Here is a 131,079-nt window from a genome sequence, read left to right on the forward strand (position 1 = left end):
GGCCTGCGGGTCCCGGCGGCAGTGCTGGGATTTTAAGCGTAGTTGTAGGCTTGATGGAAACCGAGAAGTTGTTTGCGTTACGTTGTTTTTCGTGCTTTTTTAGGGAAGGGTGGAGGCAGCCTTCAGGCATGGTCCGTACGCAGCCTAAATACCGGTTAATCCGTAGTCTTGCTAGGAGTAAGCCAAATTGGACGGGGCTTTGAGCAGCCTGGTCTAGTGGAAGGTGTCCCTGCCTGTGGCACGGGGATTGCAACAAGATGATCTTTAAGGTCCCTTCCAACCCAAGCCATTCTGTGATTATGGAATAAAACACGCAAGTGTTGACGCTTGCGTTTGGTCTGCAGCCGTGGACTGCCTGCATGCTGCAAGGAGCTGTAAGGTCGACAGCAATGTTCAAATATGTAGACAACATAAACACATTTTTTTCTGAAGTGCTGAAAGCTCACCCCGCCAAAACCTCTGGGAAATTCAGGGATGGAAGGTTGGGAATTCTGATTTTTATGCGTGAACATACAATTTGTACTACCTGTTCGTTGCTAAGAGAGAAATTATAAGGCTTGTTTTTACCACAAGAAAAGCCTAACCTAGAACTCAGTTGGCACACCCTTGAGGGTGTTCTCTCCTTGTTTAGCTTGTGTTAAGAGGACTGGCTCAGGCCAAACTAAACAAAGATAAGCTCACACCTGGGGGGTATTTACGGCCAGTGACTTCTCTGTGGTATGCAGCTTCATCTCCTGTTGCCTGAGGCCACAGCACCTGGGAAAGGTGATGAATGTGTAAGATATTTAAATAGTTGTTTGCTTACTGCATTGATACTTTGAGTAGGGCTTGTTTTGGTTAATTGTAGGTTTCTTTTGTTTAAGCAAATTATGAATATCTGTTACAGAGGAAGATGGGATCAGTTTTATGGAAACTGTTAAAATTTCATTTTTTTATATTTTTGTTTCTTCTTTGGTAGAAAGAAACTGTAATGGGGAGTACAGTGTCAATCACTTTCCTTCTATTGTTTTCCATACTAACGTGTGGAATTTATCATCATGGAGTGGAGATGGTTACTGTTGTGCATACAATGGAGAGAACTTTTCCAGAAAAGGCAGCTGGTGTTAATATTGATTTGGCAGGATTAATACAGAAGTTTCACCTTCAAGAACTCTTTCATCGTTATGGAGAAAACAACTCGCTGTCAATTGATGGATTTAAAAAACTGCTCCAGAACATAGGTATAGATAAAATGAAAAGAATTAAAATAGACCATGACCATGATCATGACCATGATCATGACCATCACCATCATAATCGTGTGCTGTTGAGTAAAACCTCTGAGAAGACTGTTTGTCCAAACCACGAATCAGATGCTAACAAAGACCACAGGAACAGTCACTCAAAGGAGCCTCATAAAATACAAAATGCAGAACATCAGCAAAACTTTGTACGCAGCAAGAACGTGGTTAGTGAAAGAATGGCACCCTTCATCACTGCTACCACGGGTGGCCACTCTGAGTTACAGAATGTGCAACCTGGAGAAATGAAGCATGCTACTCGTCTAGGTCTGTCCAGTCCTAATACTGTTAATGTCACAGGTGGCAGCAACACAAGCTTACCTGTGAACAGCAAAGCAAATGAATCTCATGCTTCTCCGAAGGAATCAGAAAAAGGCAGTTACCTGTATTCTAAACTGAAAAACCAAAATACACAAGAGGTGAGGCTGATTGTCCTGTGTTCTTGAGAATCCAGATCCACTGGGAATGTTATTATGGCTTATTATGGTGCTTACTATTTAACTGGGTGAGTGTTTTGTGGTGTAACAGTACTTGTAGCCAAAAGCACACAAACGGTTTCCCTTGAAACTTAACGTTTTGAAGGAATGTTGTGCTATGCTCCTGAGCTCAGAGGAAAATATATATGCAATCTAGTTTTTAATTTTTCTGAAAAATATGTACATACATTAAATATAACCGTACACTTTTATATATTTATGTATTTTTTAATTCTACTAAATGTGAAAACACTTTGAATTTAAAACTTGCTGTTCTGCCTTAGAGCCAGAATCTGTTGTCTTTTCCTAATAATGTGGTGAAAGTGAAAAAAAAAATCTAGCTAAAATACTGTCATTCTTATCAAAGCTACTTCACAAGTGCTAGATAATCCTATGGCAGATAGTGTAGAGCTGCAGGGAAGTAATAGGCACCTTCCTTTGATTCCACCCTCCCCATCTTCAAGACAGTATGTGGACACCAACTGTGAAACAGATGGCTGCAAAATGTTAACTATTATTTTAAAATACTGTATTGCTGATAAGGTCTATAGTGCTTTAAGCAGTTTCGTTACACTTTCAGATCCTTCTCCATTAAATGCTTTCAAAAGCAGGTGGCTCTCTTGGGTCTTAATGTATGCAGCCATGACAGGTAATTCATTGGGTGTTGTGTAGTTTATTGTAGGCACTGTATTCACAAGGTTACTGCATTCTGCACAGTCAGAGCAGCAGTACTCCTGTTATTTAAATGCAGCAGGACTGTAGGTCGTACACTGGGAAACTTCACTGGAGGAAGCACATGCAGAACACATTCTGTACAAAACTTTCTGTGGCTGTCACTTCTATAAAAAGGGATTTAACCTTCTTAGTAATTCTTTATATGGCCTCTACAAACTTGATGGAAAGTGTTAGACTTTTTTTGCTTACATGGCAAAGCATCTGACCCCTTTGTTTTGAGGAGGAGTGATAATTATGCCCCATATACTAGGACTCCCAAACTAGCTTTCTGAGCAGGATGGAGGTACAGTTCTTCCTAAATTGCTTTGTTACCTGTGTTTAATTTCTGTTACAGCTGTTTTCATCTGATGCATTTCAATTAAAATAGGATGTACAGGCCTCTTCGGATATATCAGGGTATTTTGGTTCTGATTAATCTTTAACATACGTCTTTCCACAGTGCTCCAGTGCATCAAAACTGATGCAGTCCCATGGAATAGGCACTCAAGTATTGTTGACTGCTACAGAATTTAGTTACCTCTGTCCAGCTCTTATTAATCAGATTGATGGCAAATACTGCATAGTCCATGCAACTAGTGAAAAAGCTGAAACTCCTCCAAAAAGTTACTCCCTGCAAATAGGTAGGTTGTGGGTTTGGGTTTGTTTTTTTTTGTATTTTTAGCATGGAATAAAAGCTTACTGAAAACCCATTAATGTTGGTTATAAATTTGAGAAACATGTTTCAGAATTGAAAAAAGTTTATTTTCTTTTACATTTGACCATGTGTAGAGAGAAATCTTTGTGGTGTACAATTTGTTAACATCCAATTAATTGAATGGTCAGGAGTATTTGATAGCAGGAATGTCAAGCAAGCAATCTCATACTGCTGTTATTTATTCTTATTACTTTTTTCTTTTAAACCAGCTTGGATCGGTGGCTTTATATCCATCTCCATCATCAGTTTTCTTTCCCTGCTGGGTGTTATATTGGTACCACTGATGAATCGAGTGTTTTTCAAATTTCTCCTAAGTTTTCTTGTGGCATTGGCTGTGGGGACTTTGAGCGGAGATGCTTTCTTACACCTCCTTCCTCATGTGAGTATTAATTACCGTTTTGTTCATTATCTCTAAGCAGAGAATTTGACACCTGTCTGTACTCCTTAGTGATAATTTTAATCCTTGTTAATTAATGCCTATTTGGTGAGTCACTTGTCAGTCTTGCAAAGTAGATTATTTGATGGAAAGGTTTCCCATTTAAAACTGTATTATTCATTTTGCAGTCCTTATAGTGTAAGAACTTCCCACATTATTCCTCTATTTACTGTTCTTAGTCATATATGGTGCTAAATCACTTTTGTTCCTTGCATGCAAGGATTTTACATGTGTTTAGTCACTTACTGTAATGCCTATTTTATTTTTCCAATTTAATGAACTTCATAGACACCAGATATCGCTCACTGTACGTTTTAATGTGCAATAGATAATCCCTTGTTTTCTGTTGGCACCCACTTATCTTGATGGCTTATTCACTGCAATTTTTTGGTTAGAATAAAACATTGCTGAAATCCGAAGAAAACATTTCTTGGTGGATTTTTGAAGTTACGTGTGGACAATGAAATTGAAGTGTGATAGCTAAATTTCCACTTTTCTTTGGAGCTCTTACCTGAAAGCTGGAGCTTTTTGTCTGAGATGGATAAAAAGGACTGCAGGTACTTTGAGACCTGCCTGTAATTTGTTAGGTTCTTTTTTCCTTTTGCTGTGTGAGGCTGTGTAAATGTAAACATGAGTGGGGGAGGTGCCCCCAATTTTATTTTATTGTGAACTTATCACTAGCCAGTAAGGAGGGGAAGAATGCCAGAGTTCCTTTAAAGAAGGAAACTACTGCCAAGTTCTTCATACAGAAACTGTAAGCTGTCTTAGATGGAAAAGTAATTGGTGTGCTTGCTGTGACTAACTGCTTAAGATGCAGTTTCCTTGATGGTGTCAGGAGTTTCTGTGGGGGCAGTTGAACATCTTATATTGAGCAGAATGCCTGTAGCTTCTGTGAGAGGGTGAATTCCAAGCCTACTCTCAATCCCTGCAGTGCTTTTCTGTATCAGCAGACTTATTTGTAATCATTTGAGTTTGTATCCAGAGCATTTGCCCCATGAAAATTGGACTCAACTTGGGAAAAAGAATGTGAAGAATATCTTGTGTTTCTTATGTTATCAGTTCTTTTGAATATAATGACTTACCCATTTGGTTCTCCCCTTAGTCTCATGGCAACCATCACCATCACCACGAAAAAGCTCTGCTTGAACAAAACAAAAGCTCTATGTTCAAACATCTTGCTTCTCAAAGTGTAGAGGAGAGTGCCAACCTGGATTCTACATGGAAGGGACTTACAGCACTTGGAGGATTATATTTCATGTTTCTAGTGGAGCATTTGATCACTTTAATAAAGCAGTTTAAAGACAAGAAGAAAAAGGTACAGAAACTATTACTTGAAGCTATAGTGCATTGCATGATTTCTGAATACACTTACAAAAAATCATTTATGAATACTGTAGATCTCTGATTTAATAGTGATTGCTGACTTGATTAGTGTTGTAATTTCATTTATATTGGTGACACACATACTTTATGCAGTAACTTTCTGTGTGGTCCTGTTATGGAAGAGCTCTTGAGCTACTTCCTTAACCAGACATATAGTGCAGGCTTGACACCAGAGTGAATTGTTTGAGCAAACGGCCATTTGCATCCTTTGTTTTAATAGTGATTTTGGAAGTTATGGTTCATTATTGACTTCTGACATCTCAAGGCAATTGCACAACTACTTGAATCGGTTTTATTATTTTAATTCTCATACTGGATGAAGTAAGATGAACTCGTACAGTTACTGTACTGTTGTTGAGGAAGGCCCTTGCACAAAAGGGGTAGGTGCATACATAAATTAGCATCCAACTACACTGTAGAAAGTGACTTCGTTAGATAGTGTTCATTCTGGAAATACAGTCTGTCCAGCCTCTTGTTTCTTTCCCTTCTTTACCCCTCCTCACCCCACCCCCCACCCAAAAAAAACGCCAAAACAAAAAAACCAAACCCAACAGAAACCAAACAAACAAAACTCCCCAAAACAAAAACCAACGTAGCTTTTAGATTACTATGCTGGTTTCTGGTTTTTTTTTATGTGGAAGGTAAATTATAACTGACTTTTGGTAGATTGTAAGTGCTGGTAACTTATCTATTACTGGTAACTGAGGTCTTTAAAGTAGCCAGGAATAAACAATGATGTAAAAGCTGACTCAATATAAAATGATACAGTAAAAGTTGGTGATACATTAAATTTTGCTTGAAGAAAGTTAGTAAAGTCCTAACTACTTAGCTTAAAAATAGCTATTTTCTATGCTACCACAATGACTGATAATGTCTGGATTTATTATTAAATCACTCACTAAGGTAACAGTCTCAGGACAGATGCCATGTAAGCTCTTGGACTTTGGTCATGGGAAGTTGTGTTGGTGTGGTTTGTACTGAAGCTAAGCTAACTGCGAGTGAGAGGATTGTTTTCCCTGTCTAGTTATATATAGTTGCCAGGAGAGGTCATAGTGAGTTCCAAGCAAAGCAAATATTTTCGGGGTCCTCTCAGCCACTGGCAATAGACTTCCTGTTAGACTAAGTATGCCCTTCTAGATGCAGAGTCACTGATCACAAATTGTTGTGATACAGGCATCAGTGAGCAATGATTAGAGATTTTAGTTTTCCTTCAGTGCATTAGAAGAACCCATACTGATGTTACAATGGAAATGAGTAAGTGGAATAACTCTTACTCAGTATTTGATGTGTTCCACTTTTCAGATGAACCTGTCTGCTTTATTCCTTTTTCAAAAATGTGCGATATTTATATGTGTGGGGTTTGTGGTTTTTTTTTTCCCCCTCCTATGGAGCCTGAGGAACCTTTTTCATCTTACTGTACTTAGCTGAGTTTCTGATGTTCCTCTTCTGTAGTCTTTATATGGCTTCCATGTTGTCCTCTTTCTGTGCAGGCTGCATAAATGTTATGAATATCATATTGCTCATGCATATCCTGAAAAATAAGTAAAATATTCATAACTACAGTATTTTCTTTTGGAATAAGAAAAAAAATGAAGATGATGGAGAAAATAAGAAGTTTTCAGCGAACGAAGAAAAGTTAGACACAGATGATCGTAAGTCTCAGTGATATTGCACAGTTGTTGTTTTGTGGCAATGCTGTTTAAAAAAAATGCCTGATCCATGGCATCTTATAGAGTTGCTTCTTACCATGGGTTGGGTCACTGCCTACTTGAATTCTTTTTAATACAAGACTTGTCTGTGCATTGCTATGTAAAGGACTAGTTCTATTTCCTGTTTCCCTTTAGAAAGGATTGATAGTTTGGAAGTGGTGAATTCACAGTTTTGATAGGTAACAGGTTAAAACTTAAACAGGGTTTAGATTGGATATAAGGAGGAAATCCTTTTTTGTTAGGGTGGTGAGGCGCTGGAATAGGTTGCCCAGGGAGGTTGTGAATGCTCCATCCCTGGCAGTGTTCAAGACCAGGTTGGACGAGGCGTTGGGTGATACGGTTTAGTGTGAGGTGTCCCTGCCCATGCAGGGGAGTTGGAACTTGATGATCTTAAGGTCCTTTCCAACCCTAACTGTTCTGTGATTCTATACTATGATTCTAAACCTTAAGCCTTTTAGTTTTGGATTTAATAGCAGAAGCTGAAGTCATTTCTGAAGCAGTTCTGGCTATGCCTGTTGCAAATACAGCCGTACCTGCTGGTACAGACTGTTAGATGTTATGTATGTGTTTTATTAATTAGATTTCTGTATTATCTTAAGTCTGGGTTTTGTTAGAGTATTTATGACTTGAATAGTCTAAAATTTTAGAGTTTACTTGAAGTATTTGGGGCTGCAAATGATCATTTTCCCCAAAATCATAGTATGAGCTAAAACATGTCTCACTAGATAAGTGTTAGCTCTTGTGGCTTAAAGATGTGTTCAGTTTTTCAGAATAACTTTATAACTAAAGAAAAAGTTATCAGTAGTGCAAGGTGGGGGAAAAAGTGTTTGTTCATTTAATTGCAAGGAAAGAATTTAGCAACTTTTAGGAGTTAGTTAAAATAACTATCCTTAGTGTGTCACTGATGGTTATGTGAGGATGTTTCCTGCTCTGTGGTGATGGCTTTATTTTTGGGTGTTTACTTTTAGGTGTTCAAACTTAAGCTCCTGTATTATGTCAGTTACAGGAGTTTCCAGAATGATCTATAATGTGATCCTCTTTGGCATTCTTATTTTTCAGCACTAAGATGAATAAATGGCGTGTGCTTTCCAGACAGCAGTTTGTCATTCTGACACAGTTAAACTAACAGCCTTCATGCTGTGAAACCGAGACGTAGAGCCGTATGCTGTTGTGTTTAATTTGCACAGGGTTTGAGAGTAAAGGTTTTTTCTACCTTTTTAGGAGGCATTTGTGGCCTCCTAAATGTAGGGACTGCTTCAGTAGTAGGGATAAAAACTAAACTTTTATTATTTTGAACTATTGGGAATTATCACAGAAATTTAATGAAAAAAAAGAAGCTGTGGAAACTGTTGGGGGGGGGGGGTGGAAGGGGGAGGAGGGAGAAGCTTCTGGTGTAAGAAGCTGGTGTATCACAGAATCGCAGAATGCTTTGGATGGGAAGGGACCTAAAAGCTCATCTATTTCCAACTAGTGGAAGGGACACTAGACCACGTTGCATGAAGCCCCATCCAAGCTGGCCTTGAATATTTCCATGTCTCAGCTTCTAGACTTACTAGTTTTTTCTTTACCACATTGCTTAGTCAATTTACTGTATCTTTGCTTCCGAGGTGTTTTAAAAATGCATAATATTTTACTCTGGGTTTTTGTAACAGGGCCTGAGGGCTACCTAGGGACAGACTCTCAAGATCCATCAACATTCATTTCTCAGCAGCCAACCATACAAGAAGAAGAAGAAGTGATGATAGCTCATTCTCATCAAGAAGAGGCTGAAAATGAATATGTGTCCAGGGGCTGTAGAAACAAATGTCATTCTCACTTACATGATACTCTGGGACAGACAGATCATCTTAGTCATCATCACCATGACTACCATCACATTCTACATCACCATCATCATCAGAACCATCATCCCCACAGTCACAGTCAGCGCTACTCACGTGAAGAACTGAAGGATGCAGGAATAGCAACTTTGGCATGGATGGTGATTATGGGAGATGGACTACATAATTTTAGTGACGGCCTAGCAATTGGTAAGTGTGGGCTTGGATACTGCAGCTTTTTTGTATGTAAAGACATCAAAATCTTCTTGCTGTTACTTATCTCTTTCTTAGGAACATAACTAATTAACGGTGGATCTTTGAAGCCTGAGCTAATTACCTCATAGCAGATGTGAATGAATAAGAAAAATCTCCAGTTTAACAACCTGTATATCAGTGGCAGATGAAACAAGTTATGTGCTTACAGCTATGTTTCTTTAGGAAGACTATAAACTGTGCTATATTTCCTGCTTTTAGCAAAGTTAAAGCTAATGTTTTTCAAAACTAAAGCTAGGCTTATAAAAAGTATTTAGGGCTTAGAGCTGACTTTATTTCAGTGTCTGTAATTGCTCAGCAATTTTTTTTTTTGTAAGACTAGCTTGTCTTCGTAGTTACATATAAAGTAACTGTGTTTTTTCCACTTCAGTCAGGCCACTAGTATCATTGGCTTCCTTTATTTCTTCCTCTTCTATCTTTACTTTTTACATAGCAAAGTCAGGTTCCATACTTCACACATGTGGCTTTGCCTGTGATGGGCACTGGTTACACACAGAATCACAGAATGGTTTGGGTTGGAAAGGACCTTAAGATCATCTGGTTCCAACCCCTCTGTCATAGGCAGGGATACCTCCCATTTAGACCATGCTGCTCAAAGCCCTCTCCAACCTGGCCTTGAACACTGCAGGGGTGGGGCATTTACCACTTCTTTGGGCAGCCTGTTCCGGTTCCTCACCACCCTCACAGTAAAGAACTTCTTCCTTCTATCTAACCTAAACTTCCCCTGTTTAAGTTTTGACCGACCCATCTCCCCTTGCCCACTGCTGCAGTCCCTCATGAAAAATCTCTCTCTGTCATCCTTGTTGGGCCCCCTTCAGATACTGGAAGGCTGCTATGAGGTCTCTGCACAGCCTGCTCTTCTCCAGGCTGAACAGCCCCAGTTTTCTAAGCCTGTCTATATGGGAGGTGCTCAAGCCTCCTTATCCTCTATACTTGCTCCAGCAGCTGCATGATCTTCTCTGTTGAGGGCACCAGGACTGTACACAGTACTCCAAGTGAGGTCTCACAAAAGCTGAGTAGAGGGGCAGGATCACGTTCTTTGACCTGCTGGTCACACTCCTTTTGATGCAGCCCTGGGTACAGTTGGCTTTGTGGGCCATTTTTTTGTTTCCCCAGAGCATGGAGAGTGGGACCCTCTCACCAGAGCATGGCGAGTATGGAGGTGGGACCCTGTTTTCAACCTGCCTTTAGCCTGAAAATCAATCCAGTAGATTAGGCTACACATATGTGTGATTTTTGTGCTGTGATAGGTACATGTATGTTCATTTTTACTGTAAAATGAATTTGGTCTAAGGCATAGTGTTCTCTAAAGTGCTTTTATGCTTCTGCATGGGAGTCTAGTCATGTCCATATTTTCAGATCCTACTGTCTACTGAAGAGGAGCATTGCAGTTCTTGTGCTTGTACTAACCTTCAGAGAAGGTCTGTGCTGCTTTTTGTATTCTAAGAATGTGAGAGTAGGCCATTAATTGGTAGGACAGAAATTAGCTATTACCTGTCAGAAACTGAATCATGGAGGAGATACCAATAAAGTTATATGTTGCCTTTATGCAGATTTTTTGATTAAGAGGGGCTATATCAATTAGAATGTAGCATAAGTAGATTGCTTCAGATGCTCAGTGTGCTGTTCTGTCCCAAAACAGGCTCAGTCTCTTGGAAAAGTATTTAAAACATTTGTCTTTTTAAAAGTTATATTCTACTCAAAATCTTGTTCTTAAAGTTGAGGTGTTTGGTTTTTTGGTTTGATTTTTTTCTTTTAATTTAAACTAGTATAAACTAATATAAATTATTTTTTTATATAAATGAGTATAAACTATTTTATGTCTAAACAGACATTTTTTTATGTCCCTGTTTTTTTCCCCTTGCATGCTGTAGTTCAGTCTTTTTTGATAATTCTTCAATGAAAATATTTCTTTATCACAAAAATAACATTGAATATTATGTTTTGGCCTTCTGTGTGGGAAGTCAGGTTTGAAAATTCCCTTGTTTTTTTCTAAGAGAGCTAGACTACAGGTATTTTACATTGGAAAATGCTAAAGTAAGTTACAGAAAAAGTCAAATCGGTAATCTTCAGTTCTTGCGCTAGTCTTTCATAACCTTGACTTTAGTATGTAAGACTAATCTTTGCCAGTATTGGGTTCATTTCTAGCTTGTATTGCATACTGAGGTCAGTTCATCAGTATCAGTTTTTTCTGTAACTTTTATTGTAGAAACAAGTTCATTCTTGTTTGAGGAGAAACCCCAATAACAATTATTTTCTCTCACAGCAGTATTTGCAGTTGTTCAGACTCGGTCAATTCAAAGTAAAATGTGAAAAGAGACTTTCTGATTTAATCTCATTTCTGATGAAAGTTGCAGCATGAAATGTAAATTTCTTGGCTGATCAGTAGTGAAAATGTGCATACAAATGACACACAGTCAGTTACCCCCTAGCATTAGGTAGATATGGAAAGGAGCTATGACTTTATAGTGATGAAGGGAAAAGTATGAGGAGGGGTAACAAAGGCTTATTGAACAAGTGTGAACTACAGCTTTTAGACATCCTGCTGTGTAGCTTGTTCAGACTAATGGAAATGGGTTTCTTTCAGTTCTGGGTATGTTCACAACATCAAAATGATCTGAAAATGCCAATACTACTTGTATAGTGTTTTACCTATATTTACATTAAGATGTGAATGCTCCTGTGAAAATAGCTTTAGCCAGAGTAATCCTTCAGTTCACTAATTTCATGTGATTTGTTATCCATAACTTCCGTCAGTTCTGTTGTTTGTTTTTTCTCAAGTATCTTGTGCTAATCATGTAGGAATAAGATTTAAAAGTGCTTATTTTTCTATTAAAGCATGGAACGGTTGCATCTGACTAATTTGTCAGGAACTATCTTCTGTGATTCAGACTTTTCTGTGTAGCTTCAATAAATAACTAAACTGCAGAACGCTACCCTTACATATATATTTTTTCTTTAGCTTTCCTTAGAGAGAACTGATGTCTTAAAAGTGTATTTTAATACAGTGTTAAATCAGTTTCTCCAGAGGGGATAATAGCAGATACGTATTTCAACTTGTCAGTGTTTCAGGACATCTTTTTAGCAGTGAAAAAGATGATATTTCTGTTGTTTAGATTACCTGCTACACATGGGGACAGAGGGGTTCTCCCTGTTGCCAGGCTTCACTCTTTTTGAAATTTTACTGTTTCAGGTGGTCATGTTTCCTTATTGAGTGCTGCTTTGGTCCTGCTTTCATCTTTAGTCTGAGACTTAGTTCTGTAGAATCCCTTCTAAACACTCTCTCAATACCCTATTATCCCTCATCCAGAGCTGTCTGTATCTCCTTCACTGCTGCTGTTACTACTGCATGGAGGAGCACCAGTCATTTCTTCCAGGTGAAACCTGGATAGCAGTGTAAACCCCCAGGATTTACATCCGGATAGAGACTGCTGGACTACTTGTGGGTGATGACCTCAGCAAACTGAGGGGATTGTCTGCTCTGGTCTTGCTGCCATTGTAGCTCTTACTCTGTGAGCAGTACTAGTGGGTCTCTCATGTGTGCCAACTATGTATGACATGGCCTTGAGCCTCTTTGCTTATTGGTAGCACCCTGTTTGCTGGCATGCTTCTGGTAGTGGATGAAGAGGAAGCTGGACACAGTTCTGCTGCACCCATTGGAGAGGCCTTTCATGCAGCTGGTGACCTCTTGTCCTGTATGAGATGTCTCAGCTCTTCACCCCTACTGTGTGCTGCTTCCTCCTGAGAAAAATAGCAAGCAACAGGAGTGGGGAAAACAAGAAAAACTACTTGGACTAGTTTAAGGGTTTCTTGTGTGGGCTTGTTTCCTCCATTTAAAGTATGATAGTTCACTTACGTGCAAGCTGCCTAGAATTCACTATCTTTCACTCCTGATTTCATGTGACCTCTCTTGCTGTTGGCTTCCCTTTTTCTGGTGCCTGACTCTTAAAAGCAGTTGAGCTGCTGCCTTCTCTTTGTTTCCTTAAAAAAAAGTCTTTTCTGACAGTATTTCCGTTTATTGTTTTTTGTTTTTTTGAGAGGGTTGTGATATTAAAGGGTGTTGGGCTTAGGTCAGAAATAAGATAATGAAATTTGCTTTACTTCAAGTGGATGATTCTGAAGGAGGATTTTGAAACTTATGAGTCCTAAACAACAACTGTTCAGCTGAAGTTTAAATGCTTCCATAAGCATAAATAAAATTTGAGTGAAATTAATGTCCTGATCTGATACAAGGAAATGCAGCAATGGTTTGGCACTTGATGTCTGAATATGCAGTAATGTTCTTATTGTTTTCTCCCACCCTTGTCTCTTTATAGGAGCAGCCTTTACTGAAGGGTTATCTAGTGGTTTAAGCACTTCTGTGGCTGTATTTTGCCATGAATTACCTCATGAGCTAGGTAAGACCCCGGTATTTCCATATGCTGTAGGTATAGGTACTCACAGATGTACTTTGGAGAATTTTAAGTGACTTTATTCTGTGGCACAGTAAAATTTGATCAGAAAACTTTGTGTCAGATCGTCTACTCAAGGGTACTTTTAAGAAATAACACAGTCTTCTAGTTAATTGAATTAATCTTAAAAAAAAAAATCTAAATTCAGTTACTTTGAATTTTCTGCCCTCCAGTAATAACTGATTTTATAAATGGGGGGGGGAAGGCAGACAGCAGTGCAAAAATAACTTAGTAATCTTGTAAGATGAGAACTCATGAATACTCCAGGAGTTACCTGTGGATGAAAACTTTTTGTCCCTGTTGTAGGAGATTTTGCTGTACTTCTAAAAGCTGGTATGACTGTCAAACAAGCTGTGCTTTATAATGCTCTGTCAGCTATGCTGGCCTACCTTGGGATGGCGACTGGGATCCTCATCGGTCATTATGCAGACAATGTTTCCATGTGGATATTTGCACTTACAGCTGGCTTGTTCATGTATGTGGCTCTTGTGGATATGGTAAGTGTCTAGACCTACTTGAATTGTATATAACACAGTTCAAGAATTAATGCTAATTACATTTTGAGCTCAGATTCTTCCATCTCTTTTCCCCTCGATTAACTTTTTAGGCACTTGAGGATGCTGATTAGTATGCAGCATAAGTGTTCAGTTACATGTTCAGGTGGAAGATGGCTTTTGTTTAGTTTACTGTAGGTACAAAGATTTTCTCCCTCAGTTGTTAAATAGAAGCAGTTAACAGCAGAAGTAGAGTTAAAAAAAAATGCTTCAGACAGTGGCTAGTTAGCAGGTAGTCAGTAAGCAAGTGGCACACTATCTGCACCACTAAATATGCTTCAACTTCTGCATTAAATTATTACTGTTTATTGGCATAAAGACAGAATTGTATTAAACTATACCTCAGAAGTATGTTTGTACAGAAGTACAAAGTACTTGGTGGATAATTAGCAGATCTTAGCTTTTGTCTTAAGAACAGAATTCTTTGTGTGGCTTGATTACATCAGTTGGTAAATAGTCATATCCTGAGTAAATGGCTGGCTTAGGACATCAGCATAATTACCATGAAAACAGTAATTGGAACATTACAGATTCTCTGTGTCTAAATATGAAAGTAGCCTCTGATAATACTGGTCATGTTGAGTGACACTTAATTCAAGGAGTAATAGTAATGTAGTCAACAGGAAAGACCAGAGGAGTGAGGCTCTGCTACCTCATGCCTCATGGCTGAGGAACTGGGTTTGAAGTAACTGTTTATTTTGAAAGCATTTAACACTTTCTTGTTTGCTTAGGTACCTGAAATGCTCCACAATGATGCCAGTGATCATGGATGTAGCCGCTGGGGATACTTCCTGTTACAGAATGCTGGGATTCTGTTGGGTTTTGGAATAATGCTGCTTATCTCTGTATTTGAACATAAGATTGTTTTCAGTATTAACTTGTAATCCTGTTTGCCAGGAAGAGAGCTTGGTGTTAAATTATATGTGGTAGGCTTTTTTTCTATTAAATTCCCTAGTGGAGAGGTACGGTTGATATAGACTAGATATTTTTATTGTTGTGCTGTTATTCCTTCTCCCCTGATAGAAACATAGGGTTGATTTTTTGTTTGTTTGGGGTTTTTTATTATTTTTTTAATTTAGGATTTAGCATTGCATTATGGTACTGTGGAAAGCTGTACTTGGTAAAACATGCTGAAGGTGCCAAAGCTATTAAAGGAGTATTGGCTGCAGGGTTAAGGTTTGTGTTGTGGTTCAGCTTTTAGTAAATTTATTTACTGTATGTAATTATATTTTTTTATTTCAGGGTTTTGTTGGTTTAAAGTAGTAAAATGACTGATTTTATTTTAGCACAATCAAAATCAGTGGACACAAAACACAGTGAGCAGTGTAAAACGAGATGTAATGTGTAGTGTGTGTTTATATTGGTAGAAACTTATCTCTTCTGCATCCACTTAGTTTACACTGAGTGGCAGATGAGTCAACTCCATCCTTTTTGTGGTGGTTCTTCTCTCAGTAGCTTGTGGGATCTTTGTGTCTTATTCTAGCTGGTTTCTACTCCAAACAAAGTGTTTACTTTTTCCATCCCTTCTGATCAGCTATTAGACCATAAAAGCATAGCTCTGGCTCCAATATATGTGAATTCCATCAAAGAGACTTAAAGTAGTGCTGTATCCCACTTAATGCTGCCTGAAATGGCAAAGTTATATTAAAGTCTGATATCAAGGGGAGGAGTGCTACAGGCTGAGACAGTCATTTACTACAACAGGTTCCTTAACTAAAGCATTGATTTACTTTGGGAAGTAGCTTGAGCAGAGTAGGAGAGCTGATGATTTAAGTGTGATTGCACACAAACCTGTGCTTACAAAAAACAGTTATGGTCTTTGCAACAACTAAAGCTGAGAAATCCAAAATAAGAAAATTGCTTTGGGAGCATATATAGGGAAGCAGCATGTTAATTGTAAGCGCATACATAAGTATGTAGTTCAAGCTTAATGTTTTAATTACCCTGAAAGTAAGTGAAGGAAGGAGAAGGCTTAAAAAGGCAATGGCAAAATAAATAAATTCTGCATTTGCAGAGAGTATTGCCATGGTACAGTAGACCTTTGCTATGTTTCTGCAGAATCTCCTTGATCACCCATCTGGTGCTCTTTTTACTCTTATAGCAATAGTATTCTAATGTTTCTGAGGAAAATTAGTAGTAGCTGTATGATAAAAACGGAGATTGATCTATATATCTACCCATTGCTTCTCTGTCTTCTATGCTCTTAAACTGTTAGTTTGAACTCTGAAGAGAAAGTAACTTGTATTTTTTTTAGTCTACATTCTTATACTTATGCCCTTCTGCTATGTTAACTTCTTGACTGTTGCAGCTAAACTCTGTCTAAAACATACCTGTTGATATTCATCTTTCCTTTCCTACCTCTAGTGCTTGAATACCATAATCTTTGGCTTACCAAAAGCTGTTTTGTTTCAGATATGTACAGCACTGTTTTCTTCAGGAAAACAAGTAAGTTCAAACCAGCTACAGTGACCACCATGCTGACACACATACATACACAAAGCATGTCAAAAATGGAATTTTTCATACCTTGACTGCTTAGTTTTTCTGTACTGATCTCGCATCCTGGCAGTCCCACCTCATTCCAGATCTCTTAAAATGTGGCTGGTTTTCTTCTTGGAGGTCTCTTCCTGATGTCTCTTCATTGCAGATGAACGTGTTGCCCTTTGGAGTGGTCTGATTTGTGCCTGACCTGTCTAAATGAGTCTTGCCTTTGCTGGTGTCATGGTGCTGATCTCCCTTGGAGCTCATGTGCCTCAGTTTGTGCTCCAGTGCTGCTCCTCATGAGCAAGATATGTTCCTGGGCAAAAAAATAATCAGTGAGACTTTTCCCCCTCTTTCTTCCCAAACCTCTCGTCACAGTTCTGTTTTGCTGAGATGTAGTGTCTGAGGTGCAACCTCACTGCATCCTAATGGGTTTTGTAGGGTTTGGGCACTGTGTTTACGAGTGGTCTGGTAAACCCCCATAAATTGAGAGTGCTTTAACCTATGAATCATTTGCCTTCTGTCCCACACCTTCAGCTCTTTCAGATGTCAGGTATGCTCTGTCTCCTTGGTCATGAGTACTTCTTAGTACATCAGACTTCTGTTTGTGTGCTGGATATGACACAGCAAGAAGGCATGTGACCTAGGGTTGCACAAGAGATTTTAAGATAGATGATTAAATGATGGAGATAAATCTACTAATTTCAGTCAGTGTTTCACTGGGTTCCTGGCCAGCTTTTGATGTAATCAGCTGACACTGAAATATCTGCATATCAAAACACATTGCTAATGTAACAACATGACAAATTGCCTTTAGAGCTCAATAGCCTGGACACAAGCACATCAGTGATCTTCAGTCTTTGGAGAGAGTTCTGGGATGGACAGCTGTCCAGACTAAAATCTCCTGTAGGCTTGTGCCAGTGATATGACAGAAGTTTAGTTGTTTTGTGGTTTGGTTTTTGTTGTTTTTTTTTTTCCTTTGTCAGCCTTATAAAGTAGAATCTGCATCTGTTACAATGTACTTGTCATTGAAAATATTCCTGGTTTGGCAAACTGGTGGGGCAAAGCCTCTAGGCAGCTCTTTACTTTTATGCATCTCTTTTTCTGCAGCAGTGTGTCATGTGCCTTGCTGTCTCTGTTTTGTGTATCTCTCTGTTAATAGTGGTACAGACCTTAATTTTATATGCTGTTACAGCTGCCTTATCTAATCCCTGTGTTAGATGTTGGGAAATAGAGTAGGCAGATAGGGCTGGAATCAAAATTGGGTGGCTTTGGTTTTTTTTTGGTTTAGGGTTTTGTTTTTTGTTGTTTGTGTGTTTTTTGTGTGTGGTTTTTTTTTTTTCTTACCTGCTTTCCTAGTGGTTTTGGCATGTGCTTGTACAGAAACTGTGTCTGTAGTTAACTATGTGCAGTGAGAGCCAAACCAGAGGTGCCCAAGTTCTCACCTGCCTGGGCTCAACCTGTGGGGTTGAGGTTTCTTTGGCCCTTTGTGGACAAGGTGCTGGGAGTGATGCCGATTTTGTTGTGGGAATGCAGCTCAGTTTTGCTTGTATAAAATACGGTCAAGCTTAACATGGAATCCACAGAGGCTCTCCTCCTGCCTGAACTGAGTGACCAGAAACATTACAGTTTCCTGTGGATAAACTGGGTGATTGTTTGCCACAAACAGGAAACAAGATGTTTTCATGAAACATGTTTTTATCTAAAATACCTTTTTGGTACATATATGTGCACTGTAGTTATGACTGTATTGCTGTGTACTAGAGAAAATAAATCACTGAACCAAAGGCTGGGTTTGGAGTGTTTTCCTCGCTGGTTTAGTTCATAAGACCATAGACTCAGGTAGGTTGGGAAAGACCTTTAAGGTCATCAAGTCCAACTATGAGTGCAGGACTGCCTCAGCTACCACTGGACTATATCGATGAGGCCCTCATCTACAGTTTTGAACACTTCCAGGGGTGCTGCTTCTACCCTGTCCCTGGTCAGCTTGTTTCAATGCCTGAGCACTCTTTCTGTGAAGCTTTTTTTCCTAATATTCAATCTAAACCTCTGGCACAGCTTGTCCTATCAGAGACTACATCCTCCTTTCACATAGTTGTAAAGAGCAATAAGGTGCCCCCTGATCCTCCTTTTCTACAGACCAAATACACCCAGTTCTCTCAGCCGTTCCTCATCAGACTTGTGCTCCAGGCTCTTCACCTTACGGCCGGTTACATCTCTCACTTGCCTTCTCAGAATAAATATGTAAGCTGTTACTTCCTCACAGTAAACCGGGCTGCCCAGCGAAGAACGCTGCCATAGCGCCGCGCTCCCTCCATGGACACAGGTGCCGGGGCCTGGGCGGGGCCGGAACCGCCGCCATCGCAGCGGGGCGGGCTGAGGGCAAGCTAGGCGGGCGCCATGGCGGTGGCGCGGGGCGGTGCGGAGCGGTACTTTACGCGCTGGTACAAGCCAGGTACCGCCGGGCAGAGCTGGGGATCGGCCGGGAGGGACTGGACCGGAGCGGGGCGGTGACTGGTGTTTGTGCCCTGTTGCAGACGTGAAGGGGCGGCCGTGCGAGGACTTCTGCGTGCTGCAGCACTCCAACAGGCGAGTGTCGCTCCTGGGGGCTTGGGGTGCTTCGGCAGCCGCCCCGCCCGCTCCCCAGGACGGGTGTGCGCCTGCGGCCGGCACAGAGCCGCCGCGTTCTGGCGTTTCGGAAGCCTCCGTCTTTCTGTAGCGAATGAGTCGCCGCTTTCTTCCGCTCCGGGCCGTGCAGGCGGCGTACCGAGGGGCCGGGCCATCGCCAGCTTGCCCGCCCGCTGCTCCTCCTCTCGGCGCTTGGTGGGGAGCAGCCGGTGCTACTGCTTTTTGGCCGCGGGGTTGTTAAACCAAGGGGCATGGCTCCTGCCGGAACGCCTGGAGGAGCGGGGCAGGTGCGAAATACGGGAGTGCCTAGGTTTTTCTGGAAGAGGGGAGGGTGGGAGAGCGGCAGATCTTAGCCTTCCTGTATCTCTTTTCAGTTACGGCTCCAGTAAGAACAGAGGAGCTTGAACTGTCTCCCCACGCACCATGTTGCTCAGCAGATGTTTATAAAGGCCCCGGCAGTATTTGTAGTGTTGCACCCCCTCCTGCTGCGAGGTGCATCGTCTTCAGTCACAGACACGCAGCCTTTCAAGGGCTTCTCTGTAACAGCGTTTAGAAGTCGTGTGTGTAACTTGCTTTCTAGGAAACTAATTACCTCCGTTTGAACGTTCAGCTTTTTCTGTATGCATCTTAATTGCTTTTAATTACACGTTTGTGTGCCCCAGACAGTGAATGCAAGGTAGGAAATAAAGCATCAATCAGTTTCCACTCCGATGTAGCTGGATATCCAGTCATTTGGAGTATATCAACTCTGTACCTGGTGCAGGCTCTAACAACGTACCTGCCCTTCCCCAGCTCCTGCCCTGCTGCTGCTGCTGAAGCCTGTCATCAGTGCAGGGTGGGTGTTGAGTCCCTAAGGGAAGGACAGAACTTAACTACTGTCTGTGCAAAAACTGTCAGTGCCATTGCTCATGTGTTGAGGGACAATGAGGAGGTGTCAGTCATTCCCAGAGGATTTCTTGCTCCTGTTGAAGAATTTGGAGAATTGGGGTGTTCTTGGTACAGGGCAGAACTACCATTTGCTGTGGCCTTCAGAGCTGGGGCTTCTCTGTGGCTGCTTTATGCAGCTTGCTTTCTTGTTCTTTGGGAACAGAAACCCAACCTGGGAATAACAGGCCTGACAGCAGCAGCAAGAAAGGACACCCTCACATTTGCACTATGTACTCAATATGTCTCAGTTGTCCAATATAAACAACAGTTTAAATCCTGTTGATATGGGGGAAATAAAAATATAAACATTTGTTCAAATGTCTGTAAAGATTATTTTGTCAATTTGAATTCTGAAATATCAAGGCCCTTGGCTTCTACAACAGTTTAGCCAAATGCTCTATGAAGTATTTCACCATTATTAGATGTGGAGCTGTGGCTTAGTCTAAGCAGTGTAAAATTCTGTTGATTTTTTTTGTTTTGCCAGGTCTCAGCTCTAATAGGTGACAGCTCAAATAGGTGACAGCTCAAATAGGTGTTTTGTCATCTTAACCTGGGAAGGAGGCTAGGGTCAGGAAGAGGTAGTTGTTCTGGTCCCTTTGAGCTGCTGGGCATGCGGAAAGGATTCGTCAGGACCCAGCTCCCTCTTGTGGGGAAGCTGCGCAGCAAGAACTTGCAAAGAGGAATGCAAGGAGATGGATGCAGCATCCACAGGGAAAAAGACCTGGTTCTGTGCTGTGGTTTTCTCTACAGTTAGCGTTCTGTTAATTCTGCGCCTTGCTCTAGGTTTTAAACTCTTCTTAAACAGAATAGCTTCACCTCTGTTCGTTTACTGCCAAGTTCTGAGCTCTTCAGGTTTCTGCATTCAGCAAGGTTCTAGCCCAGGTATGAAGGTGGACTGAGTCTTTACAGCTGGGCTTGTTTCAACACCTCCAGTTTCATGACAAGAAACGACCCTGCTTTAGAAAAAGATAAAACACAAGCGGCAGGTTAACTAAAGCTCAGCTCGCCAAAGGATACATCTGCTGTAACTATTCACCACTAACAGTCTTTAGCTGTTCTGAGGAAACATTGCCTTGGGTTACATTTTCTGACAAAAGCATACTGTGCTTCACTTGATCATCTTCAGTGACTATCTACTTCAGCCATCAGCAGACAAGTGAATCAAGTATGCTCCTGTGTGGGATAACACAGGATAGAACAGCTTTAGCTGTTTTAAATAAAAAGCTGTGGTTCTGTTTAACAAAGAAGTGTACAGCTTTTGATGATCAAGTCTGGTATCATGGAATAAAGCACCTTCTGTGGGGTTGTGTTAGGTCAGAATGCAACTTTCATTTGGTTTGGTACAGTAGATGTTGAAGATGCCCTGAAGAGAGTGAGTCTGATTTGATCCTGTATATGACATTTTTGTAAGGGGGGAATTAAAATTTGTCTCCGGTCTACAGCCAAAAGTTATCCTTCATTCTCCTTTATTAGCTCAGATAAACTGTGTTCTGAGTTACCCTACATGAACCTCATGCTGTCCCCCTGACCTGTCTGTCCTTGCTTCCACTGCAGTAGGCTGAGCTATCAGCTAAACTTTCCTGCTAAACTGTAAAGGGAAGAGTATTGTGCTATAAGGAGTGAAGGCAGATAACAGCCTTCACAACACTTAAAGTCTGGCTAGGAGTTTGGAGTAGGAGCCCAGATGAAGCAGTATCATTTCAAATCCCACCAGCAGAGGCAGAGAATGGTGTGGAGCTTGCTTAGAGCATGGCTTCTGACAACTACAGCATAATAATTACATTTCCTTTTGCAGAATCTGTGTCATCACCTTGGCAGAAGCCCATCCTCTTCTTCAAAGTGGAAAAACAATTAAAAGCATTAATTACCAAATCAGTGCCAACTGTAGCAGACTCCAGAATAAAGTCTCTGGGAAGTCAAAAAGGGTATGGCTTTTTGGTTTGGTTAGTTTTCCTTTTAATCTCTCACACTGTCTGAAAATTTCTGTCCTGTCTAGGCTAGAAACTTGCCAAGCTACCTTTGCATTCTGTTCTAAAACAGCTCCTCCATGGATAAAGAATTTAGACTTTTTCCAGAGGTGCTTGCTTAACTGCTCCAACCAGGGCCCTACAGCACTCCTACAGCACAGGTAGCTTCCAGTGGGGCTGAAACCAAGGCTAACAGATGTGCTAATCATTTTTTTTCATAGTATACGAGGACACTTAAACATCACTGAGAAGATGAAATTTGTTTGCCACCAAAATGCTGAGGATTTGGAGACTACTGTTTTTCTCAAACAGACCTAGAGAGCAGATGGGCTAGTTCAGTGTTTCATGGTGGGCTTTCAAATATGTGTAGCTTAACCTGGTTATACTGAAATTAATGGTGGTGTTTTTCTCCTCTCTTCCCAGATTTTAATCCACAAGAAATTTAATTATGACTTAATTTGTAAGATCTTAACAAGCTTCTCTTTAATTTGTGTACATAACTATGTTGTGTCTTCCCTTCTACAAGGAAGCACAGCAGCGTAACTTGCAATGACTTGTTAACTATCACGCTGCCTTGCTTTGTTCTGAGCAGCTTACAAACTTCTGTGGCTGCTGGTAATCCTTTAATAAGACCCATGTAATTAGAAGTATGTATGTGTTTGTTTCATTTTCAAATGCAGGGAGCTCAGTTTTTAACAGAACTTGCCCCTCTGTGCAGGATATCTTCAACAGATGGCGAGGAATACACCATTTATAGGTAAAGTTTTTCTCTTTCTCTTCTTTCTTTGACCTACCTTGCGCTTCTACTGAATGTAAACTCTTTTTTTGTAGTTGTATACGAGGGCGACTGATAGAAGTGAATGAAAACATTCTTAGCAATCCCACTATTCTGCAAGAAAAGGTAAGACACTTTCTTGCTTTGCATTTTGCAACTTTTATTTCACTGCTAACTTCAGCATTGCTTTTTAGCCATCAACTGAGGGATACATCGCAGTGGTTCTACCCAAATTCGAAGAAAGCAAGAGTATAACTCAAGGACTTCTGACGCAGAAGGAGTACGAGGAAGTTCTGTTGAAACGTCTTAATTCTTCTTCATGAAATTATTAGTGACAGAGTTATCATCTGTATTTGATAGTAAATAAGCTACTTTTATTGTATGCTGTAACATTCATGATATTGAAAGGCCTAGTGCCTGTTTATAGAAGTGGAACTTAAATGCTTGATTCATACAAGAATAAACCAGTTCAAATAGTTTGTATTTTAAGATTTGCTTTCTTTTTCCTCTGAATTCTAGCACTACAAATTTTTAAATAAGCACAGGATATGTTGGAGAGTACTTATGTTCCACAGGCAGCTTTGTTTCTGCTCTGTGCAAGCATAATACATACAAAAAAATTATTACATGATTTAGCCATCACTTAATTTAGGTAAACTAATACAAGATGGAGTTTGACAAATGTGAACTGAAAATAAAAATGCAATGGAAGCCTATATACAAAGAGCATACAAACTAGAAAATACATATTTCACACCAGGTTGTATTTTCATGGTATCCTGAAGTCAAATAGTGCCCTTTGTATAGAAGTTTGCCATAATCAGTATCTACTTTCTTAAATTTTAAATGGCATAACTTAAAGTCTACATAATACTTCTGTAATTCTACATAAAATTCAAATTATGCTCAGGAAGTTTTAATAAAAAAGGAAACAACTGCCATCTACAAATAAAGAGAGTAAAAGAAAAAGGGTTTGAGGCAAGACTATTAATCACTTAGAAATACACTTTTGGAAACATGAATCATTTCAACAAGATTAAAATTCAGTGATGCAGCTATTGAAAGAGTTCTGGCTTTTTTATTTTTTCCTAGAACTACTTCATTGCAGGTGTAACTCACAACTAAGATAAGATTTCAGTGCTTTAGGCCACAGCCCTTCAGACTACATTCCTGATTCTGCTTTATCCAAATACATAGACTGAAATAGGCCAGAGATGAGTATACAGACTTCAACAGCAGTGTTACATATAGCATATGCAGCACAAGGTTCTTTATGTAAAATGTCTATTAGCAGCATCTTTGGGTTGAAACATCCATTAAGACATTCATAAGCATTAATTACAAAACCAGTATCAATAGTGAGCATAGGAAAGGCATTCACATTACAAAAATACACAGCAATTAGGCCAGTTGGTGTTGTAATTGCCAAGTAAAGGGACATCTATTAGATGTGACAAAGGTCAACAGTTTTAATTCAAATTAACCTGATTTGACTTTCCACAAATGAAAGCAATATTGAAAATTCACCAAGTGTTATTTTCAGATGGGTGTTCCTGCATTTCTAAGTGCTCCTAATTACTTGCTCTCTAAAAATGTCATGCTTGTTACATGGTTTTCTAAAGACTTGATGCCAAATGTTTCAGCTCTCCTTTCTGGTGTATGTGCATTTGTACCAATCCGTATTCTGTCTTCTCTCCATGGTGGAGCAGGTTTAAGGCAGCCATTTCCTGCTTTATTCTGCACAAATTAAAAAAAAATTAAAAAACTAAAAGATTTCTAAAGAAACAAAAACCAGCAACAACAAAAACCCCAAAACCCAAAATTGAAAACACTGCTGATTAGTTAACCAACTACTCACCTTTCTCAGCAATTTGCAGCAAAGTGGAAGAAGTTGGCATAACAGAGTCATCACGTTCCTTGTTTTCAGAATGCACGCATCAACCTAAACAAATAAGAGTAAGGCCACGCATTACTAGGCAATTTTTTTTAATGCATGAGATGATAATCTATTTCAAGCTTCAATAAGTAATATTTGTCCTTCATAAATCCCTTCTAATCAAAAGGCTTTGCCTACCCTTTTTGAATGTAAATAGTATGTGTAAGGCAACAGCATCCCTTCTGTTAACCCAAGACTTGAGCTAGGAAGTAGAAGGGAATGACACATCCCAGGAGAAGAAACTAATAATAATATTACATTAAACAGTAATGTAGGTGTCTTGGAGAGAAGCTGTTACCATCTAAGTATGATTAGTCACAATTCTTCATGTTTTTGCTTTATGTTTTGTGAGTTCTGTGATTTAGGAAGCCATGCATCATGTAAGCTTACCTTAGGAGTTACAGTAAAGGTTAGCTAAATCTTGGAGCATTTGAGTTTATGCCTCAAGTCTAACACACAGCACAGGTCACAAGTCTGGGCCCTTGACAAACATTAATTTGATAGCAAATTATCTGTAGTGATACATCACCCTGTATAAACAGACTGGGGCTCCCACTCAGTTTAGCTAGAGAGTGTAAACCAAACCAAGGAGTAGCCCTGAGGTGCTCAGTTTGGACCTGAGTGGCTCAGATGCTGTTGCCAGTTTCAGTCCCTGCTGCAAAATAGAAACATCTTTTCCATAGCTCATTAGAAACAAACGTCCAGGTGCACAGAAAATGGTCTTGCTCACATCGATCATACTGAAAAAGAAAACGCCACAAAACAGTAGCACCTGTGTTGAAGAAAACTCCCACCCGCGATAAGACAGTGTGGTATGCTTGCACAACAATGTAAAATTTTGTACTTATTAATTTTTATAATCCTCTGTCAATCCAGGAAGTTCACCTGTCATGGACTGTTTCATATTTTAGCAGGAACATAAATTAATAAGTTACTATATTTCAAAAGCACTTAGGTCTCACTTTCAGGAATATACATCTTTTTTAGCTCACCTTTGTAAATGTAGCACTTTTGCCCTGAACAGAAGCTTTAGCTGTCATCTGGAGCTGCTTGCACATAGAGATCAGTTTTTCAGCCTCCAACAGAAGCAAAGGTTTATCATCAACATGTACCTGAAATGTGTTTCAGGAAGACAAAACCACTGTATTAAAGACTCTGAGATTAACTTAATGGGAAGACAGCACAACCAGCTTTTAGGCAGTCTTACAAGTGCTGAAAGCTGAAAAGCTGGTTTTAGAGGCCATACCTCACCTGATCAGAAAAAGCATGAAGAGCTGAAGCAAGCTTTGTGCCCTCTGTAGCAAAAATCTGAAATGCAGAGAAAGCATGTTAACAAAATGAACCACAATAAAAGATGAGGCTCTTTTCCTTTGTTGTTTTAATAGCGTGCTATAAAGTAAAAAGGTAGCCCAAAACATCAGTAAGAGTTGTATACATTTATAGTTAACAACTCAGCAGTTTGTGGCGACTTCTGAAATAACAGGCTACACTACTAATTCTCCCTGATAAGTAAAGTATAAAGTCCTTTACATATTAAAAAAAAAAACAAAAACTGGCTTCCAATTATTTTTTGCACTGTAGCAGCTCACAGGAGTTTTGTGGATAGATGACACCTGCCATTTGCTTATTGTCTTGACAAAGGTAACCAGCCTCCTGTTAAATACAGGCATGTACTTTGGAAATATCATACCACATTCCTCCATTCGTGCCCTTTCCTTTGTATTCTTCAAACTTTTACATCTTCTTTCTTTCCCCTAACAATACTGCTGCTCAGACTAGGATGGAGTATCCATAAACACTATCAGGGACTGAGCTGTGACACAATGAGTATTACTAATGCATGGAAGTACACTATATTTGCTATAAAGCCAGTTTGCTATTCCTACTCCAAGCTGGAATCTCTCGGTTTAATGGAGACTGGAACACTGAAAAGCTAGCTAGCTGGAACACTGAAAAGCTAGCTTTCAGAAGTATGCATCAGAGTTAGGCTGCTTAAAATTTACAGATCTATAGTTGCCAGTCAATGCATGGCACACTGCACCTATGTGTAAGGAATCAGAGAGTAAGGTTCATGGAATCACAAAATGGTTTGGATTGGAAGTGACCTTAAAATTCCAAACCCCCCATCAGCAGGGACACCTCCCACTAGACCAAGTTACTCCAAGCCCCATCCAACCTGGCCCTGAACACTGCCAGGGATGGGGCAGCCACAACTTCTCTGGGCAACCTGTGCCAGTGCCCCACCACCCTCACAGTAAAGAACTTCTTCCTAATATCCTTACATGTCCGTGTAAAAAGTCCCTCTCTAATTTTTGCATAGCCCCCCCTCTAGGTATTGGAAGCTGCTCTAAGGTCTCCCTGGAGCCTTCTCCAAGCTGAACAACCCCAACACTCTCAGCCTGTCTTCCAGTGTGTTCTGCACTGAGTGCATAACTCCTGTTTTGTTAAAAATACCTCAGCTTGATGAAATAAATCTTGAGTAGTTTTCAGAAGTCCTTCTCCTCTGTGGGAAATAATGAAAGAGAATGTATGACATGTATAGACTGCAGATTATTTTGCCTACTACTTGCACAATTTATCTCTCTCATCCCATTCACTCTACTGAACTGTAAAGCATCACCCTTTTATAGGATACTATGCGCAACAATAACTTACTACAGGAACTGCATTTCAGAAATATAAACACCTCAGTGGCGAGGGCACTATTCAGGAACAAGCAGTGGTTCAGTTCTCATCAACTGAACAAGGACAGAAATCTGTATCTCTGGCATACTGGGATAGTAGGTATGAAAAAAATCCCAAATTCTTCTCTCTTCTTAAAAAAAACTATATTCTTCAAATAAAAGAGCTGTCGTTGCATGGGCAAGTTTCAGAAGAGCACCTTTCACTACAACAAAGATCAGTAATTCTATCTACCGATATATGCCTGTGCTTTAATTCCCTTAATTTTGAATGTATTTAAGAACATGTTCCTTAAAAAGTTTTCTGTGCCCAAGAGATACTTAAATAGTTGTTCTGCAACAAAACAGATGTTTAGCACTTAACCCCCCTTAAATTTATTATTAAACAGCTTAGAAATGTACAAGAACTTACAAAGCGTAAGGATAGAAATTACAGCTCCTTTCTGAATGTACCCCAATTATTACACTCTGAAAAATTAAACTTATTTCTCATAAACATTGTTACTGCTGCTCTTCCCACCAAAGCATGTTGTATACAGTGTAATTACCTGGTAAATAAATACATGGAGTAGGCCATACTTGACATGCCTTGTCCATGTTGCACAATCTCATTCTCCTGATCCTCCCATTTCTCTGTCTCAGAATCCACATCAGATGTGAGCAAATGCAATTCTAATCCAAGTTTTGCAATTTTTGCCTGTTCCTGTAAATGACAACCATATTTATGGCACTTGAAAATATATTCTTCAGACAAAATTAAAAAATTAAGTTTTTTTTTACTAAAATGATGGCATCTTACCTCAGTATCGAGTTTGACTGGCTTTAATGCTTTCAGATTTGCATTGTGCTTCTGTTTCAAATAAAAATAGTATTTTTAAATAAAATAAATTTGTAATCATTTTAGTAACAGATCATAAGAAGCAGTGCTATACTCAAGAGACAGACTTTGCAGGTGAGTTCCAGTGGCTCAGACAAACTTCCCAGTAGAATCTGACAACCTGTTCTAATCTGGCTGTCTTCCTGAAATGACGTGCAAACAGGGGCTGTGCCTACAGCTACCCCAAGGTTTTAATGAAAAATCTCTTCCACAGTTCTCAGACTCTACTTCCTCATTCAGAACCATCTCTTCTCCTTACCCTCTAAATCCTCAGTAATACTTAGGAGTAAATAAAGTCTTCATCAAGTACTACTGCACTGATCTTTCCATCAAAGATGATACTGATGTAACAGGGACTTGGAGGTTGACTAGTAGCAAGCTGATGTAGCATACAACCAATGTAAATGCTAGCGTGACCATGTAGCTTGTTATTCTGTGTCACTGTGTTGAACTGGCTGGAAACAAATACTGACACTTTGGTCCTTTTATGGGTCTCCTCCTTTCATTTAAGCCTTGAAATATCTGAAAGACCCATCTGGCTGCAAGCTAAATATTGGCTCGGACTAGACAATAATTAATGGTGCTGGTGTGAGCAGACTACCTGGTAAGGCAGAGCTTGCCCACTGAGTAACATATAATACACAGTAGTGCACGATTTGCTTCGGATCAATTTACATGTAGAAAGCAGTTTCTGGCTTTGCACAGTGACAGCACCAGCACACAGAGACAGCAAAAACTAACAGACATGGAAGCCACAGTCCACGTTCAGAACTGCTCTGGAGTGCAGAGGAATGGAAAGTACAAGCTGGCATCACAATTTGGAGAGGTGTGAGCTACTGCAGGAGGTTGGATGCTAAGAGCACAGGACTGAGATCCTTGTCTGACAACCTGGAAAGAGCTGCTATTCAGTAGTGGGAGTACTTGGGCAAATTAAGTGCAGTAATACCTGCAAGGGGAGAAAAAAAAACACTATTCAATGTGAACAGCATCAGAAATAAGATCCAGGTACCATCTCCACCTCTCACTTCAACAGTTTGAGCAAAAATAAAGTACCACTATTGAAGTTCCCACTGCATTCTGCTGCTCGCTTTAGCTTTCATGCTATTTGTCTTTTTCCATACCCAAATTTTTAGATATTCTGAATCTTATTAATATCTTCCCAGATTAGACACTGTAATTCTGCCTATGTATTAGAAATGCTGATCTTGTATCAAAAGATTTCGCAAAACGAAAAGCTTTTCTGTCCACAGATAACTAAAGAAATCCCAGGATGTTTCTCACATCTGTATCTTTTTCCATTCTGGTGTTCACTCACACACTGTTTGAATATGAAAATTGGTAAAAATCAGGTAAGAAGTTATTCTGCTTTTAAAATATGATTTGACACCTAATACTATAGAGAAAAACATACCTGTGCATTAAGCACATACATGAATGATCATTCCTGCTCTGTCCTCAACTATGACCCTCGTTACCAGCAGACAGCACAGTCACAATTACACAGAGGTAACAAAATATGTAACCTAGTTAGATGAACGGAAACACTGTGGCTCCTGTGCAGGAACAGCATAGGCATTAGCCAGGTACAGCAGACCTCTATGATGGCAGCAGGGAGAGAAGAGACAGTACTGGAAGTCACAGCACTGGGATGAGTGACAATTCCAAAGGTTAGTGCATCTGTTAGGCAGAGAAACTACTTCTTTGTGAAGGAATCTGTTGTTTTAAGGATGTAATCTATATTTCCTTTCCACTGTCAAACTGTGTATTAATCATAACTCCCCCAAATCTATGTATCTTGCAAAATTCAAAAGGTGGCAGCAACCTGCCGAACAACAAAGCAGAACTGCTTAAATCCTGGGAACAAAGTTAAAAACAAAGAATAAAATCAGATTACCACAACTTCTTTTCAGCATGTTACAGTGTATTCTTACTGTTTTCATTGTAACAATGCATTTTTTATTACATAGCATGACACTCAAGTACATGGTAAAACAAAGGTCGTATTAATGAACAGGAATTAAAGCTCATGTACAACCTAAGCATACAATGTAACTAGTTACCCTACTTTTCAGGGTGCTTGCTATTAATTTAATAAAAGTTGACAAAGTTTGATATTTTACTGTCAGCCATTCAGTCAAGATGCATTTCACTAAGACACTGCTATGTCCTCATCAAGGTGTGACACAGAAAGAAGTCAATTATTTAATAGCAGATACAAAGTAAATACAACAATTCCAAAAGCAACTTACCCCTGGTCTGGGCAGTGACAGGTAGACACGCTTCTCTCCTATGAAGAACACACACGTTTACAACATAATTTGTATGCAAATTTTAATCTATGGGATCACAGGGTTTTACTTCATCCTCCCTTAAGTCACAGTACTACAAAAGCCTATTACTTACCCGTAATTTCTCATCTTTAAATATTCCGGAGAATTCCCTCACTGTCTCGTGCTTCCAGAGAGAGACAAGCCAAGAACCCTGAGCTGCTCTGATTGTATCTCTCAGCAACTGGCAGTTAAGAAAGCCTCTCGGAATTTTTTTCCTCAGTTCGATTTCTAGTCCTCTGCATGAAATCCACAAGCGAGTGGGACTGAGTAACTATCGCTACATGCACTCATTTTGTTGCAAAGTACAGAACATACAGTGGTAATTCCACATAAGGCTTTTCCTGGCATGGGTTAGATGGTCTGAAGTCTGGAGTAGGCGATGCCTCTAGTGAGAAACCTAGGCAGGTTTTTTTCTAAGTAATGATAATAAAACTCTCATGTTGTACTGTGCTACATGTATCCTGTATGCACTGTACTTTATAAAGAAAAAGATTCTATAGCATTTTACACACATACTGAATTATTCCTTATATCCCCAGGAGCCACAGATATTCCAAGTCTGAGAAAAACAAATGGAGAGAAGAAAAACCCCAACCTTTTAGGTGTTACCTAAAAGTGGGTAAGAATTTATCAGCAAGAGGAAACAGTGCCTGGGCTAACAGCCTAGGATTAGAGCTCCAGTTACCAGAAAACTTAGTATCTCTGAAGACTTGCATTTACTAAAGTAGATTCAGGAGAGCAAAATCTGCTAAATAAAATAAAAATAAAATAAATAAAATCCCCTCAAAAGTTAGTGAAAAACAGATTTTTCACCAGCTGAAGAAACAAAGGGCTACTATAATGGATATCAGTATCAAGTTTGCATACGGATGACGCGTCTTGACAGACAGAAGGACAAGCAACATCCCCCTCCTACAACTGCTATTTCCTCCTCTTGTATGAGCTCCTAGAGAAATTCCAGTCTGAGCCCTCATAGGACGGTTCTCCTGTGCATTCATGAATTTTTTTAAGTGAGCTCTTTATCTCCTGGCACCACAGAAAAATCATGAGCTCCATGTCAAGGCAACTGACTCCCTAAAAAACGTATCTCAGTAATTAACAAGTGAACCTCAATCCTCTTGGGTCTTCCAGTTTTCCACTTTCCAGTAGCCCCAGTCATGCTTTTCCCTTCAAAGTGTCTCTATTTCAACTTCTAAATCTTGCTCTTGACCTCAGTTCTTATCAGGAAGCAGGATGGCTGCAGCCCTGCTTCACCCTTCTTTCTAGAACTCCTATTTCTAGATTCTGTTCTGTATTCCCTATTCACCAAATACGGCTCTCCCAAATCCTCAGGGTCATCGAACTCCTCTCAAAACAAGTGGGCAAAACAAGAGGAGGGCAAAAAAAAGCCAGTTACCTTCATACATAACTCTCTCACTCCTGGCCAAGCTACTAGGGAGCACTTGGGTGATTATTCACATTCTTCTCCAGCATGTCGAAACCAAGAAGTTAGGAAAAAAGAGACTGTCTGACAGCCAACAGATGGGATGGTACTTTCCTTAGGTGATTCATCTCAAAGTGCAAGAGCCTCAAAGTTAAGTATCTAACCTAAACCTTCCAGCTGACAGAAGTCGCTCTCGCAAGATGCACAGCACTCTCCTCAGCCCAGACCAGCCATGCAGAGATTCAATTGCCAACACTGTGCAGAATGGGCCTCCTCACTGTTTTAGATTAAGCAAGAGAAGGCAAACTCAACATCACTGTCCCATTCTGCATAGCACAGAGGCATTTTCAAAACTCAAATGAAGGTTACTGGGCTGTGGTGTGCTCACCAGCTTCCTCCAGTCCTACATGCATATGCACCCCTCTCCCCAAGCCAAGCCCATTTCAATTTGGGCATGATCTGGTGCAATTACATTAAAAATTCAGTAAAACGTTGCTTCATCTCCAAGCTAAATCTGGTGCTCCATCCATGTGAGATTTGAACCTCAGCATGAGAAATACCTAATTTGCTGATAGGAAATAAACACTGGATAAGGAGTTATGCAATTGCACATAACAATAAAGAAATCAGTATAAACAATGGGAATCTAGTATAATCAGAAAAATGTTTCTTTTATTTGATGTGTCCAGCACATTTAGTCACCACTCAATTTTTGCCTCTTAAACTGTATTCTGAACTCTCTAACAAAGCCAAACATTTATATTGGTAGTACAAAAATACAAGGTTTTAAACTGAGGAGAAAAAAATATATACCTTCTTATTTAATACTATCTTTTCTTACACACAATCACAATTCTACTAGAAATAAAGCACTTGTTACATTTTAGTCTGTAAAATAAAGACACTTTTACCAACGTTAACATTAAGATATGTATCATAGTTACGAGAAGAGGAAAATCTTACAAAATATTGTGAAACTTCACTGTGTTTGGAGACTAAAGTTTTGTGAATGCCACTCTTATAATCTCTTAGCAAACATGTATTGTAACTTATTTATTGGGTCATCAGTCATGTTTTCTAGAAGAAAAAGTGCTGAAAGTGGCAAGGTAGACTTAGGAGATTTCCTGGAAGCAAAAAGGTGGAAGTATTTAGGTGAGATTTTTGTCTTTTTCTTTTTTTGGGGCAAGAGTCACTCTGATGTCCAACAAGAGAACACAAGCAGGCAGAAAAGAATTAGCTGACAATACAGAAGAAGTCTTTGTAGAAGATGGGTGGACATAAGAGACCAAATTCTTTCTAAGGAGGTAACTGACAGTTAATACGAAACAATCCAGATTCAACAGGAAGTCCCTTACTAGGCTGGGACACGAGACAAGGAAAACATGATTTCTTAAGCATCGTTTTGGCAATACAAGACCTAATGCACCCAAGGCCATTTAAAGAACACAAACTGTCCTTGCTATCTATCTTACCAACAGTGGTATCAGAACACTTCATGCTGAAAGACAGACTGAGAAAACAAGAGACACTCACAAGAGCAGACTCATCTGGCTGTGCTAAACAGAAATCAGTCTTCACTGCAGCCAGGCCCACATACACTAACAGCCTCCAACATGCTCAGCAACACCTACCCATTCTCTTCTCTCTCCTTCAAGCAATGACACTGGGTTGCTTTGTGAAACAATGCTTTAAAGAAACTGTAAACTACCACTAGTGGAAAATGGCTGTTACCTGCTGTCAACAACCACAAGAGGAAAGAAAGTTACTAACTAGAGGAAAGGCTGGGAATCTGTCCCAGCATTCAAGAACTATTTGGTTGGAAACCAAGTACATGTTTTGCTGTGGCTGCATGATTCCCATCCTATTAAAGTGCAGTAATATATACATGTATATGCACACATGCACACACATATAAAAAGTTTCTCATTCAACCCTGCTAGACTATTGTATGAATATGAAAAAAATCACATAATTAATGGGCAGTCCTGCAAATTCCAAATTTATGATAATAAATTAATATTAGAGTAATACTATATTTTAATTTACATTATATAAAACATAATGCTATGTTTAAATTAAGTTAGTAGGTCCTTGGCTCCAAAAACAAACAAAAAACCCACTGAAAGTTAAAAGGCCCGTAAACAGGATCTCTGACTGCTACACATCTTTAGATGGCATTCCAGACCAATGTGGACAAACAAGCAGGATAACAACGATCATGTATTTCTCAAACACATCAAATTCCCACACACCTGCAATGCACACAGATACTGTAAACCCACTCAGAATTTCTATATATGTTTTCCTTTTACAGGTCTGCAGGCTCAGACACACATTCATCTAGCAACCAGCAAAACCAGTTTAAGATACTGCACCCCATGTCTGGTTGTTAAGTGCCCTCACAACAAAGCTGGCAGAAAAGAACTGCTTACAGAAAAAGCTGATTAAGCACACAAAATAAACTCTAAAAACAGAAAAAAGGTCTCACACTAACAGCAATATGAATATTGTATCATTGATGAAGTGTCATCTAACCTGAATAAGGATTTACTTTTTGTGTATCCTGGATACAAACCCGAAGTTCCTGTATTTAACTATATCTAAGCTTTTAGACCTGAGTGATTTTCTTAAAAATACAAGACATTCAGTATTATCATATATTACATTCTACCTGTATGCAATTACACTTTGAAGACTGAAACGAACACGTAGCCGCAATAAATATGACAGGCTACATAAAGACATCATCCAGAAAAAAATTATGTTAGATAAAAATGAAAAACAATACGGTTTCCATTTAAAAGTAAATTACCCTATGCTAAAAGTAAACACAGACTTATTTTCTTTTTAAGACTCCAAGGTTTTCTTCTACATGTTGTACAAATACCAGTAAACTTACCAACCAGAGAAAAAATCCCAAGAGTGTGCAGTCATCAGAGATTCCATCCACGAGAAAGGACAGCAGTTTAAAAATCAAATAACTACATTCACTACATTATGAAGTGAATACAAGGCAAGCTGACAGTACAGAATATATATATATAGCTTTTCCCCCAGAAATACAGGAAATGAATTAAAGATGTTACACAATTTAAGTTATATCTTCACTGCAATACACTGGTATACCCTAGACAAGCCGAAAGCTGGGATAAAAGCCCTACATCCCTAATATTTGGACACCGCTGGCAAAGAGCAGTGTGGAATACTTCTGTGTGTTTGGAACAATTCCACTTGATATTACTAATCACAGTCTAGGAAGTTAAACATACCTAATTTTACACAAATCAGACCTTTAAATTTTTAGCTGTTTTTCTTTGGAAAAAGAAAAATCCGAGAAGCACCCTAATTCAACACCTATACAAAACCAGTACATCTGTGTACGGCTACCTAGATTCCACACTGCCATACGGGATGTGGGACTGTCTATTGTGCTCTTAAGAAAACCATACTTCCTGAATCACACTTGCAATTCTTAGACTACATGTTCTGAAAACTGCTTTTCTATTTCTACATAGCATTCTTACCTCTTCTTCCTTCGAACACATCATTGATTTCTCTTAACAACATGGACATGTCACTCAATTGAGACTCCCAGGCCTCACAGAACACCTCGAGATTTTCTTTGGCAATCTTGCTAGATGGATGTAATGCCAGTGTTTCTGCAGCAGAAATTATCTGGACAGAGAACAAAATATTTGCTATTTTCAGTCCCAGTACAGTGTTGCACATGAATTCACAAATGCCTTCACAGGCAAACCACAAAATTAAACTGCTACTGTTATGTCTATAGTGTATTCATCTGACACCTGTAGGCTTGAGGATCTTCCTTGTGCATTCATTTAGCTACCACCCAAGATTAAAGTGTAATTCTTTCTCAGTACTGTTTTGAACAGTTCTACATCAGGTCTTCAAAAAATTCACACAAGTAATTTTTATTGATTTATGTCCAGTAGAAGCGTCCAGATAAAAGCTAAGCATACCTGTGGGCCAGTGACCTGAAAGGTATCTTCTGCATGTATGCATGTAATCTCGAGGGGCTCAGTTCCAGAAACATGCCTCAGTAAGCGACACATCTGAATATATTTCATAAATTAAAGAGAGAAAGGAATGGTTAAAAATATGCTTTCATTAGCAGTGAGGAAAGGTGCACATGCACAAAGACACGCACACAGAGCCACAGGGTTATTGATGGTCCTTTCAGAAACTTGGAGACCACACAGCTGGGTGTTTCTCAGGTAGCATTTGCAATAAAAACAGGGCTAAATCCTGACTTGGAATGCGTAGAACACCACCATGAGAAAGAAAAGTCTTAATAAACAAATAAAAATAAACCAACAACAATTTCACGTTTATGACTGAATAAACCTGAAAGCTAATTAGGCACCTACAGAACATGGAAAAATTGTAGCATAAATGACTTCACCAAAACAGGCTTACTCAGCAATTAGCAGCCATGTGGAAAATTCTGGCTTTCATCACTCAGGGGAGTGAATTATCTTTGAGCAAATCACCAGCAAATTAGGGAAGAACTGTTTCCTTCCACAGTAAGTAAAATGTAGTTTTGTTTTGTTGGCTTTTGTTTTTTCTTGTTAACAAGATTAAGAGTGAAGTTTGGCCTGAGAAGGAACATTGAAGTTTTCAGATCAAAAGGAGCATTTAAAAGACAGAGACAGCAAATATGAAACTAATGGCACTGTCCATCATCAAAAATGCTACAAGGCCTCACACAGAAACATTATTTACTCTCATAGTTATGCCTGGAAAAGAAAAGAAAGAAAAAATTGTTGTCTCACTGGAACACTACTTAAGTCACAGAAAAAGGAAACAGTAAAGCTGAAATTTAAAGTCCACAGCGTTGATTTGCCAGCCCCAGAAATTCAAGGGTGATGCTTCTGCATATTCATACTTCTGGGATGAATCCTCAAGCCCCATACAGTATCACAATTTTTTTTTTAGAAATTGGTAAGATTTATATTCCACGAAAGTACAAGTGTTGGCATCACCATGTTCCAGATCAAAGTGATGGATCTCTGCATGTCTCCTACTGGTAGAGTTACTTCTGCTCATCTGTCAGATGAGAGCAACACATGAGATACATGGCAGTCATCCCCTCCACAGGCACTCCTAGAAACCATGATCTAAAAGCCACGATCTCTCAGTAGTCTCAGAAGTCCTATTTGTTCACGTGTGTGAATACTACGCATATGAAACCGTGTTAGTACATAAAACATATACACTGCTTTTCACAAAGCAGAAAGATTTTCAGTGGCCCTCTTGTCTGACAAAAGCTACACAAGATCTTCAAAACAGTCAAGTTCACTGCATTAAGAAACTTAACCCTACATTCCCAGTGCTCTTAAAACACGTCTTCAGATTCAGCTGTTGCTGAATGCCTACTGCATGAAAGAAAAAGGCTATCATCTCTATTTGGATCTAGAAACCTGTTTTTTTAATGATTGTTTTAGTCACAATATATACATAAGGATTGAGGCTAGATTCAGGAGGAAAACTGAGTATGGCTGTATATCCCTTCTACAACAACTGTATGCCACAGTGACACCTCTGGCTCAGACCCTACCAAGAGTAATACAAAATTCAACAGTATATCAGGAAAATAAATAAACATTATAAAAGCACAGACCAAAGCCTTCCTAAATAACAGATTAAGACAAATCTGGCCACTCATTTTCTAAGTGCCTTACAAAATGAAAGCAGCTGTGAACTCACCTCAACAAGTTGTTCTTTTTGCTCTGATAGCTTGCAAGTATATTCTGCTACAGCTTCAAGATTTCCTTCTACTCCTGTGATTTTTAATGCTTTGAGAACCATATGATCTGTATGGTATTTTAGCAGATCTGCTGCCAAAGATGTTGCTGCACTGTGAACCTTGAGAAGCATTAAAAGAAGGAGAGATAAGCCATGGGAAGAAAAGAAATTAATCTACTACCAAGTAAAATAAACTTAAGAGACAAGCTGATTTTTCCAAGAAACAAAAAATATACTGCTATGAAAGCTCCTATACAGCCTGCATATTTTCTGGGACTTTAATTCTTCAATTACTGTTCAAATGACAAAGATAAACTCCAATGCACTCAAAAAAAAACAACCCCCACAAGTAAATATGGAGAGAAACAAAAGGGCAGGTGGGTAAAATGAGGACATGAAGTTATGGCACTACTGCTTTCTGATAATGCTACAGCTGGGAGAAAACCAGGTGCATGAATTTGTGCGGCACAAAGTTCAGTGTAAGCATGGCACAAAGGCTACTCGTCATGAAGAACACACATTGAACCGCAGATCAGACTGAAGCCAAACAGTATCTGAGATTATAATATATTAGAAATTAAGTTCCTATGAATAAACTGAATTCTGAGTTATGCAAAGAAAAAAAAAAGTCAGCTTGTGACCTGGCCTTAGAAAAATAAAAAAGCATCTTTTCTGCAAGGAGACTCAAGCCAGAGATGGATCTTGAAGAAGTCTCACTCTCCATACACTTCTGACAAGCAAGGAGAAGCATCCCGTTGAAACGCATCCCTAAATCCAGATCCACTGTCAGACCCAAGGATCTGCTGAAATCATGCTGTGACGAACTCTGCCTGACAACAGCTATCAGTGACAGCTGATTCTAGTTCGACAGTGACTAGTCATAACAGGTTTACCTGTGACTGACTTGACTTAAAATCAGCCCATTTTAAAAACATAAGTGAAACCAAAATAGTGACCTTTGTAGAAACAGCAGAGCATTCTTTTGGTCATAAGACTATTACAATTTTTGTATTAGTACCCTCACTTTGCCAGACTGCACTGAATATACAACAAACTTGGTTATTCATGAAAAAAGTTTTTTTTCAAGTTCTTATGAATACAGTGAGCTTGAAATTGCACCACTGGTGGGCCTCAACTGTGTAGATAAGAGAGTATTTACTAGAATGATATGTTGCGGGGTTATTCCACTGGTCTCTACCCTATTTTATCCCCTTCCCCAGCAGTACTTCCTCTGCAGTCCAGAATTAAGGTTGGGGTTTTTGTTTTGTGGGTGGTTTTGGTTTGTTTTTGTTTTCACACAAGAAATCTGAGCTGTTGCCTCAAAACTTTCTGTGACTGTTTTCTAGAGACAAGAGAAAAGCTATGACAACCTGTTATAAACTATTTTAAAGCATTGCTCGCATGCCATTAAAAATCAGCACAAACCACTAATATCCTTTCTTCAGACCTGACTTCATTTCTGATATTTGCAAGGCTTGTAATATTACAGTAGGAACCGGCAATTCTCATTTATATATAGCCTACGCAGAGATTACTTTTCATCAGAGAGTCTTTTCATCCTGATCTAAAAAAGAAATGAGCTTCTACTTAATGCTGTGTCTCACTGTTAGAAAAATCAACTCAAGGAAGGAACATACCTTTTGTTTCTTACATAAAGTGACAGAGATGGGAAAGAACTACTTTTAACAGGGCTGTCTTGTGTTCTCAGCCACCCAGGCTCTCTCTTTAGAGTCACAGTACTTCAATTTCACCAATATAGATCCTGGTTTCTGGCTGATACACTGCAGCACTCGAAGTCAGACTGACAGGACAGTCCTCCTTAGCCACATACAGAAGCATGGCTACTAGATCAATCTAATCACTACACAGAGAACAAGGAAAACAACATAATACTCTAAATTTACTTCTATGAGTAGCATGAATCCTGTGTATTTTAAAAAAGCCTTTAGTAAGCAAACTTTCATGCTCTACAGATCACCAAAGCAAGTCATACAGAACTTAGGATTTGTCATTTAGAAATCCATACCCACTCACTGAATTTGCTCCATTTCTAAACCAGTGTACTACATTTTCCCCTGCATTGCTTTCAATATGGAGCTACACCACAGGGGACAGGTAAGCCACTGTTTTGTATTTTATGCCATCTCTGCTAGTTTACAGAGGGTAATTTTCTATTATTGTCACCTGAAAAAATTCTTTAAGTTAAGTGTGGTAAATGTGTAGTCTTTGTTGTGTAAGATCTGCACAAATAGAAACCTGTGGGCAGGACAATAAGGTAAGATTTACATTTATGGAGCTGCAAGAAAATACAGGGTATTAATGACTTCTTCCACATATCATATTCCAGCCATGTTTGGTTTTATGATCTATGCAATTATATAGTCACATACTATTTTGACTAGGAATCTTCCCTCCTCAGTCAGCACACAGGAGCAATGTTACTCAGAAAGGATGATCTTACAGTTAAAGCAGCTGAACGCCACTCCAGAGAAGCTCTGCTACTGCCTTCCTACATAATACTGACTGAACAAAAAAACCATTAATCCAAGTGTACTAATTATGTACCCTCCATTTCCTGGGAGCCCAACACACTGCCTGACAGCAGAAGTGCAAAACACTTAACTGCAACTGAAATAGGTTCAAAGCACTGTTCAAATCTTCAGGACAGCTGCAAGAATTACATTCCAGAAAAGGAAATTTCTCATTCTACCCCTATTAAAAAATATGCAGCACTGTTTTTTTGAGCAATCATGGTTTTCCAGTTACAGCAGCTTGAGAGTTCAGTCTAAGCAAGTTCACCATACTTCCCTAACATCTTTACACTGTTCTGTAGCCTAGTATTGAAACCCTCACTGTTCTTAGCTGTCATTTCTCCATCTGTTGTCTTACTGTAAAGGAACAGTAATGTGAAGGTTATTGCAAGTATTTTGAAAGCTGCCAGAAACTAGTAATCCTGTATTTGGCTCAAATCTGTAGAACGGACAAGGCAGCAATGCTATTCATTAACGGAGAGGGGGACAGATGAATGCACACACATGTCACTGATCAGCAAGTGCAGTCCACCCCATGTACCAAATGAGGCAGCTATCTCATATGTGTATGTAAGTTGACATCTAGCATGCTTGCATTTAGGAAAAAAATGATTTACAACAGGAACATACAGAGCTGCCAAATGTCTAGAAAAATACCTGAGCGTAAGGCACTATCGTAACACATTTCTGCTATAGAAATCAACAGAAGAGGTTAAGTACAAACAGACAGCAAATGTGATTTATTCATTTAAGCACACACTACAAGAAAAAGTATTTAAAACAGTGATACACGCATCCCCAGGGAAAGTTTAGCCTTTACATTTAAAGTAGTGATTATATACGTAGTACTTATGTTCAAACACTTACCTTTTTTATTGTTGTCAGTTAGCAAAGAGACTACGTATCTTAACAGATTTCTAAGCATTTCTAGTAAGGATACAGAAGACGACTGCGTACCCGCTCCCAAATGTAATTCTGATTTAGCTACTCTTGTCCATAAATAGTTCCTATCTTTTGAGGGTACACGATCCTATTTTACAATTTCGTATACAACAAGCAAGAAAGTCACGCTTTTATTCAGTTTATGCTTGCTTAAACTAAACTTACCTCTCTTTTAAGTTCATTCATGCACTGGCATGTTTTTAAAATAGCTACTTCCAAGTCTTCCATGAGATCCTTTGTCTTCTGGTTTTGCTACAAGCCAAAGAAAGCAACAGACAAAACATTATACAAATACCCCAGCAAATCTCACCCTCACATTATGTGTCATTACTTCAAGTTGCTTTAGAAGACAGCCTTTCCTTTCTGGATGTAATGTTTTCATTCGCACATCTTATGTGTATTCTACTTGAAAAAGTCTTTTATAGAAACAGCTATCACCAAATCAAATCTAAAACTAATAGTGATCCAAATTAACTGACTGTTTCTGCTCAACAGCAGTTTATTTCTAAAGCTCACTGAGCTTTTCTTTTTTCCATGAAATTCACAACTTCCAAAATTCTTCTATCTAAACATCCTAAAGGACAGCAACAGCTTAAGGCAATTTTTAAGTAGTTTTGAAAGGACAAAGACCCTTTTAAATTAAAGTGGTACCTAAAATATACCAAAAGTTCTATACTTGACTAAAAAAAGGTTACTTAAAGCATCCTTGTAAGACTCTAGATCATTCTCCATATAACTTAAAGGAGTACACTAGCCTACAACATTTTATTAAGGTAGCTTCAAGACAGAGCTGCCACTTCTGCAAACAGCACCTACCTATGGAACAACCCAGATGCCAAGAGACACACACTGGGAAAAGAGTTAAGTAGCAGTAATTTTGCATTCTTCCCTGAAATACATCGGAAACAATTATCCTAGCTGGGACTGTTAAACTAGCCATAGCTGAAAAAAAATATTAGTGTCTCAGAGTCCAAATTAACATAAACATACACAGACAAAATGTGTGTAGGTATAGACATGCATACTCTCCATTTTATTTAAAGGAAAAATCACCCACCCAAGCAAATATGGCAAGTTTTTCAGGTATTCTTATCTGCAAAGCTTTGTCTCAAAGCTACTTATCTCTCAAATTTAATGCTTTAAGTAATTTGTGTAAGTGCATTCTATGTGCAACTTTTTTAAAACACAAAGTGAAGGAACTGTCTAGCCAAACTATGGTTACAGGAAAACATAAACCAGGAGAGTATTTTGTGACCTTATGAGCTCAAACATACACAGGAAGGATATCAGAAGTATTTAAAATTAAATGAACAGCAGTAGGTTATCTGTTTTGCTCCAGCTTCATTAACATACAGTAATACAAGAAAGAGCAATCAGTGATGTGAGTCAAACCTAAACTTGAGACTTCTGTTTAAAAACACTCTGCACTGAAGACTCACAGTTACTCTGCTTGCTGAAAGGAAGTATGGTGAGCAAAAAGGGAGACAATACGGCACTCTTAAGAGCTCTACATATCACCCAGTTCATGTATCCTTATCACCAATCCAGCCTGAATTACATTACATCCCTCAGAAAATATTCACCCTCTGATGAAGCTGGTGGTTATTCATTAATGAAAACACTCAATGCACAAGCACACATGTGCATGCCCAAATATTTTCATGGATCGTATATATGCATAGTCTTGCACTAGGCCCTCATTTCTATCACTTGAAACGTGGCATGTGTACTATTTAGAGGTGACCATTTTCTACCGGTAACAGAACTTTGAAATACCCAAGTGCACTGGTTTTGGCTGGGATAGACTTAATTTTCTTCACAGTATCTGGTATGGTGCTGTTTTGGATTTGTGACAAAAACGGTGTTGATATAGCACTGGGAAGTGTTAGCTATTGCTGAGCAGTGCTTACACAGCTGCCTATCAGTCAGGGCTAATCACCAACACCAAGCTAAACACAGTTTTAGTTTCTTATATGGCGTTAAGGAGTATATGTTATTATTATTCTATACGTGTCTTCTCTGTAGTAACAGCAGTCTGTATTATCAGTAAGATTTATATGCTGTTCACACTGCATTACTGCATTAAGAACATCTGACTGCAGTATCTGATTCAAAGAGGAGAAATGGAACAAAAATGGTTTCTCTGAAGTAAAAACACTCAGTTATGTAAGTACCCTACACTAGTACACATCTGCCACATTTCACAGTTTTGGTAAGATTTTGTGCTATACGTTTTTCCCAGGAACCAGACCAAAAGCAAGTCAGCATCAAAGAAGCAGCTGCATTTTCCACCTCTGCTTTTCCTCCCCCTTTTGCATTTATGTTCTGTCATCTTCAAGGGACAAGATAAAAGAACTGACAGAGGAAGGCTTAATGTGCTACTTCTCTAAAAAAGAAAATTATCGGTTAGATCTTGTAAAAAGGACAAACAAAAATTCTCTGTAAGCCTTCGTGTGTCCTTCCTCCCTTTCCACAGGATTACAAAAATGTGAATTTTTTAGAGTATTTTCCTTTTCAATAGTTCAGGTGTGTTCCAATTCTGTTGAAAACAAGTAACAGAAACTGGTCACTGCCATGGGACCAAGACCACTGAAGTCTCTGAACTATTCCACCAAAGACCTAACTGTTTAAGACTGAGCAATATAGTTCCATTTGCCTTCTTGTTTCCACTTACAGCTTCATTAGCCCACTGCCACCAGTATCTTAATTTAGGCATCAAAGAATCAATGAAGCAACACCACTGGGGCAGGGACAGAACATATTGAAACTGCCGAAGCACAGAACAAACTCTGGCTTCCTTGATCAGCCCTCACTGTGAGGAACACACAGAGTTCTCTCTTCCTAGACCAGAAGAAACACTGCATTAAAAATGGCTTCCAAAGTAGAGGTGAAAAGATTTACTTTGCTAAAAAGCTCTTACAGCTTGCATCCACACTGAAACCAGCTGCTCTAGTTCCATTTTAGCCTGTTTAGACAGCTCCAAAATATGTTCTCTGTGCTCATGACTGGTATAGGCAGAGTCTGTGAAGTCCTCCGTATGTTCCAGGATAACTTCCAGCATTGTTGAAAGGTTCTCTTTTGAGAGAAAATAAAGATTCTCACGAAGACCCTCCACCTTATTCTGGAAAAGAAACACAGCAGTTCTTTGAGAATTTATGTGGCTGCACGGTTGCGGCACAAATGCGGAAAGCAGATGCATCATTTTACATTTTCTTTTTCTCCTCAGTGCTTTCTTAATTATTCACATTTCTCAAAGTATTCCAATGATTTGCTTTATCCAGACATCCAGCTAAGGGTTTAGTATTTTTTTTCTTAATTTAAACATAATAACACCATCAGCAAATTACTGGCCATTTAGGAAAAGTAACAGCAAATACACAACTGTTCCACTTCTGTCAATAAAAATTTTTAAGTTCAGTAAGTTTCAGAAATTGTGTGTTCAGGTTTTGTTCAATCTTTCCACATCTGTATCATCTCTTTTGAGTATTTTTCTAAATATTTACATGTAAGAAATTGAATAATTTGAGACATTTCACAAAAAAAAAAAATCAGCCAAATTCTAAATGGAGGGAGAAAATTAATAACAAAATATAATTAAAAATAATAAAAACAAATAAAAAATAAACAAGTCACAGACTCCTAAGAAATAAGACATGGTTGTTCGCAACTGTTCTTAATCCAGTAGGAAATTTAGAAAAGCCTTTATCAGGAAAAACTGACTGCGCTACGAGATGATACAATTTCAACTCATGATACTGCCTTTGAATGACGGTTTGCTTTTTTAGATGTCTGGATTAATATTTTTGTGTGCAGTTTTAAAAATACTACCAGTTAAAAAGCAAGAATTCTTCTTCAAAAACAGTTTTAATGAAGTTCTGATAGATATCCTGATACTCAGGTTTATTCAGCATCAAGGCATCACCTCAACAAACATTAAGAGTTCTGAATGCACCCTCATACAGGCGGAGATGGCAAATATCAAAAGGTGCCTTCTGGCAACAACAATGAAATTATAATCATCTCTTGCCAGATTCTATACTATTCTGGGACCGTTATTTAAGTTAACACTGCTGAAAAGATGCAGGTCTGCCATTCTGAATTTAACAAAAGCAAAACAAAACAACACAAAACATTTACACACACATCCCTTTCTAGTTTTGAGATAATTTATTAGACCCTAGAAAACCATACTATTTCCACTCACCTTGAACTCTTTGATACCAGAATATATGCTGATGGGGGCCATTTCACTTTCTCCATTTGGCCTTGAGTCAGTTACAATTTCTATTACCTGTTCCAAAGCTAATCTCATTCGATGAAAAACTCCTTCTTTGTTTATACGAGCAGATTCACAGTCTGGATGCCTCAGGCAAGTCTTTTTAAAGAAAGCAAAGTTAAGTATTACGAAAGAGCACACATGCGGTATAGCGAAATGAATGATTTCTGCTAAGGCAAGTCTAAGGAATGTGTTAGAATATAATTAATTCTTTGTGTTAAACTGCTACTGTGTTAAGTAAATTCATACCGTTCTCAAAGATTTTCCTCCACTCATTCTTTACTCTTACACCCTTCTTTAGCATGAAGTTTAGAGCGGGGCTGAGAAAAAAGAGTCAGCTATCCTGCCAGACACCATTCTCTGTGATTAAGCTGTGTAATAGCATGCATACCCACTCACCTTCGAAGCAGTTAGAAGCATCATGGTGCACTTCTCAAGAACAGCCCTAGATGCTGCCATTCTAGCCTTTTTCTTCTCATCCTTCAAATCCTAAACACGAAAAGATGACCTGAATATTATGCAATATCTAAAATGTTAACTGCTTGTGAGAATGGAAAAAGGAAACTCTTGCAGATGGATGTGTTGTAAGAAAGCTTCTTTATGTCTGATAACTGCTATTTTCAGCCTAACTCATGATCTAGAACTTGATTTTCAGATAGATTTTAACTTACGCATTTATTCTTGGCTCTATTCAATTGATATTTCAAAGAAGGAAGATCTCATAGAGGTTGTTATGTAAACTGTCACTAATTTTGCTATCTTTATCACACAGCATTATTCATAAAACAAAAATGAGGAGAAAAGAATAGCCGACTAAAAACACCTTTTGTCTACCTGAGTGTTATATTTACTGCACACCAGTAATAAAGAAAGTTTTAGAAGTCTAAAAAGAACCCCGCTTCCTCTGTAGAAAGTCATTAAGTACAGAAACTTTTCAAGAACTCCACAGGAGAGGGATATACCTGTAAGACCAAACTACACACCCAGAAAGGTTCATCAAAAGGGAAGAATTTAGAGTCTGAGTTGGGATAGGGGTGGGAGAGAGGGAAGAGGGGAAGATATTAATCCCTCAACATGTAAGAGGGTCTAACAAGAGGAAGAACTTACAAAACTGCAACTAAGTTCTCAATGCTCGCAAAGATAGCTGCGTACTATTTCAGTGTTAAACAAGCAACTGAATGGGACCAGCTGAAAAGGGAACAGTTTACAGCATGGAATTAATCCCAGTTTACTGTAGTTTAGCAAAAACCATGGATAAATCACAGCAGCAGTGTGTTTTGCCACCTTAATAAAAATCTTATTTAGCAACTGCAGAAAATCTTTAAGATCTTAACCACAGAATCAACCAGGTTGGAAAACACCTTTAAGATCACCCAGTCCAACCCTTACCCCAGCACTGCCAAGGCAACTGCTAACCCATGGTACTGAGGGCCTCGTCTACATGATGTTTGAACACTTGCAGGGACCGTGACTCCAGCACTGCCCTGGGCAGCCTACTCCAATGCCTGAGCACCCTTTGGGGAAGGAATTGTTCCCCAGCTCCATCTAAACCTCCCCTGGTGCAGCTTGAGGCAGTTTCCTCTTGTCACATCCCTTGCTCCTTGGGAGCAGAGTCCAGCCGCCTCCAGGCTCCATCCTCCTTTCAGTCAGTTGTAGAGAGTTATAAGGTCCTCCCTGAGCCTTCTCTTCTCCAGACTAAACTCCCCCAGGTCCCTCAGCTGTTCCTCATCACACTTATGCTCCAGGCCCAGCACCAGTTCCATTGCCTTTCTCTGGCCCCGCTCCAGCTCCTCAATGTCACCACAATTAAAAGCAAACTACAACCAAAACAAACAACCCACCCCAAAACAGCTAATTTCTGAAATTCTGACATTACATTCTGATAAATCTGACTACACCCAAGAGTTTCTAGCATACTTATTATTAATTATACTAAGGAAAAATACCCCAAATAAAACTAACAGTGCCACATAGCAGCCTACACCCTGTAAAGTGAGCATATCAAGCAAGTCCTGACACAATTTAAAAAACAGTAATTAAACACTCTTTCCAAAAGAAACAAGTGGACAAGGACAGGAGAGCCAAAGGCCAGAGACAGTTCAAAAGATTATAACTTACTGGCAACGCACCTTTCTCTTTCCAAGGAAGAACTGCTATGAATATTTCAGGGAAAAATAAAGACAGTTCATTTCCGGGTATGTATTTCCTTTAATTATATGTAGCTTTTCAGAACCTAATCTTTGATACTGAGCATGTACTTAAACAGACTCGAAACACATCAACAGTAAAAGGAGATGCATGAGGTTGGCCAATTCCTTATACAAATTAAATTCTGGATTCTGCTGGATATGAGGGACCCTGCATACCTGTACCAGACCCAAGTTTAGCTCTGACTGGGTGATTTCATTGCCAAGGGGAAGTAACTAGAGCTCACAGCACAAGTCTTAGGCCCCTCAAACCTTTTATTTACTCAGAAGTAGCAGCAAAAACCTTCCTGCAAGAATGAAAGGCTCTTGAAAGAGTAGCTGCATGAGAGAAGTAAAAAAGCCGTTATGCTGACTTAAGGAAGTTTTGACCTAAATGTAGAAAAATATTAATAAACAGCCAACAAGCAAACCCCAACACAAACCCTGTAAACGCTCTATCAGGATGTAAAGATTTCTCTTTTGGAGTTTTCTAAAATAATTGCCTTCAACTCCCTTCACTGTGAGCAAACATCAAATGTTTGTCAAGTAAGAAAAATTCTCTACCAAAGTAATAAGCCATAAAAGTTAGAGCCAAAAGATGGTGACTGAAGCTAAAAGAACATCTCAAGTAACACGCCCCCAGGCTTCTGGAATATACACAGATCAAACAATGCAGTGACATTTCTCAGGCTGAGCTTTAAAAATCAAAAGACCTCCTTCCTCTACCTGAAGGAGAAGTTAGGCTTCAGAGGTAGGACATCAGCAGTTTTTTATTAATCATCCTACAAAAACCCAAACCTTCCAGTGAATCATCAGACGAAAGCGATGCCTTACAACATCTCTCACAGCTTGTTATTAATACTTACATTTTGCCGATCTCCAGTTAAATGGGCAAACTCTACCATTTCATTTCCAAACTGGCTGAATATTTGTACAAACTCCTGGAAACTACTGACTTTTTCTAGTTGTTCCATTGTTGCAAGAACCTGCAAGATAAGGGAAAATACTATAGATTATCAAGGTCCTAAACAGAAAACATTATTACTAAACTAGAAATATTATTTGCAGACACTTCTAAATCATATTGTTTAAAATGTATAGATTTTCTATACATTCATAACTCAACAGCTGGAAATCAAGTCCAGATTAACAATCATGCTTCATTCAAAATGAGTAATTTGTTGTCAAACCTCAAAAAACACATTCCTCACTCTTTCCAGTATAAGGAGTAATAGTATTGCAGGATTCAGTTTCCAGATTTAGGAAAAATGTTATTGTCATTAATTTGAAAAACAAGTGCCTGAAATTAATACACAGATTATACCCCTATGTTGTAACACTCAAAGCTCAATTTCAGAACTACAGTCAAACAAGTGCTCTAATGGCTGCGTGTGTTAAAAAAAGTGCGACAGCATTCCATAAAACAAAAAACTTAGAAATTATTTAAGATATAGTTTTATACTTTCTATAACAACTTACTCTAAACTCTGAAGATCTTTATTTGCTCTGTGTAAAACAAAGAACTAAATGTACCCAGGTTGGATCAAGCTCTTACTCAAAATACTAAAAGTATGCAAAAATCAGCATTTTTAGAAAAAAACTTTCAGCAAAAATTATCATATTGCTTACAAACTACCTAAGCTATCCTGCTGAAGTCACTGCAGTATGATTTCTAACAGAGATTAACATGGGGGTTTTTCAAATTAGAGGTATAACTTCTAATCCTAAAGCAATCTCTTAAACCCACTACCTGTCTTCAGCAGGGAAGACAGTCAAAACAGGTTTTTTATTGTGTTTCAGACTGGAGATAAACAAGATACCACATGAAAATTTAACAGACTACTTGAAAGGGAGAAACTTGAATTTATTTTTCCTTTCCTGGGACAAAGTATCTCTCTTCCCCACCTCCTCAAAATAAAAAAGCATTCTACATACCTGATTAGGACAAACTACCCCCTTCCTGCAACCCAGGCAAACCCTCTTAGAAGCACCTACTAGTTTGTAATACAGCAGATTATAACTATGAGGTTGAGCAGCTATGTAAAGCAAATGCTCCACTAAATCCTGCGAGTACTGTGGAACTGACTGTTTTATCACACAACATTACACTGCAGTATCCGAGTGTCTGATGTTATGCAGCCAGTTCCACAAAGGCTTCCATGAGACGGGAAGAAGCAGGGAACCACAGTACTGGGAAAGTGAGGATGTAGAAAAGTGAATGTGCAGAAAGAAGAAAACATACAAATGAAGGTCCAAGTTTCTCTTCTAAAATTATTAGATTAAAAAATCATAGTAGTTATGCTCAATAATTCTTGGTTTAAGCAAGTATAGTACTTCAGGAATATGGTCTTGGTTGCAAGCAGCTTTCTTGCAGTTACCCTAGAGCAAGTGTTTCTGCCAGGACAAATCTCTTGTCAAGGAAAAATTTCAGTGAAAGCACACGCACTTCCATTACAGCTAACAATTCTAGACATTTCAGGCAGAGCTGACATTCCAAGAAACTACAATCACGGAGAAACCATACAGACAGCTCTAAATTTGTCTAAACCTTATTCAAGATGCTGTTATAACGCAGAATTCCTGTTATGCCTTCATAATTTTTCATTTAAAACTTTCTTCAACATGAAATGCAGACACAGTAATTAAAAATGTTGTAATGTTTTTAAATACACAGCTAAAAATATATATCAGAAAAGGCTTTAAGTTCCTATTAATAGCTGAATTAGAACTTGGTATTACACAGCTACTGCTGCACTATGAAAATCACCTTTCAGACAGTGGTTGTAGGCTGACATCACTTCAGGGCACATTCATATTTTGATCCAATCCACACAGTGCAGCAACAAACCCCACTACCTGTCACTTCCCTGTTCATTGTTCTGACACTCCTAACCTGGCTGATGACAGTAAGCGGAGCAAGACTTTAAGTCACTGATGCAGTGACTAAGTTTGATGGGCAGTGAAACAGATTTAGGAAAGACGTGGGCAGGAACTTAAGAAATGCGCACAGTCTAAGAACACAGGGATAGTATATATGGTGCAAAGGATGCAGAAACAGGAATAGGATCATTAGGCTTATCAACTAGAGGTTAGGTTCTGGAGCAAATCACCATTCCAGAAGATCTCAATCACATCATCAGTCTATGAGATTGGGCATCCAGTTACTACACTGTTTTTCTGTCCTTTGCCCTTGGTTGACTTTACTGTTCTTGATTCATATGAGGAAGATGATGATGATAATGAAAATTAAGGTGTTCAGAAAGAGGCAGCAAGAAAACTGGCACTGAAAGTTCAACATTGGGCATTCTAAAGGGAGCCTACAAAGACACTGGAAAGGGACTCTTCATCAGGGACTGTAATGATAGGAAAAGGGGTAATGGGTTATGGGTTTTAACTTAAACAGAGGGAGTTCAAGTTAGATATAATGAAGAAGTTCTTTACCGTGAGGGTGGTGAGTCACTGGAATAGGCTGCCCAAGGAAGCTGTGAATGCTCCATCCCTGGCAGTGTTCAAGGCCAGGCTGGACAGAGCCTTGGGTGACATGGTTTAGTGTGAGGTGTCCCTGCCCATGGCAGGGGGCTCAAACTAGATGATCATTAGGTCCTCTCTAACCACAACCTTTCTATGATTGAGTCTCTCAAATGAAAACACAGATGAGATCTTCTGGAACAGTGCCCCAGTCCAAGAAGCCAGCATCTGCTCCAGCTGGCAGTACTGATGATCCTGTTCCTGCCTTTCCATCCCCTAGACCATATTATATTACACTGTCTCTCAGTATTTGCATGAACTTCGTAAGACCCTGCCCACATCATGCCTCTACCACAGTATTTCTTACAGGAAGAACTGCTTTGCTACCCATTATACCTGTATTTGACACGCTTCTCAGGAGTGCACTCTACAAATATCAGTGTGCCTGTATAAGACACCATCATTTGCTTAATTTAGTACTAGAGATGTGAATTGTTCTACTGGTACCATAAACAGAAGCAGACCTTCTGAAACACATAGACTATGAGTAGAAAGGAGAATTCAGTAAATCTCAAAAGAACACTAAGACTAGGGTGACTTTGGCAATCAGAGTGAGACACACTTACTCTGGAATCTGAGACTTCATTTTAAATACCTTCAAAATTAAATCTTGCACCTGTCATTACTATATTCATGTCACTATATATAATGATGATAGTTCCATATATATTTAAGACTATCATAAACTATGCCCTGCTGCTGAAAGGATGTATCTCTCCTTATCCTTTCATGCATGGTACAAGCATTTGCGCAGTTGCTCTGTAGCCTAAATCTGTGTTAGCACTTTTGCAAAGGTAAATTAACTCTAATCACTGCCTGGCTGCAGGTGATGGCAAAGTTCATAAAAGGCAGCAAAAGGTATTAAATGCACCATTCTAGCCTCCAGTGCAAGAAAAGACCAAAGCTGAAAGTAACTTCAGCAAATTAATATTGATAAAATTGTGGCCACCTTCACCTACTGGGAGAAGAGCACTAAGACAGCAAATCAGTGCTGCTATGTCCAAAGTCAGACTGAAGCAGATATTACCATGCTTTCTGAATACTGGACTAAGTAACTTGAGTGTCCTGGATCTAGAAGCTGCAAAATAGAGACCAGCATGTCTGGAAAGCAAACTGGGACAAAGGAAGAGAGATGGCAAAAGGAGTCAATGGAGGAAAGAGAGGCTCTGCTCTGGATAATGAGCTGAATATTGATGGAAAAACTCAGGCCCTATCAGGCTCTCATTTTTCAAATATGAGGTTTTTCTATTTTTGTTTTAGCACATCAGAGGAGCAAAAAAGAAAGAATACCCTACAGGCAAGACAGTGCAGTACATGAAATGTATTACGCTTGAGGTTAAATGGGCCTTCGTACATTATTTAAATCAACTAAGTAATTTCAAGACATGTTAAACAGCACAAAAAACTTTTCATGTTTAAACCTCACTTCACTAGCACAGACTTCCACCAGCATTCCTCTCGGCTTCTTGCCTTAAGACACATTCACAATGCTCTCCTTGTCTTGATCCTGACAATACAAACATCCTGTCCTTAGCAAGTGGAAGCTTTTACTGGCATTTTACTGACAGACATACTTTCCACCTCACAGTAAACAAAGTTAAATGAGCAGTAACATTGCATCTTCTGCAGCATGCTAAGTCAACAGAGCAATAGAGGCCACACCAAATGCATGAAGTCACTGAAAACTGGTATTTTATTCATCCTGGTTTATAGCCATCCCCTTTCAGGTATCTGGCAGACGAACATGTGCAAGGCGTTCACTTTTACCTCTTTATTTCGCACTTTCCCTGAAGATGTAATGAAAATACCATTTCATTTACCACCACTCTTTAGCACTGACAGCAGGTATCAGTTAAACAAAACAAAAAAGAAGCTACAAATACCTTGTTTCTGGAAGTTATAATTTGCTTAATAACAATTCTGTCTGCTAACACCAGCACCTTTGTGACAGAAGACAGCAACAGCCTTGCAGCTTTTACAACACCCGTTTTGTCTGTAAAGATAGTTATGTGACTATCAGATTCTGGGTGATCCAAGCTTGCCACATCCGTAAGCTGTGCGATTGTTTCACCTAGAGGGAACAAAAGAAATAATTAGCATTTGATACTTACAAGAAGAGGAACTGGGCCATTAAGCATTCTTAGCTTTTACTTTTGGTGATTAAAACAATTTCAGAGTTAACTACGACTTTTATATTTCACTTCACTTCCTTCTACTGACTGTTGGTGGCACCCTCTCCATATTTAAATATGGGCCACTGTTCAGTACTGCTTCATTCTTCCATCTGTAACACACACTAATTTTCTTACAGTAGTCTACATATTTGAGGTGGAGCGGCTGGAACTGAGGAGTGTGGAGGGAGAAAACTTTCAATAGGAGGTATTTTTCATACTTTTATAGCAAAAGTCAGATCAATGGGCAACGCAGCATCAAACCACAGAGTGGGATGCAGCAAGGAAAAACTACAAATTCCCCTCTGCTTTTGGAATTTCAGATAGTATTCCCATAATTTATGGATTTCCTATTCCTGTAGAAGTCTTCAGGCAAGAAGAACAAAGAGATTAAAACTTTAAAACAGTAACTTTATAATTTATAGGACTGAAGCATAATAGGGAGATTACTGCATTTATGTTCATAGGAGGACCATCAAATAGTATGTAGTCAGAGACAGGAGAGAAAAAAAGGCAAGGAAGCACCAATTCTCAGTTCCTAAGCATCTTTTTATCTTATCAGCATTTAAAGTGATAATAGTTAAATAGCCCTATTTGACACCTTTTATTTTTTAAGTGGTTAAAATGTCTACAATGTGCTGAAGCCAATGCATCTCCTTGTCTGATAAAAATCAAAGGCTCCAATTACATTAAATCTTCTGGAGTACCCTCCATAACAGTGCAATAGAGGAAAGGCATAGAGCAGTTTCCTATTCGATAAGCACAGGAGGAGGGCTGGGAGACTGAACTAAGGCAAGCTCTGAGACATGCTTTTTGTTGGCATGCAAGACAAGATGATCAACCCACAACTAACTTGCAGATCACCCCTGAAGACAAAATCTAGGACATCTGATTGAGTCCCCTGTGACTCATCTTCAAAACCTCAACTATGATAATCCACCTAAGCAGACAAAATACACCTAAAACCTGGTAAAGCCTGCGGTTCCCTACAAAGAACCTGAGGGTGCATTATTACTCCGGAAATACCACACATAAACACTATGGAACAAGAAAGGCCTGACAGCCCTTCAAACCACAAAGCTCCACACTTCATAGTGTTTACGGATAGCTTTCTCTCTGACAACTGTAATCCCTTGAGCTCCTAAATTGTCTGAATAGTTACTGCACTATGGCAAAGAATTTCCAGTACTTTGCTAGGATCAGGCCAGGTCACAAAAACCATGCCACAAATACTCAGGGGGTCTCACTAGAATAAATATGCAAATATGATAAACCAAGGAAGGGAAGGATACACAGCATCACTACCCCATTCCTTATGGTGTAAGATTCACCTTCTTGAAGATGAATTATCAAGTCATAGGTGAAGCATCTAGTCATACAAAAAGTAATCAGAGAACACAGAAAGAGCTGCAATATCTGCCTGTCAAAAGCCCCAGACAGCCATCCAAACTTGAAATTTCTGACAACATTACAAAGGCTTCCTTCTCTGCCTGCAGATCTGCAACTGCAGGAACAGGAATGGTGCTGTTGGAGTAAGCTATAAGGAACAAGACCTATTAGAGTAAAAAGACTAAGCTAGGGACTATTTAAGCCAGCTTGGTATATACATCCACAGGACACATACAAGAGTGTCAAAGGCGCAGATCACTGTAATTCTGCTATCATGTCTGGAAGATTGTAGCAATTAGGACAGATTTCTAATACTAGAACGGCAACTGTCAGACCCACCTTCAAGAAGAGCAACAAGAAAAATTCAGGCAATTTTGGGCTAGTCAGCCTCACACAGTTTCCAAGAGTATTATTAAAATCATTTTAGAAGCCCTTATCACATACAGAAGAAAAAGGCAATTGGGAAAAACCATCACAGACCTGTGAGGGTGAATAGTCTTTTATCAATCTGAATGTTTTATATGATAACATGACACCGTCTCTAGAAAAGGAAATAATGGATGCCATGTACCTCAACTTCAGGAAAGCTTCCAATGTGATCTCCCATAATGTCCTTACAACTAAATCATGAGATATGGACTGAACAGGTAAACAAATAAGGTGGATATGAAATGGACCTGGCCATCAGGACAGAGGACAGTAGTAAGTGGTACAAAGTCCAAAGGCAGTCAATTACCAGCGGGGTCCCTTGGGGACTGATACAGGGCATCCAGTGGTGTCCCTCAGGGACTGCTACAGGGCATGAAAACTGTTCCCTGGGTGATGGGCCAGCATGTTCAGCAAAAATACGTGAACAATACAAAACTGGGGGAATGCCTGATATGCTGGAGGAGAGGGCTGCTAGACAGGGGGATAGGAAGCTGGAAAAATGACCTGACAGGAAGCTTGTGAAGTCCAACAAAGCAGTAATGCCAAGCCCTGCATCTGGGCCAGGACAGCACCACACAACAGTACAGGCTGGGATCAGCTGTCTACAGAGAACCTTTGCAGGGAAAGACATGGTGGTCTCAGTGGACAAAGAGTTGAACTCCTGGAGTGAGCAATGATGGCCCGCTGCATTCTGGACTGTTAGTAGGGGTGTAACTGGCAGGCTGCAGAAATGATTCTTCTCTTCTGTTTGGCACTTGGGAGAGAGCAGCTGGAGTATCATGGCTAGCTCTGGGCTCCTCTGTACCAGGGAAAACCCTGGCATAGGGGAGCAGGTGATGTAAGTGATGAGGTTGAAGGAAGAGAGTTTGTTTTACCTCAAGAAGAGAAGGCCAATGGCAGTTTACTGTGGTCTACAACTACCTACCTAATGGGCAAGTATGGAGAAGACAGAGATAGACTGATCCCAGAGATGCACGGTGACTGGACAAAAAGCAATGAACAAGATACAAGAAAATACTTCTGCCACTGTAAGGGTGGTCAAACACTGTAAAAGGTGTACATGAGATTGCATGTTCTTCATTCTTGGGGTTAAATGTCCCTTCAAACCTAAGTTATTTTGTGGCTCTATTTATTCAGTTTAAATTGTTGGTTTTCAACTTTCTTAATTTAGTCCTTTGTCCAGGAAGATAAGGCATTTTACTCCATGTCTTTCTTTAGGACTATGTAGTCAACTGGCAGAGAATACTGCAAATGCAATGACACTAATTCATTCCTGACATGTGTTTTCTCTTTTAAATTAACCAGCTTTTCCTAGTTCTGGGAGGAAAAAAAGAAAATCCAAAAATGTGCTTCTTTGAGTTACATTCCACTCCTATACTGACACCATAAACACTGACATACTGCAAGACTAACATTAGGCAAAATCTGCTACATGACCCTCTGCAGTGTTTTATGATTCTATTTTGAGTGAATGAAATTACAAGCTTTATTACAAGGAAATAGTCATAACAAGTCTGAAACACTTCAGATCACTGATTACACCCTTCACAAGAGACAGATATAACATCTGTCATCCTTCAAAGCCTCTGCATGATATGCAATTGATTTACAGACTTCCTACTTAGCAACTGAGATGCTTAGTGCTCTAATCCCTTTAGTGTTGAAATCTTTTACACCTAACAAAGTGCCCCTTTATTTTTTGAAGCACTACCTAGTTTATTTGCAAAAATTAATTAAATAAATAAATAATAAAAATTATAAAAGCATAAAGATCCTTGTAACGTTGTCTGACCTAAACAGCAAGGGCTTTCTGCTGCCCAGGCCACCAAGACACTGAATTGTTTTATACAAGTCAATACTCTTAGCCATAATTGGCCAGGAGATTTTTATTGGCTTGCTTGGGAGCACCAAATTTGTTCAAAATGGCACCCGAGCAACTGCGTTCAGAGACTGAATTCAGAGGACAGTCATCCCTAAGAATTTAACTGCACAAAGAACTGTCTTACCTTGTCCAACATGTCACGGTACACAGAGATAATACCGGCACACACAAAAAAACTCCCACCAAAATAAAAACCAGCAGCAAACATTCGATATACTGAATTTCTCACCTACGTCATCAGTTAGCTCTGAAGTAGATAGCTCAGAGAGAATAACTGACCCATGCCAAGGTAAATGTGAGGCTTGCTAGGAAAGTAAACAGCCTATACCTTGACTCTTCTAGACTGAGGTACATTACTGCATAACAGGAAATAAAACTTGCAATGTAAAAAAGTATAACTATTTGGTAAGAGAAAAATACTACAGACTATTTTAGGTTCTGAGTTCCTCTAAGATATGGTGACAGAGAGAAAAAGCACTCAGGCACAGGGTAACTAACTAGCAAGACAAGAAATAGAAATCCAGACTGCACAGCTCTTTTAGCAGCTGAGATTATCAACGTAAACTTTGGCTTGTCAGCATTTTGCTTGGATCTCTGAAGAGAAAACACATGCTTCATCTAACAAATGGAATGTTTTCAAATTAAGACATTTCTGTTTGCAGCCAAGTTTACTGGTGCAACCATGAATTTTCAGTCTGAAGTTTATCTAGGACAGTCCTTCAAATCACAAAAACCACCATTCAGCAGCAGCATGTTTCTAGACATCATGGTTCATTGTTCGGGGATTTTCTTACAGTAACATGCTCGACTTCTAAGTTTGTTTTTTAATCACAAAAATCGTATGAACTGCATCCCCAAAGTCTGAGGCCAGCACAGTGATTCAGCAAGAAATATACCAGCACATTTCTCAGGCTTCTGAGGTTATTTAAAAGCCAAGTCCACTGTTAAACTTAGCAGATCAACTTTAAGTGCAGTAACCCATGTCTTGGAGTAGAGTACTACTCCTTCTGCAAGCAATGCTTCAGTGTTGAGAAGTCATTTATTTGTCTCCACATCCAGAAGCTCCAGATTGCCTCCTTGAATCCACAGTAAGCAGAAAGTCTGTCACACCTGCAGGCATGAGGTGTGTCCACCTGCTTAAACAGGGAAAGCTTCAAGGAAGATTTCCCATGATCCACAGGTATTTGTAAGAAAAAAAAAAACACACCAAAAACAAAGCCCCATCACCACTAACAACAAAAGGAACACTCTTCTAGATGTCATCTTCTTGAAGGCTGCACTACAGATGTGAAATGTGCATTTACTAAGAGCCATTGAAATACCATGCAAACAATAGTACTTAATATCTAGGAAAGTAGTTTCTAGCATGACACTGACATTCTTTTACAATGTCAGAGAATGTAATCCACTACAGAAACTATTCACCTAGACAAAGGCTTCTGAGGGGAGGAGGGTGACAGCTGGTAACTCAATCAACTATCCATACTTCACATTCAATATACATACATGGCAAGTTTGCAAGAAAAGTTGAATTGAGCAAAAATACAATACCATTTTCATTCTACTGAGGGGAGTCATCAGCTGTGAGTCATCTTACTGAGTCTTAATGAAATATGGGTTGACACTGACCTTCATTCAGACCTTCAGATTTAGAACACAGTGACTTCAATAGTATAACACTCAAATTACTTTAACTACTCTACTCTTGTAGCTTGAGAGCAATACACTCTAAAGTTGTATTCTCAACACTCTGCTCTTTGTAGTCCCAACATAAACAAAGAGCAGTCAGGTAATTCCCTGTGGCAAAAGATCCTATGAGAATCAAAGCAAACACACAATTCCATTCCCTATGTGTGAGATGACAGCAATTTAAGTGACAATATAAGGTAACAGATCAGCCCTTGAATGCACCAGCAGAAGCCTGTTAAGCAATCAGCTAATAAAATTCTTACATTATTCCTGACACTAAAAATAGAGTGCCAAAAATGGCACAAGCACAATTTCATTAGTAACTACATACCTGCTCTCCTTGCCTCGATGCAAGCAATACTCATTTCCTCTTTCAATTCATGATTTTCATTGGCTATAGCTTCACCTACTGTAACAAATCTCCCAACTGCCAGGTTAACTGCTTGGCCCACTCGTTGAATTGCTTGCAGAGTCTTGTCTGAACGCTTTGGTTTATCCTTATGATTAATAAGAGTAGTTATCTGTGAACAAGAAGAGTTAATTAGAACTGCATGCAAGAAGACATTTTAACTTCAGCATTAAAGGCAAGTTTTGAACTGAACTCAGTAATAGATTTTTTTACCATACTTCACTAATAAAATTTAGTGTTGAGTCATGAGGTATCATTTAACTTCTCAGAGAATGAAAAAAATTTGGAGTACAATGAAGTTTGCTCATATGCTGTGATCTCAGCTTATCTCACATCTCAAATGAACTGAGGACTTCTTTTTTCCCCTCCTGTCTGCAGTATCAAACTAAGCTGTCCTACATCTCTCAACTGGCTGTCACTCTACAGACACAGTAGAAGCTGTCATTTTGTGTTTGCCAGCACTGTAAATCTTACAAAGTTTTTGTACTGCCAGGTATCTAAACACATCAACTAGGATTCTGGAGCTTTGGTTCTTTTAACTAACATAAGCCTTTATAAATGATGTTTTATACAACTGATTAAGGCAGGCTGTAAGACAGAATGAGTAGTAGCACAGTCTTTAAACAAAAAGAACCATTCATCTTTTAAAAATAATCTGAAGTATTTGAGCCCTCTCTCCATTAAAATATCCACTGTACTCATACCTTAAACACTCTCAATTACACCTGTTTTCTAGAATTTAGAACAAGGTGGCCATTTAGATGCATGCTATCAGTAAAACAATTTGTGACAACATTTTTATTTTGAACTCCACATCTTGTATTGGCTTTTCTGCCTGGCACTACACCAAACTATACAGTCCTTCTTGGATCACACTGACCAGAGATCAGGCTGCACACAGGCCACAGGCTACCAAAGATTTGCCCGAAACACCAAACATGAGGTAACAAACAAAGTAATACCTCTCCCACCCAAACAGAAAGGCAGGATTGCAGAAGCAGATTCTCAGCCACGGCATTAAATAAACATGAGAACAGCATGCAATTCTGTCACTCAGAATTAACTAATTACAACCCGCATAACAAACAGTATAGGAGCTTTACATTTTTGGTATGACAACCATATTCCAGTGAGATGAAGGACAGAAGTTGAACTCTGTAGTTTCAAACGTCTTACACCAGCATAAAAGCCACCCTTGCATCCCTCTCTCATTTTTGCAATCTGGTGTGGGTCAAACCTGAGTTGTGGAGAAGTTGATGTTGATTCCACACAATCAGTTGCCCAGTCCAGTTCACTGCATAGCTGTATGAATACTTTTGGTGGCAAAAGGGAAAAGGTACAGTCTGAAGAGAGAAAGACGGGCAGTTCCTTTCAGCAGTAACGCTCCTTTTAGCAGCAGCACGATTTAAAATGCACACAGAACTGCACTGTAAGTCACATCCCCAGGAGCTCAAAGATGCTGAGACAATCTCAGAATTACATGAATTACTTAAGTGTTTGAACACCTCAGCTGTATCAGCTTACCCACAGATGCTTTTCCCTGTTCCTCAAAATAAATCATCATTCACTCATACATTCTTCTATCTTCCCAGTCAAGCCTATGGTAGGACAAGAGCATAGAAGCTGTACCCATCATGCTCACACTGCCTCCAAGCACAGAGCATGAAGCAGCGTAGGAACTTGTCCACTTCGTAATTTGATCAATGCCCAAGGCTTACCCTTCAGGTATTACTGAGTTCTATTTCTGGAGGGGAAATAAAAGTAGTGGTGCTCTTTAACACCTTACTGTGACTTGTTTTCACTGCCAGGAGCTGGTTTAGCAAGTCTGCAGTATTAAACTTTGCAATGGAAAATGTCAATACTTCATAGAGCACTTTGCACCAAAAAGCCCCAAACAAAACATTGTAGATGCTTCAGGTATACAAAACTAGCAAATACCTGACACTTGACAGCAGCTAATCTAACAATCCCAGCTGGCAAATTCTTGACAAGGTATGGACAAGCAAACCTACAGATAGCATTAGACCAAATGCTGAATAAAACCAATCTGAAGGAGTCACAACTTTGTTTCCCCAACAGATTTTTAAGCAAACAGCAACCCAATCCTGAGCAAACAAAAGGCTAATATTACATCCATAGTTAATGACTCCTCAAGAGTATACATAAAATAGCACTGGCCTAAGATAAATAAAACACTAGTTGGAAGCATGTCCTGGCTGCCAGTTCACCTCCCACGGCATTTTATGTCAGTTTCTATACAGTTTAAACATGTTCTGCATAACCCTGGGAAAAAACACTTATGTCACACTGCAGAGTGAAAGGAATCCCACTGTCTTAAAAATCATCAAGGGCATTTGAATCCTGTATGTTTCTGTAGAGGTATGCAATTGATAAAAATTACGGAGATATCACAGTTTAAGTTACTTGAATAATGTCTTACAAAACATTTTCAGAAACACTTTCATTTGAGACATGGGTGAAGTTTACAATGCTATCACTTCTTTAGCAGGGGATCATCAGTTTTGCAGAAAAAGACAACCCCTATACCCCCTCACATAAGGTGAAGCAAGAACCAGCAGCTGTTTTGGCAGATCACCTCATGAAGTGCAGCAAGGCCAAATGCAAGATCCTGCACCTGGGTTATGACTGCAGACTGGGGGATGGATGGATGGATTGAGAGCAGCCCTGCAGAAAAGGACTTGGGGATATTGGTGCATGAAAAATTAGATGTGAGCCAGTAACATGCGCTTGCAGCTCAGAAAGCCAACTGCATCCTGGGCTGCATAGAAACAAGCATGGCCAGCAGGTCAAGGAGGCAATTCTCCCACTATTCTGGAGAGACCCCACCTGGAATACTGTGTTCAACTCTGGAGTCACCAGTACAAGACAGACATGGACCTGTTGGAGTGCATTCAGAGTAGGGCCACAAAAAATGGTCAGACGGAGGGAGTACCTCTCCTATGTGGCAAGGCTAAGAGAGCTGGGCTTGTTCAGCCTGGAGATGAGAAGACTTCAGGGAGACCTTACAGCAGCCATTCAGTAGATAAGGGGAACTTATAAAAAGGAAGAAGAAAGACTTTTTACCAAGGCCTGTAGCCTTGTATCCTGAATAAAACCCTTGCTCAGGGGACAACAGCTTTAAACTAAGAGTGTAGATTTAGACTAGACATAAGGGGGAAATCTTTTATGATGAGGGTGGTGGAAGCTGTGGCTGCCCCAGCCCTGTCAGTGCTCAAGGTCAGGTTGGACAGGTCTCTGAACTACCTGATCTAGTGGAAGGTGTCCCTGCCCATGGCAGGCGGTTTGGAACTACATGATCTTTAAGGTCCCTTCCAATCCAAACCATTCTGTGATCCTACCGTAGACACCCACTAGAGTAGCTTGCATATGCAGTTTATATACAGCATCTGAGGCTTTGCAAATACCTCCTGGAACAATGAACTCTTAGTTAAGTAATACAATTTCTTCTCAGACTGGCTAACTTAGGACCACTACAAGTAGTATCTAAGTAACTTTCTTAACATTAGAATGGAGAGAAGTTTGTTGAGCTCCATCAATTTCTTTTTCCCCAAAGTAAGGAACTATATGGATTGCCAGTTAAAAACAAACATTGTGAAAGAAACTACAACAGAAGTTGGTCAAGAAGTTTTAAATATATCAAGACAGACAGCTTCATATAACACCTTTTTCAAGCATGATCAACACTATTTAGCACATGCAGCCTGTACTAGTATAGTAAAATTTACACATGCTTGTTACATAAGAAGTAAGTAACAAACACTCCAGAAATAGGAGTAGGTAAGTCATTATAAGAGAAAGAGATAGCTAATCTGTATTTTGTATCTTCACCTAAAGGAAAAAGGGCTGTCTTTGGTTCTAAAAACGTAAGTATAGACATACACCAAAAGTAGAATGCTTAATAAACACACTCAAAAGTGTGAGGAAAGTTCTTCAGATACAGATGGGCTTCTCAGAACTTGCCACCACCTGCAGAAAACACTGGAGTGCAAATGAGGAGAATGTGTAATTCATAGAATCATACAATATTTTGGGTTGGAAGGGACCTTCAAAGCCCATCTAGTCCAACCCCCCTGCAATGACCAGGAACATCAACTAGATCAGGTCGCCCAGAACCACATCCAGCCTGGCCTTGAATGTCTCCAGGGATTTTGCATCCACCACCTCTCTGGGTAAACTGTGTCAGTATTTTACCACCCTCATTGTATAGAAAGATCTGAGCAAAAAAATTTCTCTTTTCTTCAAGGAGTGTAAAGAATGACAGGTATATATACTCAGGTAGATCTATCCTCCATTTAAAATAAAGTTATGAAAAAGCAGAGGTAATAACAACTGCAGGTTCAGATTCTTTTCAAGACTTAAACTTATAACCAGCAAACTAAAAATATGTTTTCTTTTCCCTGCAGCCCATTCAGTTGCAACCAGATCAGAACATAACCGTGGTGTTTCTTTCAGTTTTGTTTTGGTTGGTTGGGTTTGTTGCTGTTTGGTTTCCTCAAAACAAACCTGTGACTCCAAATACATTAACTAAGCTCTCCTTTAAGCTTAACACCTCCCAGATATTTAATATGTTGTATTCCGATCATGTATCACCCAGTCATTAACATCAGTGGTGTTTGGGCAGGAGTTAACAGCTGAAAAGATTACCTCCAAGTCTCTTTGAACAAGAGTAATACCTTACATGCTGTTTACTCAAGGATTTACCGATCAGGTCATAGGAAAGAAACAGTCCTTTTGATGGTACTCATGCTCCGTTTAATGTGAGCTCTTACGCTATTTCCCTGGAATGCTTATCTGAGATTTGAGACAACCAGTTTAAGGAGTGTGCAGTCTCAAGAAACTGTCAGTTACAATCTTTTGTTACTTGTTAGAAGGAGCCCCAGAAACGTGGCCTTTTCCCCAAGTACTTCACTGAAACTAACAGTTTCTATATAGCCAGGATGTATCAAGTTGTACTTCATATTTTAGAAAAATGAGCCCAGTTGTGGCAGTTTCAGCAGCTGTTTTCAAAGCTTTTTGAGAGTGTCAAATACTAACATTTAAGTGGTTATATGCTTCCTGCACAGGAAGCATCATGACAGCATGCTTAGCTAAAAATATTCTAATGTCTATTTATTATCAGTATAATTAAGTCTTGCATGACAGAATTAAGTGATACTTAAAGAGACTGGATTTCAGGAAGTATTTATAGATAACTATAAATAAAAGCAGGGGAAATGTTGCTATTTCACAGCCACTGCTACAAACACAAGAGTTAAAGTGAGAAGTCATACTGGAAGATACCCTATCCATCTTTCTCCCTGGTGGATATTGTGCTTAATACATAGGATGATTTAGACTCTCAAGAGTAGTATTTGAGATGTTTACTCTATGCAATCAGGATTAGCATCCTTAAAGTAACAGCTCCTCTTCCACTTTGCTTATTTTCTGCTTTCTGTTTTCCATTAATTTCATAACGGTAGCTTTACTGGAGCTTTGAGCATCCTGGTCTTGGAACGTGTCCCTGCCCATGGCAGAGGGCTTGGAACTACATGATGTTTAAACCTTAGCCATTCTATGATTCTAAGAAAATGCAATAGCACTACATACTAAGGAAGGAGCTACAAATCTCTACAATAGAACTGTGTTGTAGAATAAATTTAGTTGCATTTGTCAGGACGTGTAGGAAACTTGGTCAGAAAGACCTTTCCCACACTGTTCATACTTTCATTAGTTCATCTTGAGTATGTGGGTGGGGAGGAACTTCTAATATTACATTTTAGGAACTCCCTCATTAGGTCTTCTGCTTAAGGACAAATAGATCTTCAGACTTACTTAGGCAGACAGCAGCACAAGTTATTCCAACACCCACATCTGCTACAGCATACAACCACACACGTGAGGGCACACAGAAGCAGCAGCTGGCATTTGACATCCAGCCCGTAATGGCTACAGGCAGAACTGTCACATAGATTTCGCATCATAAAAGATGAAATTAAAGGATCTTGAGACGTGAACAAGGACTACCTGCTTACCTGTCCTAGAAATCAAAAGTCTGTTAGGATCAGATGCCCACCTAGACATTATTGAAAGCCTTCCTTAGCATTTTCTACGATTTCAATCATTTAAGTATTTTTCAGAAGTCTAGCTAACGTGCAGATTTTTAGAACTGGAAATCAGAAAGCCTTATTTTCCTACTCAGTTTCCATTTTGTGGAAAACCCCTGCAAACAAACTTTGCAGAAACTCAACTTTGAAAGTTTTCAAAGGCTGGAAAAGAATAACCAAAACCAGACCCAACTGCATTAACTACTAATGCACTAGTTTATTGTAAGAACCCATATTCTATTTATCCTGAAAACGTTGAGACAACTGCCTCTGCTTTACAGACACTTGAACCAGAACAGTTTCTTTTAACATGTTGTCATTGAAAAGAGGCAATCAACCCCTTCTTGCAGAAGTCACACAGCCCTCAATGCATCATTCAGGAGCTCGAGTCACCAGTTCTGTAAAAGAACAGCTTCCAAGAAGTGATATGAGCCTGCTATCCCCTATTTATGTGTTTGTCCCATAGAGCCTATGCACCAGTGTCTAGAAGGGCAGTACAAATACATGGCATGCCAAAGACCAATGAGTTCTCTTATGTCTGTGGTATTTAGACTGTTGTATCTTTACTTGAAGGCTTCTTAAAAGCATTTTCTCATTGCTTTTGTACACATCTTTCATAAAAGCCTTCAGGGAAGCAAATGAAATAAACTAACAACCTGCAAGTTAGTTCACTTATCTGCAGGCAAATGCAAACATGCTTAGGGGAGCCTCAGGCAATCTTTCACATGTAGTGTCTAACCAGCTGATAGGCCATCTCTGGAAAGGAAGAAGGAACAATCCAAGACCTGCAGTGACAAGTAGAAGCTGACAAGCAGCACAAGAACAGCCCTACCAAATCAGATCACTGGTACACCTAACCTAGTATCTTATCTCCTATCTACCCAAACATGCATACCTAAAAAAAAAGAACACGAATAAAACAAGCAAACGAGACAGTAGCTATACTGCAGTTGTAACCAGATTTTTAGTTAACTGCAAATTGTATATTTAATTTTAAAACACCACAACATCTAATTGTGCACTTCTCACAAGCACAATAGCTTCAACAAGTATTAAAATATTATTTGGAAGGGGTGAGAACAGTCCTTTTCAGATCCAGGCTTCAAAACCTACTCTTTGTAAAGCTCGAAGGAAAGACAAAAGTACACAACTTCAAATTCGAGTACACACCTTGGATTGTCAGTACCACTGCTATGTACTTGTTACACATTCTTGGAATTGTTAAGAGATCAAAAGAAAGGATTCAACTCACAGCAAGACTAGTAGTGAATACACTTTCTTTATGCTGAATGCATTCCTACAAAACCAAAAACCCTTTAAATTTCAAGATTCAAACCAAACACAACCAAGAAAATTATTATCCAAAATGCAATACAAATGGATTTGTTCAACTGAGATGTAGTACTTCAATGACACCAATTCATTTTCTCCAGTGTGCGTTATTTTTTGGTTTGAGGATTTTTGTCTTTTTTTTTTCCAAAGTAATAAAAACTCTGGAAACCTCAGGAATTCGTCTTCACTGGGATTAAATTATTTCCAACATTTTTTGCAAGTTGTTGTGAAAAGAACTCCAGAGAAAGTAAAAAAAAAGGAATAAACACACCTGATCAGCTCTTGCAACCTGGGGATTGTTAGATACTATGTGGAGGTTTGAATGACTTTAATGATGTTACTGAAGTTACACTGTAGAAGAGAAATACGCTTGCTTTTTAATGTGCACTTTTCACAGACTCTTTAAAATCAGGGATCTCCAGTGGTCTGCAGATACAAAGCAGAAAAGTACATGAAAGCTGACCTGCGCTCCTGCCATCCTCCCTACTTTTCTTCACACACTGAAGAGAGATCACTAGAGAATGACCAGGGAGACCTGACCACTGGTCAAAGCTACCTCATTTACTCTTATTGTAAATGTTGTAAGCATGCCTATCAAGTCAGAAAACCGCCCTATCTTCACCCCAAGAAAGGTGCCTTCAGCATGTCTATAGAAATGGGTGAGGATGATAAAGATCTTTGCTTTCAGACAACTCAAGTTAGAGCTTCCTTCTCTTTCTGAAGAGATGTATAGAGATTCACAGACTGAAATTTGCACCTTTGAGCAACTTGACATGAGCTGGCAAAACCAATTTTTCAAACTGAAAGTCCAACTGAACCTCTTCTGATTATCTGGGACATGCATCAGCAGGTATATTGATTATCAGAAAACATGTTTACCTACCATGAAATTGTCTGAAACCAAAATGGCCTGTGGCTTTCTAACTCAACTGCTGTCTTGAATTTTACTGAAATGCACAACAACCTCATGAGAAAAAGTGAACTTAAGCTAAGAGACTCAATTTGGTTTAGGGGTATATGAACCAGTACATTTTCCTCCCCTCTTGTTGCCCTCCAGTTCAGTATCTTCTTACCCAAATGGGCAGATTAACAAACAAAGCTATTACTCTTTTTCATTCTACACCTAGAAATCCTGGGCACAAGCAAGCCTAAGAAAACAAAACCAACTCGGAGGGAAGCTTGCTGTTTAAAATGTACTTTCAGATGTGGTCAAATTAGATGCAGACATGATTTCAGCACCAGAGAGATGCAAATCTCAGAAATAATTCCATTTGCTAACATGATCAAGTAACCTCAAACCCAGAGACTGAATGGCAAAGTATTATTGTGGCTTTCCTCACTAACTTGCCTTTGCTAACTAACCTTCTACTGCTTGTGCAAACAATGCCTGAGCCAGCTCTGAGCTGTGGAACTAAAAATTCACATACTGTAATACAGCAAGGACAACACACTGATACGATCTGTGACTGAGAACTTTCTATGCAAATTGCTCCTGAAAATGCAGAAAAAGTTGCTTGCTAGTCCCATAAACAGGCAGCTTCACTGGCACAAATACCAGCTGTTCAATCCGTCTTGCACTGCATGTTGCAGAGAGTTCCTCCAGCCTTTTTCAGAAAAGGTTTCCTTAGCAGCATTTTAGCATACCACTTCAATTCAGAGCAACACCTGGTATTTCATCTTGAAAAAGACACACTTGCCCTAGGGATTAACAGAGAAATATAGTGTGTTCTGGAAAAGGCTATGCAAATCCAACTACTATCCACCTACAGGAGTGCAAAACAAAACAAAAACTTCATATAATCCAGGAACCATTATCTGATTTATGTTGAAGAGCCTGCATATTCTTCTGATTGCTCCCTTGAAGAGCTCAAGGGCAACAAAAACTCATTCAGTTGGAAAATTCAGGAATATTTAAATGTAAGACTGAAAAACACCAAAGAATATTTGATAATTAAAAGGGAACATTCCATACATTGGTCTAGCTCCTACATGTTAAGCACTTGCAACTTTGGACAGTATTACCCTTCTAAATGATTTTGACACCTGTGAATTTAAAAAAACAAATAAATAAAAACATCACTCCAAAACCTACATTTACATTACGTTACTGCAGCACAATTTTAATTTACTATTATTTGAAAATACCCAAGATTGGTGTAGTTACATTCATTCTGCTTAATACAAAAAGTCAAAACAAAAACGTTTCTCTAAGAAAAAGCAAGTGTTATTTTTTATTTTTCTATATACATCTGAAAGAACTGTGAGATTTGTTCAAACATGATTTTGTAACTTGTGTTTAGGACTTATTTTACCATCTGAGAATTCATTTTATTTATAAAGAATATAAATCATCCCATTCACTATCTAAAGTAGATTAACATTTACAAGTTGGCACCAGAGTCTGTAACACTCATTCACCCCACTAGCTATAAACAAGGCTGGTGACGGAATGTAATACCATTCAACGAATAAAAATTACCATTTAAGGCTCTATCTAGCAAGGGTTATGCGCTGTCAATGAATTAATAAATACAAAATAAATCCACGCATAAAACCATAGGCTCAGGGTACCCTACAGTAGTTTTACTATAATCAGAGTTGTTTGCAATCATTAATTCATAATTCATCCTTTGGGGATTTCCCTACCTAATCTGTCTAAAACCATCTGTTAACAATGCTGATTAGCAAGAAGGCTGCTCTAATTCTTTTTGTGAGGGATCACTGTGAGGCAGTTTTAATACTCGCTCTACTGCAGAACTACAAAAATGTATCTAATCTATAGAAAACTCATTATTCAGATCTCATAAATTTGAAATGTAAGATTCCACTGCAAAACAGCAACTGATTTTTAGCTACGTCAGTAAGAAGCATCTTACTTCAGCTACTTGTAATGCTAGTCTGACTCATCTATCACATCAAAGACTAAGGTACTGAACATTATAAAGCAGTAGCCAAGAAACTCTAAGACAATTTCACCACCCGAGGGTTCACAAAAAAAAAACCACCACAGCTATTTTATGATAGTGCGGTTGGTCACATGATAAAACATGTAAACCAGAATACTATTAGTGATATTATTAATTATTAATGTAGAAAAATAATTTCATTTACCTATTTAGGATACTCTAAGGTAGCCCTGTGCTCCCCAGCATACCTTGAAAACCACAATTGTAAATTATTATCTATTTCCTTTTCACTATTTTGTAACAATGTAACTTCAATGACTAAATAGCTTTCAATTAAAAACTAGCTTCAGTAAAGGGAAATCTGCAACCACATCAGCCCAGAAATACAACTGATACTGTGACTAAAATAACCACACTACCTACAGCCAAATGATAAACTCACAAGATTAACTTTTCTGCATAAATCAAAGAGGAAGACTCAGCATCCTTTAGGGGCAGAGAGTACCAACTGTAGGCTGCATGACAGCTGAGCTGGTGCAAGCTTCATTTTCCAGAAAAAAAGAATTTATTCCAAGTGGAAGTTTTGTGATACAAACCACAAGCTCACAACTTAACCCACAATGTCTATGAAACCAAACGGAGGGGAAGAGTCAGTGAGTTAGTGAAAAATTAAAACTAATGAGGTGCAACTCGGTACACAGGCAGCATACCACATGCTTCCAGAACAGTTAATGCGTATGACTCTGCATCCATGGCAGCTTCTCTGTGGTACAGGATGTAAACTAAGAAGAATTTAGCAGGAGGTGTGCTTCACTCAGTACAAGTTACAGTGCAAGCCTCTACAGCATAATTCATAATTTCATTACTCAACAATAGTGGCAAGTCTAAAGTGAGTACCAAATTAATTCACAAAGAAGAAGATCCTGGAAAAGGGAAGAAACAGCTTCTCAAAGCTTGCAAGTTACCAGAAGTACTGAACAATAAAGATTAGCACCCAAGAAGCATTTTAAAAGGAAGGCACTCAGGAGTGCCCCCCCCCCCCCCCCCCCCGCCAGATGCACTGAAGAAAGCAATGAGTTTAAGACAAGTATGGATTACACTACTTTTTCTGAGCAGGAATTTCCTGTCCTCCAAAAAGAGACGTAAGGGGCAAAGCACTGGCACTATAAAGAATCCTTTAGCATCTTAGAAGTGGAGCAAGGAAAAACCTGGAGGTACCAGAAAATGCCTAGCGAGGCTGCCAAGTCTGCTGCACGGGCAATTGAAGTTGAAATGCACAAGAGCTTGGCCTGAATGCTGAAGTTCAGGAAGGGAGTGAGGCTACACATATTCCTTAATTTTATTAATGTTGTCCAGAGAGTACATGAGACACTTCTGTTTAGTCTCTAAAAGAGAGAGAACACATTTGATTCTAAACAAATTCAAAAGTAGGTATGCAGTGAGACTGTATGACAATACAATAATACAACAACAGTATTATGACTATGGGGGGAAAAACACACAGGAAAAAACATGGTGTGCATTTCCCACCCCCCAGTTTTTCTAAACTTCCAAGAATAAAAAGCCAACGATATCAAGTTAACAGTGTTCTTACTAGAGCACTTCCTGCTTTAAAGCTGTTTGCAAAAAAAAAAATTAAGACAAATCCATGACTGAATAATTCCCAAGATTACTATTGCAGCTATTAAGTTTAGAAGAAATGAGCACTCATCAAAAGGTATAATGTGTAAGTATCTCACACAGAAACCTCTTGCATAGGTTCTGGACAGTGTTAGCACTACATGTGTACATCCCCAAAAAAATAAGCCTTCTGAAGCTCCTTTGCTACATCCAGGGGAAGTATCCTTCAGTAAGGAGACATACTAAGGTTCATTTCATACTAAGGTCCATTTTCATACTGAAGAACTGAGTGTGAGTTGCTGTTCAGGGTTGTTCTACTACCAGTTACAACCTAAGCAACCTAGTAGGTTCCAGTCATCTGAGGATTTCCAAGCCAAGACCACAAAACACCTTTCCAAAAGGCACTACTAGAAAGACCAGTGTCATGGAACAGTAGCATGCTGAACTCTGTGTCTACAGTTTTAAATCCCTCTTTGATAAAACATGCTTGCTCAGTTCCATGGAGAATAACGTTAGTTCCACTAAACATACAGTAACTTATCAGCTATTACAGTACATTTATTCAGGTCTTACAACTCCGATATACTCAGTTACTTAACACAGCTTTGCCCTATCCCTTGGACAGACAATAAGAAGAGGAGAGCAGCTAGACATATTTGTGCCCAACTACAAAAGAAAATGAAGCAATCTCTGCTCCAGAATGTATCTATGTGAGGTACACAGAGAACCTGTGTGGAATCAAAGTGACTGCAGAAGAGGCTATGAACATACTAGATAAAAAGGACTGGAACAACTTGCCAACATCAGATGTGATTCACCAAGATTTCAAGGGACTTGAAGATGCAATGGATTGTATCAGCTTTCTCATGCAATATCCTGCTTGAAACTACATTGACATGTGAGGTATGAAGTTTGCCCAACAACCTTGGTACGTGGCAAATCAGTAACAAAATTAGGAAGAACAGAAGTAGCAAACACCCAAATAAATAAGTACTGGCAGAGACTCCACAGTGTTTGTTAAAGGAATTTCTGCCTCACAAAATATTGATTTCTCTGTAGACATCACTGATTACATGGATAAGAAGGTTCTCTGCTTAAAGAAAACTGGGAAACAAAGTCCATACCAAAGGTTTCAAAAGACACTAAGCAAGTCTCTGGGAGGGTGGGGGGTGGAAAGAAGGCCTTTTGAATGAATATTTAACTCATTAAGAGACAGAATGATGAGAAGGAAGATGAAGGAAGTAAATGATTGCTCACTTTAATAGAGGGACATGACCAATGCAGTTTCACAGAAACCTGTGCTGGGATATGGATTTATTGGGCATAAGAGTACAAAGTGAGGAGAGATAAGCAGGTAATAAAATAATGAAAATTTCCTGGTGATCCCAAGTTATTCATGACAGTAAAGATAAGGTCTGACTACAGAACTGCAGAAACATCTTGTAACACTGACCAGGAAACAAAACACCAGACAAAAAAATCACTGCAGATTAAAGATGGGGAAGTACCATCCTGGCTGCCTATATGAAACCTATGAGCTAGGTGACCATTACTCCTCAGCAGCAACATCTCCTCATTACAGTATATACCTCCATGAAAAAAATCACTTGTTTATTATGAAAGGGACTTCCAGGGTTATCTAGTCCTGCTTCCCGCTCAAACCAGGTACAGTTAGAGCATGTTGCACAGGGCCTCATCCAATTAGTTCTGAACATCTCCAAAACTGAAGACTCTGTAGGTGCTCTACACACCTCATCCAGTATTTGACCACTATCACATTAGAAAAGGCCTTTCCTTAAATCTCAAACTTTCCCATGTTACAACTTCTGTCTATTGCTTTTTACCCAATCACCACGCACCTCTGCGATCAGTCTTCCTGTCTTCTCCATATCTGGCCGTTAGGTGGTTAGTTGTAGACCACAGTAAACTCTGCAACTGGCCAGAGGAAAAATCACTGCAGATTAAAGTGATACACATGGGGAAGTACCATCCTAGCTTCCTATGTGAAACCTAGGTCTTAGCTGATCATTACACCCTCCCTCGAGGCAAAACAAAACCTGCTTCCTTCAACCTCACCACTTACATTGCCTGCTCCCCTATGCCAGGGTTTTCCCTGGTACAGAGGAGCCCAGAGCTAGCCATGATACTCCAGCTGCTCTCTCCCAAGTGCCAAACAGAAGGGAAGAATCATTTCTGCAGCCTGCCAGTTACACGCCTACTAACAGTCCAGAATGCAGCAGGCCATCATTGCTCACTCCAGGAGTTCAACTCTATGCCCACTAGACCACCATGTCTTTCCCTGCAAAGGTTCTCTGTAGACAGCTGATCCCAGCCTGTACTGTTGTGTGGTGCTGTCCTGGCCTAGATGCAGGGCTTGGTATTAACACCTTTGTTGGACTTCACAAGCTCCCTTTCAAATCACCTTTCCAGCTTCCTATACCCCTGTCTAGCAGCCCTCTCCTCCAGCGTATCAGACATTCCCCAAACCCACCTCAGAAGAGTTCACACACATGTCGAACATGCTGGCCCATCATCCCAACATTCAGATCATTCATAAACACATTAAACAATATTTGCCTCTGTATCAGTAATTCCCTGAGGGATGACAAAATAGAATAGAGAAAAGGTCACTGATTATATACGGACTTCTAGCTTGATCCAGTATGGCTATTCTAAAGTCATAACTTCAGTCTTCAGTAAACAGCATCAGTGAGCTTTTCACATAGACAGGAAAACATCTGCTCTTGGTTCTTCTTTGGGCTCTAACACATAACTCCAGAAACTTTTGGAAAAACACAATATTGGCAGAACATTATGTAACATTATATAACTATACAATTTTTACTGAAATGGGAATTATTTTAGCTAGCTTCAGAGAAAGCAAGGAAACAATACCATAATAAAGAACTATCTTTATCCATCTCAAGGCATATACCACTGCATATAAGACTGACAACAACAAAATTCAGAAACATTGGTATAATGGGCTTTTTATAGTTATTTACACTTTTATTTTTACTATATAGGTCAAGCCGATACCAAAACCTCTGACAGGATCTCCTGAAACAGAAGATGGAAAACAATTCTGTAATACATGGGCACATGATCATTCTCCGAAGTGCCCATGACAAAACGGGCTTTTTACAGGTTGAGCAGCTAGCTGTAATCTTACAGGTCTACACTCAGGATGTTGGAGAACAGGTCACCTTCAACCACAAAAACTGACTTTATTCCTTTCTGAACATTTACAGACAAAGCTCCTTCTCAGTGAACTTTTCCCAAGTACCTGACCATGAAGGTTGACAAAAACCTATTCTGCAGTTTCTCAGCATGTTTCCTCAGAACAGATCCAGACAGACTCCTACAGCTGTGAAGATACCAAACTGCAGCTTGACTATCAAACAGGTATATAATGGCAGCTGAGGAAGTCCCTGGTGGAGCCACATCCTGGAAAAGTGCTTTTTCCATGTCTTTGCCTTTCCTTAACTGTTTAAATGACTTGTTATTAAATGAGTCAGCACTGACCACTTTAAACACCCTTCCTGACTTTTGTTGCCAAAAACTTTCCATAAAAAATAAAACCCAACATAAACAGACTGGAAATAGGTAGCAGCACTGAAGGAGATGTCTAGATTTGAAAGAACACTCTACTATTTGCATGTAGGGCAGTGAACTCAAGACACCTATCCAGGCAAAGAGAATTCTACTAATTCTGAAGAAAACTGTGGGGTTTGGCCCCAAAAGCTGTGTTTTCTCAACTGTGTGTCACATGCTTTGCACAACAGTGTAGAATGAGTCACTTCACAGCACAAGTATGTAGATCTTGGGAAAAAAAGTGTTAGCAAATAAGCTTAACACCGTGGCTTGTATCTGCCGTCTTCTTTTGTCATCTGTGACACTACTAGAAGAGGGCCACATCAGGGTCTGAACAGATCTAGAGAAAACAAAGACCTAGCTTAACTCTGTAAATAGTAAGTTTTAAAAACAAATTTATAAATAAACATATCCAGTAATGACTCCAAGAGTAATTACTCCTGCTGGGAGAACAGGAATCTTGCCCACTGAGGCAGCAAATGCACTCTGATACTACACAGTCTATCAAAAACACCAAGCTGCAAAGTGCAATTAAACAAAACAAACCAAAATAACCCTCATATCTGCCCAGTAAGAGCACGAGGTCAAACATACATTTACAGTATTACACATCAATTAGGGTGATGTACTTATACGGTACATTAATTTAAATCAGAACCAATGCAGCCTCTTTTTTTCCCTTTGCTTAGAAAAACTAGATTTAGCTTTGCAAGAGAAATTGAAAGCAATTTTGTTAGACAGGGCACCTTTTGTTTCCTTAAGATAAGTAGTGAAAAGCAGTAGCAACATTCTATTTTTTTCCCAGTAGTATACAAGTATCACATAGCACTTCTCAGCTTCTAACAAAAGGGTAAACTGTGAAGTTATTTTCACAGCAAGAACAAAACCCTTTTCAAGTGTATTTCATACAAGCAGAAAAACAAATTCCTGACCCTTACTGCTGATACATAGCTCATGCAGAATATAAAAACAAATTCTAAGATTAAGTACTCCATAAACACTCTTTCTTGCCTAAATACCTAAACACAGCCAGCCAGTGAGACCTCTACTGAACAATCTAGATGGAACAGTACAGACAGAACTGATAAACCAGCACAGCAAGTGAGGCATTTCATGAGGCAAGCGTAGGAAGCTACTGCTAATACATCAGCAACTTCAGCCTGAATGAGAACGGAGCTCAGTGCTCACGCTTCAAGGGAACACGCTCATGTGCAGGCTGGAGCGCTTTACCAGGCTCACAGAAAGCTCTGAGAGTCCACGAACGCTCAGGCACCTCACACTCTGTGATGTGGGGGGGGATGAAAGATGCTTCCCACTTCTGGAAGATGCAGTTGTAGATCTGCAGTCAATGAAATAACACGTATGACATATTACACACGCAATGAATCCACAGAGAAACAAGACTGCTGTTCTTAAAGAGTATTCCAGGGGGATAAGAACATGCACACGTCCACAGAAATCTGTTACGCGTAAGGATTCAACACGTGCAATTAAATTCAGCCTGTGCAATTGGAGCTTCTGTTTGTTCTCATGCTTCTGAAAAGTGGTCTCTGAATTTTAACCCTCTCCATTGTTTCAGAAACAGAAAATTCATTGAACTTCAATTTTACTTTGCCTTGGAACATGTGGTTTAATCCCTTCTATAGGCTTCTTCGAACTGACTTCTCCAAACAGAGAAAGACAAATTACCCTAAGTACAGAAACAAAATTATCCATCACAAACCCTTCCTGCAGCCCAGCTGTACAAATGCAAAACAAGCCTTACAACGGTTTGTTTCCAGATGGGCTACGATGGTATAAACATAACTTGACCTCACCAGGACTAGTTATTTTTGTAGAGCTGTTACACATTTTTTATAAAAAGATTTTGAACAGATAGGTTTTGACTTGCTAAGTTTAATAATCTGTGTTCAAAGTACAAAAGCCGCTATACAGCAAACACTGTGCTGTTTACATGCATTATTTGGCAAGAAAGGAACATTACACTGGGTATATAAAATGCCAACTTTGAAACTAAAAATCTAAAGAAAAGGGGGGAGGGGGGAAAGAAGAAAAGTTAAAACAAAAGAAAAAAAACCACCAACACCGAAGTAGTTGGCACATAACTACTTAGCAAACCTGAAAGCCTGTTTTCTCTTTTTTAAACTCATTTCGCACTTTGTGATACATGCTGAGGGGTCACCGAGACACACTTAGCACGTTATTCGACTTCTCAAACCCAGGTGCTCCCCTCGGGTGCGGCAGGACCTCCAATCACTGCACCGCTCTGACCAGACCGCGAAAACACAAAGCTCCGCCACCCCCCGCACCCCTAGCGCCAAGCTGCGGGGAAAGGCGAACGCTCCCGAACGGAAAACCACCGCGCAAGAGACCGGTGCGGCCCGGGCAACGGGAACTGGCGCGGCGCGGCCCCCGACCCCTCGCCTCCCTCCCGCGGGGGGCACCGCGGGGCTCAGCGCGCCGACGGCACCGCAGCGCCTTCCCGGCGGGGCCATTACGCAACGGCACCGCGACCTTGCGGGGAACGCCGGAGCCTTTCCCGAGGAGGAAAGTGCGGGCAGCATCTCCGCCGGCGCCGGCACGGTCACTGAGGGCCCGGGACGCGAGGGAGAGGGAGAGGGAAGGGGCGCGGCTGAGAGATGCCGCTGCTGCCCCACAAGATGCGGGGTACGAAGCGCCGCGACCCGAGAGCGCAAACTTCGGCTCGGCGGCGGCTGAGCTCCGTCCCGGGCGGGAAAGTGGAGAGGCAGCCCCCTGCGATGGGGAGCGGGAATCGGAGGGTGGGAGTGGGGAAGGGGGATGGGGCTCGCGCGGCGGCGTTCCTACCTGCGACACCAACGGCACCAGCGTCTGCTCCACGGAGCGCGTGCGGATCTCCAGCCCCGCGTCCGCGCCTAGCCCCGACGAGGACGACGAGGAGACGCCGCTGCTGCTGCACGGGGACGTGGCCATAGCGGCGGAGCCACGCCGGGACCCCCGCCGCCGCCGCGATCACCGCCACCACCCTCCGTGCTCCCTCCCGAACAACCTCACTCCGCTCCCGCCGACAGCCCTAAGGCTCCGCTCCGGCCCGGCCCGGCCCGGCCCACCCGGCGCCGCCCCCCGCCGCGCCCCTCCCCCGCCCTCCGGGGCACCGCTGCCTTTGCCGGGGCGCCCGGCGACGCCGCGCGCGCGCGTTCAGCTCCCCCCCCCCCCCCCCCCCCCCCCCGCCTATCGCGGCCCCTTCCACGCCCCTCGGGACGCGATTTAAAGCGGCAGCGCCGGTTTACCCCGCTTTCTCTAGCGGGCACCCCTCGCCCATCTTGCTTTCTATCACCCCGGGGAAGGAGCGGGCCGGAAACTGGGGCTGCTCCCTCCCACCATGGCTCCCACCGGGAGTTTGCCCGCCGGGAGGGTCTCTGCCCGAGTGGGGCATCCAGGCTGCGCGGTGGCTGACGGGTTCGGGTGGCCCCCAGGTGTAGGAGTCAGGGCTCGTACCCGGCACCACGTCCCGCCGCGAAGTCGGGACTCCGGTGCGGTGTAAGGGCCAGGGAGCCGTGCACTCTGCGAGAGGCGGTCAAACACCCCCTCTGTTCGCGTACTTGCAGCCTCTGGGAGGAGTGGTGGGCTTCCTAAGCTGAACTCCATCAGCCTTTCTCCTAGCAGCCGCCTACAGAAGGGAAGAAAAGGGTTTCTGCCTTTCAGCGACCGGTTGAAAGCGGCACGGGCCGCTTTCGGGGAACAGGAGCTCTGTGTATCCTTGGTGCTAAAGCATATACTGATCTGGCAAGAAGGCGGCAAAAGTAACTTCAGAGGAACAAAAGTGGGGGGTTGGCGGGATTTCTTTTTAAGTTTTCCTTTCGGGGGTGTTTTTTGTTTGTTTCTGGTTTAAAATGGACTAAACCCACTTCACATTACTTTGTACCCTGCATTTGAAAAGTATCAAGACAGGAATGCTTACTGGTCTAATTAAGCTGCATGTGTTCCTTATCTCTGATTCATCTACAGGCTTGTCTACATAAGACTGTGGAAACAGAACAGAAGTCTCCTTGGCTGTGGTCCAAGCTGCTGAGGTGCAAAGCAGCACCAGCCCAGAAGTGGGTTAACTCGGTGTGGCACTGTGCGTGACCCAACAAGCCCAATGTGGGATCTGGGCTAGTAAACAACAGATCATAGAATCAACTAGATTGAAAATGACCTTTAAGATCATCAAGTCCAATCACTACCCCAGGACTGCCAAGGCCACCACTAAACCATGTCACTGGGGGCCTCATTACACAGTTTTTGCACACTCGCAGGGATGGTAATTTCACCACTTTCTGGGGCAGCCTGTTCCAATGCCTGAGCACCCTTTTGGTGAAGACATTTTTTCTAATACCCAGTCTAAACCTCCTTTGGCACAGCTTGAGGCTGTTTACTCTTGTCCCATCGCTTGTTACTTGGGAGAAGAGACTGACCCCCACCTCAACACAACCTCCTTTCAGGAAGTTGTAGAGAGCGATGAGGTTCCCCCTGAGCCTTCTCTTCTCCACACTAAATACCCCCAGCTCCCTCAGCCGCTCCTCATCAGACTTGTTCTCCCTGACACAACTCTTTGGTGTCCTGGTAAGAACTGTCAATTTGTGTTTGCTCAGCTCTCAGACAACACAGCACTGTAAAGTTGTCCTTGGCTTTCTGATGTTGTTAGATCAAGGACTTCTGACCTCTTCTGCACGAAGAATCTTTTGCACAATTTTGAAACCTAGGCATAAGATAAAGGACAGCATTTGTCATCCTTTGGAGTCCTATGGAGGTATCCATATTTATTAAAAAAGAAGACTGCCAGAACTGCAAGTCTAACCCAAGGTAATGATACAATCCTATTTCTAGCTCTTCAGGAAATTGGTTTCCAACGTGGTCTCATATTTTCTAAAATGACATCTTACATAACATCAAGTGTTACAGGAAAGAACTGAAGGCTCAAATCTGCCATGGTGCAAAAACATCTAAATGTTGGTGTAGACTCAAAATAAATGCCAGCCATGCTTGATCAAAGTGGTTTAGAGCTCACTTGAGATTTCTTGGTTTTTTTTTCACCTAAATTTTTTATTTTCTTACATCATCTTTCATTCTTTCTCAGGTCATTTGTTTTCGCTTCTCAATACCTAGATTCTAAGCCTGTGTCAGCAACTGTTGTTCTCTTGGTTTCGGTAAAGTACCCAGGTCAGGTGTAGTTGCAGCCTCTCCAGGGCTGTACACTAGTTCAGGAGACTTGTGAATCTTGTCAGCTAAAGGGTACACCAGGCAAAGTGTCAGTAATACCAGAGAGAGAGAATAGCGTTCTTTTGCCCTCTTCCCCCTTGTACTTGAGGTTGTTTCTTCTCTTAGAATCATTAATTCCCACTCGTTGACTATTTTATGAACGTTACCATAATCTCTATTATCTGCGTCATCAACATCTACAGATATGAAACTATGATTTGCATGAGAAATGAACTAGAAGCACATGCACACTTGGATGCAGATGTAGTTTATAATTTGATGTGGTCAGCCAAGTCTGTGCCACCTAATTTCAGAGGCAGCTGCCTGTCTTCAGTGAAAAAACGGATCAGACTTCCCAGGGATGACATTTTCTGACTGAAAGCAGAGTTAATATCAGAGGTTAATAATGAATTTTAAAGATTTTAACTTCACATTTTAAAAGAAAACAAGTTTTTTATAAAATACGGTAGCAAAAATAGCAGTTTAAAAATAATTTTCTACACAGATGGGACAACTGGTGGGAACTTTGCAGTGCCTTGCCACAGACAGAAGAAGTCCTATTCCCAATTTACCACTCTTTTTTCCTGCTTTCGTTTTGTTTTCACTAGAGAAGCAGCATTAGTGGGTGGTGCTAGTGACAACACTGCCTATTTCTCCCACTTTTTCTGTTCAGGTGCTTCCAGTTTAAACATGGAAACCACATGCTATGCTTCTGTGTCCTGTGCTGGGCAAATAAAATGCATGTTGCGATGGTTGTAATTTAACACATGCATGCTGCAGACTAACACCTTTGAAGACACCTTGAGGAGATCTTCAAACATGATAGCCTGGAGCTTAATTGTGCTTCTTAACTATATTAAGATAATTTGAGTAAGCCTGTGCAATAGATTGCAACCACACCTTTGGCATGCCAACACATACTTCTGGGGGAGCACCTTAAATGTGCAATGCACAGCACTAGGATATTTTGCATGCAATCACTTTCAGCCCACGTGGTGGATTTGGAAAAGCAATATCCCATCACCTCAAAAATAATGCCCCTCATGCCTATAGGACGTTAGGACCACTGGCCATGGCAGTATCTATATATAGACTAAACCTATATAGAGAGTGATACTGTTTAGCTCTGCCTTGCATCTGAAAAATATTTGAAGTATAGAGGACAAGAGTAATACTTAATGGATTATATTTCTAACTTCATAACTTTGTCAGTGGTCAAGGGGAAGGAAGTGACATATCCTTGTAGCATTATGAACCTGTCAATCTGTTCTTCCTCATATTGTTTCTAGACTTCACTCAAGAATGTGACACCTTCTGCTCCTCTGCCCAGGATTTCTCCACAGCCTTGGGTTCTGTGACTGGTGACAGGTTCCCACAGAGACAGTAAGCCATTTTTGCCTCATCTGACTCTTCATCTTTGTCTTCCGTATATTAAGCACCTTTCGCAGGAGAAAACATTACTGTGACTTTTTTCTAAGGTACAACCCCCACAGTCACCCTGAGAAGGATGTTTTGAGCTTTTATGTGTAGTTAGGGGTCTGACCATTGATGCTGGCTTCTTAGCTTTGATGGGAATGATATGAAATGTAGTGATGAGTAAGTGTATCTTATTCTACCGACACCATGGCTTGTCTGAGGAAGCTGTCAGACAGTCTCAGTTTGATGGACCAGCTAGCACCTGCTCATACCTTCCAGCTAAGATGTGTGTGTTCCCTGGTCTGTTCAAAGCAAAACAAGATGGGTAACACTTAAGCAGATTAAATAATGTTTTTGCTAGTCTGGTCATATTGGCTGGTATAAGGTCAGTGATGAGGACAGAAACCTTTTCTATGGGAAGAAACCTTGTGTCTAACCCTTTGGAAACAGGTTATAGTTGCTGCGTGTGTGCTGTGGAGGCACATGTGGCAAAGCAGATGCCATTTAAGCAGTCAAGATGGGTTTGAACTTCTGTGCTGTGAAGAGGAGCTTATCAGTTTCTGGCCACAAAAAGCCAGGTCTAGGAGACAGGAACTGCAGGGAGAGCAACGAAACAGTGGTAAAAGCCAGCTGATGGGATAAGGGGACTTTTCAGTAAGTTTTGATAATGAGCACTTTTCTATGCATGCTTGCAATGAATCAGATAAAACATAGGAATTCTCTAAATTAATAACATTTTGAGGATGAATTCCAAGAGCAGGTAATCACTCTTTATCCTCCCATAGAGAGCATCCCAAATATCCAGGGGTGAGAAGAAGCAGTGCCTCTGTTGCTTTTTTATTTACCAGCTGCAGTCTGGAAAGCAGAGCTGAGTGGGCTGAGTGTCAGATTTGCTCCTTCTCTTCCCTCCAGGTGAGATTACAGTTAGAGCAGTGTGGGAGGGGAAAGTGCATCAATCATCTTTCCAGGCAAAATTTAGAAATCCACTGTTAAGATTAAACTTTTCCCCTGTTTACCTCCAGTTTTCTCTAAAACTTTGCAAAATCATATTTTTTCTTTTGTTTCAGTGAGGATGTTTTGTAGGCAATTTGTAAAATCAGTAATTTTAAAGATAACTAAAAATGTTAAGGTTTTGAGAAATGTCAAAAGATGGAAGGCAAGCATTGCTTGAAATATCAAATCCTGATTACTAGTGGTTATTAACTCCAAAGTAGGTTACACTTCTTCGTAAAACCAAACAATCTTTTATGTTTACTTCGTAACCCATAGTAAAACACTTCACTTTTCAAAGATAATGTTACCTTGTTTACATAGATAGCATTGTATTAGACTGTGACTATATATTGTTATCATTTTTTTAATTACTAGTTTCACGGTCACAGAATCATAGAAAGTTTTGAGTTGAAAGGGACGTTAAAGCTTACCTAGTTCCACCACCCCACCCGCCACGAGCAGGGACACCTTCCACTAGATCAGGTTCTCCAAGCCCTGTCCAACCTGGCCTTGAACACTGCCAGGGATGAGGCAGCCACAGCTTCTCTGGGAAGCCTGTGCCAGTGCCTCACCACCCTCATAGTGAAGATTTTTTCCCTAATATCTAATGAGATTGCAACAGTTATTACAGGAACAATGAAGAGGAGGAAGTGGGATGTAAAAATAACGCATAGACATATCCAAAGGACTACTATTAGTGTTCTTTTTTATTCTGAATGTTTTTAGCCAGGATGCCTGTGTGATAGAGGCATCCTGTATCCCACAGGCTGTATCTGACTACAGCCAGAGGGTGATTTCAGCAGTGGCTCCCTTTGAGTTTGCAAGGTGGTAGTTGTCAAAATCCTCAGCAAATAACAGCTATTTGGCCATGCTACCAAATGTGGTACCTGTCCAAAACACTTCTGTTCCCTATGACAGTCACAAAGAAAATGAGGGACCCTGTTTGCATCATCAGCTATTAATAACCCATTGTGGCTTGACTGCCTCTTTTACAGACCATGTAAAAGTACAGTTACCCATGGCAGGTCTCCAAGAAGAGTAAGGAGCCAGTGTGCTTCATAAATCCTAGCACCATCAAGAGACTTCTGTAATGAGTAGCTTAATTTTGAGAGTACAGACATGAAGCATACATTTCCTGTGCATCGTACCTTTTCACTGATGTTTTGTATCCAAGCCACCTAAACCTGTAGCAGAAACATGTCTGAGATAGGGAAGAGCAAGGGAGCAATTTTCAATCCTGTGATATTTTACTTTTTTAACAATAATATGAGATTTATTGGTAAGAATATATCTCAACCAGTGGATATTGCTAGAGTTGCCCAAGACTTTCCATCATAAGACCCGTGCTTTTGGTTGTATGTGAATGTGCTGAACTTCAAAACTTTGGAGTGATTCTCTGACAGGTGTTGTCTCAGAATGATTCATTCTTCAACTTTTCTGAAGAAATGACATGGCTTTGTCCTAAAAAAAAAAGAAAAAGTCAGGGCACAAACCTGAATAATTCCTGCCATTTTTTCGCTGAGAAAATCCAGGCTGGCTCGCAAAGGTGAAATTTAATGACATGCATGTAAATGCAATGAAACAGTCAGAGAAATGCCTTTGTAGTCTTTGTACAGTTTTCCTAAATTTAGCTGGAGAAAAGATTCCTGAATTTTTTATTTTTTTTTTTTCATACATTTTGGAGAATTTATTTGTAGACTAACAAGCAAATTTTCTGAACCCTTCACATACATTGAGCGGGACTATGTTTTGAGAGCCTGGCATAGGGGCCAAATGTAAGGAGTAGGAATAAATGAGAAAAGGGCAGGCTGAAGGAAAGCACAGTAACTCATGTGAGAATAAGGGACAGACTCAGGGAGACATAGGAGGAAACAAGTATTGTGCTAGTCAGAGATTTTGGTGTTCTCCAGCTGCAGGAACTACACAGGGTCTTGTCTATGTGATAGGCAGAGAACTGTGACTTTTACACAGGTGTGATGTAAAAGGAGAAGCTGAAGCTGTTCTGTAATCAAGCCTGGTATTTTTTGCTTTATTTAGCATTTCCTTGTGCTGTCCTTTAATAAATGTTAGCGGTATATGGACATGAGTCTAACACTGACATTGGCGTGACAGCTTTTGAAGGTGAAAAGTTTCATCAGTTTAGCTTTAGCTGTGAATTTGGTCTTATTTCAGAAGAGACAACCAAAAAAATACAGTTTCATCCTGAACTGTTAATAGGAATTAATGTGCAGTTTTATAAAACCATTACCTAGAAATGGTAGCTTACAGGACCTTTTTCAGACTAACACTATATAGATTTATCAATGCATCAATATACTCTTCAGAACAGTGCTGCTGCAAGTTATCAGGCAAAATCAACTAGATGATTAGTTCCTAGATGCTAAGCAATAGTTCGGGCTTATTTTCCTTGCAGTCTGTGAAGTTCTTCTTTCATACATGTATAGTTTTCAGAGGACTCTGGCTGAGGCTTACTTATTACAGCAAGGACCCTGTTCTAAACAGGAGCTGACACACTAGTTTTTAAAGAAGGCATGAGCAGCCTCACAACATGCAGATACACAATAATCATACCTCATGAAAGTCTTGAACTGACCTGTAGTTAGGGATGGGATTAACTTTGACTCCAAATCATAGAATCATAGAATCATTAGGGTTGGAAAGGACCTTAAGATCATCTAGTTCCAACCCCCCTGCCGTGGGCAGGGACACCTTACGCTAAATCATATCACCCAAGGCCTCGTCCAACCTGGCCTTGAACATTGCCAGGGATGGAGCATTCACAACCTCCCTGGGCAACCCATTCCAGTGCCTCACCACCCTAACAGGAAAGAATTTCGTCCTTATATCCAATCTAAACTTCCCCTGTTTAAGTTTTAATCCATTACCCCTTGTCCTGTCACTACACTCCCTAATGAAGAGTCCCTCCCCAGCATCCCTATAGGCCCCCTTCAGATACTGGAAGGCTGCTATGAGGTCTCCACGCAGCCTTCTCTTCTCCAGGCTGAACAGCCCCAACTTCCTCAGCCTGTTTTCATACGGGAAGTGCTCCAGCTCCCTGATCATCCTCGTGGCCCTTCTCTGGACTTGTTCCAGCAGTTCCATGTCCTTTTTATGTTGAGGACACCAGAACTGCACACAATACTCCAGGTGAGGTCTCACAAGAGCAGAGTAGAAGGGCAGGATCACCTCCTTCGACCTGCTGGTCATGCTCCTTTTGATGCAGCCCAGGATACGGTTGGCTTTCTGGGCTGCAAGCACACACTGCTGGTTCGTGTTCATTTTCTCATCAACCAACACCCCCAAGTCCTTCTCCACAGGGCTGCTCTGAATCTCTTCTCTGCCCAACCTGTAGCTGTGCCTGGGATTGCTCCAACCCAGGTGTAGGACCTTGCACTTGGCATGGTTAAACCTCATGAGGTTGGCATCAGCCCACCTCACAAGCATGTCAAGGTCCCTCTGGATGGCATTCCTTCCCTCCAGCATATCAACTGAACCACACAGCTTGGTGTCATCGGAAACTTGCTGAGGGCGCACTCAATCCCACTGTCCATGTCAGCGACAAAGATGTTAAACAAGACCGGTGCCAACACCGATCCCTGAGGGACACCACTTGTTACTGGTCTCCAGACCAGTAACACAAATGTGTTATCTCTTTCACATCTTCTATCATCCTAGCACTGAGTGGTTTGGGTTTGTCTTTTTTTTCCTAATAATTCCTGTGGGTTATAAAATAAATATGGAGGATTAAAGGTTTGAAGAAATCTCTAGCCTGCAAAAACTTTAAGAGCATTTGCCACCTAGCAACAGCCAGGAAAGTGTGTCTCCTTCGAACAATCTGCAATTGTATGATTCAGAAGAAACCTCCACAGTGTTTGTAACTGCAATCGTAACTTATGTAGGAAGGGAAAATGCAGCAAAAGGTTCCAGTTATATCACTGACAAAAGGATTTCATTACCATAAGTAGTCCCTAACAGGGTGACAAATAATCAAGATTAAAAAGAATGTGTGGGAGCAGCAGAAAGGGAAACAATGACGTTCCTATTATAGCTGTGGCCTTTACAATAAATGATATGTCAGCTTTTTCATTTTGAATTGTGCTGGATAACTTGGTGATTTTAATTCATCAGCGAATGAATACTTAGATTAGAAGCTATTTTCTTTTCAAATATGCATTTACTAGCTTAGTCATGCAATAAATGCCACATTCCTTGAAAAGCTTGAATTGTCTGCTTATTGTTTTTAAATATACTGTTCATAGATGTTAACAATTTAAAAGTATTCACGGATACTGTGTTAGTTTGCACAGATATGCAAGGAAAGTACTGGGAACTACATGAGAGGAGGAAAATTGCAACATGCATGAGCTGGCTGGCTATCAAAATCCCATTGGTCTGCAGTTCGTGATGCTAATGAGATCGTACAAAAAAAATACATAGATACTAATGCACATGGGTTCTATTTTGACTGCTGTCATGCATAATTCTTTGCAACATCCAAGAGTATGTTTTACTGCATATCAGTTATCCCAGTTGCTCTGTTTTCCTTTTTTCTTTCCCCGTACCTTGTGAAGGAAAGAAACTGGGGATATCCAAGGACACTGTGTCTTTCATACCTCCCAGACCTCTGTACTGTTGACACTTGTTAAGGAATTTTATTCATGTGACATTGTTAAATTAACCTTGATCTTTTAAAAAAAAATAAATGAAAGGTCAGCTTCTAGATTTGTGGTCATTGCATTACTTAAAATTGCCTATTAAAAAGGTACTAAAAATTACTTTGGTTTAATATATGTTCTTTTTAAAACGTGGGTCATAGTTTCTCAGTCAACACACCAACTTAAACACAACAAAGACATTAATATGCGCTACTAACAAAATACTTTTAACGCTAAAAGATAGACGGTGCATTGTTGCTAAATTAGACTAATGTACTGTTTGGAGAAATCATTAGTATAAACCCTTACAGGCAGCTGGTAAGATTCAATTCTGTTTCTGGCAGCAGGAGAGTACATGCTGGAGTATCAGAATTGGAGCAGAAAATTGTAAGTGCAGCTGAAATGGAAAGGGAAGCAGCAAGCTATTGCCAAGGGAACACAAGGATTTTTGTAATAAGTACATTCAGTGAGTTTAATACTAAGTATAAAATGTTCTAGAAAACATAATGTAAGTAACTGGAAATCTAAAAACCTCTCCTTTTCAGTCATGTTCAACATACTAAAAGACTCACTTAGAACTTGACATTTGCACTGAGTTACCAGTGCAGTATCAATCATTTCTGCAAAATACCATAATGTAGACGGGTCCTAATAGCCAAAAGTTTTGAAAGCAGGGGTTTCTTTGACCCTGTTTATTTATAAATAAATGGCAAAAATCCTGCTTCTCTGAAGGCAAGATAAACCAAGTGATAGGAGGCAATTTGTGTTCTCAGTTTTGAGCTTCTTGTTAGCTATTCAACTTACGAGTGGCTTCAGGATTCTCAGGACCTCATATCACGTCTATACCTATATATATGTACCCATTTTGATTTCTTACAATACTGTGTATCTTAGCAGAGCAGCATAATTAGAAAGGTGTCACTGTTCTAATGTTTTTTTTTAAATTTAAAATATCACAGGGTAATATGTATTAATGCTTACATCCTGATGGAATTGCTCCCTACTCTACCTCTCATGCTAAAATACTGATACGCATTGGGTAGGGAATCTCAGCCCTTCCCAGAGGAACTGTTCAACAACTGTATTTTATCTACTTCTCTGTCCCTCTCAAAAGTTATGACCAAGGTGCTGAGGGAATACAGCAGATGATAATATTCTTTTAGCTCTAGCCGGGCTTGTCCTTGACTTTGAAAGGTGGCAATTAGGATTCGTATGTTTTGTTTTAATTGGGCATGGCAGGGACAAGACAGAAAGTGAAAATCCACATTGATCAGTGTAGCGTGGTGTCCAGCTCACTTAGAAGCCTACTGAACCTGATTTAAATCTCTGGTCACTTTTAGACCACGTCTTGAAACTGAATTCCCAATTCCCATATGCATGCTGAGCTGTGGAAGTTTCAGGGTGGTGTCTCTTTTTTTAAAGGCATCTCAGACAAGCTTTGTCTTCATCCTGATACAAAGCAGAAACTGCTGCATTCTCTACAATTAGTTCTTACCTAAATTGAGGAAAAATTAATAGATTCAATAGGAAATTTTCAGTCTTTACATTTTACTAATGTACTTATGATTTAATGCCCTTTCTATTTCAAAATCTAGTTGTGATTGAAAAGTATGATCTGGAGCAGCTCATATTATGTTTTGCAATGTTCCTGCCAGTTTGCCTTTCATCCCCCCAAAATGGCGCTAGAGTCCACTAAAGGGTATAAGCATAAATATTTCTTTCTTCACTCCTAATGTTCTTTTTAATATCTGAAGATACTTTAAGATGCTTCTCCCCACACACCTTCCTAATGAAAGTGAATAAATACTTTTGACTTCTTTTGAAGTCATTTTGGTCCTTTCCCTTCAAACTTTCTTTAAAATGTCATATATGAATACAAGTTTTAGAGAAAGTTCACCATCTCAAGGGCACTTTATAAAATTCATGAGTTCCTGTCTTCACACAGGAATTTTGTTTATATAGGTTGATGCCAATAGACTTGATGTGCATGATGAAATTGTACTGTAACCATGCATTTTGTATTAGACTGTTACTTTTATTTCTCTTATCACTACTCCTTTCCAGTTAACATCCTCCTCATTTACATCTTGAGTTTGTTATCCCTTAGGAGGTTTTTTTTACTCAGCTTTTACAAAGCAAAATATTTATATGATTAGGGTCACTGGATTGGCATATTCCTCATTTTAATACAGCAAACCTGCTTATAGTTGATTCTGCTATACTTGGTTGCAATCCTCTAGCAAAGAAGAATAAAATCCAACAAACTATTTTGGTACCTTACACTTCTCCCATTAGAATTCCACTGAAGGAAATTCTTTAGTAAGAGTCAGACCTCTTCAGACACCCAGACACTAAAATTATTCCCACGGAAGTCAGCTGTCATCTTCTGATGATCCTCTGGGTCAAGTACAGGCCAGTAAAGAGCACTTTTGTGAATCCCCCCCTTCCTAGAGCTTATCTTCTAGTAATCTCAAACCGTTCTTCAGAGACTGATGTATTCTGGCTTCCTACCACCTGGTAACTTTTCTCACTTGCTAAGGTATCCTCTGTTCAGCCCTATGGACACTTTCATGTTTTCTCAGGCTAATGCGGAAAGATTGCTAGAAGGAATTAAGCACAGGGAACATGCACCTACTGAACCTTTCAATATTTATAGTTGTCATGACTCTGCTTTTGTATTTTGCTTCTAGGGTTGATAATGAGAGACATTTCATCCCTATTTACTCCTCTTTTCTGTATTTATTCCCTTTCTAACGAGATGGATGCAAACTGGGGAGAGAAGAGAAGAGAAGAGAGGAAACCTTTCCCTTCTCTCTGTGATTATGTGACATGGCTACTCACCCTGAACAGTGCTGAACATCAAGTACCCCTGTAGCTGTAGGGACAGACTTCACCTTCTAATAATGAATATCAGTTATGCTGCTGCTTTTCAGAGACACAGACTCTTCTAGCCAAAGATCAATGACAATCTCCAACAGAGCGGAAGTAGATTTGCTCCCGATAGGAAGACAATATCTTCCTCTTGTTCCCTTTTGGCAGTTTTGTCTCAGAAGAACTGGTTACAGATTTTCTGGGAACTTTTTTTGTAGTGTTTCTCTTTGATCCTAAGAATGCACCAAAAGCTGATCCAACCATAGTCAGTGTTCCCTTCTCTGGATTATTTGTGTGTGGCTACTGGGAGAATTATGTATTCAGTCCTCTGCCTTTTACTTTCTATAGACCCTAAACTTGGAGAGCATCCTAGGTCAGAAGAAGTAGTGAATGGTATTATTGTCCTACAGGACCTCATACTACTCCAAAAACAAAAGCAAGCTGAGTAGGTGTTTTAATGATTTCTAGTTGAGACATGTTGCTGTGTACACTTTTATCCTTTTCCAGTGATATAGACAAAATTTTGAAATGGTTAATTAAAGGGAAACTTAGAAGAGTTTGTTAAATGGGAAAGTAAGACTGTATTAAGTTCAGCCATGGTAGAAGACAATACCAGGAACTATTATCAAGGGTGAAAAGGCTAAATTTAGCCCATTCCTTTCAATTTTTTTCAGAGGTCAAGGTCTTATTGTTAATAGCTGCCTTTCTTTCTGCTAAGTCATGCAGTTTAGGTTATATGCTTCTATATCAAAAAATATCAGTATGATCCAACATGAACATTAGAACTCTTCACCCTTATCCAACCATGCAGCTGTTAAGCACTAACCAGTTCACTGTAGCCATTTAATCCGAGAAGGCATTCTTCAGCTAATTTGATTATTATTTCATGGAAGAGTTCAGTATTTTTGGAGGCATGTTTAAAATCTAAGCCTGTTGGGCAGAGACAGGCTTAGCCACCTCTGTTCCATAGCCCTGAAACACAGAGGACAAACAAGGCAGGCAGACAAAGCAGTTTAATAAAAACAGCTTTCTTTTAGAACAATGTCTCTAACATATTTTGCTAAGCTGTAAGTTGAATATACAAGGAACTTATACAAGGTATAAGGCAGAGCAAAGAACCTACAGCTATCACCAATTCTGACCTAGGACTTAAATACATGGAGAAAGCTGTGAATGAGTCAATCTGAGATTCAAACAGGAACCTGGAATTCTGCAACAAACTTAAAGTTTCCAGATACTCTATGAATATGGATATTTAACACATCTTAGTTCAACAAAATAAAGATATAATAGATTAAGTTTCAATATCTAGTACTATGTTACAAAGCTGGTAGTTCATGAAAATGCCTTTGCATCTGAAAGACTTGGGAACTATGTATCAGTTGTGGAAAGGAAAACCTGAACTAGGAGTTACATGAAATTGGAAGTGTCTTTGTGCAGCAGCAACTACTTATGTGCCAGTAAATGGTCCAGACATCTGTGATATCTTAGAGAAGAGTATAAAGTACATTAGAATTGTTTGCTGAGAGCCTGTCATATAATTTATAACAGCCTAATGCACTGAATATAATAACTTCTTATTTATTTATTTATTTATTTATTTTCCCTGTACAGGCTTTACTGGAAAACATTAAACAAGGTTTTCATTAATTTCTTACACTCTGCTGTTTGCTATTTAAAAGCCAAAAATTAGGCTAACATCATTGGTTATAAATTCTCTGGTAACTTTTACTTGGTTGAATGTAGAGCTTTTACCAGATTTCTACAGTTAATATTTTCCAAAGTAAACTCAGATTTATTTTCAACAAATACTTCATAGTGAGACTGAAATCAATTTTATGCAGAAATGCCACAGATGGTACCATTCGAGTGAATGAGCATAGTAAATAATGCATAAAATTGATGCATCAAATTAATTTAAATATTTCTGGGGGAAACGTATCCGATACTCTTTTCAACAGATTTTGTATCCTTTCATAAAAAAATGCCAATCCCACACACTAGTTAGGAATTGGAATTATGTTCTTAAAGAAACAGGTCTTTACATCATGAAATAAAGCCTCACAGCTTCTAAGCTTGCTTTCCCTATTAATATCTTCTAAGTGTACTTTTAAAAAACTCTTCTTTCATCAACTAATGTGTCTAGCCTGTATTTCTTCTCTATAATTATTTTCTATATTTTCTCTGTAATCATTTTCTATGTAATTTATCTCAAGGGAATTTGAATGAATGAAACAAGTAGACTGTATTTTGTCAGCATTTTAATGATACTATTTTGATAACCTCTTTCTTATTTACCATAGTTTTATGGATCCTGTTATCCAGTAATGCACACTGCAATAACAGAAAGCCTGCTGATGAAATTTCTGTGCTTAGATTAGTTCCCTGATGTTTGTCACTTTTCCCCTGAAATGAAATTTACCCAGTGCAACTGGGATATTAGCTGGTGCGGAGGGATGGCTGGAGGACCTGTGCTTGCGAGGCTCCCATTCCCTGCCCCTGCTCAGGTAATCAGGTGAGTAGAACATCCATCACTTCTAGCAAGTGAGTGGTGCTGCTGCCTTCTGAAGGGACCTTACCTGCAAAGGGCTATTTACACTGATGGTGTTGGACTGATTTCCATATAAATCTCTTCCAGGCACAGCTTAGGACTTCCAGCTTGGTTTTGTATAAAAAGCATTACTCCAGTTCTAAATATTTCTGACTGATGTTAATTCTGTTTATCAACAGGTGCAGGTGCACTGTGTTTGCTTATAATTGTCAAGTTACAAAGATGCTTTTTTATTCACTTTTAGAAAAGGGAGGTGACTTTTCTATGTTTTAAATATGTAAAACTCATGAGTACTTGTAATTGAAGCTGCAGCCTATGCCTTCCAGTTCAACTCTGCTTGACAGCATTTTGATTTTTGCACAGTTCAATGTAATGCTTTCCTATTTATTTATTTATTTTTACATTCTGATGTGAAAAAGCACATAGCTTTCGGTTTTAGCTAGAATTGTTTTTAACCAAAATGACAGGTTGCCATCCCCTTCAAATTAATTTCTCAGGTTTCAATGTGGTCTATGCAGTTAAACATGTGGCAATAGAACAAATAATCTTATAAATTCATATGCAAGATGTTCCAAGAATGCAGTTAGAAGAAAAGGAGACAAAGAGGACTGATGAATGATAAAACACAGTGCAGGCTCATTAGCAGTTCCACAGTGAATGCCTTTATGTGGCTAGTGCCTTTCCTTTCCCCTCCTTCTCAAAAGCAAGAGACTTCCAGGAGAGACTGAACTTTAAATACGTTTTGGCATTCTTACAGGGAGGAATTTACTAGTAGCTACAGCAAAAAGAGTTAGTGATTTAGGACTAACTTCAGTGTATCTACTTTTCCTTTAACTCCTTAAAGACAAGACTTCTATTTTACAACATAAATAGATTTTTATTTTTTTCCCCTCTCATTTGCAGACTGAGTTAGAGGAAAATAAAGACTTCCATTTATTTGGACTTTTGCAGCAAATCTGTAACTAAGTCAGGAACAGATGCCTGGATTCTTCTATCTCCTGCTCTAACCATGAGACTCACAGTGTGTTTTTGCTGATACATATGTGATAACTCATGGTTTTTGAACAGACAGCATTCTGAACAGTTAGGAAGCTGCCCAAGTAGAAGCTGAATCATTGGTGGATGATGTTTTTAACTGGTATCATCATCTCACCATCCACTCTACCCAGCATTGGCTTGGCTGTGTATTTCCTTGCAGCCCATCCATTTGCTTCTACTCCATTCCTGCCAGAGAGCGTTTCTAAGCTCCTCTTCAGTATGCCCCACTTATGTAAATCCCTTAAGTTGTTATACTGCTTAAGAGAAGCTAGAAACCTGAGAACTACATGAGAGGCAGCTAGGCATCATTTAAATCTAGAATTTAATTCTGATTATAGGGGCAAAATATGCCAAACATTACAAAAACACGAAGATAGTACCTGTATAGTAGATGGCTCCTTAATAGGCATATTCACTATAGTAAAGCCTGAGGATGCTTCAGGCTTACTTTCACACTGACTGCTACTACCATTAGTACAGCGAGAAACTATACCAGCCAAAAAAAAAAATAAAAAAATTGGAGAAGTTATCAGTTCCATGACATGTAATAAAGCTTCATAATTACAGAACTGAAGGATTGCTGCAGGGACAGATCACAGCAACGAAAAAAGCATAAAGGCTGAGTCAAGTGGCAGGGATTTTTAGTTGTCAAGCAAATTGGCAAGTTGACTAATATAACAGCTACACTTTATTGTAACACAGTGCTAAGTGGAAAAACACCCTTCAAACACTGGTATTGTTGGATCTCATGGGGAGTCATTCCAATCCTTGCATAATACAGTGAAGAAGCTTTACCACCCTTAACCAAAGGAAACCCAGGGCAGACACTTTTAACAAAAGGGTTTAACCGTTTCTCTCTAAAATAAACCCAGACCATTGGCTTTCCACCAAGCAATTTAACCTATATAAAGGAGAAGCATAGTTAAACCACCCTGGAACTCTGACTCACAGTGTCAGGCATCCTCCTTGTTACAGAGGGGAAACAGTTTGCACCACCCTTTTTCCTGGCACAGCCTGTTTCCTCCTCTCCCACTCCAGGACACAGCCCAGCCTGCTATGGGACAAGGGAGAATGGGTTTAAACTGAAAGAGGGTACATTTAAATTAGATATTAGGAAGAAATTCTTCACTGTGAGGGTGCTGAGGCTCTGGCACAGGTTGCCCAGAAAAGCTGTGGCTGCCCCATCCCTGGCAGTGTTCAAGGCCAGGCTGGATGGGGCTTTGAGCAACCTGGTCTAGTGGAAGGTGTCCCTGCCCACAGCAGCGGGGTTGGAACTGGATGATCTTTAAGGTCCCTTCCTACCCAAATTATTCTGTGATTCTATGAATTTCAATACAATGGAACTTCCGTTGTTCTCACAGAGTCCAATTACTCTGTTAAGGGTGCTAGAAAAGGTGTATTTGCCACTTAAATGTATTAAATATGGTCGCTGAATCTGAGTGTGGACAGGGCTTTACACTAGCCCTCCCAAACCTGACCTTCATTTCTGGTTTACTGGTCTCCTGTCCTACCCACTGATGGAACAAATTAAATTGATGGGTATGCTCTCAGTTCTGCCATAATTAATTTTTAAGGTCAAGTAAAGCATCATGAGGTCAGCTATTGATGTGGTACTGGTCCTTTGCAGCGCAAACTTTACTGTCAGCCTGCCTTCCAAGACACACAAATTATATCCAGGTCTTTAGCAGATCTCTTCATTTAGTCCCAGTTCTGTAAGTTCTGGGATTTGGACTCGATCCTTAGGGCTCCCTTCCAACTCAAGATACTCTGTGATTCTAAGTTGGACCTCTATCTCTGCAAATTGCATCCCTCTCTTCCTGTTTTCCCCAAACTTGAAGCACTGGGAAAAGTGTTACAGGTAGACCTAGACCTTGTGGTTCTCTGCTATAGCAATCTCTTTCCAAAAGTAGTTTAAAACACAACATAACTGTCCTTCAGTGTCTTGCCCAGGAAAGAATCTACTTCACTCCCTTCTTCTTCTGTCTCAGTCCTTTAGGAGTCCTCCCAGGTGAGATCTAACTTTCTCCTCTCCTATGTGTTGGTTTATGTGTTGGATCAGACTGGGGACAGATCAAATGATGATGGTGATCCCCTCCAGTAAATATCCGTACATTGCCTGTTCACCTCAGAGCTAGACTATGGCAGCAACCCAGTTATGACTGGGTTTCCCACCCACTGAGAGTCTGAGATTGTTACAAGATGGACAGCTTCATTAAGCAGAATATTTTACTGTCAGGAAGTGTATCAGTGCTTTGCTCTTCAACAGCTGTTCGAGCATTATGACTGGAGATTCAGAAGTGTTGCTTTAAACATATAAATCTCTAGCTGGCCCATGACTTATTTTCATAAGACTATTTTCTCCTGTATTGTGCTACCTCGCAACTGTCATGAGGCTTTTAGCTGAAGTGCTTAGTGGCAGTCCTTTCTGGGCCATTGTTATTTGTTTGGATGGGGCTTTCCAAGCATTGTGGAAATTGTCATTAGTTCCGTCGATGCATTATGATTCCTTTTATTTTTTTGCAGCAATGACTCAATTCCTTCAACCATATTCCCTTGCTGTATCTTTACAGAAAGTTGGTATCAATGATAGTCTACAAATCTCAGAATCCTGTTCCGTTGCTTCTTGAAAAGGGGAAAATATCCTTTGGCATTTTAAAGAATCCTTTTTCTTCCAGCTTACACATCTTGCAGACAGATGACTAAAATGTACCGTGGGTATGGCAATGACTTCATAGTTACTGCTTCCCAGTTTAAATTGTAAATCTTCTGACATACTCCATAAAAATATCTTGAAAATTTTTCTCTTATGGTGAATTTTTATTATAAATGGCTTTATAAATTCATCAGGAACATAAAAGGAAAAATTCATGAAAGCTGAGCACACTATAAGCTGTACTTGGCAGCTGCACTGGGTAATATACATGACAGAAAAACAGAAACAGAAAAATTAATAGACAGTGGATACGAACTATGTCAGAGCTGCTCTAAATCACTAAAGTTTGACAAAAGATTCATTCTCCAAAGATAACTTTTAAATTATTGGATTTACACCACTTTAGAACAAACTGTCATTCCTTTGAATATCCTTTGGAAAAGAAAGTAGAGATTAAAGGAAAATATCAAGATTACTTTCCAGTTAAACTCCATAGAATAGAATCATAGAATCATAGAATAGTTAGGGTTGGAAAGGACCTTCAGATCATCTAGTTCCAACCCCCCTGCCGTGCGCAGGGACACCTTACGCTAAATCATATCACCCAAGGCCTCGTCCAACCTGGCCTTGAACACTGCCAGGGATGGAGCATTCACAACCTCCTTGGGCAACCCATTCCAGTGCCTCACCACCCTAACAGGAAAGAATTTCGTCCTTATATCCAATCTAAACTTCCCCTGTTTAAGTTTTAACCCATTACCCCTTGTCCTATCACTACAGTCCCTAATGAAGAGTCCCTCTCCAGCATCCCTGTAGGTCCCCTTCAGATACTGGAAGGCTGCTATGAGGTCTCCACGCAGCCTTCTCTTCTCCAGGCTGAACAGCCCCAACTTTCTCAGCCTGTCTTCATACAAGTGGTGCTCCTGTCCCCTGATCATCCTCGTGGCCCTCCTCTGGACTTGTTCCAACAGTTCCTTGTCCTTTTTATGTTGAGGACACCAGAACTGCACACAATACTCCAGGTGAGGTCTCACAAGAGCAGAGTAGAAGGGCAGGATCACCTCCTTTGACCTGCTGGTCATGCTCCTTTTGGTGCAGCCCAGGATACGGTTGGCTTTCTGGGCTGCGAGCGCACACTGAAGCCGGCCCATGTTCATTTTCTCATCGACCAACACTCCCAAGTCCTTCTCCACAGGGCTGCTCTGAATCTCTTCTCTGCCCAACCTGTAGCTGTGCCTGGGATTGCCCCAACCCAGGTGTAGGACCTGGCACTTGTCATGGTTAAACTTCATGAGGTTGGCATCAGCCCACCTCACAAGCATGTAAGGTCCCTCTGGATGGCATTCCTTCCCTCCAGCATATCAACCGAACCACACAGCTGGGTGCCATCGGCAAACTTGCTGAGGGCGCACTCAATCCCACTGTCCATGTCAGCAACAAAGATGTTAAACAAGACCAGTCCCAACACCGATCCTTGAGGGACACCACTCGTTACTGGTCTCCAGCTGGACATTGAGCCATTGACCACAACTCTTTGTGTGCAGCCATCCAGCCAATTCTTTATCCACCAAGTGGTCCATCCATCAAATTGATGTCTCTCCAATTTAGAGACAAGGATGTCGTGTGGGACAGTGTCAAACGCTTTACAGAAGTCGAGGTAGATGACATCAACTGCTCTACCCCTGTCCATCAGTTCTGTAGCCCCATCATAGAAGGCCACCAATAATGAAACACCTTTATAGAGATTCATTTCTTTCTCGATATAGGTTGGGATAGTAAAATTTGTACAGAATTTGTTTTCTTAATAAGAGACATTTAGGCCAAAAATTTCACACTTGTTTCATTAGGAGATTTTGAGGGTGGCTGACTGGAAGTGAGATATCTTGATTTGAAAGGTTTTCATATCTTATTATGACTTACTCTCAGTCAGGCAGTGTCCCCTGTCATTAAGATGGTACAGTGAACTGTGGTGGGCCACAGGCAATGGCAAAACCAACTTGTCTGGGAAGCCAGATTGTTGAGAAGAATGGGAATACAAGTTGCATCTGGGGTACCATGGGAAGGAGAAGGGACAAGTTAGCTTCAAACCAAGGCAGCTCTCACAAGGACAATAGCTTTCCAAATTGCTCAATTGCTAGTGCTGTTTCAGAGGATTTATTTCAGCTTTGTGACTGTTCTGGGTCCTGAGCATCTGGGCTGTCCTGTGAGCCCTATGCCAATGCTGTGAGGATCAGGATGGTGTAGGAGCCTAGTCTGAAGTAAAATGGCAGGTCACTGTGCAAAGTTGTGGACTAAGATTATGGGGATCTGCTTTACAGCTTTGTCTTCTTATCCTTGGCTGCTTGCTGGCTTCCTAAGCCTGTATTTCATTTGTATAAGGATACATTTCACATCCATGACTGTGACAGCCAGCATGCCTTGTCTATTGGAACAAACTAGCAGTATTCCATACATAGCAGTTCCCAGAGGGTCCCAGAGCATTTGGGATCAGTGCTTTGGCAAAGAAATGCTCTCATTGCTACAAGGAAAAGAATCCCATGGAAGTAATTCTTCTGTTCAGAGTATTTGTTGTTTGGTTGTTTTGTTTTCTTAAACAGCTTCCTTCATTTTCTCCCAAGGACTTCCAATTTCTACATTTTCCCATGTTGGCATCATCAGAACTCTCTGCTATTCCAAAGCGCTTGCATTTTGATGTGAGGACAGTGCATCCTTCTCTTAACACAGAGCCAGAGCACAGCCTGCAATATGCAATAAGAGGAGCTTTCATAGATATCAGTGAAATCCTATTTTGAAGAATGTACCTCTAAGCCATGTGATACTTCTGAGTATTTTACTTTCTAATACAAACTTCAGTATAAGCTTGTATTCATAGACATTGCTGTTAAACACTGGCTGAACCCTTGCTGAATGACATTTTATGTTCCTTGTTTCCACCCAGCACATGTATTTGGATTCCTCTTTTTTAAACATTATCAGAGCCACTATTAAGAATCCCCACCTTCCCATCACTGTCTTTCACAGTCTCCACAAACACCTGCCTGATGTTAACTGGCATTTTTTCTTCCACAGCCAACAGTTTCTGTTTCTGTTTAACAGAGGATGCTGCAAACTGCCTTCTTCTTGGACATGAGACACTGACTTCCTTTCTTTTTACATTATCTGTGGTCTTTGTAGGATTGAGGTAGCGAGGAGAGATTGACACTTGCCCAGGTTCCAAGGAGAGGCAACTGAGTATGGACCAGCTGAGAGGTTGTCTGGCCTGTGTGGCAGGAAGGTCCACAGGATGGTTGAGGTCAGGAGAGAGAGGATGGATGCAGAAGAGTTAGAAACTGTTTGACAAGAAAATGAGAAAAAGTATTAAAGCCTTGGAGTAGGAGGCACATGTTGGCTTTGGAAATGTGAGATGTTGGGGAAGAGGAAGCAAGAGAGGAGAAAGATAAAGATTGAGGGAAGAGGAAGGGATGGGAAGGGAAGGGGAAAGGCTAGGAAAGGGAAGGGGAAAAGATAAGCTGGGGAATGCAAAGCATGTGGTTGGCTCAGGTTTTTTTTGCCTAATACAGAGCTCATGGTAAGCCTGATATATGCTTGGGAGCAGTGCCATCAGAAGAAAGTGAGAGCAACATGTATGCCAGATACAATGGACAGGAAGAGATAAGGGCTGTCCTGCAGCCATTATCACCTGCAGCTGATATCTTCTGCAGCCATCATCTCCTGTATTTTTAAAACGGTCTCTGTGGGCAATTTTTGTTGAGTCCATTGATTTATGGAGGCAGTGCAGACCAAGCTTCCAAGCTGGAAGGGGTACCAGCTTGCCCCAAAAACTTTTGGAGTGGATCCAAGAGCAGCAGGACTGCTGGGGGTTTCATGCTCCCTGGTGTTATAGCAGCAATGCCCACATCATGATGTAGGAGGGAGGAGAAGCACTCCTTCCCTGGGCTGGGGACCTGTGTCGTATGTAAGCACTAGAGAACATGTGAGTCAGTGAGTTTGTGGGTTAGCAAATTTGTGAATTAATGAAGTAGTGAACTAGAAACTTAACAAGTCTGTTAAAAGGAGATTGAGTCTTTCACTTTTACCTAATGAGATCATGAATTCAAGTCTGACTCACAGGGTTTGTTGTTCTGTCAATTTGAGAGGTCAAAATGAACCATGACATTAGGAACTGGCACAGTGTGTAGGTGAGACACAAGTTGCTTTTGTTTGCATGTTTGGGGGGTTTATTGGTTGATTGGTTTAATTTTACACTGACTCTTCTTTCCATTTTTCTGATGGCATAGTGTCTGATGGCATATTTTTTTGCAAGCATTCTGGACTTTGTCACTTCATTACTTCAGATTTACTGGTGTTTTATCTGAGTTTCTGTTGGCAGATTGTTCTCAAGCCCACAGAAAAAATTCAACTCACTCCCCATGCTCTCATTCCCCTTTATCGGTTTTGTGGATTAACATAACTTCTTCAGAGCAAGGGATGACAGAGCATGGGAGACAGAATAGAAAATAACCAGGCCTTACAGCAGGCATCCAGGTACTATCTTAATTAAAAAAAAACAAACTTCTTAGCACCATCTAAGATGCTGAAGATGACACCAGATACGTCAGGTTCCCAGGGAATGAGTCCACATCAATTTTTTAAATTAGCTCTGGCTGGTCAGAGGTGTGAAGCTCATGTCAGGGGGCCAGAGGTTTTATTTTGCTGAATACCTAGTCCTAGTTTCACTTACATGAAAACACAAGCATCTTGAATTATTTATACTTGGGAGATGAAAGGGTAAATAAACTACCCAGATGAAATGTTCAGTGTTGTTATGACAGAGAGAGGACACAAATATGGGTCTGTAGGTTCTTTGGGGATAAGGCATGGGGACGCTTAGGAGAAGCACCCATTAATTTATGCATATGGGTAATTTTCCATAATATGCATATTTTGGTTTTTAGAATGTTTAGAAGGATCTCCAAGTCCAAGCATTGATACTGGTCTTTACCCCTTCCCCTGATGACTGATACTGCTGCTAGCTAAGTGGATGGCATAACTATTCAATGCACCCAGAATAATGAGTGTGAAATCAGTCATTACCCATGAGACAAGCAGCTACTGCTCTCATCCCATACAGATACACCCAAGGCATGTGAAACTAGGATGCTGTAGGAACTGCTTGGCTCAGAAAATTTCAGTGGTCCTACATTCTGTGTTAGTTGCTGCTGACCTGTATTCAGATTCTGCCTCCAACTTTAGCAGTCTGAATGTCTGCCATCATCAGAACATAGAAAGTGCAAAGTGTCTGTCACAGCTGAGCAGTTTCAGCTGCACTATTGCCTTGTGTCTTCAGTGCTCTGGGTTACACCACTGCAGTTGCACTGAACTCCACATAGATCCTCCTCTATGGCAAATTCCAGGTGCTTTTTGGAAACCTTTCTCGGGGTTTAGAAGACTGTGAGTTAAATTCTGCAGAACCTCATGCTGTTTTCTTGTGAAATTGGAAATAGGAATGAAAATATGGTATTTTTCACAGGGTAAAACAGCTTCTGGGAAGATTCTGGAAATCTGCCACAGGTCTATGCAGCAGCTGTTGTGAAGCAGGGGGAATGGTAGAGAGCTGGGAACCAAGCTGTGGAATTGTTTTTTACAGCTGTCTTGTGCTCTTTTCCTTTGATACTCATCTTTTGGTTCTGTGGTGTTTGACAGCAACCCTATTTCTGTGTCAGGGGTGAGCACCCCATAGCAACAAGAAGGTTCCCTGGGTTTTTTTAGTGATGATCTGCCTGGAGAGCACTTCCTCCGGGTTGAGAGATAAAACACTTTTTCTGAGAAGTACAAGAAATAAGTCATTTCACCTTTGGAAGGCTTTCCATAGGTGATACTACTGAGGAAGGCTGCCCAGTGAGAAATGAAGTGTAGCCACCCCCTTGTCCTGTGTCTGAAGATGTACGTTGTTCCATGTTCAATGTAAAGCTACCAACTCCTGAGCTGCCCTTGTATAGCTCTTATTCTTACCTTGAAGTAACGCCTGACTAAGGTAGCCACTATGCCATTACAGAATTATACATACCTCTCCAAGTTTTGCAGGAAGGCACTGATGGAGCCCATATGTCCTTTCTGTGTACCACCTCTTCCCTAAGTACCAAAATGGTAATGGGTTTCACAGGAATGCAATAGAAACTCATGGCAGTGGGTATTTGAAGATGTAGGTAAAACTTCTCAGATTTAAAAACTCTGGACTTAGCAAGAGCCACTGAAATGATGTGATCACCTTCAGATGGAAGGAAAGAGGATAACTATGCAAAAGAAAGATAATCAGAAAATGGTTTCAGAAGGAGTTCTGTAAGCTTTAGGTGTACATTCACAGCTCCCTTAGATAATTCTCTACTGAATCTCTCAACACTTACTATTCTTCATACACATTATTATTAAACAATCCAATTCCAGCCTTTTGTCACATTTCAGCTCTTCAGTCATACTTATGACATGCTGAAAAGTGATACTTTTTTCTACAGGATGTGGCTGAAAATCTGATACAAAAATGCTACTGAGTTAATCCCTTCTCACACCTTGTCCTTTGTTTTAATGTGTTTCTTAGATGAAAGTTACAAAAGAATTTGTCATCAGCTCTGTGTCATAACACTCTCTGCAGGAACTGCGTCATTTCAGAACCCTCAGCATATAAAATTAAATTGCTCTAAGATTACAGCATTAAAAGACTTTTAACACAATGTAGAAGAAAATAAGTAGCATTCAATTACCAAAAGTGGTTTGGTAGCTATCCACACCTTCATCATCTTTAACCAATTTAAATATTGCATTTGATAAATCTTCACCTAACATACAGAAGCAACTTAGAGAAGTTGGAAAAGCTTTTAAGTGCCTTTCAATGGCATTACATACAGAAAACGATTTTTGGTGAATAAGCCTCAGAATATTTCTGTATTCTGCTGACAAAATGAAACATATTCTGAAATTCCTAGACTTTTGGCCATATGAGAGTGACTTTCAGATCAAGGGTTATCAGTTATGTATGTCATTGATTTAAGCAGCATATGATCTGAGCAGTTAGATAAAAGAAAATATTCTTGTATTTATTAACATAGTTGCTAGAATATGATCTGAGCAGTTAGATAAAAGAAAATATTCTTGTATTTATTAACATAGTTGCTAGAATATTCCCTTTGTAAGCCTATATTAACATGACCATGATAACTGTTTAATTACAATTATCGAAAGTATCAGAGGCCACTGAGAAAAGTACATCATTTTCATCAAAGTCTTTAATTATTTTCTTTTTTAAAGAAGGAGCTATAATATATAATTTTATATAATTTTTTAATTATATAAAACCTTTTTCTCTACAAGTTATAGGAAAAATGGTCACCCATTTCATATTAAATAATCTACTGTCAAAATCATTCTTTGCTCAGCACACTTTTCATTGCTTCCGTAGCAGTCACTTGGCCTTTTTTCTTACTAAAAAAATAAGCTGTTACTTAGCAGAAATGCTGGACTTTATTTTTATGATTTTCCCTTTTAATATGCAATCCTATTTCTGACAATCCAGCATGAAAAACTGGAAAGCTTTTATATATTTTGATCTAGGTAGAATTCTTCTACAGTGAAGGGGTATGTCTTGTTTTGCAGGTGAGATATTTCAGTCATCTTTAAAGTTATGGTCACCATATATATAGATATATAATTCAATAAATAGAAATATGTGAGGGCCATAGCCAACCCTAACTCATGATCACTTACCTCTTTAGTGTCTGTCCATAGACAGGTATCATACTTGACTGTATATGACATTTTAATCAGGTAGGGCAGCACAGTCTTTACAAAGGGTAATTCTAGCTGAAGGCCTTGGAAGTCAGATAGAGCTTTTCTGGAAGATACCTAACGTAACATCTTTCTTACACTTCAGCAGCAGCTGAAATCCTTTCCATATGAAGTTTATGAACAAACATACAAAACTTGGGGTTCAGGATTTAATTCAATCACTCATAAATCTCTCTAGGAGTGAGTACTCATCACGCTTGTTTAAGCTGTTCCTGGTCTTCAGAAATCAGAAGGAATTTCCACGTCAGGGTCTTCTGGAGGATGTACTGTCTCTGGAACGCCCACATGGTCTTTCTCTCAAGCTGGGAAGGGTCCCAGCTTGCTTTCCACTTCCCTCAAAAGGCCACAACTCTTATTTGTACAATGTGATAGTGTTTGTTGGAGAATACATCAGTGACACAGTAAAACCCTCAGTTGCTGAGGGTCTCCTTTATTTATAGGATGCCAGGCCTGTCATGAAACTTCCATAAAACTCTAGTAAAGCTGCTACTTAAGTAAGAAAAAATAGAAACCAGAAGGGCTGGTTTCATGTTTCTGCCCTTCCCACAGTACTCACTGTGCAATAAAGCATATTGGACTTCAAATAGTCTATTCACATGGCTCTATGTGAAACCTTTGAATGTTTTTCTTTGCGTGCCATTTCCTTAACTGGGTTACAAATGCATAAATGAAGTGTGGGGAGCATCAGTCTTCAATAGTCAATGGCTCAAAGGCAACACCAAACCCATGAATTCGTATTTCAAGTCTGTAATTCAGGATCTACACAGAATAACAGAAAATTATATTTTTTTTGTATGCTTTTTCCTTAGACTTTTTTGAAGGATTTTATTTCCTCAGGGTGAACTCCAGCCAGAAACAGGGTTTATTCAGCAAATAGATCTGGTGGTGCTGGCTGGCAAAATTCATGCCAGTAGCGTTTGACTGAATGGTTTGGCCTTCTCCATATCCTTCTGATGAATGAAATAAAAGTGGCCGTTATTAAGGAAGTAGTGCACCCATGGTGGAAAGGTTCTTCTGCCAGCAGGGAGTGCTGGCCCTCATGCGTCTCATCAGCCTTTACAGACAGAAGCTGCCCATTTTTTGACATTGTCCTTAAAATCTACCTCTGGTTAGCTAAGCCCAGGCAGATGCTGGCTCACTCAGACTGTGCTGTCATTAATGATGTAGCTCAGGTCAAAATTATGCTTCTGAACCAATTCTCCTGATTGTGTCCACTTATTGCACTTTGGTTCACATCACAGAGAGGCCTTGGCATGTGTGGATGAGGTCTTCTCAAGGTCCCTGCAAAAACTGCCTCCTGGATGAAAGTAAACCAAATGTTTGGTTTGGTTTCATCAAATGGTATGCTTCAGTACTGCACTGTGTGCTCCAGCCACTATCAGGCAGTCAGTGCAGTCAGACAAAAGCTGAGATATGTCTAATGTCAATGGTGGATCATCACTGCAACCTTGAATTGCAATCTGCAAAGTTGGATTCACTCCAGCTGCATCACAGAGCTAGCTAATGTAAACATAGCCTTGGCAGGAGAGAGATGGGAGATTTTTCTTTTTTTTAGGGGTCAGACAAAAAAGTCTTTTTGGGAGCAGAGTTTGATGTTCAAGAGCACATTGTTATAGTCATCATGCTTCCTGTGTTTGTGCAATAGGTTTTGAAATCAAAAAGAGGTTTTGGACCTGGTAAATGGGAGGACAGTCTGGTGTTTCATAGCTAAGCTGCTTGATTTTATCTATAATGAATCTGTGACTAAGTCATGATGTCTCCAGGCACATGCTTTCAGACTGGATGCTGGGAACTCGTAAAAGACCTCCAAATTAAAATTTGGGTTTAAAAAATAGGTCATTTTACCTTCCCCTTAAAATAGAGCAGCAATGTGTGCATTGGACTCAACTTGAATGAAGTGGAAGGTCACCACTGGTGTATGTTTGCCCCTGCTCATCTTTGCTGTGAAACATTGTTCTCACTTGGAAATTAGAGCATAGCTGACCTTCCAGGAATGGGATAAAATCTTGTCTTCTGGGTTGCAATGTTAACATCATTAACAGTTTACTGTTTCCCTCCTTGGCAAAGTTTTAAGTAAGTAGCCGAGTTCAGTGTCGCTCTTATGTCCTCTAAATGTTGATTTTTCCTTTTGCTGTGATTTGGTTTCTGTGCTCCACTGCCACAAGGAGCTTTGAAGCCAGTGATGGGCCCTGAGAAAATTTTATCAATGGGGAGAGAAATACAGTGGGCCACAGATATTTAGGAGAAAACCATTCAGCATCTTGCTGACCCCACTGGAATTTAGATCATCCCTGGTAAAATAAAAGGACAGCTGGATATGTGCAGCAGCTATTTTTGGCTCTGGAACAATCATTTTGGATTAGAGAAAGCTAGGTGCAAATGAAAGAGACCCATAGCTGTCTTACATTTTGAGGATTAATGACTAGTCAGTTAGCCCTAAGAAGGGTGAACAGGAAGATGGAAGACAATCTGTTTTAGCAGAATTTGTGAGTTGTACTGTCACCAGCATTTGCCCAGAAGAAACATTCAGGCACATCATGTTTACAGCAGCTGCTCTGAAGTCTGAACAACCAAATCAAAACGCAGATTTCTCCTGACGCCCTGAAATCGAAGCAGGCCATGCTGAAACTCCCATGCGCAGATGGAAACTCACAGCTATTATCTTCTGTTTACTTATCATGCCTGTGGAATGGACCATGACAGTCTCCCGGTGATTTCCAGTCCATCCCGCTGTGCCTGCGTGGGCAGAGCCACCACGGCTCTCTCACAGCAGTGGGAGGCAACCAGGCTGCCTGCAAAAGCAGTGCTGAACACAGCACTGGGTCTATCACTGCCCATGGCAAGAGCCAGGATTTCCAGCCTGCGGTGCTGAGCGGGATGTTGTTTCCTGTAGCAATCCTTCCCCAGGATGAGTGATAAGGAGAAGATTAAACTTGCAGTGTGATCCTGCTTCTGGCTGTTGGAGCCTTTTGAAGAGACTGTGACGATGATCGTTTATGAGCTAGGAGATTAAAAGTAGCTTCTTTCTTTAAAATGCAGAGCCACCACTCTGGCTATGGTGGATGTGAGACCAGCCTGGTTACAGAAGAGGATAAGAGCTCACTTGGACTTAATCCAGTCCAGCGGCAGAAAGAAGTACAATGAAATCAAGCGTTTCAAAACACAATTACTGCCTGAGACAGTAAACTGTGCCCAAAGGACAAATCATGCACCAAAATTTCAAACCCTGCCTGTTTATGTGCATTCAGGAACAATTTTACATCAAAGCAAACCTTTTTTTTATGATGGCTGAGTCAGAAGGCAGTGGAATTTTCTCTGTAGAGAGAGCTCTGCAGCATTTTCTTTAGAGAAGAACGGTCTTCCATAGTTGGCATCGAGTGGAAATCAGGAAACCTGCTAGATCAAGAGTCGTCAGAAGCAGGATTTCTTATCTAGATGAGCCTGCTTGTGTTAAAAACTAGCAAGAGGCTGTAGTAGAGGAGTTGCATAAAGTCCAAATTACTTCTGACAGCTTTCACAGTACTACAGCAGGTAGATTCTACCCTGACAGAATGAAACTAAAGGGCATGTTTCAGCCTTCGGCTCCCTGAGCACAGCTTGATGAACTGCATTTTACAAAATCTCCTTTGTTTCTTTATGAAGCATGAGTAACTGAGCTGGCACCTCCAAGTCGTTAGGAGCCCAAGACTGCTCCATGGGCCATGTGTAAGGCCCTTTACCCTTTGTTTGCAGCTTAGTCTCAGGTTTTATACAGCAAAAGATGCTGTAGCCTGACAAATCTTAATATGCTCATTCCTTGAATAGGAATACCCACTAGCCAGTCTAGTTTCCTGACAACTAATGACCTTCTTATGTGGCTTATATTTCTAAAACAAATTTTCAAACACAAACTCTTTTTTCTTCTTCTATTGGTTTGCTCAGCCCTGTTCACAGGCCTGCAGGGTTACAAACCCTCTCTGATCATATTCTAATGAGTCATTAGTACTGACTGTCTGTTAATGTGAATAAATCACTCCTTCTTAGTCACTCTTTGTCCAAATAAAGAAGTCTATTCTGATAACAAAAATGTTACAACCAGCCAAGAAACAGTTGGATAAAATTAGAACAGCTCTTCCTCAGGGCTGCCAGGAGCAGGGCATAGCTCGCTCTGCCTCTGCCTGGCTGGTCCTCACTACCATGGCCCCTTTGGTTTATCCCCTTATTTTATTTAAGCATATGTGTTCACTTGACTATGCTTTGAATCTAAGGTTGCATAATTGTGTTTCAGTCAAATGGCTAAGAACAAAAGGTCAATGCTGTTACTAGCTGTGTAGCTTTACTGGAGTGTGACTTTTTACCATAAAATTGGCACAAGGTCATTTTAAGATATTTTTACACTTTCACTGGCAAGGAGGAATTACCCATTCACTTCTGTACAAGGTTAAATAGCTGACAACAGCTACAAGTTATATATTAAGCTGTTGGCCCTTCATTTCAAGTAAGAAATTACAGTAGTCTTCAAAAACACTTGAAATTTCAGGCAGAATCTTGGAACTGGTACAATGAAAGACCACTGTTAATTAGCACAAGGGAACTGTACAAATTTTGAGCCAGACTGTACTGTGTTGCACCTTCATACGACTTTGCAAGAATAATAAAGGCCATCTATTGCTGTTTGAAAACCTCATCATATTTTTTCAAGAACAGTGTTTTTCTTGTGTTGTATTCAGAAGGACTGAAGATGCAATCAGATGAGACGGCTGAGCTGACTTCACAGCTTGCTACTGCTAAAAAAGTGTTCTATTTCTGGTTTCATTTCCACCACTTCCATGTGCTTGGCCACCTGCATGACATCCTTGTCTCTAAATTGGAGAGACATCAATTTGATGGATGGACCACTCAGTGGATAAAGAATTGGCTGGATGGCCGCACGCAAAGAGTTGTGGTCAATGGCTCAATGTCCAGCTGGAGACCGGTAACGAGTGGTGTCCCTCAGGGATCGGTGTTGGGACCGGTCTTGTTCAACATCTTCATCGCTGACATGGACAGTGGGATTGAGTGTGCCCTCAGCAAGTTTGCTGATGACACCAAGCTGTGTGGTTCGGTTGATATGCTGGAGGGAAGGAATGCCATCCAGAGGGACCTTGACACGCTTGTGAGGTGGGCTGATGCCAACCTCATGAAGTTTAACCATGACAAGTGCAAGGTCCTACACCTGGGTTGGGGCAATCCCAGGCACAGCTACAGGTTGGGCGGAGAAGAGATTCAGAGCAGCCCTGCAGAGAAGGACTTGGGGGTGCTGGTTGATGAGAAAATGAACATGAGCTGGCTTCAGTGTGCGCTCGCAGCCCAGACAGCCAACTGCATCCTGGGCTGCATCAAAAGGAGCGTGACCAGCAAGTCGAAGGAGGTGATCCTGCCCCTCTACTCTGCTCTAGTGAGACCTCACCTGGAGTATTGTGTGCAGTTCTGGTGTCCTCAACATAAAAAGGACATGGAACTGTTGAAACAAGTCCAGAGAAGGGCCACGAGGATGATCAGGGGACTGGAGCACCTCCCGTGTGAAGACAGGCTGAGGAAGTTGGGGTTGTTCAGCCTGGAGAAGAGAAGGCTGCGTGGAGATCTCATAGCAGCCTTCCAGTATCTGATGGGGGCCTATAGGGATGCTGGGGAGGGACTCTTCATTAGGGACTGTAGTGATAGGACAAGGGTAATGGGTCAAAACTTAAACAGGGGAGATTTAAACTGGATATAAGGAAGAAGTTCTTTACTGTAAGGGTGGTGAGGCACTGGAATGGGTTGCCCAGGGAGGTTGTGAATGCTCCATCCCTGGCAGTGTTCAAGGCCAGGTTGGTCAGAGCCTTGGGTGACATGGTCTAGTGCGAGACATCCCTGCCCACGGCAGGGGGGTTGGAACTTGATGATCTGAAGGTCCTTTCCAACCCTAACTATTCTATGATTCTGTGATTCCTTGAAAGGTCTGATAGTACCAAGTTAGCTGTGGAAAATTGGAGTATAGCAGTGACAAATAGGAGAATAGAGTGACAAAAAGGAAAGGGAGGAGGAGAGGGAGTACGACTGCCCCTTTTGGCAGCCCTGAACTGCTGGATCAGTTCGGCCTATTTGTTCTGAGTGAACCCTTGATGTTCTTCAGTAGACTTTCAATAGCCCAAAGTCCCATCCCCACAGTTCAAGCATTTCGACACAGATTTCATAAAATGTTTAGGCTCCTGGGGTTTTTTATTTGCTAGACTTGTAACTTCCTTTTTGATTTGCTTTTCAAAGAGCTTAGTAACAGCTAGGATCTATACGTTACTGTGTTTGTCTCTGTGTAATTGTGATTATGGTGATAACTTTGAAAATACAAACTGAGTTCAAGTCATCTGTTTGCTCACAGCTTGCAGTAATAGCTACTGTAGGGGGTAAAAAGCCACCTTCCTTTCAAACAGGGACTGTGTGCTTCTAAACTGCATGATTTTTATCATTTTTTTTCTAAAATGTTATTGAATTTGGTATTTGTACTCTAAAATGGACCATCTGATTGCATTGGGCCACCACCCATTTCTCTTCCCTTTGTATGGCCAGGACGTGCTTGCAGCTCAGTTTTCCTTCCTGGTTTTCCTCACATGCCTTTCCAGGATGCCTGAATTGCACCACATGATATCTGAACTGCTAAACCTTTACTGGAATAAAAGCATATTCCTTCATTTACTATTCAGCCATACTACCAGCCCCGGGCTATAGCGTGCTTCAGCTTAGCTCCTGAAATCTCACTGGTGATGTGATTCAGAGAAGAGGCAAGAGACGCAGCCAGCATTTCTAAAGGTGGCCACGACCCACATTCTGCACACTCTGTGGCTTGAATAATGAAGTAAGTCGGGCAGAAACACAGGCTAAAAGGTGGCAGGCTGTAGCTGCGTAGAAATAGGGAAAATATTTTAACTGCACTGTACACGGGAAGCTTCCTCATTCACAAAGGTTCAAAGTCAAATACATTACTTTATTAGAGTTGCGTTTAAAATTGCCTTGATAAGTACTGGAAAAGTTTAAGTGTCCCTGGATGGCCATGCTGCCATTTAGGGAAGTAAAATGCTTCAGCTCACTTTGTGGTCTCTCCAAAAATGCTGACCATGTGAGTCCTTCTAGTTTTCTTTAGTTCAAACTGGAAAAGATGCTTTCCACACACCTACTTAAACTTTTGCTAAGATGAAGAGGGAACTTCCCAGAGAACAGATGGCTATGTAAAGATTGCTTAAAAGCTTTTCCTGACTTCACCTTAAGTGCCAGTTGCTCGTGGCTGGCTGAGTAGCACCTGGCTGTATGCTGACATGGTCAGGTCATCAGTGGTTCAGGCAGTTTAATGGGAGAAGGGTCCGTGCCAAAGCTTGGATGCAGACATGTTTCAGTGGTGCTGCAGGCTTTGTGTAGTGGAGAAAAAAAACTCTAAAAACTCACTATCATAATGTTTTATAAGCGGTATCTATTACTGCTTTGCTTTTGATAACAAGTACTTGGCTATTGATGTAAAATTTCTGAGGCCTCCCTTATATGGTATTTTATAGATGCCAGTGCCAGTCTGATTTACTCTGACAGATGATTGAGGACACAGTCCTCTTTCCAAACAGAAAGAGGTGTTCTGTAACATTTTCTGGACACATTTGCCTCCGTTTGGGGGTGGTGATCACAGCTATGGGACTGCTTTAAGTAATACTCTAATTCATTTAATAATGCAAATGTGGTCCCAGCAGTGCAGCTTTACTGCATAATGCCTAATGTCTGTCACAGCAGGATGCCAAGAATGAGTTTCTCTGAGAAGCCATGGGTATGCATAATGAACAGCTATCCCTAATAACATCTTTTTATCAGGAGCCTTTCTCAGATCAACTGAGTTAAATGAATTTGCACTTTGTAAACACAACGGTCCCAAGTCTCTGACCTAGGTAAAACACCACGTCTACTCTGAAGTCAGAGTAGGCATGACATCCTGGGCTTAAAAGTTAATCTTTACACACACACGTACACTAGGAAAGGCCATGTAAATCTATAGTGCTCCCAATTAATTTATGTAGAGTATGTGATACTGCTTTTTGTGTGCGTGTTTCACTTTCCCTGTAACAACCTTTGAACACAAGTCACAGCCAAGGACTCTCTATCTGTCAGTACATTTCCACCAAATTTGAAAACAAAAAGACAGATGTTTCAAAGATGTGATTTTCCTGTACATTCAAAGAAAACAGATGAGAAAAGAGAGAGACCATGTGTATGGGTAGTACTCTAGTACCTTTTTCAAGTACTACTTTTGAAGCAATTTTCCTATATGCCTGCTCTTGCTCTGTGTAGTTTCATGTCTTTGGGTGGTCTCAGGGTGTACAAAACGGATTCCTTTCAGATGAAATTGCACTGGGAGATGCTCTCCAGGATTGTCTTTAATATAATTCTGTCACATATGAGCATGTAGTCCATAAGACCAGGAAAGGGATGCTCAAAAATCCCCAAAATGTAGACAGCAGAGACTTCTGTCCTGTTCCTCTCTACAGACCCAGTCCTACTAGTCTGAACTCATATAGCCGTGGCCATCAGTGCCCTCATCTAAGACACCTCATCCTGGTTGAGATTTGTTCAACATCTTTGTCACTGACATGGATGCCGGGATTGAGTGTGCCCTCAGCAAGTTTGCCAATGACACCAAGCTGTGTGGTTCGGTTGATACGCTGGAGGGAAGGAATGCCATCCAGAGGGACCTTGACAAGCTTGTGAGGTGGGCTGATGCCAACCTCATGAAGTTTAACCAAGCCAAGTGCAAGGTCCTACACCTGGGTCGGAGCAATCCCAGGCACAGCTACAGGTTGGGCAGAGAAAAGATTCAGAGCGTCCCTGCAGAAAAGGACTTGGGGGTGTTGGTCAATAAGAAAATGAACATGAGCCGGCTGCAGTGTGCACTTGCATCCCAGAAAGCCAACCGTATCCTGGGCTGCATCAAAAGCAGTGTGACCAGCAGGTTGAAGGAGGTGATCCTGCCCCTCTCGTGAGACCTCACTTGGAGTATTGTGTGCAGTTCTGGTGTCCTCAACATAAAAAGGACATGGAACAGTTGGAACAAGTCCAGAGAAGGGCCACGAGGATGATCAGGGGACTGGAGCATCTCCTGCATGAAGATAAGCTGAGAAAGTTAGGGTTATTCAGCCTGGAGAAGAGAAGGCTGCGTGGAGACCTCACAGCAGCCTTCCAGTATCTGACGGGGACCTATAAGGATGCTGGGGAGGGACTCTTCATTAGGGACTGTAGTGATAGGACAAGGGGTAATGGGTCAAAACTTAAACAGGGGAGATTTAGACTGGATATAAGGAAGAAGTTCTTTACTGTTAGGGTGGTGAGGCACTGGAATAGGTTGCCCAGGGAGGTTATGAATGCTCCATCCCTGGCAGCTTTCAAGGCCAGGTTGGACGAAGCCTTGGGTGATATGGTTTAGTGTGAGACGTCCCTGCCCATGGCGGGAAGTTGGAACTTGATGATCTGACGGTCCTTTCCCACCCTAAGTATTCTATGATTCTATGACATCAAACAGTCTGTTAGATGCTGTCTTTGACTCAGCTTCAGGAAGGCTGGAATTCATAACTTATTAGATGCTCGGGAGCCTAGTCTTCATCAGAATGTGTCTCTGTTGACTACACCTAAGCAGGGAGATCCCACCAAGAGCAAGCAGGCCTCCTGAGGTCTGGTGTTCAAAGGACTATCTGTTTAATAGAAACAGCTCTGCTTCCAGTCTGGGATTTGTACAAGTATAACTGCTAGGAAAATCTGTTCTGGGAGTCTGGAACACTGGAATTTTTTTTATGCATTAGAAATCACTTCAGCAACACATTTGGTGTTTGGGAGGCTGTAGTCCCTCAAGGATTTGCAATTGAACAGCACAGCATTGTAATTAGACATGAGAATCGGTAAGTAAAAATGACAAGTTTGACTTTGATGACCATCCTGAGTGTCGAGGCCCATAGCCTTTTAAAAATGCAGGTATAATACAGGTATAACAGACTAATCTTTCATTCACAGGATCGCCACCAAGGAAATGAACCTGTGCTTCTTAATATAACCACTGATTTGACAACATTTTGCAGGCTTACCCCAAATCCAGGTGCATCTTTTCCTTATTTCTTTTGTTAAAGAGAAGTTAAGTCTGCTTTGTGCTCCATTAAGAATAATAATCTAAATTTCCAGTACAGGCAGACCCAGGAGAGGGTCTTTTTCTTTATTCCTTTGCCTTGGCTATTTCTACATTTACTACAGAGGCCTCAGTGGCCAATCATAAAAATTCAGATGCTACTGGGGTCACAGTCACTTTTAAAAGGCTGGAAACACTGGAAATATTTTTTTTCCTACTGATTTAATGAAGTAAGAAAGTTAAGTTCTTTCAATGCCAAAGACGCAAAGCAGATGTGCAGGCTCAGTTAATAATTTCTGACCACTTCTAACACCATTTGCAAATACCGTCCCTCCAGAATTTCACACCAAACAGGTTTTGTAAAAAACTAAGCCTCTAAATTTCATCTCTTAATTTTTTATCACACAGGATGTGTCTGGCAGAGGGGAAGCCCATAGCCCACCAAGGGACATCACACTAACTCTACATTTGTACTGTATAAGCACAGCAGTATATTCCACTCTGAGGTAGAAACATTTCTGTCTTCTCATGGATATCCAGCACAGCAATTCTCTCTTCTGTTAAAAGCAGGGGGCTGCCTTTATTTTCTGGCTGTGATGACACGATTCTTTTTTTGATCACATACGTGTCCAGTTAAAATTGTAATTATTGCTGTCCTGGGTTCAGCAGTAGCAGTCATTTTTCTCCTTCTTAGTAGCTGGTGCAGTGCTGTGTTTTGACTTTCGGCCTGGGAACAGCACTGATAACACCGATGTTTTTAGTTGTTGCTCAGTAATGTTTGGTCTGACCAAGGACTTTCTGAGTCTCATGCTCTGCCAGGGAGGAGGGGAAGCCAGGAGGAAGCAGAGACAGGACACCTGACCCAAACTAGCCACAGAGGTATTCCATACCACAGCACGTCATGCCCAGGATCTAGCTGAGAGTTACCCGTAAGGGCTAGGACTGCGGGGTTGGATGAGGTATCGGTGGTGCTTGGTCAGGCTTGGGAGGGCTGAGTTATAAGTCAGTGAGTGGTCAGGTGTTGTATTCTCTTCCCTTATTATTTCCTTTATCATTATTATTATTATTGGTGGTAGCAGTAGTGATTTGTGTTATACCTTAGTTACTGGATTGTTCTTATCTCAACCCGTGGGAGTTGCATTCTTTTGATTCTCCTTCCCATCCCTCCAGGAGCAGGGGGAGGGCAAAAAGCGGGGGAGTGAGTGAACAAGCTGTGTGGCTGGTTTTAAGCCACAACAATTGCAAAGTCACATTTGGCTTCTCTGCCTTTAAAGTCCCACAAAGCAAGTCATTATCAGGATGGGTAACCCAGGATGGTCTGTTGAAGAGCTGATAAAAAAAATGTCTAAATTTGCTTACATATAGACTCTTAAAAGAAAAACAATGGGAACCTGCCTGGTTTGTCTTTTGGGTTCCTTCTCCCAGTGCTTGATGGCACGTGTAAACCTGAGGACTGTTTCAGAAGGCACGATCTTTTTGCCTGAAGTTTTGATCAAGTCTTCTGGACCTAGACCTCCTTCCTGTCATGCTATGTGAAAGGGTACATGAAAACTATAGCAATGTGTCACCTAATACAATGTTCTGACAGTGAGCAGCAAGGAAATCTGGGAGGGACTACTAGATAAGGTTTAGAGAAAAATTCATCATAGACTACAAGCCTGGCTGGGGGGGGGCTTGCTGTAAAATCAGATGTGGGATGTTCATGAGAGGGAAATCTAGCTCATGAATAGTATTTGAATTTTTCTATTTAAGCACAACCACTATCCATTTGTGTGTGTGAGACTGAAAGATAGATAGATATTATTTCTATTTACCCTATTCAGACTTTTCCCTCACCTGATATGAGAGATCTTCAAGGGAAAATGGACTTAAAACTACTATTTTGTGAAAGTGATAATTGATAAACTGGTCTGAATTTCACAGCCATTCTCAGGAGCTATCTGAATACTGCCTGAAAATGAAATAGGTTGTTAAGGATATTTCTTCTGAAGAGATCACCTGATTTTTTTTCACTGGAGTTACATGACCTAAATTAATTTGTTTGGCAAGGTGTTGCTAACATAGAATCATTTGTTATGTTGATACTTTTATCTTTCCAAACCTATGTAAACCTACAATCTATGTAGCTTAAATTGTCACTGAAGCATAAATTGAAGGTATTAGTATACCCCTTCTGAGGATGGCATATATATTGAATGTCTGTACTCATACACTAGATTAAATCTCATAATTAGCAAGATGCAATAAGCTTTAAGAAATATACTTACTAATGAGAGTGCTTAGAAGCTTTAAAAAAATATATTACTCATTAATACATTTGAATAAAGTCTGTCACTGTGAGAAAAAAAAAAAAAAGCACAGATATGGAAGTTTAAAGGAAATCTGCTGTCTAGCCTGCCCTGTAAAGACCAGCTTGTTCACAGCATGGCCGGAACAGTGAGATGTTCCAGAACATGCCCGAGATGGCTGATGATCACAGGTAAGCATCTCTGGCAGGAAACCTGCAGCTGAAGAGGGATACTTGAGTCTTGATGTGAGGTGGGGACCCAAGTACTCCAATTACAAACCTGGCACACGGACAACTGGTGACAAAAACAGGAAAACAAACAAAACCCAGCATTTTGCTGGTTGCTGAGGGATGCTCTTTGCAAGGAGATTCTCAAGTCTTATTGATGCTTTCATAAAGCTGTTGTCTTTATGATGCTTCAGGAGTCTCAGATGCTTTGGGGAAAATTGCCTTGCTTCCATTTTCAGACACTGGTAACGTTGTATTCCTCACCAAAAAGTATCTTTTTTTCTCTTATGATCTCAAACAGGTGCCCATTGGGATCCCAAAGAATCACAACCCTAACGTCTAAAATTTCTGTTAATTGCTAACACTGTTTACCATTATGACAAGGATGAGAATTTTGGAGAGAAGGCTCAGGTAGCACCAAACAAGAGCAATGAGTAATTGTCAAAATCTGTTCTGCAGGCATCCTGCAAAGCACTAAAGGTTGTTGCTCACTGGCGGCTCCAGCCTGTTTTCTGCCTGTTTTCTGCTCAGTTGCTGGGTTGGTTTTTTTTTTTTTCATTTGGCCTTTTTAAAGATTTAATAGATTCTATTACAGGTTCTCTAAAATAATTTCTTTTACCTAATCTTCTCTCTTAAATGGCCCGAAAACCATTAGCCAAAGGCTAAAGTGTAAAGACAGCACAAGCATAATAGTTCTGCATGCTGTTTAGTAAAATGGGAGAAGAGAGTTATGTTGCTAAAATGCTCATATTATTTGAAAAAGGGTTCTCCAAGTACCTTAAATCTCAAAAGCTGTATCATGGCACTTCCATTTTACCCCTAGGCTACTGTGAGCTAGTACCTCATTACATCTACCTTTATCACAGGGCTCTGTATTATGGATGTAGTAATGGGAATATTTAAAAATTGCTATTCCTCAACGAACTGAGCACAGCCTGTCCCAGTTTTTGCGTGATCATAGCAATAGCGTGTGTTTGCTGGATGCAGTACAGTCCTAGGTTCCAATGAAGAGTACCCACTGTGTAAGAGGACCCATAACAACAACAGCTTTATTTGGGGAATGGTGTTTGCCTTGGATATATTACAGACTTTTCCCATGTTTTTAAAATTGTATTGAGAAAGCAAGTAAACATTCACACTTAAAAACACTTTCGCTGCAGAGCGATCTGGACAGGCTGGATCAGTGGGCTGTAGCCAATGGTATGAGGTTCAACAAGGCAAAGTGCTGGGTCCTGAATGCTACAGGCTTGGGGAATAGTGGCTGGAAAGCTGCCTGGGGGCAGGTAGCTGATGAAGCTGAACATGAGCCAGCAGCCAAGGCAGCCAGTAGTATCCTAGTTTTTAGTGTGGTCAGCTGGGCAAGGGAAGGGATTGTTCCCCTATACTCAGCCCTGGTGAGCCTGCACCTCAAATACCGTGCCTGTAAGACTGAGGGATGCTAGCACTTGACAGTTATCTCAGGCTGGGATGCACAGAGCCTTGGTTAACAAAAAAGGAATAATGACAAACCTGAACACATATGCTTTTAGTTTCCAATTCTCTCCCTGTAGGCTTGAGTGTAGTGGGAGTCTCCCTTTCTCATATAAGTTGCATCCAAGGTACTCCAAAACAGTCTGGAAACATTGTTTGCCTTGCATGTTGTGGGCAGTGGTGGTGCTACAGGCTCGGTCCCAATCACACACTCTACTAAAACTGTCTTCTGTTCCCAGAGTCATAAAGTTATCTCGTGCGTCTCTAGAGAACTGTTTTGGTTGCTTTATTCTTCCATCAAGTGCATTGTGCTGTTTCCTACAAAGATGCACCATCTATTTTAGATAATAGTATTAAAAATGGATAAGGATACGGCATTGAAGTTCTTCTGTTTTTCCCAGTATTAATACTGGCAGATGGTGGAAATCAATTTGTTATTAATTTACTTTCATGTCAAACACTCCATATAATTAAGCAAAGTGTCATCTAAACTCTGATTACTTACTTTCAAATTAAAATGATGTGTAAAACAGACTCCTAATTATCATGCTAATACCTGTAAAATGTTGTTTTCAGTTTCCAAGCTTCATAGGCTTTTTAGTGTCAGACTTCAAAGCCTCCTGACAGGAATTATGGGTAGGAAGGTCAGAACTTAGATTTGTTTAATATTATCCTTCATGTGGGAGCACTCAGTTCAGTTGTTAATTCCCTTTGCTAAGTTTCACATATGCAATGAAGCACGACTATCTATCTGTTATACTTGGATACCATTTGCTCCATTTGCACACATAAAGAAAAAATGGTATTCTCCCTGATACTAATAAATATAATCTAAGTGCGTCCCATGCATAATTTAAAACCTCAATGCGGTCTGTATCTGTGCTTATATTAGAAAAAAACTATTTATGTTAGTATTAATTAAAGCTAAATTAGAAGAACAGAAAAACAAATCTGAGGAAAACATCATCATGCATGCTATTTGCTTTGTAATTGTGCACATACCTAATTACCCTTCCACAGAGATGAAACATCAGAAAGGACTCTCAAGCCCTTCTGCTCATTATCTGCTTTAGTTCAACATTTTTCCTCTATAATCTATCACAGCCAATTGTGTTTTCAATGTTTCAAGCTACTGAAAATTCCTTTTTCTTATTTTTTTTTTTTAATTCCTCCTGCAGAAAACTCTGTTTAACCTTTTACAGACTGACCAAGGAAGTGTTTCCAGATACTCACACAGCCTTTCTTATCCCTCTGAGTCTTCCAATCCCTCTTGTGTCTGCTGCTGGACTTCAAAATAGGATTATTATATCTGGCTTACAGCCTGCAAACTGGATATAGGATTAGCCATTTTAGTTTGATCCTACCTGATAAACTGTGAAATAGCAGTGGGCGAAGAAACCTTTTCCAAGTAATAATTCTCCAGATAAGCAATGGCTCTTTAGAAATATTGCTGCCTCAAATAACAGGAGAAAATCGTAACAATCACTGGGAGTGGGAGGGAGGATGATCCATGCAAAAATTCCTTCTCACTGAAGTTTCTTGTACAGGTTTGAAAATCAGCCTCAGCTGAACAACGAGGAAGAAAATCAAGGAGTGGGGCAAAGACCAGCAAGGCTACCTTCCTACTTCCTTAGGAGAGATTATATGCCTTCCTAGCACAGCAGAAAGCAACCTAGAGGCAGAAGCTCTTTTCATCAAGGGGAAGACTAAAGGAGATCCACTTGCCAAGTTTTAAGACAACTAGCCACCCAGGGCTTTGACCAGCCTGTCAGTGGAAGGGCGAGGACAGACTGTGTAGAGGGTACAAAAGCAGCTGTGGGAGAAGTTTCTAGGACGTCTGTCCTGGGTTCAGCAGTAGCAGTCATTTTTCCCCTTCTTGGTAGCTGGTGCAGTGCAATGTTTTGACTTTCAGCTCGGGAACAGAGCTGATAACAAGGATGTTTTGGTTTGGCCAAGGACTTTGTGAGCCTCATGCTCTGCCAGGGAGGAGGGGAAGCCAGGAGGAAGCAGAGACAGGACACCTGACCCAAACTGACCAAAGAGGTATTCCATACCACAGCACGTCATGCCCAGGGGGTAACGGGGAGTTAGCCGGAAGGGCTGGGAGACTGCAGGGTTGGAGGAGGTATCGGTCGGAGCTTGGTCGGGCTGGGGGGGGGCGAGTTATCGGTCGGCTGGTGGTGAGATGATGTATTCTCTTCCCTTGTTATCTCCTTTATCATTATTATCATTGGTGGTAGCAGTAGTGATTTGTGTTATACCTTAGTTACTAAACTGTTCTTATCTCAACCCGTGGGAGTTGCATTCTTTTCGATTCTCCTCTCCGTCCCTCCGAGAGCAGGGGGAGGGCAAGAAAGGGGGGGAAGTGAGCGAACGAGTTACCTGACTGGGTTTAAACCACGACAACGTCTCATACAGCCTTGGGTGATCTGCTTTTATAGAGCCAACAAAACTCAGGACTGCCCCAGGGTTCCTGACAGCCCTACATTCAACAAAGCAAAATGACATAGCTTCTACTTTGGAGATTAAATTAATTGCTGTCATTAGCAATGACACAGTGTACTGTGGTAAGAGCCATGCTAAAGGCTACCTAGCTTCCACCATACACTCTGTGTATAGCGCAGCTTATACAGCGGCCACATCAGCAGATGTGGGGCTCAGAGCACATCACATTCAGACATCTTCATTACCTCCTTCCAGGCCTTTATAAATAATGCTCATTTAAACAAACCATGTTTATTTTAATCCAAACTATATTCAAAAAACCCAGACCAAATCCACAAAATCTGCACTTCTTAAGTCCCACCAAAATTATTTGTATAAGAACAATGCTTTTTAATAGAGATGCTAACATTAAATATAAAAGTACTTGTTGGACTCAGGAATGGAACCAAAACTTGCCTTTGTGTGGGAAGGCACTTGACCTAACAGATCAAACCCATCACAGTGCTCAGAAGTGCAGAAGATTGGGGTCATAGGTATTTGCTAAATGATGTAGAATGACTTCATGACTGAAATCAATGACTACTTGAAACCAAATGACATTGAAAAGATAGATATGCTTTTGAGAGCTAGACATGCTTGTGCGAATTTGTGTTGCATTTGAGAAACTATATATGCACTGAGAGACAGTGGCCCTGCCTACCTAAGTGTGGTACTCATATTGTAGTGACATTGAATACAAACTAGATAAAAATATAAAAATACAATATATATTCTTCACCACCAATGTCTGTCAATGAGATGGGAATGGAAACAAAAGTAGGACATTGTGCTTTAATTGAAAACATAACTGTACTTGCCTTGAAGGAACTCTGTTGCTTACTAAAGGTAGGAATATCACAACATCTCAGATAAAAGATGCCAGTTCTGAAAATCTGTACCTTATTATGTGGCAGCTGAGAAAGAACACAGTACAGAAAATAATAATGTTTCTGACAGATAAGCGTCCTCATTTATGAATATTGTGTCTTGCCTGGTTATTATATGTGCTCCATGGATTAAGGGGATTGATAAAAAAACCCAGGCAAAACTTACTGCAGCAATTTAGAAATAATAAAATGCACGAGCCCACTCTGCACCTCGGAACAGCAGGAACAGCTCTCTAGTGCAGAGCTGGCAGGACAGATCAGAAATTCAGGGCAAAGCCTGCCATCCTAATATGCATTCAGGTTACTGGACTTCAGATCACTTTTGGTCTTGCAGGTTGGTACATGTATCCCTAACAGCACAGGATTAATGCAGTGGGGAAAAGTGGGAGAAATGCATTACCTTCCACTGTGCTCCTCTTTCTGTGGAAAGGACATGGGGATGGGAAGGACAAGTGGTGGCCGATGATGTAGACACTAGAGAACAAGGACGTAGTGTTAAGGATTCAGCAGCAGGTATTATACTGAAAAAGGAACATGAAGAATTTGTAAGGGTTGAAAAGTTTAGCCCCTGGGAAAAGCAGGAAGATGAATCAGCTTCATTGGTCAGAGCTGAGAAGGCAAAGCTAATTAATGATGCTACCATGAGATGTTAGGGTGTTGAGCAACACAGACAGTTCTATGGAGTATTTCTCCTTGAAAAATGTTTTACAGTGAATGTTTCTTCTCTTGGTTAATACAAATTTAATTTAGGAAATTTGTAGATGACCAACTTGCCACTGACTCCAGAAGGGAAGAACTGTAAATGACCAAACTCCATCAGATTTACAGGATGGGGAGCAACTGTCGTGCATTGATACAGGGAAGGTTTAACCAAGTATTTACTCAGATATAAAAAACTTCTGTTGTCTCCTAACAGATTATCTCAGGCTCTAATGTTCCACAGTAGTTCTGAGTTAAAATATAATTCTCCTTTTATGGCTATTATAAATGCTGAACAATTGCCATACTATTAAATTGTGTAGATTAATGTATTTTGTAGCTGTGTATAATATTTGGTTTGCCACTAGATCTTACTGAGAATTCAGTGATACTCAGAATGAAGTAGATCACTTAGCAAAACAATGGCCAACACATTTAAGATCTTTAGACACAAAAGCAATTCCTAAAGTTTTGAAAGGCCAAAATATGAGGTAAGAACATGTACTGAAAAGTAAAATATTCACACGATAATGTGCTATTATTGTAAGAATGCTTATTTGAAAAAAAAAAATAGGCTTTTCATGCAGGTAACTTCCTTTAAAATGTAGGATGATGTTTTCACTTGGAAATGAACAGTAATGTGAAATAACTGGCCCTCATAAGGAAAGAAATTGTCAAATTGCATCTAATGATCTCTTTTGTAAAAATGAATAGTTCTGGACAAATAGAAATAACGGTGCATGGAGTAACAGTGGTGCAGAAAATAGAAAAGAAGAAAGGGAATTTTAGGAAGATACATGTAGATGAGCTATTTTTAGTGCCTGGAAAGACTTGGATAAAATAATCTGTGATAAAATAGAAAAGGTAGATCCTGACTGCATGCTATAAAAGCAAAATAAAAAAGACAAAACAGAAAGGAAAACTTCTGCCCAAGAGACCTTTGATCCTTTTTCTTTTTTCAATTTCGCAAGTGCCCACCTAAAATTTATTCCATTTGTTTTCAACCTGCAGAACTGAAAAAGGCAGATCAGATTTCCAGCATTCAGAAAAGGATTTTTATAATGCAATATGGATACAAGAAGATAGCAGAATTGATTTATGACACAGTTTACCAGGAATATTGAATACTTACTAAAGCAAAGAAAAAAAAAAGCCATTTTCTTTCTCACAGTCCAGAGGCAAACCCTCAGAAGATGCAAAAAATCAAAGGTTTGCTTCAATAGAAGTATAATAACTTATATCAGCCCTTGACAACTCCTGTAATGCTTTGCATGCCTAGAGAGACATTAGGTTTATTTTAGGAATTCTTTGCATCACGACTCAAATAAAGGAAAAAAAGTTTTCCTGTATGTGGTGGAAATAGCAAGAAGGAAAACATGTTCTCTTCACAGATCTCAGGGAAAAAAAGCCAGGATTGTGTTTTGGTTTTTTTTTTTAATATATATTTGGAAAAAAGATCATGTTTAAAACATTTTCTTAGCATTTTCTAGAACATCAACATCTTTTATACAGTACAAGAATATATGTCTTTACTTCCTAACAGATGTTACATATTTGAAAGGGGATCAGAAAATATCTTTTAGATATAAATTTTGATGCATAAAGTGACAAACATACAAGATAGAAACCATAATGACTTACATATCCTAAAACTAATCACTACCTCACGCCACAATTTTTTATTCACATTGATGCCTTTTATCAGGAGAATTCAGAAAAGGCTGTGATAACAAGTCCATTGGTGTACACCTGGAAAAAATACAGCTAAGCATGACAAAATTATTGCAGATTATATCATTCAAATACAACCAGAAGCTGGCTCTCTGGTTTTAGAGTTTTCCTGCTTATATCTCCATTGGCTTCATACTGTATTATAAAGTAAGAATGTTGTTTTTATTATAATTAAGTTAGTCATTCCTTCTACTAAAACTGTATAAAGATGACTAATGTTTGATGCAGTTGGACGCAGGCTGTAATAAAGTCCAAGTAAATAACACAATTTCTTTTTTGGCTCCAGCATAAATGTGCCAGCTTCTTTTTCAGTTTTCCTCGAGGCTAATGGTTTATCCTTCTTTATTTTGCCATCCTTATTATTACACCCTGGTGTTCAAAAGGTAGAACTGTGCTAGGGGTAACAACACCATCTATTAAGCTCATGGTGTGTGCAGACTGTTACAGACCACCCTGGGGCTCATGCTTTTTCCTGATACCCATCTGAGGCTGCCCTATTGCAGTGACCTTGGGTTTGCTGCAGGCTTAGCAAGCACACTCTTGCAGGAGACCTGTGGTGGAAAAACTTCTCATTAAGAGTAAAGTTTTGCCATCTGTCACAAGCCTCATGTAAACAGCTGAAGCAAAATGCCTTGGCTTCCCTGGATCCTGAGCACTTCCAGTACAAGTCAGGTAATGACTAATGACAGTCAGGAAAAAATAGGCAGAAAGCCATTGAAAACAGAGTAATTTAAAGCCATTCTCACAAAGTGCTAACCACAAAGCAGAAAAGTGGGCAGGGAGAAGTCATCTCAGCAGCTCCCCTTTTTTTTTCATATTTGCTATATGGTTTTGGGTGACTTGGTGGCATTTATCAAGCACATGTAATGTACGATGAATGGTCTGGAAATGATACACAGCTACCTAGCTCAGTATAGCTGGTTTGTGTTTGAGGCAATTCTTAGTGCAGATTTTTCAACTTCTACAGAACCCTTGTTTTTTTGTTTGTTTTTTTTTTTTTTGTTTAAATAATGTTTATTAAAACATTAGTTTGAGAAATGTAAATGCAGTGCAAACGCACTGAGGTGGGTGACAAGAGTCTTCTTTCAGTCCCTGGTACTTGGGCTCTGTAGTGCCTCACTAGCATCAAAGTCTTAATACAGGCTGTGTATCAGGGCTGTGAGGTAGAAAGTGAGTTATGAGAGGTGGGCTGAAGATACAGGGTTATAGCAGCTGGCACCTGGAGTGGGGAAAAGGCAGAGGTTTTTCTGCACCAAGGAAGGGGTTGAGGTGAAGGGGGAGAGGGATGGAGCAAGGCTACTTATGGATATTAACAAGAAAGGCCAGACAACAAATAGCTTAATAAAATAGCAGATTTTGTAAGATAAAATAAGAAGAGGAATATAGATAGTGAGTACATCTTACATCCCTTCAGGTGCTGGACACCCCATGTTCATGCAGCACTGGATGAGGCCCAGTCTGGTTTTCCCAAGGGGGGCTGTGCAGCACAGATCCTGTCCTGGAGAGGGTATTATCTGAGTAGTCTGTCCAGGTAACAGACAGCTTCCCCAACAGGCTGGAAGGTTATCTCCATCCTAGCATACACCAGTTCAGGGTGGTGTGGGGCAGCAAGCTGCCATGCAGTACCTGCTCATGGTAACAAATGGGCTGCTCAAGCCCTAGGTACAAGGCACAGTACAGCAGGCATATTCAGGATCGTTAGCTTCTTAAATACAATGTCTTCTACAGGGTGCCCAGTGCAGAGGTTGGGGTAACAAGGAAGTGAATAGGAGAAGGGAAAAGGAGATGAGAAGGAAAAAGAAGTTTGTAGGATGTAAGGACAGAGTAAGATCAGGGAAAAGATCATAGAATAGCTCAAGTTGGAAGGGACCCATCATGATCATTAAGTCCAACTCCCAGTTCCTCACAGGACTAGCTAAAATTACAGCATATGACTATGAGCATCATCTAGACACTCCTTGAACTCTGACAGGTTTGTTCCCTCAAGAACCCAAAAGTAAGAGACTGGAAAAGAGCAGGTGGATGCAGGTTTCTTCACCTGTAGAAGATGGTCTGAAGCAAAAGAAAAGTTTTGCTGTTGCTGACTACACCGATGATGGGCATTTTGGATGGGATAAATGGGAGAACCGGGGAAGGAACCGTGAGGAATGTTGTTGGAATTTACTTTGCTAGTATTCCTTAGTAAAATGGCAATTTTTAATGCACTCAAAATAAGGTAAAAAATCACTCTAGCCTGTGTAAGTTTAATTTTGTTGACAGTTAATGCAGCATGAAGCGTAGACATCTACTCTCTGAGTATTATTACTACTGACTGTGCAGAAGTTTGCTTCTCGTGAGTGAATTTCAGTGTGCTCTGCAGGCTTTTGGTATGTGCCCCTTCTGCTTGGTTTTTTCATGCAAAGCTATTGTAGAATGTCCTGTAAGTCTCACTAGTGCAGATATTGCTTTTGCCCTCATTCTCTAGACACTCCTGCTTCAGTATTTTGTTTTTTTAAATGGTTATATTTGTGACTGGAAATGTAAAGAAAAAGTAAACAAAGTAACTTACCTTGAAAAGCATCAGCATGTGGGAGTTAAAATTCATGTGCTTGGAAATGCCAACGTGAGTTATGTTGTATGTCCAAATGATTAAACTAATGCAGCTTTCACTGTTTCTAGAAGTCATTCTTTCAAAATTTCTCAATTTCATGGTGTTTTCCCAATGCAAACTCATTTTTTTTTTTTAATTTAATTCAGGGAGTCAAATTAACTATGGCACACATTAAGCTAAAGTATGTGGGCATGGATCTTCAGAGCACTTAAGCAATTGCACAGAAATTGGGTTCCTAAGTCATGCTGGTGATTTGGACCTTGGTTTTAACATTTCTCTTCACCTCTTCAACAGTTACTTTGATAAACCAGTTAGGTTTTCATCTCATATGTTTTTTGCTTAATTTGGGAGGGAGGAAATAAGAACAGTAAAATAATGATCTATGTCTTTTTTAACGGTGATTTCTGATAGTTAGGGTCTATTGTGTGGCCGTTTGATGTTTAAATTTCTTTTGGTTGCTTTAGCTGTATATTTTCATATGTGAAAAGTATCTGTGTCATCTCGTAAATATAGTAATTTCGCATAATGAAAAGAGCAACTTAGAGATGATATTTATTGATGGATGTCTTGTTATTTACTCAATGCCCAAATAGCCTGGGTTTTAGGATTATTATATATAAAAAGGAGGCTGAACTCCAGCTTTAGATAAAAAGCTACTTTAAATCTGAATTCACTACTTTAAATCTGAAGATGTATCACAAGTTCCTGTTCAGTTAGGAACAGGAACTTGTGATGTAGAAGGAGCCAGATATAGAAAGAGCAGTTTCCTATATCTGGTATACTTTGATTGATTTATCATTGGGATATTTTTGCTCATGTTCTGTCAATATTTTTCTCTTCTAAGTTTCCTTCCCATCAGCTATCATTCAGTCTTATATCTCTGTAAGAAACACCTCTTCTGTTAATGTTTTCTTAATGCTAGTGGGTACGAAGTCGTATTCTGACCTGCTTATTTAAGCTGAGACGCATTAAATAGGACACACTTTTTCCATCCTTCAAAATATAATTATTTCCCCTCTGTTGCCCATGGCATCTGCCCAGGTGGCGTCCCGCTGTGGGTCTCAGAGGGGTAAAATAATACCAGTCACCTACGATGCCAACTTGAATGGTACAGGGCATTTTGTGGCCACTGTGGCAGGACAGGTTCAAGCCTGTGGTTAAACCATGGTTTTTAACTATTCCAGAGCAAAATATGGTTTAAACTATTCCAGATGGCATTTCCATGTACTCTTTGTTTTGTGTGTGTGTATACACATGCCCTCTGGAACACATGCCTATTATCATGTCTCCTTTTAGAGTTTCTGCTTCAAAAACATAATGCATAATCAGTTTGATTATGTGACAAGCTGTTTCATCCTTTCTCTTTTTTTCTCTCCTCCCAAGCGATTTTCTAGGTCATGCTTTCATTAGGTCTTCTTTTTAAAACAAGAAAAAAGTCAGAAAAAAAGAAGAAAATCAGAGAGATTTTCTGTGGAATGTCTTTCAGCCAGCAATTATAGCCATTGTTTGGAGAGCTAATTTTGATGATATTTCTAAATAATTAAGTTTATTTTTTCTTTGGAAAATCAGAAATCCATTTAGGCACTGGGAATGTAAGACATTCATAGAATGCTTAAAATACAGCCTTCAAGAAAAATGGAAATAGCTATAGTTAAGATTTGTTCCTTTCAACTACTTTCATTCACATCATTCAACTTTTAGTCTTCAGTGAGATGAATTAAAGGAGAAATTGTCTTTAAAAACTTGTTTTAAACACTTCAAGTCCATTAAGTGGCAATACCTACTTTTTAGTCTTAAGAAATGTATTTGAAAAGGATGCTTAAGGCTTTCATTATGCTCAAGATACACTGGAAATCTTTTATTGAAAACTGGACCCACAATTCCAAAACCAATTGGTGGCAGTCAAAAACCAGCCTGGCTCTGAATTTTAATGGATCCAGTCAGTAAGTTTGGGAATGGCACTTGTCCTTGGTTGTCCCTTCTGGCACTGAATCTTGTAGGTACATGCTCAAGGGAAAGAAATCCCAGCAAAGCCATGTTAGTATTCCTCGGAGACAGAAATACCTTCTGAATCAGATCCCACAGGTGGGAAAAACGAGGAGGCTGGATTTGTACTTGAGAAAGTCAAAGACAATGGAGTGGTTCCTAGCTGTTGTATGGGGTATCCCTGTGAAGCTGGAAAATAATATAAACTCATCTTTATGGCTTTGGTCACTAGTGTTTATTATTTACTTTCACAGTACTCCAGCTCTGATCCCTAAGATGAAACCCTGGCCCTGCAGAAACAGCCCTAAGTGTTCCAGTACTAGAACCCCATTACCAAGTTTTGAACACTTGCAACCTCAGCTGGAGGCAGTGGGTGCTGTGGGTGATTAGCACCTCTCTTGAATGCTATCCTGCACCTTCCACATTGGGCACTTTATCACAGAAGAACTATGGTGCTTCTGTTATGAATTCTGTCCAGGAAGAAACTGTCACCTAGAAAATGAATATAATAATAGTCCTCTGCCTAACAGTGATATTATGAGACATTCAGTCCCTGTGGCAGTAGAAGTCACATGCACAATAAAAGAAGGCTATTAGGAAAAGTATATTTCTGCGCTAAGAATACTGCACAGCAAATGACGCCGAGGGCCACAATATAACTAATACATAGAAATTGAAATAGTCAATAGATGCTTCCTATACCAGGCACTGTTCATCCAGGTTGCTACTGGAGGCAAGCAATGTACAGTAAAAATAGCAGTCAGTAACCTGAATATGAGGTAACTTCACTAATGATTACTTCATAAGGCATGTATACAGTGAAGACACATAAAGTTAGGCTAAGTTCAACAACCTGCAAGAACAAGGCCCCCAACCTTTGTGTACTTGGCTTTGGTAGTTTAACAGCATTTAAACATTCTTCTAGAAGATTAAACTGCATATAATTAAACTTTAAACCTTTAAACCTTTTTATAGTATCATGCAGAATGACTCATGTCTATCAATCTATATTCCTTTATACCAACATGACCCCACGCAATAAAGGAAAGCAAAAAACTTTGATTTAATCTATCAAAGATCAGATTTCTTCTCAACATGCATTCAATTAACAATACATGCAATATATATCCAACACTGTATTTTACTCATAAAACAAGAAAAGGAAGATGAGGCTAAATATGTTGTGTAAGTTTCAAAACTTGTAGGGAATGAAAACATATTTGCAACATTATTACATTTTCATGTAATTGTATAGATGTAATTAGATAAATATATTAAATACTATATACCAATTTTTTTTTAACTAGTGTTGTATTTTCTCAGTCTCTAAAAGCTTGAAGGCATAACTGAATTGGGTAGAGAGCATATGAAGATTACTAAGCCATCTCTGCCTGGAAAACCTGACTTGTAGACATGAGTTTACCATCAAAATGGCTACTTTACTACTGCAACATGGGGCCACAGTGCACTCACACCCTCAGGCATGATGTGCACCTCCAAACCTCTCTGACACAAACATTATCCAGGGCCATGCCGTTTACAGGACAGCAGCAGCAGCAGGTTGTCTGTCAGATGAATAAACTTTTCATGTCTCAGAGGAATCCCCCCCCAAATCCACCTTGGAAAAGCCTAGACTTCTACCCACAATCACAGTCAGAGCCAGCTGCGTTCCCACAGCAACAAACACAACTCCTATAACATGGCCCAGCTTTTTGGCAGTGCCCGACCTCCTTCTGCCGGAACCCCGACTGCAGCCCTGGCAAGGCATGCTGAGAAGGGGATTGCTGCGCAGCCATCCACGGCAGCTCGGGACAGCACTCCTCAGTTAAAGCACGCTTTGATGACTGGATCCCTGCATTTTTTTCCAAGGAGTCAGTTGTTCCCTTAGCAGCTAACGTTTCTGGCTGCACCTTGTATGCGATCCGGCACAGCTTCTTTCCTCTCGTACCCACTGGAAAAAGCTGTGCCCGGCTGCGACATTTTTGTGTCAGCTTACAGGGTTACCCACAGCCAGTATTCATGAACATGCAAGGCACAACGTGGGATAAAGGCCAAGCACTTAGAGTCCAAAGCGTTACCTCTGCTATGCACAGTGCTTCCCTGGATGACCACTTGCTTTCTGCTGTTTCTCTTTCTGCTCCTCCTCACCCCACCCCATTCTCTGCACAGCCAAGAAGAACTGTCTTCTCCCTCCACCCCAGGCTTCCCAGCTTTTCAGTTTAGCTTTGATTATTCCAGGATATCCTAGCTGTGATCTGTAGGCAGAGTAGTCTGTTTATATGTCAGCCCAGCCTCAGCTCCAGGGCCTTCTGCATGTTTGCGGAGGAGTGTCTGGAGGCAGAGTGGATGTCGTGAAGGTCCTGCTGAGACTCCCACATAGCCTGTGGGATAACAGGTTGTAGCCACTGAGAACTGGCAAAGTCTTTGAGCCAAACAGCCAGAACAATTCACAGCACGTCCAGATACCATAATACCCTCTAATGATCCCTCTTTAGTGTTCAAGTAAAAAACCTGAACACTACTGCAGTATTTATCTTTCTTAGGTTTAATTTCTTGGGCAAAGAGGGCGACAGAAGTACTCATATTCAGTGCACCCCACTGGGACCCTGGCCATTGCTCAGTTGCAAATTCCGATGCTTTGTATGACAGTAATTGTAGGACTTCATAATACACTGTAATATAAATACACCCTGAGCGCAGTGACTTAAGAATGATTATCAGGGGGAGGCATTACAGTTGATGGAAACAGATCAGCAATAGGCAATTAACAGCAT

General features: G+C 40.2%; 3 protein-coding genes and 1 long non-coding RNA gene across 5 annotated transcripts; 3 read left to right on the forward strand and 1 right to left on the reverse strand.

The window, feature by feature from the left end:
* Positions 1–535: 535 nt before the first annotated feature.
* On the forward strand, positions 536–14,777 carry SLC39A6 (solute carrier family 39 member 6). Its single transcript, XM_062608962.1, has 9 exons — positions 536–1,699; positions 2,931–3,111; positions 3,395–3,564; positions 4,724–4,936; positions 6,587–6,656; positions 8,366–8,743; positions 13,123–13,203; positions 13,564–13,754; positions 14,543–14,777. Exons 1-9 carry the CDS (start codon positions 971–973, stop codon positions 14,693–14,695), a joined length of 2,166 nt encoding a protein of 721 aa, XP_062464946.1. The 5' UTR covers positions 536–970; the 3' UTR covers positions 14,696–14,777.
* Positions 14,778–18,624: 3,847 nt separating this feature from the next.
* Positions 18,625–33,096, forward strand: ABITRAM (actin binding transcription modulator). Of its 2 annotated transcripts, none has more exons than XM_062608971.1 (6): positions 18,625–18,747; positions 18,830–18,881; positions 21,643–21,772; positions 22,495–22,571; positions 22,646–22,715; positions 33,024–33,096. In XM_062608971.1, the coding sequence occupies exons 1-6, from the start codon at positions 18,693–18,695 to the stop codon at positions 33,075–33,077; spliced, it is 438 nt and encodes a 145-aa protein (XP_062464955.1). In that variant the 5' UTR covers positions 18,625–18,692; the 3' UTR covers positions 33,078–33,096. The 2 variants fall into 2 exon arrangements, with proteins under 2 accessions (XP_062464955.1, XP_062464954.1); XM_062608970.1 differs by lacking the exon at positions 33,024–33,096 and adding an exon at positions 22,784–23,078.
* On the reverse strand, positions 22,942–77,620 carry CTNNAL1 (catenin alpha like 1). Its single transcript, XM_062608961.1, has 19 exons — positions 77,417–77,620; positions 58,957–59,146; positions 52,949–53,136; positions 48,404–48,523; positions 45,751–45,840; positions 45,280–45,450; positions 43,996–44,196; positions 41,241–41,327; positions 37,564–37,722; positions 35,817–35,909; positions 35,361–35,511; positions 30,333–30,370; positions 28,006–28,056; positions 27,755–27,909; positions 26,980–27,028; positions 25,777–25,833; positions 25,518–25,637; positions 24,448–24,531; positions 22,942–24,326 (listed from the first exon to the last, which is right to left on the reverse strand). The coding sequence occupies exons 1-19, from the start codon at positions 77,540–77,542 to the stop codon at positions 24,165–24,167; spliced, it is 2,292 nt and encodes a 763-aa protein (XP_062464945.1). The 5' UTR covers positions 77,543–77,620; the 3' UTR covers positions 22,942–24,164.
* Positions 77,621–77,869: 249 nt separating this feature from the next.
* Positions 77,870–79,606, forward strand: LOC134158722 (uncharacterized). Its single transcript, XR_009962882.1, has 2 exons — positions 77,870–78,323; positions 79,257–79,606. It is a non-coding gene; the product is annotated as an uncharacterized LOC134158722 (long non-coding RNA).
* The last annotated feature ends 51,473 nt before the right edge of the window (positions 79,607–131,079 follow it).

This window comes from Pezoporus occidentalis, unplaced genomic scaffold, assembly GCF_034315485.1.
Source record: "Pezoporus occidentalis ecotype Australia unplaced genomic scaffold, CSIRO_AGI_Poc_V1 ctg132, whole genome shotgun sequence".
NCBI lineage: Eukaryota > Metazoa > Chordata > Aves > Psittaciformes > Psittacidae > Pezoporus > Pezoporus occidentalis.

Coding starts and splice junctions, on each gene's coding strand:
- SLC39A6 (XM_062608962.1), top strand. CDS start 971: ATGGGGAGTACAGTGTCAATCACTTTCCTTCTATTGTTTTCCATACTA. Junction 3,565..4,723: donor TCTTACACCTCCTTCCTCAT/GTGAGTATTAAT, acceptor TTCTCCCCTTAG/TCTCATGGCAACCATCACCA. Junction 13,755..14,542: donor ATGTGGCTCTTGTGGATATG/GTAAGTGTCTAG, acceptor TTGTTTGCTTAG/GTACCTGAAATGCTCCACAA.
- ABITRAM (XM_062608970.1), top strand. CDS start 18,693: ATGGCGGTGGCGCGGGGCGGTGCGGAGCGGTACTTTACGCGCTGGTAC. Junction 18,882..21,642: donor GTGCTGCAGCACTCCAACAG/GCGAGTGTCGCT, acceptor TTCCTTTTGCAG/AATCTGTGTCATCACCTTGG. Junction 22,572..22,645: donor GAGGAATACACCATTTATAG/GTAAAGTTTTTC, acceptor CTTTTTTTGTAG/TTGTATACGAGGGCGACTGA.
- CTNNAL1 (XM_062608961.1), bottom strand. CDS start 77,542: ATGGCCACGTCCCCGTGCAGCAGCAGCGGCGTCTCCTCGTCGTCCTCG. Junction 41,328..43,995: donor TTTCAGTGTGGATGCAAGCT/GTAAGAGCTTTT, acceptor TTTGGCTTGTAG/CAAAACCAGAAGACAAAGGA. Junction 27,910..28,005: donor CAGTCAAACTCGATACTGAG/GTAAGATGCCAT, acceptor TGTCATTTACAG/GAACAGGCAAAAATTGCAAA.